This window comes from Nerophis ophidion, linkage group LG08 (genome assembly GCF_033978795.1).
Source record: "Nerophis ophidion isolate RoL-2023_Sa linkage group LG08, RoL_Noph_v1.0, whole genome shotgun sequence".
In the NCBI taxonomy this organism is placed as follows: Eukaryota; Metazoa; Chordata; class Actinopteri; order Syngnathiformes; family Syngnathidae; genus Nerophis; species Nerophis ophidion.
The window spans coordinates 9,294,997-9,438,891 of record NC_084618.1 but is presented as its reverse complement, the minus strand read 5'-3'; the positions used below and the strand labels follow the sequence as shown (position 1 = coordinate 9,438,891).

The window sequence follows — 143,895 nt, the reverse complement described above, 5'->3', positions numbered from 1 at the left end:
TGTGATGCCACACCAAACAAGAATGACAAACACATTTCAAGAGAACATCCTCACAGTAACACAACATAAACGCAACACAAAAAATACCCAGAATCCTTTGCACCCATGACTCTTCCAGACTATATTATACCCCCCCCCCCCCCCCACCTGTGCGTCGGTAAGGTGGGCGGGGTTGGGGGCGCGGGGGTGTAAAATATAGTCAGGAAGTGTCACAGGTACAAAGGATTCTGGGTATTTGTTGTGTTGCGTTTATGTTGGTTTATGATGGTTATATATATCACAACCATCAGTGTACTCTGTGTCACCCCGTATGCCTTGCAGTCGTGTGCGTGTATCTGCGGAAGTCACCTACAACTTGTTGCTGGACTGGGAAGCAGTTTGTATATGTTGTAGAATCCAATCAATACAATCCACTTTATTTATATAGCACATTTAAACAACAATAACGTTTCCAAAGTGCTGCACAGCCATGTTAAAAACAATTGTAAAAAAAATAAAATAAAATAAAATAAAATAGAAAAAAATATGTATATATATATACATATTATGCTCCACCAATGACTGAATAAAAACAAAAAATAAATAAATATAAAACCTATAAAAACAATATAAAAACAAATATGATTAAAAACTATTTTAAAGGGTAAAATCAATTAAAACAGTAAAATAGAAATCAAAGTGTATAAAAAACACAGAGGACAACAGAGAACAGAGGACCACACAGCTCACGTAGTGTTAAAAGCCAAGGAATAAAAGTGGGTCTTAAGACGAGACTTAAAACACTCCACTGTGGCGAAGGCGTCAAAGACAATGGCTTCATTGCAAGCCCTTATTCTTGTTATCTGGATGAGCACCGGCAAATATTTGCGAGAATGTTTGCGGCTTCCATTTACTTTACTCTGTGACACGGGTCAAAATAGCTCTTTGAGTGCTAAAGGACTCCCGTTATATAACAACGGGCGGGTGGCGGGCGGTTGCGCTTTTGATAAAATGTTGGTTCGGGTGGATGGCCGGTGGATGATGACTTTAATGATGCGGTTCATCATCACCATCCGCCGTTGTCAGTCCACTGCTGGACGAAAGCCTCAGCATGTTTCTGCCATTTGGCGTACTTTTCATGCTGCTTATTAGCCTACACCTTCCACGCTGGCTTGGTGCGGGTTAGAAGGGGTATTTTAAATCAGAGATCCTTCTCCTAGACTAATTGCCTTACTGGACTGTTGAACTTAGTCTGTCCTGTTGGTTGTCCGCGCCCGATTTACCCAGGGACCCGCTCAGCTTTATGGCGCTGACCGCCCGCCAGTCACAAGAGAAGGTGCAAACGGTTCTTTGTGTGCATTTTATAGACGTTAGTTGGGACTCACTAACCCCACACACAACCTCCCATCTCATGCCTGGATGTAGTTTGACGTCATACCCAGGATGCGGTTGCGGATGATGTAATTGCCTATCCGCGCATCTCTAATATATATATATATATACATATATATATATATATATACATATATATATATATATATATATATATATATATATACATACAGATATATAAAATATGTTTTTAAAAATGTGTTTTTAGACCATCTCCCATGTGGTGACATTCCTTGTTGAGGAGTAGATAAAAAGTCACAGACGTATAATCAGAAGTACACGTACACACTAGTGACATGACCCGAGCAACACACACACTTGTGATATTTTACATAACCGTTCCATCCCTAAAAGGTATGAGACATAACTCTTTTTTCATTTGAGCTGACATTTATATTATATGTGGCTTCTTCCTTCTAAATAGAGGATTACGGAGACCTGTCATTACTGAGATCAGTAATGACAGGTCTCCGTAATCCAGGTGTGCAAAAGGTCTGCTGATTAAACTACAGAGGCTTTATGTTCTGTTTTTTGTTGTTGTTTGTTTGTGTCCAGTGCAATCGTATGTGCGCAATATGTAATCTTTATTGATTTTTGTGGTTTATTTTTGTAGCTGTATGTAGATATGGCCCCACTGAAGTGGCAGCCGGTTGCATCAACTCTGTCTCTTTTCATGTGTTTGATGTGTTTTGTGTTCTTTAACGCGGCCCTCATGTTTTAATTAGTTTTTTTTTATCCTGTTTGTGCACAACAACAAGATAGTTTCCACATTGCAGGATAAATAGTCCATCTTATCCTACCTTATCCTAACCACAGCTATGACAAATGCTGAAAACTAAACAGACTAAAAATGCCGCAAGTGTATGCCAGGCATTATGCATTAAAATGTGCATAAAACATCAGACATTATGTACAAATAACTCCCGGATACCAAACAGCTGCGCCCTCCGGTGGCTGCCAAGAATACTGGCATGTCATCACCAGTATCTACATGGAAGTGCTATGATCTTCCTAATCTATGACATTTAATAATTTCATTGTGTTTTGTTGTTGTGTAACCAAGATAATCCACTTTTTTTTGTTTCCTGTTCAATTGAAACAGGAAATATAATTTAAGGTTAGTGGTTATATGTGTAGCTGCATGTGTAATATGATTAATACAACACATATCAAAATACTTGAGAATTGTGTCCAGATTAATTAGTTATGTTTTTTTTCATCATTTATTGACTAAAGACAGTTTTTACCCAAGCGCCATACTAGCATTAAACAGGCCCTGAGTGAGCACAATGTGTCTGTAATGTCCTCATGTGTCATGTCTTTATTTTTATGACTATAATGTGCAATGATGTATATGTATATATATGCATATGTATGGATATATGCATGTGTGTGTATTTATATATATATATATATATATATATATATATATACATATATTTATTATCTTTTTTAAGATTTACATTACTAAATTATTGTGTATGCACCTTAAGGGATTTGCCCAAATGTTGTTGTTCTTTGAACCTGTTCACTGTAATAATGACAATAAAACTCAATTATATTTTAATCTATTATTGCGTCTGTCGAAAGTGCTGCTGAGGGTCACAGTGACCATTCCTGAACTATTATGATGATTGCTGTACGTGTAATATTATTAATATTACACCAACAAAAAGGACTAAGGTAAAAAAAAAATTTCAAATGTTACTATTTTGTCCAGATTAAAGTTATAATGTTGATTTCATTTTAAAAAAAGCTATTTTTGTGATAAATAGTTGCGTCTGTCGAAAGTGCTGCTGAGCATCATATTGAGTTTATGTGAACTCGTGCGTACGCTTCTATTGTTGTTATTACACAAATCAAAAAGACCAAGGGAATAAATTAATCCAAGCTAAGAAGTTTGTCCAGGTAAAATAAATACTTATGTTGATTTCCTTCGCAAAATTGCATTTGTGGCAATTAATTGCGTGTGTCGAAAGTGCCGCTGAGAGTCCCAGTTTGACAGTTACATGCCAACCGCTACTAACTTACCAAACAGTCTTTTATCCTTGAACACTCCGCAACATGTCGACAAACTGTTGAGGTTGTCTTTGTTTCTCTCGTTGAGGTTCGTAAGAAAGTCGGTCAACACCTCAAAGGAAGCGTGGCCGAACTTAAAATGAATATCGCCCGGCTCGCTTTGACAACTAAACGTGACTTTCTCCGCCATGTGGGTGCTTCAAAATAACAACAACTGCTCGTTTTTACAACAGTGAGTAAATTGTTGTCACTCAGTAATATTCACCATTCGTGTGTTTAGTTTGAATTCCATTTAAACGTGACTTTAACGTGTGTTTGCGGAAGATGGCGCTGTTTCCATTGGTGTCGTTTTACAGGAACAAAACACTGGTGACAGGTTGCACTTAGGGACACATTTGTAGCTGCACACATTTCCGCTTCCGGTGGTTGCTTTGTGCAGGAACACAGCTTCTCCCTACAAAAACCTTCCCCCCCATTTACTTCCGGGGTCATGATTAATACAGACGTTTTTTTAACACTATATTATAAAAATATAACGCTATATTATAAAAATACAGACGTTTTGTTAACGCTATATTATTAAAAATATTAAAAAACAATTTACAAACATAAGCTAGGGGATGACGCATTTACTTCCGGGGTCACGTTTCCTCTTACGTCATCCCATAGCTTGTGTTTCTAAATTGTTTTTTACATATATTTTTTTTTAATATAGCGTTAACAAAACGTCAGTATTTTTATAATATGGCGTTATATTTTTATAATATAGCGTTAATAAAACGTCTGTATTAATCATGACCCTGCTGACAACAAGCTATCCATACACTTAGGTAAAACAGAATCCATCCTATTTGGGTCCCATATCAAACTTAAGAAGGTCAGTGACTTGACTATAAAAGTGGGTGACATTGTTATCACCAGGAAGGATGAGATCACCTACCTAGGTTCCATTCTAGAGGCTAATCTTTCCTGTGATAAAATGGCAACCAAGGTGATCAAAAAGGTCAACCAAAGAACGAGATTCCTCTACAGAATCTCCTCTCTGGTCAACAAAAGCACCTTGAGGATTCTAGCGGGAACTCTCATTCAACCCTTCTTCGATTACGCTTGCACCTCCTGGTACCCCAGCACCTCCAAAACCCTCAAATCTAGACTCCAAACATCCCAGAATGAGCTAGTCCGGTTACTTTTAGACCTCCACCCCAGATCACACCTCAATCCAACCCACTTCTCCAAAGTGGGCTGGCTCAGGGTGGAGGACAGAGTCAAACAACTTGCACTGAGCCTGGTCTATAAAATCTGCTACACCTCCTTGATACCGAAGTACATGTCAAACTACTTCCTTAATGACCGCCATAACCACAACACCAGGGGGAGCTCCACAAACCACGTTAAACCCAGATTCCCATCTAACAAAGGTCTTAACTCATTCTCTTTCTATGCCACATCAATGTAGAATGCACTCCCAACAGGTGTAAAAGTAAGTGCATCTCGAACCTTCAAAAGCGTCTAAAACAACACCTCCAGGCAACTTCAACACTTTACTAATACCCTCCTCCATTCACATCCCATCTCCCCGGATTATAAACAACTCAAATGTACTTCTAATGTATATACTTGTTCTTATGCTATGTGAACTGACTATGTTCTCTGCTGGCTGTACATATCCTACTAAATAAGACCTACACTGTTTCAATGTCCACATTTCTCTGTGGATGCAATTGTTGATGACTGAAGTTCTGATATCAACCAAAGCTCCTCATTGTAAATAATGTAAATAATTCAATGTACATACTATGATGATTAACTTGTGTGATGACTGTATTATGTTGATAGTATATATTTGTACCATGAATTGATTAACGTGGACCCCGACTTAAACAAGTTGAAAAACTTATTGGGGTGTTACCATTTAGTGGTCAATTGTACGGAATATGTACTGAACTGTGCAATCTACTAATAAAAGTATCAATCAATCAATCAATCAATCAATCAAAGTAAATGGAGCTGACACTTCTTAACACGATAAGTAATGACTAATTCCACTTGTAATCAAAATGTTAAAAATAACGTAAAAAATATTAAACATGCTCATGCATTTGAATCCATCCATCCTTTTTTCTACCGCACTTGTTCAAGAAATTGCATGATTTATTTATCATTGGTTTTTTTAGGGCTTGCCCTCCTGGGGGTTCTTAGACCACCAAGCACCGACATGAAAGCCTTTTTCAGGGTTACGATATTTTTTTATTTTTCAATAAGTCTCTCAGTTGCTTTCCAGCAATTGTCTTTTTCTCTTTTGTTCTCGGTCGCGCTCTGGCTCCAGCTCCAGCTCCAACCCTGTCTCTCCTCCTGCTTATAACAGAGCGACAGGGGATTAGATAACAAGGCCCAAGTGGGCCATGTACACACCTGTCGCTGATTTTGAGACCGGTCCTGGCACACCCCGCTTTGCTGCAGGCCCGCAGGCCACGCCCCTCCACAGTTAGCTTCGGAATATCAACGTTATTACAAAGAATATGAGACCTATTATACTCTAGTAATGTTGGTCTTACTTAAAAATGCACGCGTTTAGTTGTGTTCAGTGTTGAAAAAAAAATGATATGGCTCTTACGGAAATACATTTTAAAATATTTGGATTCTTGGCTCTCTCAGCCAAAAAGGTTCCCGACCCCTGTTGTAGAGGGAAGAAATTTGGCGTGACACGGCCATCAGTGGAAAAAGTTTTTTTTTTTTTTTTAAAAGGTTTATTTATAAATTTCAACAATTACAAACAGTAAGTCAAACAATATAAAACATTATAAAACATTATGAAAACAGTACAAAACAGCGCCAGGGGGTTGTAAGTTCAAAATAATAAAAATAGAATACAAATATATATATATATATATATATAATAAACAAAATGCAAAGCCGTAGGCTTATTAAGATTCATCAAACAACTTAAATTTGGAACACAGCATCATCGTTTTCACAGCTTTTTTGTTGTTAGAGGTAGAGAGCGTTTTAATTTAAAGTTCCAGATCTTTATTAAAGGCACAAAAGATAGGACGGGTATTAAGAAACTTACATTTATGAATATAAAACTTAGCCAATAAAATAATGAGGTTGCAAAGGTAGAATTCCTTTTCAAATTTTTGTTCATACAGTGTAAAACCAAAAATCACATCTTTAAAGTAAAGCACAAATTTGTCATAAATATTGTCCAGGATGAATCAGTGGAAAAAGTTTGGACACCCCTGCCTTACAACATGAGTGAACAGATCTGACAACACCCTGGATGTGCCCCGCCCACCTTGTCGCCGTGACGTCACTCCCCGGCCCGATGCTTTGGAAGTCTGCGAAACAGCCCGCTTAGGCAACGCAAACATGGCGGAGAAGACGCCGAAGGAGCCCGACGCTGCCTACGCGGAGAGGATAGTCCCCGACAAGGCCAACCTGACCAACGAGCAGATGCACTTCATCAGGCGGGTGGAGCTCGAACAGTGGAAGAAGAAGAGCCATAAGATGAAGGCGCGGAACGTGCTGACGGCGGTCGCCATCGGAGCCCTGGTGGCGGGCATATGTATCCTTCATGCGGGCAAGGTTACTCCTGCAACTTTAGCATGATGACTTCCTGCAACTTTAGCATGCTGACCTTAGACTTAGCATCATGTTTGTGTGTATCCTGCTAACATGCCTCCACTCTGACAGCACAATACACTGTCATTCATCTAGCATGCTCATGTTAGCATGGGCTTACCAGGAAGCAACGCGTGAGTGAACTTCATGAACTCTTAAATAACTTAAAGACCTACTGAAAGCCACTACTAGCGACCACGCAGTCTGATAGTTTATATATCAATGATGAAATATTAACATTGCAACACATGCCGATACGGCCGCTTTAGTTTACTAAATTGCAATGTTAAATTTCCCGCAAAGTGTCATGTTGAAAACGTCGCGTATGCGTGACGTCACGGGTTGTAGCCGACATATTAGCCCAGCACCACTTACGGCTAAAAGTTGTCTCTTTTCATCGCATAATTACACAGTAATTTGGACATCTGTGTTGCTGAATCTTTTGCAATTTGTTCAATTAATAATGGAGACGTCAAAGAAGAATGCTGTTGGTGGTTTAGCACCGAAACGCAGCCGGTGTTTCTTTGTTGTGAAGCTTTAACACAGAGCGGTCAAGCGAACATGTTTCTCTACGTCAACCAGCAAGTTTTTGGATGGGAAAATTGTGATATTAAGTCGGCCCTTACCGGAGACTTCAGTGGATTATGCGACCTCATCCTGCAGCTCAAAAAGGCAGCGGTGAATTTGGCTCCTCGGCTTCTCTCAGAGACACTGGCGTTCACCGCAGCCATCTGACTTTCAGGTATGACTTTACAATCTGAAGTGAAGTGAATTATATTTATATAGCGCTTTTCTCTAGTGACTCAAAGCACTTTACATAGTGAAACCCAATATCGAAGTTACATTTAAAGCAGTGTGGGTGGCACTGGGAGCAGGTGGGTAAAGTGCCTTGCCCAAGGACACAATGGCAGTGACTAGGATGGCGGAAGCGGGAATCGAACCTGCAACCCTCAAGTTGCTGGCACGGCCACTCTACCAACTGAGCTATGCCGCCCCTAAAACACTATTAAAACATTAAGCAGATAAGGGATCTTCCAGAATTATCCTAGTAAATGTGTCTAATTACAACTGAATCGCTTCCACTGGAGCCGTCGCCTTTTTTTTTTTTTTGTGCCTCACTCTTAACTTTCCTCATCCACGAATCTTTCATCCTCGGTCAAATTAATGGGGAAATTGCCGCTTTCTCAGTCCGAATCGCTCTAGCTGCTGGTGGCCATGATTGTAAACAATGTACAGATGTGAGGAGCTCCACAACCCGTGACGTCACGCGCACATCGTCTGCTACTTCCGGTACAGGCAAAGCTTTTTTATTAGCGACCAAAAGTTGCCAACTTTATCGTGGATGTTCTCTACTAAATCCTTTCAGCAAAAATATGGCGAAATGATGAAGTATGACACATAGAATGGACCTGCTGTCCCCGTTTAGATAAAAACATCTCATTTCAGTCACAAAAAAAATCGATTTCCATCCGTAACGCAATTCTTATTAAACACGGTCCTAAATCAGTTCATGGATTTTTTTTAAAAACAAACATTTTATCACCTGTCTCTACTTCCTCCTTGCACATGTGCGTCAGCAGCCAAGGTTAGCGTGTGTAAAAGTGTTTTATTATGATTTATACACCAAATCATCTGTTTGAGTCAAGAATCAAGTCTTAAATGAATTTGTCACCCCAGAAATAGGATTCAAATGGGTTATGGGTTATACTTTTTTATTAATATCTGGATATTTTAGGCCATCAATCAATCAATCAATGTTTACTTTTATAGCCCTAAATCACTAGTGTCTCAAAGGGCTGCACAAACCACAACAACATCCTCCTCAGTAGGCCCACATAAGGGCAAGGAAAACTCACACCCAGTAGGACGTCGGTGACAATGCTGACTATGAGAAACCTTGGAGAGGACCGCATATGTGGATAGTTTGCCTTAGCCTTGAATGAACACGTGATGCATATAATGACAGCAGTATGATGATTCTGTGTCTACATTCAAACATTCTTCTTCACGCTGCATTAAAGGCCTCCTGAAATGAGATGTTCTTATTTAAACGGGGATAGCAGGTCCATTCTATGTGTCATACTTCATCATTTAAATGATAAATGGGTTGTACTTGTATAGCGCTTTTCTACCTTCAAGGTACTCAAAGCGCTTTGACACTACTTCCACATTTACCCATTCACACACACATTCACACACTGATGGAGGGAGCTGCCATGCAAGGCGCCAACCAGCACCCATCAGGAGCAAGGGTGAAGTGTCTTGCTCAGGACACAACGGACGTGACGAGGTTGGTTCTAGGTGGGATTTGAACCAGGGACCCTCGGGTTGCGCACGGCCACTCTCCCACTGCGCCACGCCATTATGTGGCGATATTATTTGGCGATATTGCCATATTTTTTGCTGAAAGGATTTAGTAGAGAACATCGACGATAAAGTTTGCAACTTTTGGTCGCTAATAAAAAAGCCTTGCCTGTACCGGAAGTAGCAGACGATGTGCGCGTGACATCACGGGTTGTGGAGCTCCTCACATCTGAACATTGTTTACAATCATGGCCACCAGCAGCTAGAGCTATTCGGACAGAGAAAGCAACAATTCCCCCATTAATTTGAGCGAAGATGAAAGATTTGTGGATGAGGAAATTTAGAGTGAAGGACTAGGGAAAAAAAAGGCGATTGCATCGAGAGCAATTCAGATGTTATTAGACACATTTCCTGGGATAATTCTGGATAATCCCTTATCTGCCTATTGTTTTAGTGAGATTATACAGTACCTAAAGTCGGAGGGGTGTGGCCACGGGTGTATTGACGCCAGAGTCTCTCAGGGAAGTCACGCGCTGCAGCAGGACGAAGCTCCGCTGTTGTCTCCGGTAAGACCACAATTATCTCAGCGAAAACTGCCGGTTGTTTGACCGCTCTGATCCATAGTAAAGCTTCATCTTTGGGAATTTTAAACAAGGAATCACCGTGTGTTTGTGTGGATAAAGGCTAAAAGCTTCCCACCTCCATCTTTCTACTTTGACTTCTCCATTATTAATTGAACCAATTGCAAAAGATTCAGCAACAATACACCGCTTCCCACCTACATCTTTCTTCTTTGACGTCTCCATTATTAATTGAACAAATTGCAAAAGATTCAGCAACAATACACAGCTTCCCACCTACATCTTTCTTCTTTGACGTCTCCATTATTAATTGAACAAATTGCAAAAGATTCAGCAACAATACACCGTTTCCCACCTACATCTTTCTTCTTTGACGTCTCCATTATTAATTGAACAAATTGCAAAAGATTTAGCAACAATACACCGCTTCCCACCTACATCTTTCTTCTTTGACGTCTCCATTATTAATTGAACTAACTGCAAAAGATTCAGCAACAATACACCGCTTCCCACCTACATCTTTCTTCTTTGACGTCTCCATTATTAATTGAACAAATTGCAAAAGATTCAGCAACAATACACCGCTTCCCACCTACATATTTCTTCTTCTTTGACGTCTCCATTATTAATTGAACAAATTGCAAAAGATTCAGCAACAATACACCGCTTCCCACCTACATCTTTCTTCTTTGACGTCTCCATTATTAATTTAACAAATTGCAAAAGATTCAGCAACAATACACCGCTTCCCACCTACATCTTTCTTCTTTGACGTCTCCATTATTAATTGAACAAATTGCAAAAGATTCAGCAACAATACACCGCTTCCCACCTACATCTTTCTTCTTTGACGTCTCCATTATTAATTTAACAAATTGCAAAAGATTCAGCAACAATACACCGCTTCCCACCTACATCTTTCTTCTTTGACGTCTCCATTATTAATTGAACTAACTGCAAAAGATTCAGCAACAATACACCGCTTCCCACCTACATCTTTCTTCTTTGACGTCTCCATTATTAATTGAACAAATTGCAAAAGATTCAGCAACAATACACTGCTTCCCACCTACATCTTTCTTCTTTGACGTCTCCATTATTAATTGAACAAATTGCAAAAGATTCAGCAACAATACACTGCTTCCCACCTACATCTTTCTTCTTTGACGTCTCCATTATTAATTGAACAAATTGCAAAAGATTCAGCAACAATACACCGCTTCCCACCTACATCTTTCTTCTTTGACGTCTCCATTATTAATTGAACAAATTGCAAAAGATTCAGCAACAATACACCGCTTCCCACCGACATCTTTCTTCTTTGACGTCTCCATTATTAATTGAACAAATTGCAAAAGATTCAGCAACAATACACCGCTTCCCACCTACATCTTTCTTCTTTGACGTTTCCATTATTAATTGAACAAATTGCAAAAGATTCAGCAACAATACACAGCTTCCCACCTACATCTTTCTTCTTTGACGTCTCCATTATTAATTGAACAAATTGCAAAAGATTCAGCAACAATACACCGCTTCCCACCTACATCTTTCTTCTTTGACGTCTCCATTATTAATTGAACAAATTGCAAAAGATTCAGCAACAATACACCGCTTCCCACCTCCATCTTTCTTCTTTGACGTCTCCATTATTAATTGAACTAACTGCAAAAGATTCAGCAACAATACACCGCTTCCCACCTACATCTTTCTTCTTTGACGTCTCCATTATTAATTGAACAAATTGCAAAAGATTCAGCAACAATACACTGCTTCCCACCTACATCTTTTTTCTTTGACGTCTCCATTATTAATTGAACAAATTGCAAAAGATTCAGCAACAATACACAGCTTCCCACCTACATCTTTCTTCTTCTTTGACGTCTCCATTATTAATTGAACAAATTGCAAAAGATTCAGCAACAATACACCGCTTCCCACCTACATCTTTCTTCTTCTTTGACGTCTCCATTATTAATTGAACAAATTGCAAAAGATTCAGCAACACAGATGTCCAAAATACTGTGGAATTATGCCATTAAAGCAGACTACTTATAGCTGGGATCGGGCTACAACCCCGACGTTTTCAACACGACACTTAGCGGGAAATTAAAAATTGTAATTTAGTAAACTAAAGCGGCCGTATTGGCATGTGTTGCAATGTTAATATTTCATCGTTGGTATATAAACTATCGCTAGTAGTGGCTTTCAGTCGGCCTTTAAAGAGGGATCATATTTTAGGGCACCAAGACAAGTTAGAGGAGCACCAAGACAAATATTATTGTCCACACCGGTCTCCATCTAAACACAGCAGTGTGCTATTGAACACATGGCGGGAGGCGAGGGAAAAGACTGTAGTGTACCGGAAGAGTTGGTGCTGCAAGGAATTCTGGGAATGTGTTGTGTTTATGTTGTGTTACGGTGCAAATATTCTCCCGAAATGTGTTTGTTATTGTTGTTGAGTGTGGTCTCACTATATGGCACAGGTTTATGACAGTGTTGGTGTTGTTTATACGCCCACTCTGTATGGCTGTTGATTAAGTTTACTCCGAGGGGACACGCAGGAGTGAGATTAAGGTTAGAACTCCATGATTTATAAGCCAAACGAGGACAGCGTAAAGGAGAGGGTGTTACTAACCGTCTGTAATGTAACCGCTAATTATCATATAGCTGTTGATTAATATATGCATTGTCCATTAACAAGTTCAAAGTCAAGGTGTTGCCGCTAATGTTGGTCAATTTTTAGGGCATTACGGCAGCAAATGAGAGGGCGGTCGTGGATGTTGCTGTGGTTCAATTCCAGCCCAGCAGTTTTAACACTATGGGCTATTAGCTAGTGATTAATAACACTGGCTATTAGCTAGCAATCAACAACACTGGCTATTAGCTAGCTATTAACGGCACTGGCTATTACTTAGGGATTCGGGACACTGGCTATTAGCTTGCAATTAACAGCACTGGTTGCTAGGTAGCAATTAACAGCATTGGCTATTACCTGGCGATTAACGGCACTAGTAATTAGCAGCACTTACAATTAACGCCGCTGGCTATTAGCTAGAAAGTAACGGTGTTGGATATCAACAAGCGATTAGCAACGCTGGCGAGTTGCGACACTGGCTATTAATTAGCAATTATCAACTCGCTACTAGCTAGCAATTAACAACGCTGGCTATTAGCTAACGACACTGGCTATTACCTAGTGATTAGTGACACTGGCTACAAGCTTATAATTAACAACACTGGTTGCTAACTCGCGATTAACAGCATTGGCTATTAGCTGGCGATTAACGGCACCAGCTATTGGCTAGCAATTAGCAGCACTTGCAATTAACGCTGCTGGCTATTAGCTAGCAAATAACGGTGTTGGATACTAACAAGCGATTAGCATCACTGGCGAGTTGCAACACTGGCTATTAACTAGCTATTATCAGCTCTGGCTATTAGATAGCAATTAACAACGCTGGTTATTAGCTAGCTATTAATGGCACTTGCTATTAGTTTACAATTAACAACAGTGATTGCTAGCTAGCGATTAACAGCATTGGCTATTAGCCCGTGATTAACGGCACAAGCTATTGGCTAGCAATTAGCAGCACTTGCAATTATCGCCGCTGGCTATTAACTGTCAAATAACGGTGTTGGATATCAACAAGCGATTAGCAATGCTGGCCAGTTGCGACACTGGCTATTAATTTGCGATTATCAGCTCTGGCTATTGGCTAGCGATTAATAGAACTGGCTATTGGCTAGCAATAACAGCGCTAATGATGCTATGACCTAGTGCTTAACTGCGCTAGCGCTTAAGGGTGCTGTCTATTATCTGGCGATTAACGGCACTAGCTATTGGCTAGCAATTAGCAGCACTTGCAATTAACGCCGCTGGCTATTAGCTAGCAAATAACGGTGTTTGATACTAATTAGCGATTAGCATCACTGGTGAGTTGCAACACTGGCTATTAACTAGCTATTATCAGCTCTGGCTATTGGCTAGCAATTAACAACGCTGGTTATTAGCTAGCTATTAATGGCACTGGCTATTGGTTTACAATTAGCAACAGTGGTTGCTAGCTAACGATTAACAGCATTGGCTATTGGCTAGCAATTGGCAGCACTTGCAATTATCGCCGCTGGCTATTAGCTAGCAAATAACGGTGTTGGATATCAACAAGCGATTAGCATTGCTGGCCAGTTGCGACACTGGCTATTAATTTGCGATTATCAGCTCTGGCTATTGGCTAGCGATTAATAGAACTGGCTATTGGCTAGCAATAACAGCGCTAATGATGCTATGACCTAGTGCTTAACTGCGCTAGCGCTTAAGGGTGCTGTCTATTATCTGGCGATTAACGGCACTAGCTATTGGCTAGCAATTAGCAGCACTTGCAATTAACGCCGCTGGCTATTAGCTAGCAAATAACGGTGTTTGATACTAATTAGCGATTAGCATCACTGGTGAGTTGCAACACTGGCTATTAACTAGCTATTATCAGCTCTGGCTATTGGCTAGCAATTAACAACGCTGGTTATTAGCTAGCTATTAATGGCACTGGCTATTGGTTTACAATTAGCAACAGTGGTTGCTAGCTAACGATTAACAGCATTGGCTATTGGCTAGCAATTGGCAGCACTTGCAATTATCGCCGCTGGCTATTAGCTAGCAAATAACGGTGTTGGATATCAACAAGCGATTAGCAATGCTGGCCAGTTGCGACACTGGCTATTAATTTGCGATTATCAGCTCTGGCTATTGGCTAGCGATTAATAGAACTGGCTATTGGCTAGCAATAACAGCGCTAATGATGCTATGACCTAGTGCTTAACTGCGCTAGCGCTTAAGGGTGCTGTCTATTATCTGGCGATTAACGGCACTAGCTATTGGCTAGCAATTAGCAGCACTTGCAATTAACGCCGCTGGCTATTAGCTAGCAAATAACGGTGTTTGATACTAATTAGCGATTAGCATCACTGGTGAGTTGCAACACTGGCTATTAACTAGCTATTATCAGCTCTGGCTATTGGCTAGCAATTAACAACGCTGGTTATTAGCTAGCTATTAATGGCACTGGCTATTGGTTTACAATTAGCAACAGTGGTTGCTAGCTAACGATTAACAGCATTGGCTATTGGCTAGCAATTGGCAGCACTTGCAATTATCGCCGCTGGCTATTAGCTAGCAAATAACGGTGTTGGATATCAACAAGCGATTAGCAATGCTGGCCAGTTGTGACACTGGCTATTAATTTGTGTTTATCAGCTCTGGCTATTGGCTAGCGATTAACAGAACTGGCTATTAGCTAGCAATAACAGCGCTAGTGATGCTATGATGTAGTGCTTAACTGCGCTAGCGCTTAAGGGTTCTGTCTATTATCTGGCGATTAACGGCACTAGCTATTAGCTAGCTATTAACGGGACTGGCTATTAACTAGCAATAAACGGAGGCTGCTTTTTAGCTCGCTGCTAGCTAGCCAATTCCGCAGTTTTGAACCACCATGTCTTGCGTCAACAAGTAACAACTCGCAGAAATAGAAAGTGATTGTTTCCTCACCAAATGTTGACTTTTCACTGTCCTTAACCGCCCGCTCCCGCGTCAGACGGCTACACCTTCTACTCCGTCTCCCAGGACCGCGTCATGGAAGAACTGGATGAGGAGGCCAAGCGTGCCAGAGCGCCAAAGACGGGCGCCAACTGAGTCCTCGTGCGGACACACGGCGGCCATGCTGGACTCTTCACTCGGGACGGACTGTTGTCCAACTGGACGTGGACCTGCCGGGAAACACGACCGCAGACCAACACAAATTGAAATCTGAAGTGACCTTTAAGGGCAGCCAACACAAATGACAAAATGTTGCATGTGACTTTATTTATGTTTTTTTTGTTGAATAATAAAACAACACAAGTAGTGGTTTTTACGACCCCAGCAACGCTTTTATTCAACAGTTTTTATCCGAGGCTAGAAGGGACATCAAGTGCAGAAATGTCAAGAAAGAGGAAGAAAGGCACAGATTGAGCACAGCAGCTTCACAAACTCAACATTTACATTCTTTTTATGGGATTATTTTTTTGTTATCAATACCTGTATGCTCGTGGTGCGTTCACTGTCCTGTGTGTGGTGGGATATTTGAGTTCTCAAGGCACATTTACAAGCTTGTTAGAGATGTCTTCAAGAAAATCATTTTATGAATAAACAAGTGAAATGGTACTTCAGGATACTACATTAAACTTCATTTAAATGAATTTAATTGATAAATGTTTTAACAAGCTTTTATGTTACAAAAACAGTAAGAAACAACAAAACCTTTTTTTTTTTTTTTTTAACAACAAAAAGACAATTTGCAAACTAAACATTTGGAGCAAAATTCAAGAAAAATATTTTTAATTAGATCAAAACGATTTTAACCTCCTGACAAGATGTTTGCTGAACAATTTTTGGAACCTCAAACATTTTTTAACAATCATTTTTTGAAAATTAAAATATTAGTAACCTATAAACATTTTTAAACCAAACCCTATAATTTTCAAATATTTCCTACTAAAACAATAGCTGTAAACAAAATAATTATTTTTCATCCCCCCTACAATTTGTGCAACCTCAAAACATTTTTTTGACCCCAAAAGATTTGTAGTTTTTGACAAAAATATTTTTTGTAAACAAAAAATATTAGTAACCAAAAAACAATTTGCAATCCTACCCTATTTTTTCTAATGTGTTTAAAGTACTAATAAATGTTTGTAATTCTTCATTTTTGAGTAACCAAAATAACTATTCATAACCTCCAAATAATTTTGCAACCTCAAAACATTTTTTTTAACAAAAAAAAGAATACCCCAAAAAAGATTTGTAACAAAAATATTTGGAAGAAAAATAATAATAAAATAAAATAAAAAAAATATATATATGTGTGTATATATATATATATGTGTATATATATACAGTATGTATGTGTGTGTGTGTATATATATATATATATATATATATATGTGTGTGTGTGTGTAACAAAAAGGCAATTTGCAACTAAACCCTGTTTTTAATTATTTTTTTAAGACAACTGAAACAAGATTTAAAAAAATATATATTTTTAATCAAAATAAAAACAACTTTAACCTCACCACAAGATGTTTGCTGAACAAGGTTTGTAACCTAAAATATTTTGGTTTTTTTTCCTCAAATATGTATTTTTTAAGATTTACAACTAAAACATAATTTGCAAACTAAAAAATATTTTGAGCAAAATTTTAAAAATGTATTCGATTGTAGCTGAGATAGGCAGCAGCGCCCCCTAAGGGAATAAGTGGTAGAAATGGATGGATATTTTTAATCAAAATATAAACGATTTTAACTTCCCCGCAAGATGTTTGCAATCTAAAACATTTTGTGTCGCCCCCCGAAAAATGTAACAAAAATTATTTATGGAAACAAAAAATATTAATAACCACAAAACAATTTGAAACCAAACCCATTTTTGTATCAGAATCAGAAATAATTTAATAATCCCTAAGGGAAAATTAACATTTTCAGTTTAAAGATTTACTAGTAAAACAATGTAACCAAAATAGTTATTTGTAATCCCGCCTAAAAATTGTGCAACATCAAAACATTTTTTTTTACCCCAAAATGCCCCAAAAAGATTTGCAATTTTTGTACACAAAAAATATTAGTAACCAAAAAACAATTTGCAATCAAACCCTATTTTTTCAGTATGTTTAAATATTTACTACTAAATGTTTGTAATTCTTCATTTTTGAGTAACCAAAATAATTATTCATAACCTGCCAAATAATTTTTCAACCTCAAAACATTTTTTTTACCAGCAAAATCCCCCCAGAAGATTTTTATTTTTTAACAAAAATTCTTTTTGTAAACAAAAAATATTAGTAACCAAAAAACAATTTGCAATCAAACCCTATTTTTTTCAGTATGTTTAAATATTTACTACTAAATGTTTGTAATTCTTCATTTTTGAGTAACCAAAACAATTATTCATAACCCCTAAATAATTTCGCAACCTCAAAACATAAAACAAATACCCCAAAAAAGATTTGAAACCAAAATATAATTTGAAAAATAATAACAAAAAGCCAATTTGCAACTAAACCCTTTTTTTTTTCAAATATGTATTTTTTAAGATTTACAACTTAAACTAAAATTTTGCTCCAAATATTTTTTTAGTTTGCAAATTGAAATATATATTTTTAATCACAAAAAAAAAGATTTTTAACCTCCCCACATTTTGTGTCACCCGCCTACCCCTCCAAAAAATTAACAAAAATAATTTCTGTGTGTGTCTATTTCAAGATTGAGTACTAAAACATTGACTGTAACCAAAATAATTATTTGTAATCCGGCCCTAAAAATTATGCAACCGCAAAACATTTTTCTAACCTCAAAAATCCCCTAAAAGATTTTTGTGTGTTTCAAGATTTACTACTAAAACAATGTCTGTGACAAAATAATCATTTACAATCCCCCCTAAAAATTGTGCAACCTCAAAACATTTTTTCACCAAAAAAGTCCCAAAAAACATTTGTGTTTTTTAACAAACATAATTTTAAAAAACAGAAAATATTAGGAACCAAAAAAAAATTGCAATCATACCCTATTTTTTCAATATGTTTACATCTATTATTTAAATAAATGATAGGAGTGATCTTTGTAATTCTTCATTTTTAAATAACTATTCATAACCTCCCAAATAATTTTGCAACCTCAAAACATTTAAAAAATACCCGAAAAAAGATTTGAAACAAAAATATTATTTTGAAAAAACAAATAAATAAATATAAAAAAGCCAATTTGCAAGTAAACCCTTTTTTCAAATATGTCTTTTTAAAATATTTACAACTAAAACAGGATTTGGTAAAAACAATTCTAAATATTTGGCACAAAATAAAAATAAGATTTTTATATTTTTTTAAAATTACAGTAGTGTATTTTTATGAAATATACAGCATTTACCTTTGAGCAGCTTGTCCATATATTTCATGGATAAAGGTTCGCTGTTGACTCATTCTGCTTCAGTATGGCGCTGACCCGCAATACTACACTCAAACTGCTTCACCACGTTAGCTAGCTACACACTCCGTCGTGTTTCTGATGACTTATCTTCTTAGTTCAATGAATATCAAACACTTTGTGTTGTCTACATTTCTACCATCCCGTGCTTGGAAAAAACAAGTTACGGCCGTTTCTAGCTATAAGCTAATGCTAGCGAGTGAGACCGGATGTAATGGTGGGAGCTGGCAGCTTCACTGCGCCACTTAGCGGCGGGGAGGCTTATAACACCAACGTTTGCTCCAATCCCATAAACGGAGAGATATATATGAAACTAAAATGGCGTTTCAAATGAAAAATGTATGTTCTCCGAGGAAAAAGTTTCGTTTCCAAATATTTTTGGGGTTAAAAACTGTTTTTATTTTGTTGTTGTGCCTCGACCTGAAAAACGTTAGATCCCTTTTTATTGGTCAGTATTCATCGCGCCCATTGTCCAAGACTGTCCAATAAGAAGGCTTGTAACATATTGTCCGGAAAAGGCCCCGCCCACATGGTCACAGTTGAGTTGAAACCGGAAAAAATAGATTTTTTTTTAACCAAAATAATATGTAGAAAAAAACGTATAGCTAAAGAAAATTGTGTGATCAAAAAAAAAAATTAAAATATTCCAACATTAATAAAAACTATTTTGACTCACCCAAATGTATTTAAAACCAAAACAAATATTTGTAACCCCCCCCCCCCCCAAAAAAATACATATGTGCAACAACAAAATAATTTTGTCACTGCCCCCAAAAATATTTTTTAACAAAAAAACATAAAATAAAAAAATAATTAAAAAAGAACAATTTTAACCTCTCACACAAATGTTGTATGCCAGACAATGTTTGTAACCTAAAACATTTTGTGCAACCCCAAAAAAACTTTTACAAAAATCATTTTTGGAAACATTACAAATATTAAGAACCGCATTTAACTGAAAACAACAACAAAAAAAACAACAAAACAAAATTATATATATATATATATATATATATATATATATATATATATATATATATATATATATATATATATATATATATATATATATATACCTAACATTTTTTGTAACCAAAATAATTATTTGTAACCCTACCCACAAAAAATATGTGCAACCTCAAAACAATTTTTTCCCCCCAAATTATATTTTTCTCCTTAAAAAAACAAAAATGTTAGCCCAAAAAAGATTTTTAACAAAAATATATCTGAAAAAAAAAAATGTATTCAGAAGAGCCAATTTAAAAAAATAAAAAATTTAAAAAAATGTATTTTGTTATTAAAATGTTCAACTAAAACATATATTCAGCCTAAAATATATTTTAACCAAATCAAAAATATTTAGATTTTTTTTTTTTTTTTTTTTAATATTCAACAACAAAAAAATATTTATTTGGATTTTTTTGGGGTAAGACAAAAAAAAATTATGTTTTAGGTACAAATTTGTTTTAGGGTTAAATGTTTTTCTATATATTTTATATAAATCCTACTGTATATCAACTCTATAATATATATTTGTAACAAAAAGAAAATGTTTAACCTTAAAATATATTTGTAACCAATACAAAAATATTTGAATTTATTTTTGGTATGAAAATATAATGTTTTTGGATACAATATTATTTTAGGGTTAAAATAATTTCCTATATATTTTATATAAACCCTACTATTTATTAACTCTAAAATATACATTTGTAACAAAAACTCAAATTTTAACCTTAAAATATATTTGTAACCAAAACAAAAATATTTGGAATGTTTTTTATTTATTATTTGACAAAAAAAGAAAAAAAAAAAAGATTTGCTACAAATATATTTGGAATTTTTTTTGGGTATGGAAAAATAATGTTTTGGGTACAAATTTATTATAGGATTAAAATGTTTTTCTATATATTTTATACAAACCCTACTATATATTAACTCTAAAATATATATTTGTAACAAAAACAATAGTTTCAACCTAAAATATATTTGTAACCCAAACAAAAATATTTGGAATTTTTTTTATTAGTTGACCAAAAAAAAAAGAAAAAGATTTGCACCAAATTTGTTCAGATTTTTTTTTTTTTTTTTTGGATATTAAAAAAAAATGGGGTACACATTATTTTTAGTGTTAAAATTATTTTCTATATATTTTAAATAAACCCTACAACATATTAACTCTAAAATATATATTTGTAACAAAAACAGAATTTTTATCCTTAAAATATATTTGTAACCAAAACAAAAATATTTGGAATGTTTTTTATTTATTATTTGACAAAAAAAGAAAAAAAAAAGATTTGCAACAAATATATTTGGAATTTTTCGGGGATATGAAAAAAAATGTTTTGGGTACAATTTAATTTTAGGGTTCAAATGTTTTTCTATATATTTTATACAAACCCTACTATATATTAACTCAAAAATGTATATTCGTAACAAAAATAAAAATTTTAACCCTAAAATATATTTGTAACCAAAACAAATATATTTGGAATGTTTTTAATTTAAGATTTGACAAAAAAAAAAAAAAAAAGAGTTGCAACAATTATATTTACAATTTTTTTTTTGCTGTAAAAAAAATTGGGGTACAGATTAATTTCAGGGTTAAAATGATTGTCAATATATTTTATATAAACCCTACTATATTTTAATTCTAAAATATATATTTGTAACAAAAACAAAATGTTTAACCTTAAAATACATTTGTAACCAAAACAAAAATATTTGGATTTTTTAAATGTATTTATTATTTGACAAAAAAAAATTAAAATATTTGCAACAAATATATTTGGAATTTTTTTGAAATACTTTTAAGTAAAAATTTATTTTAGGATTAAAATGTTTTTCTATATATTTTATGTAAACCCTACTATATATTAACTCTAAAATATATATTTGTAACAAAAACAAAATTTTTAACCTTAAAATATATTTGTAACCAAAACAAAAAATATTTGGAATTTCTCTTTTATATTTGAACAAAAAAAAAGAATATATATATATATATATATATATATATATATATATATATATATATATATATATATATATATATATATAGTATATATATGCAACAAATATATTTTGAATTTTTTGTTGCTATAAAAAAAATGGGGGGGGGGGTACAAATTTATTTTAGGGTTAAAATGTTTTTCTATTAATTTTGTATGAACCCTACTATATATTAACTCAAAAAAAAAAAAAGAAAAAAAAATATATATATATGTAACAAAACAACATTTTTAACCATAAAACATGTTTGCAACAAAAACAACTTTTTTTTGTAAAAAAAAAGATTTGTCACAAAAATATATAGATTTTTTTTTACCCCCCCCCCCAAAAAAAATATTTATAAAATAAAAACATTTTGTTGTTGTTATTGTCTGTAAAAGTGTGTTGAGTGTTAAGTTGCATAAAGAGTGTTATCCGACAGAATGTATCCTGAAGTACCAAAAGAGATGAAGGAGGAGACGCTGAGCTGCTGTAAACGATCCAAAAAAGCCGGCGACTACTTTATAAACAAGAACAAAAAATAACTCCACTACTTTATAAACATGAATAATGATTATTATCCGACTCATTATTGCTCTTCAGTTATCATTTTTCTCACATTTCCCTTCATTTCTAGGAGAATATTGCACAAACTGTCGTCTTTTATACAAGCCAGCAGCCTTTTTGTGGCTGGAAGAACCATGTGACCACTTCCAGCCAATCAGAGAGCACACAGTCATTATCATCCTTAATATCAGCATAATTCAAACACAGCCAAAGGGAATAAAAGTTCTTCTGTGGATTGCCAACTTTTAAAGAATTGTTCTTCTTCAGCCGCGAAATAAAGGCAGAGGACGGCTGATATCAGCAAATATCAACAATCGTCGTATCGACGCGGCGTGACGTCGTCTCACCGATTGGGAGGAAAAGGAATTGAACCTCGTTAGAAAGTTTTTCTCTTCTGGATTCTGCCTCAAATATTTGAATTTATTTTTTTGTAGTCCTCCTCCAGCCTTGCGGCGAAGGATTGAAGTTAGCTTGGCTTCAGGTGAGGTAGTCCAGGTGTGCCGAGGCGGTCTTACTGAGGACGGGAGAAGACGGGTCAGCCGGGAGACAAAAAGCAGGAGCGGACGAGCCGACGCTCACCAGTCAATTCTTGTCCGGGGCGAACGTCACGCCTTTGATGGCTTTTTCCTGCGAGCCGCTGCTGCTTTCGCCAAGAGAGTTTCTTCTGATGATTCCTGGAGGAAACACCTCTCATGTTAGCATGCTAGCAGTCCTCCAGTTCCAAAACACATCAATCTCTGGTCTATCCCTGCAAAATTAGCTACATAAGCTAGCATACGTACATGCTAACGCTAGCAGTACGTACCAAAATATACGGATTTGATATGTAAACCTGTAAAGATAGCTTTAAAAAAGCTAGTGTGCTAACTGTAGCATGCTATTAGCATTGGTCAAGTACCAAAATATACTGATTTGAGGTGTGAATCTGTAAAAATAGCTTAAAAAAGCTAGTGTGCTAACTTTAGCATGCTATTAGCATTAGCCAAGTACCAAAATTATATGGCTTTGAGTTGTATATTTGTAAACAATAGCTTTAAAAAAGCTGGTGTGCTAACTTTAGCGTGCTGTTAGCATTGATCAAGTACCAAAATATATGTATTTGAGGTGTAAATCTGTAAAAATAGCTTAAAAAAGCTAGTGTGCTAACGTTAGCATGCTATTAGCATTGGCCAAGTACCAAAATTATATGGCTTTGAGTTGTATATTTGTAAACAATAGCTTTAAAAAAGCGGGTGTGCTAACTTTAGCGTGCTGTTAGCATTGATCAAGTACCAAAATATACTGATTTGAGGTGTAAACCTGTAAAAAAAATAGCTTAAAAAAACAGTTGTGCTAACTTTAGCATGCTACTAGCATTGGTCAAGTACCAAAATATATGTATTTGAGGTGTAAATCTGTAAAAATAGCTTAAAAAAGCTAGTGTGCTAACGTTAGCATGCTATTAGCATTGGCCAAGTACCAAAATTATATGGCTTTGAGTTGTATATTTGTAAACAATAGCTTTAAAAAAGCTGGTGTGCTAACTTTAGCGTGCTGTTAGCATTGATCAAGTACCAAAATATACTGATTTGAGGTGTAAACCTGTTAAAAAAATAGCTTAAAAAAGCTGTTGTGCTAACTTTAGCATGCTACTAGCATTGGTCAAGTACCAAAATATATGTATTTGAGGTGTAAATCTGTAAAAATAGCTTAAAAAAGCTAGTGTGCTAACGTTAGCATGCTATTAGCATTGGCCAAGTACCAAAATTATATGGCTTTGAGTTGTATATTTGTAAACAATAGCTTTAAAAAAGCTGGTGTGCTAACTTTAGCGTGCTGTTAGCATTGATCAAGTACCAAAATATACTGATTTGAGGTGTAAACCTGTAAAAAAAATTGCTTAAAAAAGCTGTTGTGCTAACTTTAGCATGCTACTAACATTGGTCAAGTACCAAAATATATGTATTTGAGGTGTAAATCTGTAAAAATAGCTTAAAAAAATCTATTGTGCTAACTTGAGCATGCTATTAGCATTGGTCAAATACCAGTGTCCTCCTCAGTGGCCCCACCCCCCCAGTGTGGCCCCTCTCAGTGGTGCACCCCCAGTAAAGTCCCTCCCAGCGGCTCCTCCCAGGGGCTTTCACCCCAGTGGTGCCCCATCCCAGTGGCACCACCCACCCAGTTAGCGCACCCAGGGGTCCCCCCAGTGTTCACCCCAAGTGGCTTTCCCCCAGCGGTCCCCCTTTCAAGTATATTCCCCCAGTGCCTCCCCCCAACGGTTCACCCCTATTGGCTTCACCCCAGTGGCCCCCTTCCCAGATAAATACCCCACCGCCCACTCCCAGTGGCTTCACCCCAGTGGCCCCACTTCCAAAACCCCAGCGCCTCCCCCCAGTGGTACCCCCCAGTGGTTTCCCCCCCAGTGGTCCCCCTTCCCAGTATTTTCCACCAGTGCCTCCACCCAACGGTTTACCCCTATTGGCTTCACTCCATTGGCTTCACCCCAGTGGTCCCCCTTCCCAGATAAATACCCCACCGCCCACTCCCAGTGGCTTCACCGCAGTGGCCCCACCTCCAAAACCCCAGCGCCTCCCCCCAGTGGTCTCCCCCAGGGGTTCCCCCCCAGTGGTCCCCCTTCCCAGTATTTTCCACCAGTGCCTCCACCCAACGGTTCACCCCTATTGGCTTCACTCCAGTGGCTTCACCCCAGTGGCCCCCCTTCCCAGATAAATACCCCACCGCCCACTCCCAGTGGCTTCACCCCAGTGGCCCCACTTCCAAAACCCCAGCGCCTCCCCCCAGTGGTCCCCCCAGTGGTTTCCCCCCAGTGGTCCCCCTTCCCAGTGGTTTCCACCAGTGCCTCCACCCAATGGTTTACCCCTATTGGCTTCACTCCAGTGGCTTCACCCCAGTGGTCCCCCTTCCCAGATAATTACCCCAGTGGCTTCACCCCAGTGGTACCCCCTTCCCAGAATAATCCCCCGGTGCCCCCCGCCCCCAGTGGCTTCACCCCAATGGCCCCACTTCCCAGATTATACCCCCAGCGCCTCCCCCCAGTGGCTTTCCCCCAGTGGTCCCCCTTCCCAGAATATCCCCCCAGTGGCCCCTCCCAGTCACCCCCCCCCATCCCCCAGTGGCACCTCCCAGTCACCCCCCCACCCCTCAGTGGCCCCTCCCAGTGTCGGCGGTGGCCCCCACCTTGCAGCGGCGTGAGGTCAGAGCGCTGCAGGCTGTTCCTGCGTGACGGGGGGGCGGGGCCCACGCCGCCCCCCTTGGACAGACGGCGCTGGCGGCTGGACAAGATGGCGGCGGGGGAGACGATGCCCGGCGGGGGCACCTTGCCCATCTTCTGATACAGGTCCTCCATCTCCCGCTTCTGGCACGCCTGCAGGGCCTGGACCTCCGATTGGTGCCTGCGGGGACCACAGGACACCCCGGGTGAGGGAGGGGCTTCACCACGCGTCTTAAAGTAAAGCTCCGCCCACTCAGCGTCAGTCGTTTGCTTTCTCGTTAGCAAGCGAGCTAACCTAGCGTGAGGCTGCTGTTGTATTGTAACGTAGAGTTAGCATGTGGCTAAGCTAATGTTGCTAACTGTCCCACTCATTCATGTGACTGAGTTGTGTGCGATACATGGCATCTACTGTCCTGATCCCACTCCCATACTGGATAGCGGTAAAAAAAAACAACATTGGATGATATCAGCTTGCATGTAAAATTTCCGATACAAGCAGTTGTATTTATTAGTGGGGTCCCGATACGTTATTGATATCAGTAAAAGAGCAAGTATCAGATGATATCAGCTTGCATGGAAAATGTCCGATACAAGCAGTCATATTTAGTATTGGTGTCTCGACACATTATTGATATCAGAGATATCAGCAAAAGATTAAGTATCAGATGATATCAGCTTCATGTAAAATGTCCGATACAAGCGGTTGTATTTATTAGTGGTGTGCTGACAAATTATTGATATCAGAGATATCAGCAAAGAATCAAAAATCAAAAAGCATGTACAAAGTCTGATACAAGCTCCTCCGATACAAGCAGTCGTATTTATTAGCGGTCTCCCGATACATTATTGATATCAGCAAAAGATGATATATTAGATGAAATCAGTTTGCATGTAAAATGTCCGATACAACCAGTCATATTTATTAATGGGGTCCCAATACATTATTGATATCAGCAAAATATTAAGTATCGGATGATATCAGCTAGCATGTAAAATGTCCGATTCAAGCATTCATATTTATTAGTGTGGTCCCGATACATTATTGATATTGGAAATCAGTCTGATATCAGCAAAGAATCACAAACCGGATGATATCAGCTTGCATGTAAAATGTCAGATACAATCAGTCATATTTATTAGTGATGTCCTGATACATTATTGATATCAGCAATTAGTCTGATATCAACAAAACATAAAATATTGGATGATATCAGCTTGCAAGTAAAATGTCCGATACAAGCAGTCATATTTATTAGTGTGGTCCCAATACATTATTGATATTGGAAATCAGTCTGATATCAGCAAAGAATCACAAACCGGATGATATCAGCTTCTATGTAAAATGTCAGATACAATCAGTCATATTTATTAGTGATGTCCTGATACATTATTGATATCAGCAATTAGTCTGATATCAACAAAACATCAAATATTGGATGATATCAGCTTGCATGTGAAATGTCCGATACAAACAGTTGTATTTATTAGTGTGGTCCCGATATATTATTGATATCAGTAAAAGAGCAAGTATCAGATGATATCAGCTTGCATGTAAAATGTCCGATACAAGCAGTCGTATTCAGTAGTGGTGTCTCGATACATTATTGATATCATTAAAAGAGCAAATATCAGATGATATTAGCTTGCATGTAAAATGTCCGATACAATCAGTCACATTTATCAGTGGTGTCCTGATACATTATTGATATCAGCAATTAGTCTGCTATCAACAAAATACCAAATATTGGATGATATCAGCTTGCATGTGAAATGTCCGATACAAACAGTTGTATTTAATAGTGGGGTCTCGATACATTATTGATATCAGTAAAAGAGCAAATATCAGATGATATCAGCTTGCATGTAAAATGGCCGATACAATCAGTCATATTTATTAGTGGTGTCCTGATACATTATTGATATCAGCAATTAGTCTGATATCAACAACATATCAAATATTGGATGGTATCAGCTTGCATGTGAAATGTCCGATACAAGCAGTTGTATTTATTAGTGGGGTCCCGATACATTATTGATAACAGCAACTAGTCTGATAACAGCAAAATATCAAATATTGGATGATATCAGCTCGCATGTGAAATGTCCGATACAAACAGCTGTATTTAATAGTGGGGTCCCGATACATTATTGATATCAGTAAAAGAGCACGTATCAGATGATATCAGCTTGCATGTGAAATGTCCGATACAAGCAGTCGTATTCAGTAGTGGTGTCTCGACACGTTGTTGATATGGGAGATCAGTCCAAATTGATATCAGCGATCGGTCTGACATCACCAAAAGTGTAGCTGGCAGCTACACAACAGCTAAGCACACACACACACACACACACACACACACACACACACACACACACACACACACACACACACACACACACACACACACACACACACATTAGTCTCCAGTAAGAAGCGTGTCCGCATCAAAGGACTCACTTGTCTCGGAGCTCCTGCAGCTCCTCCATCATGTGGTGGTCGTCCTCGCTGTCGGTGTCCTCGCTGCTCAGGTAGGTGGCGCTGCAGCTCATCATCCACAGGTGGTGCAGGGTGTGGTTGGGCTGAGGACTGCCGGCCGCTCCGTCCCACAGCCCGCCGTCCGCCGTCAGACTGAGGCTGTGCGCTCGCCTCCTTTGGCCACGCCTCCTGGCTCTCGGACGCTCCTCCACCGCCTTCTCGTCCTCGTCCTCGTCCTCGTCCTCGTCCTCGCCTTCGTCCTTGTCCAGGTCCTGCAGCAGGTCTCTGCGGGGGTGCGGCTGAGGACGGATCTCGCTGACGGCGTTTCCGTGTGAGTCCGGCGAGGCCGAGGCCAGGAAGTCGGTGCTTGGCGTGACCTGGAAGCGTCCGACTGTCACCGTGGCGACCGGCCGTCCTGGGGAGGACAGCATCAAAATATTATCCCAAAGGCTAGCATGCTAATGTTAGCATTGGTCACAGTGAGTGGGGGTCCTCCCACAGGGGTCACAGTGAGTGGGGTCCTCCCACAGTGGTCACAGTGAGCGGGGCCCACAGTGGTCACAGTGAGTGGGGGTCCTCCTAAAGTGGTCACAGTGAGTGGGGTCCTCCCACAGGGGCCACAGTGAGTGGGGTCCTCTAAAAAGGATCACAGTGAGTGGGGGTCCTCTAACAAGGGTCACAGTGAGTGGGGGTACTCCCACAGGGGCCACAGTGAGTGGGGGTCCTCTAACAAGGGTCACAGTGAGTGGTGGTCCTCTAACAAGGGTCACAGTGAGTGGGGGTCCTCCCACAGTGGTCACAGTGAGTGGGGGTCCTCTAACAAGGGTCACAGTGAGTGGGGTCCTCCCACAGGGGCCACAGTGAGTGGGGGTCATCTAACAAGGGTCACAGTGAATGGGGGTCCTCCCACAGTGGTCACAGTGAGTGGGGGTCCTCTAACAAGGGTCACAGTGAGTGGGGGTCCTCTAACAAGGGTCACAGTGAGTGGGGGTCCTCTAACAAGGGTCACAGTGAGCGGGGCTCACAGTGGTCACAGTGAGTGGGGGTCCTCTAAAAAGGATCACAGTGAGTGGGGGTCCTCCCACAGGGGCCACAGTGAGGGGGGGTCCTCTAAAAAGGATCACAGTGAGTGGGGGTCCTCCCACAGGGGCCACAGTGAGTGGGGGTCCTCTAACAAGGGTCACAGTGAGCGGGGCCCACAGTGGTCACAGTGAGTGGGGTTCCTCCTACAGTGGTCACAGTGAGTGGGGTCCTCTAAAAAGGATCACAGTGAGTGGGGGTCCTCCCACAGGGGCCACAGTGAGGGGGGGTCCTCTAAAAAGGATCACAGTGAGTGGGGGTCCTCCCACAGGGGCCACAGTGAGTGGGGGTCCTCTAAAAAGGATCACAGTGAGTGGGGGTCCTCCCACAGGGGCCACAGTGAGTGGGGGTCCTCTAAAAAGGATCACAGTGAGTGGGGGTCCTCCCACAGGGGTCACAGTGAGTGGGGGTCCTCTAACAAGGGTCACAGTGAGCGGGGCCCACAGTGGTCACAGTGAGTGGGGGTCCTCTAAAAAGGATCACAGTGAGTGGGGGTCCTCCCACAGGGGCCACAGTGAGTGGGGGTCCTCTAAAAAGGATCCACAGGAGTCACAGTGAGTGGGAGTCCTCTAATAAGGGTCACAGTGAGCGGGGCCCACAGTGGTCACAGTGAGCGGGGGTCCTCCCACAGTGGTCACAGTGAGCGGGGGTCCTCTAACAAGGGTCACAGTGAGTGGGGGTCCTCTAAAAAGGATCACAGTGAGTGGGGGTCCTCCCACAGGGGTCACAGTGAGTGGGGTGCTCCCACAGGAGTCACAGCGAGTGGGGGTCCTCCTACAGTGGTCACAGTAAGTGGGGGTCCTCCCACAGGGGCCACAGTGAGTGGTCCTCTAAAAAGGGTCACAGTGAGTGGGGTGCTCCCACAGGAGTCACAGCAAGTGGGGGTCCTCCTACAGTGGTCACAGTGAGTGGGGGTCCTCCCACAGGGGCCACAGTGAGTGGGGGTACTCTAAAAAGGGTCACAGTGAATGGGGTCCTCCCACAGGAGTCACAGTGAGTGGGAGTCCTCTAATAAGAGTGAGTGGGGGTCCTCTAACAAGGGTCACAGTGAGTGGGGTCATCCCACAGTGGTCACAGTGAGTGGGGTCCTCCCACAGGGGTCACAGTGAGTGGGGGTCCTCTAACAAGGGTCACAGTGAGTGGGGGTCCTCTAAAAAGGGTCACAGTGAGTGGGGTCCTCCCACAGGGGTCACAGTGAGTGGGTGTCCTCCCACAGGGGTCACAGTGAGTGGGGGTCCTTTAACAAGGGTCACAGTGAGTGGGGGTCCTCTAACAAGGGTCACAGTGAGTGGTGGTCCTCTAAAAAGGGTCACAGTGAGTGGGGGTCCTCCCACAGGGGCCACAGTGAGTGGGGGTCCTCTAACAAAAGGCTCTCTGTTCCCAGTCTGTAAACACACACACAGGTGTGGGAGGGGCGGCCAATTACGAGCCTCCCCGCACGCCCATTGGCCGCCGCCGCTCCGATGACGTGGACGCCACTTTGGCACGGAACATTAGCGCCGCAGCGCAGGTTATGCAATGTCCCCCGGGGGCGGAGCTAAACATGTGTAAACAAATGCAGTTTCTTACCAGCAGGCCGCGACTCTTGTGGCGATCTCGCTTCTGCCAGAGCGCCATGCTTGGGACTGCTGATGGGCGACAGCTGCGCACAAACAACAGGAAGTCAGAGCAAGTATTTCAAAGTAAAAGCTGGAGGACATGTGGGGAACATGTGGTCTGCCTGGCCTGGGCGGGGGTTTGCAGGGCAGATGCTAACTTTACTCTTACGTCCCCCTCCAAAGCCCGGTTTCCTGACTTCTTGCTCCAATTCCAGATTTTTTTCCTTAATCAGTTCCAGCTGCAACAACACTCCCGACCTCTATAAGTAGCGTTGTTCACTCGCAGGCTAGGAAGCTAACAAGTTAATAAACACTGCAAATAACTTACAAAATGTCACTGATTTGAGTACAAAAACACATGTTTAGCACAGATTCATTCTTTCATTGTTTGAAAACATTAGACCCAGCTGCAATAAGACTCCATGTCTCTTTGATATTTACCCAATATTGTTCATTCGCGCCGAATGATTGAAAAGGACTTCAAACATGTCACTGCATTAAATACAAAAACATTTGTAGTCTTAGCCTCGGATTATAGATCAATATTTGCAATAAATGTGACTGTTTTGATGCATCAATTAGTCCCAGCTGCAACAACACTCCCGACCTCTATAAGTAGCGTTATTTACTCGCAGGCTGGGAAGCTGACAAGTTAATAAACACTGCAAATTACTTACAAAATGTCACTGATTTGAGTACAAAAACACATATTTAGCACAGAGTCATTATTTCATTATTTAAACACATGAGATCCAGCTGCAACAACACTCCCGACCTCTATAAGTAGCGTTATTTACTCGCAGTCTGAGAAGCTGACAAGTTAATAAACACTGCAAATTACTTACAAAATGTCACTGGTTTGAGTACAAAAACACAAGTTTAGCACAGAGTCATTATTTCATTGTTTAAACACATGAGATCCAGCTGCAATGACACTTTTTGATATTTACCCAATATTGTTCATTCGCGCCGAATGACTGAAAAGGACTTCAAACGTGTCACTGCATTAAATACTAAAACATTTGTAGTCTTAGCCTCTGGTTGTAGATCAACATTTGCAATAAATGTGACTGTTTTAATGCATCAATTAGTCCCAGCTGCAACAACACTCCCATGCTCTTTAATGAGCGTTGTTCACTCACAACCAAGGAAGCAAACAAATTAATAAACACTGCATATTACTTAAAAAAAAAACAACTACTGGTTTGAGTACAAAAACACATGTTTAGCACAGAGTCATTATTTCATTGTTTAAACACATTAGATCCAGCTGCAATAAGACTCCATGTCTATTTGATATTCACCCAATATTTGTAATTCACGCCGAATGACTGAAAAGGACTTCAAATGTGTGACTGCATTAAATACAAAAACATTTGTAGTCTTAGCCTCTGGTTGTAGATCAACATTTGCAATAAATGTGACTGTTTTAATGCATCAATTAGTCCCAGCTGCAACAACACTCCCACGCTCTTTAATGAGCGTTGTTCACTCGCTGCCAAGGAAGCTAACACGTTAATAAACACTGCAAATTACTTATAAAATGTCACTGGTTTGAGTACAAAAACACATGTTTAGCACAAAGTCATTATTTCATTGTTTAAACACATGAGATCCAGCTGCAATAACACTTTTTGATATTTACCCAATATTGTTCATTTGCGCCGAATGACGGAAAAGGACTTCAAACATGTCACTGCATTAAATACAAAAACAGTTGTAGTCTTAGCCTCTAATTGAAGATCAACATTTGCAATAAATGTGACTGTTTTAATGCATCAATTACTTCCAGCTGCAATAACACCATCCGTCTCCATTTATTTAGAATTGGTCGCTGCCGACAAAGTAAGCTAACGAGCTAATAAGCACTGAAAATTACTTAAAACATGTCAAAGCTTTAAATATAAAAACAACACATGCAATAAACGTGACTGTTTTAATTCCTCAATCAGTTCCAGCTGCAATAACACCATCTGTCTCCCTTTAGTTAGAATTGGTTGCTAGCGACAAAGTATGCTAAAGAGCTAATGTACACTGAAACGTACACAAAAATGTCAAAGCGTTAAATATAAAAACAACACTAGCAATAAAAGGGACCGTTTTGATTACTCAATTAGTTCCATCTGCAATAACACTACCCGTCTCCCTTTAATTCTAATTGGTTGCTAGCAACAAAGTAAGCTAAAGAGCTAATAAACACTGAAAATTACTTAAAAATGTCACTACTTTGAATATAAAAACAACATATGCAATAAAAGGGACTGTTTTAGTTCCACAATCTGTTCCAGCTGCAACAACACTCCCTGTTAGAAAAATATATTAATTTAATGTTGGAGCCAAAGCTGTGATTGGTCCGCTTCTACGTCTTTACTTCCTGTGTGGGTGTGACTCTTTCAGAGGGTTTAAAGACCACTTTGGCAAACGCCTTCTACTCTGATTCCAGATCACTATTAGCAACGCAAGTGACCCTTTCAACGCATTGATTAGTTCCAGCCGCAACATCACTCCACTTTTTTCTTCCCCCCGCCCCCTATAAGCATTGTTCACTCGCATGCTAACAAATAGTCGACTAGTGTCGCAGTTTTTAAAAAGTTACAATTAGCATTAGCATTAGCATGGTCGCGGAAGACTCACCGTACTTTCCGGGCTGTCGGTGGGCGAGGGCGAAAGATCCGACGAGGACGTTAAACTGGACACCCGGGATGGGACCAGGACCTGGTCTGGGAAAGGTCCGAGGCGATCCTGAAGCAGTTTGGAGGGGGTGGAGGTCTGCAGAGGCGTGGAGGTCCAGCCCGGCGAGAGTCCGTCCATCGGGGGCGTGTTCTCCACGTTCTGGGCCGCGGGGTAAGGCACTTCCTGCGGGGGGGTCTGGTAGTACGGGTAGTATTCCGTTTGGAAGCCCGCGTAGGAGGGCACCCCCTGGGCGGGCACGCCGGAGGGCGGGATGAAAGAGTGCGCCATGCTCATCGCCATGGAGATGACGTTGGCCAGGGAAAAGAGGGGTTGGCTGGCCGGGGGCCACATGCCGGGGGGCCCGGGCACAGGTGGGCTCTCGCTGCCGCCGCGGGGGTCAGCGAGGAGCTTGGGTGAGCCCTGGGCCAGCTCGGGAGCCGACGGTATGGCGGGGCTGCTGGCCACTCGGGTCAGGGGGGCGTGGAGGCCCGCTAGTCTCGGGGAACCCGGGTACTGGAAGGGGAAGTGGGTGTTGGCGATGAAGGGTAGGTGGTAGTGCGGGTGGTGCGGCAGGAGGGGTGCAGGGTGCTGGTACACCAGAGGAGACCCTGGAAGAGACACAGTCCATGAGGACAAGATGGACTAAAAAGGAGTGAAGAACCTGACAAGGATTTAGGAGAAGCTTCCCTGAAGACACGCAGTCTTCCTTCCGACATCACATTCATCTCCCCTGCAGGATTAATGGCTCTCCTCGCCAAACACAGACATTTTGTTCCCGGCTGTACTTCTGTACTTGGACTTGAGGAAGCCCAGACGGGACCTGGCCGCGCTTCTGGGACTGATTTAGAGATGACGGTGGGGGGCTGGGGGGGCTGGGGGGATGGGGGGGGGGGGGGGGGGGGCTGGGGGGGATCTTGAAAATCAAGAATGGCTCCAAAGTTGTGAGCGGTGAGGCAAGAAGACCTCTACTCAACAATGAGACCACATATCAACAATGAGACCACATATCAACAATGAGACCACATATCAACAATGAGACCACATATCAACAATGAGACCACATGTCAACAATGAGACCACATATCAACAATGAGACCACATATCAACAATGAGACCACATGTCAACAATGGGAACACATGTCAACAATGAGACCACATATCAACAATGAGACCACATGTCAACAATGAGACCACATGTCAACAATGAGACCACATGTCAACAATGAGACCACATGTCAACAATGAGACCACATATCAACAATGAGACCACATGTCACCAATGAGACCACATATCAACAATGAGACCACATGTCATCAATGAGACCACATGTCAACAATGAGACCACATATCAACAATGAGACCACATGTCAACAATGAGACCACATGTCAACAATGAGACCACATATCAACAATGAGACCACATGTCAATAATGAGACCACATGTCAACAATGAGACCACATGTCAACAATGAGACCACATATCAACAATGAGACCACATGTCAACAATGAGACCACATGTCAACAATGAGACCACATGTCAACAATGAGACCACATATCAACAATGAGACCACATGTCAACAATGAGACCACATGTCAACAATGAGACCACATGTCAACAATGAGACCACATATCAACAATGAGACCACATGTCAACAATGAGACCACATATCAACAATGAGACCACATATCAACAATGAGACCACATGTCAACAATGAGACCACATGTCAACAATGAGACCACATGTCAACAATGAGACCACATATCAACAATGAGACCACATGTCAACAATGAGACCACATGTCAACAATGAGACCACATGTCAACAATGAGACCACATATCAACAATGAGACCACATGTCAACAATGAGACCACATATCAACAATGAGACCACATATCAACAATGAGACCACATATCAACAATGAGACCACATGTCAACAATGAGACCACATATCAACAATGAGACCACATGTCAACAATGAGACCACATGTCAACAATGAGACCACATGTCAACAATGAGACCACATATCAACAATGAGACCACATGTCAACAATGAGACCACATGTCAACAATGAGACCACATGTCAACAATGAGACCACATGTCAACAATGAGACCACATATCAACAATGAGACCACATGTGTACAATGAGACCACATGTCAACAATGAGACCACATGTCAACAATGAGACCACATGTCAACAATGAGACCACATATCAACAATGAGACCACATGTCAACAATGGGACCACATGTCAACAATGAGACCACATGTCAACAATGAGACCACATATCAACAATGAGACCACATGTCAACAATGAGACCACACCTCAACAATGAGACCACATGTCAACAATGAGACCACATGTCAACAATGAGACCACATATCAACAATGAGACCACATATCAACAATGAGACCACATGTCAACAATGAGACCACATATCAACAATGAGACCACATATCAACAATGAGACCACATATCAACAATGAGACCACATATCAACAATGAGACCACATGTCAACAATGAGACCACATATCAACAATGAGACCACATATCAACAATGAGACCACATGTCAACAATGAGACCACATATCAACAATGAGACCACATATCAACAATGAGACCATATATAAACAATGAGACCACATGTCAACAATGAGACCACATATCAACAATGAGACCACATGTCAACAATGAGACCACATGTCAACAATGAGACCACATGTCAACAATGAGACCACATGTCAACAATGAGACCACATGTCAACAATGAGACCACATGTCAACAATGAGACCACATGTCAACAATGAGACCACATGTCAACAATGAGACCACATATCAACAATGAGACCACATGTCAACAATGAGACCACATATCAACAATGAGACCACATGTCAACAATGAGACCACATGTCAACAATGAGACCACATGTCAACAATGAGACCACATATCAACAATGAGACCACATGTCAACAATGAGACCACATGTCAACAATGAGACCACATATCAACAATGAGACCACATGTCAACAATGAGACCACATATCAACAATGAGACCACATGTCAACAATGAGACCTTGCCTGACTGACTGAGTCTTCCTCTGCCAAATAAGACTGAAGCAACACAGAAGAGGCGGGGCCTGGACGGAGGTAGAGGAGGCGGGGCTAAGTACCTGGAGCACTGTGGAAAGACTGCGAGCGTACGAGAGGTCGCCCGACTGAAGTCACGTCTGCGGTGAAGGCAGGAGAGTCGTGTGCCGCCGCCGCCACACTGGGGTTGTCTGACACATGATATCATCATCTTCATGTCACACAGGAAGTACTTTCACACTCCAGCTGAGGAGATGCAACTCACCTGGCAGCGAGGAGGACGAGTTGGTTCTTGGCAGGATGTGACTGTAAATGTTAGGCTGAAAGACACAAGGAAGGACCATGAGACATTAGAAGACACTAAAGAAGGACCATGAGACATTAGAAGACACTAAAGAAGGACCATGAGACATTAGAAGACACTAAAAGGACCATGAGACATTAGAAGACACTAAAGAAGGACAATGAGACTTTAGAAGACACTAAAAAAGGACCATGAGACATTAGAAGACACTAAAGAAGGACCATGAGACATTAGAAGACACTAAAGAAGGACCATGAGACATTAGAAGACACTAAAGAAGGACAATGACACATTAGAAGACACTAAAGAAGGACCATGAGACATTAGAAGACACTAAAGAAGGACCATGAGACATTAGAAGACACTAAAGAAGGACCATGAGACATTAGAAGACACTAAAGAAGGACCATGAGACATTAGAAGACACTAAAGAAGGACAATGACACATTAGAAGACACTAAAGAAGGACCATGAGACATTAGAAGACACTAAAGAAGGACCATGAGACATTAAAAGACACTAAAGAAGGACCATGAGACATTAGAAGACACTAAAGAAGGACCGTGAGACATTAGAAAACACTAAAGAAGGACCATGAGACATTAGAAGACACTAAAGAAGACCATGAGACATTAGAAGACACTAAAGAAGGACAATGAGACTTTAGAAGACACTAAAGAAGGACCGTGAGACATTAGAAGACACTAAAGAGGGACCATGAGACATTAGAAGACACTAAAGAAGGACCATGAGACATTAGAAGACACTAAAGAAGGACCATGAGACATTAGAAGACACTAAAGAAGGACCATGAGACATTAGAAGACACTAAAGAAGGACCGTGAGACATTAGAAGACACTAAAGAAGGACCGTGAGACATTAGAAAACACTAAAGAAGGACCGTGAGACATTAGAAGACACTAAAGAAGACCATGAGACATTAGAAGACACTAAAGAAGGACCATGAGACATTAGGAGAGACTAAAGAAGACCAGGATACATTAGAAGACACTAAAGGAGGCCCATGAGACATTAGAAGACACTAAAGAAGACCATGAGACATTAGAAGACACTAAAGAAGGACCATGAGACATTAGAAGACACTAAAGAAGGACCATGAGACATTAGAAGACACTAAAGAAGACCATGAGACATTAGAAAACACTAAAGAAGGACCATGAGACATTAGAAGACACTAAAAGGACCATGAGACATTAGAAGACACTAAAGAAGGACCATGAGACATTAGAAGACACTAAAGAAGGACCATGAGACATTAGAAGACACTAAAGGAGGACCATGAGACATTAGAAGACACAAAGAAGGACCATGAGACATTAGAAGACACTAAAAAAGGACCATGAGACATTAGCAGACACAAAGAAGGACCATGAGACATTAGAAGACACTAAAGAAGGACCATGAGACATTAGAAGATACTAAAGAAGGACCATGAGACATTAGAAGACACTAAAGGAGGACCATGAGACATTAGAAGACACAAAGAAGGACCATGAGACATTAGAAGACACTAAAAAAGGACCATGAGACATTAGCAGACACAAAGAAGGACCATGAGACATTAGAAGACACTAAAGAAGGACCATGAGACATTAGAAGACACTAAAGGAGGACCATGAGACATTAGCAGACACTAAAGAAGGACCATGAGACATTAGAAGACACTAAAGAAGACTATGAGACATTAGAAGACACTAAAAAAGGACCATGAGACATTAGCAGACACAAAGAAGGACCATGAGACATTAGAAGACACTAAAGAAGGACCATGAGACATTAGAAGACACTAAAGAAGGACCATGAGACATTAGAAGACACTAAAGGAGGACCATGAGACATAAGAAGACACTAAAGGAGGACCATGAGACATTAGAAGACACTAAAGAAGGACAATGAGACATTAGAAGACACTAAAGAAGGACAATGAGACATTAGAAGACACTAAAGAAGGACCATGAGACATTAGAAGACACTAAAGAAGGACCATGAGACATTAGAAGACACTAAAGAAGGACCATGAGACATTAGAAGACACTAAAGAAGGACCATGAGACATTAGAAGACACTAAAGAAGGACCATGAGACATTAGAAGACACTAAAGAAGGACCATGTGAGACATTAGAAGACACTAAAGAAGGACCATGAGACATTAGAAGACACTAAAGAAGGACCATGAGACATTAGAAGACACTAAAAGGACCATGAGACATTAGAAGACACTAAAGAAGGACCATGAGACATTAGAAGACACTAAAGAAGGACCATGAGACATTAGAAGACACTAAAGAAGGACCATGAGACATTAGAAGACACTAAAGAAGGACCATGAGACATTAGAAGACACTAAAGAAGGACCATGAGACATTAGAAGACACTAAAGAAGGACCGTGAGACATTAGAAGACATTAATTAAGGACCATGAGACATTAGAAGACACTAAAGAAGGACCATGAGACATTAGAAGACACTAAAGGAGGACCATGAGACATTAGAAGACACTAAAGAAGGACCATGAGACATTAGAAGACACTAAAGGAGGACCATGAGACATTAGAAGACACTAAAGAAGGACCATGAGACATTAGAAGACACTAAAGAAGGACCATGAGACACTAGAAGACACTAAAAGGACCATGAGACATTAGAAGACACTAAAGAAGGACCATGTGAGACATTAGAAGACACTAAAGAAGGACCATGAGACATTAGAAGACACTAAAGAAGGACCATGAGACATTAGAAGACACTAAAAGGACCATGAGACATTAGAAGACACTAAAGAAGGACCATGAGACATTAGAAGACACTAAAGAAGGACCATGAGACATTAGAAGACACTAAAGAAGGACCATGAGACATTAGAAGACACTAAAGAAGGACCATGAGACATTAGAAGACACTAAAGAAGGACCATGAGACATTAGAAGACACTAAAGAAGGACCGTGAGACATTAGAAGACATTAATTAAGGACCGTGAGACATTAGAAGACACTAAAGAAGGACCATGAGACATTAGAAGACACTAAAGAAGGACCATGAGACATTAGAAGACACTAAAGAAGGACCGTGAGACATTAGAAGACATTAATTAAGGACCATGAGACATTAGAAGACACTAAAGAAGGACCATGAGACATTAGAAGACACTAAAGGAGGACCATGAGACATTAGAAGACACTAAAGAAGGACCATGAGACATTAGAAGACACTAAAGGAGGACCATGAGACATTAGAAGACACTAAAGAAGGACCATGAGACATTAGAAGACACTAAAGAAGGACCATGAGACATTAGAAGACACTAAAAGGACCATGAGACATTAGAAGACACTAAAGAAGGACCATGTGAGACATTAGAAGACACTAAAGAAGGACCATGAGACATTAGAAGACACTAAAGAAGGACCATGAGACATTAGAAGACACTAAAAGGACCATGAGACATTAGAAGACACTAAAGAAGGACCATGAGACATTAGAAGACACTAAAGAAGACTATGAGACATTAGAAGACACTAAAAAAGGACCATGAGACATTAGAAGACACTAAAGAAGGACCGTGAGACATTAGAAGACATTAATTAAGGACCGTGAGACATTAGAAGACACTAAAGAAGGACCATGAGACATTAGAAGACACTAAAGAAGGACCATGAGACATTAGAAGACACTAAAGAAGGACCGTGAGACATTAGAAGACATTAATTAAGGACCGTGAGACATTAGAAGACACTAAAGAAGGACCATGAGACATTAGAAGACACTAAAGGAGGACCATGAGACATTAGAAGACACTAAAGAAGGACCATGAGACATTAGAAGACACTAAAGGAGGACCATGAGACATTAGAAGACACTAAAGAAGGACCATGAGACATTAGAAGACACTAAAGAAGGACCATGAGACATTAGAAGACACTAAAAGGACCATGAGACATTAGAAGACACTAAAGAAGGACCATGTGAGACATTAGAAGACACTAAAGAAGGACCATGAGACATTAGAAGACACTAAAGAAGGACCATGAGACATTAGAAGACACTAAAAGGACCATGAGACATTAGAAGACAATAAAGAAGGACCATGAGACATTAGAAGACACTAAAGAAGGACCATGAGACATTAGAAGACACTAAAGAAGGACCATGAGACATTAGAAGACACTAAAGAAGGACCATGAGACATTAGAAGACACTAAAGAAGGACCATGAGACATTAGAAGACACTAAAGAAGGACCATGAGACATTAGAAGACACTAAAGAAGGACCATGAGACATTAGAAGACACTAAAGAAGGACCATGTGAGACATTAGAAGACACTAAAGAAGGACCATGAGACATTAGAAGACACTAAAGAAGGACCATGAGACATTAGAAGACACTAAAAGGACCATGAGACATTAGAAGACACTAAAGAAGGACCATGAGACATTAGAAGACACTAAAGGAGGACCATGAGACATTAGCAGACACTAAAGAAGGACCATGAGACATTAGAAGACACTAAAGAAGACTATGAGACATTAGAAGACACTAAAAAAGGACCATGAGACATTAGCAGACACAAAGAAGGACCATGAGACATTAGAAGACACTAAAGAAGGACCATGAGACATTAGAAGACACTAAAGAAGGACCATGAGACATTAGAAGACACTAAAGGAGGACCATGAGACATAAGAAGACACTAAAGGAGGACCATGAGACATTAGAAGACACTAAAGAAGGACAATGAGACATTAGAAGACACTAAAGAAGGACAATGAGACATTAGAAGACACTAAAGAAGGACCATGAGACATTAGAAGACACTAAAGAAGGACCATGAGACATTAGAAGACACTAAAAGGACCGTGAGACATTAGAAGACACAAAGAAGGACCGCGAGACATTAGAAGACACTAAAGAAGAAACATGAGACATTAGAAGACACTAAAGAAGGACCATGAGACATTAGAAGACACTAAAAGGACCATGAGACATTAGAAGACACTAAAAGGACCATGAGACATTAGAAGACACTAGAGAAGGACCATGAGACATTAGAAGACACTAAAGAAGGACCATGAGACATTAGAAGACACTAAAGAAGGACCATGAGACATTAGAAGACACTAAAGAAGGACCATGAGACATTAGAAGACACTAAAGAAGGACCATGAGACATTAGAAGACACTAAAGAAGGACCATGAGACATTAGAAGACACTAAAGGAGGACCATGAGACATTAGAAGACACTAAAGAAGGACCATGAGACATTAGAAGACACTAAAGAAGGACCATGAGACATTAGAAGACACTAAAAGGACCATGAGACATTAGAAGACACTAAAGAAGGACCATGAGACATTAGAAGACACTAAAGAAGGACCATGAGACATTAGAAGACACTAAAAGGACCATGAGACATTAGAAGACACTAAAAGGACCATGAGACATTAGAAGACACTAGAGAAGGACCATGAGACATTAGAAGACACTAAAAAAGGACCATGAGACATTAGAAGACACTAAAGAAGGACCATGAGACATTAGAAGACACTAAAAGGACCATGAGACATTAGAAGACACTAAAGAAGGACCATGAGACATTAGAAGACACTAAAGAAGGACCATGAGACATTAGAAGACACTAAAAGGACCATGAGACATTAGAAGACACTAAAGAAGGACCGTGAGACATTAGAAGACACTAAAAGGACCATGAGACATTAGAAGACACTAAAGAAGGACCATGAGACATTAGAAGACACTAAAGAAGGACCATGAGACATTAGAAGACACTAAAAGGACCGTGAGACATTAGAAGACACAAAGAAGGACCGCGAGACATTAGAAGACACTAAAGAAGAAACATGAGGCATTAGAAGACACAAAGAAGGACCATGAGACATTAGAAGACACTAAAGAAGGACCATGAGACATTAGAAGACACTAAAGAAGTACCATGAGACATTAGAAGACACTAAAGAAGGACCATGAGACATTAGAAGACACTAAAGAAGGACCATGAGACATTAGAAGACACAAAGAAGGGCCGTGAGACATTAGAAGACATTAATTAAGGACCATGAGACATTAGAAGACACTAAAGAAGGACCATGAGACATTAGAAGACACTAAAGAAGGACCATGAGACATTAGAAGACACTAAAGAAGGACCATGAGACATTAGAAGACACTAAAGAAGGACCATGAGACATTAGAATACACTAAAGAAGGACCATGAGACATTAGAAGACACTAAAGAAGGACAGAGACACATTAGAAGACACTAAAGAAGGACCATGAGACATTAGAAGACACTAAAGAAGGACCATGAGACATTAGAAGACACTAAAGAAGGACCATGAGACATTAGAAGACACTAAAGAAGGACCGTGAGACATTAGAAGACACAAAGAAGGACCGTGAGACTTTAGAAGACACAAAGAAGGACCATGAGACATTAGAAGACACTAAAGAAGGACCATGAGACATTAGAAGACACTAAAGAAGGACCATGAGACAATAGAAGACACAAAGAAGGACCGTGAGACATTAGAAGACACAAAGAAGGACTGCGAGACATTAGAAGACACTAAAGAAAAACATGAGACATTAGAAGACACAAAGAAGGACCGTGAGACATTAGAAGACACAAAGAAGGACCGTGAGACATTAGAAGACACTAAAGAAGGACCATGAGACATTAGAAGACACAAAGGAGGACCGTGAGACATTAGAAGACACTAAAGAAGGACCATGAGACATTAGAAGACACTAAAGAAGGACCATGAGACATTAGAAGACACTAAAGAAGGACCATGAGACATTAGAAGACACAAAGAAGGACCATGAGACATTAGAAGACACAAAGAAGGACCATGAGACATTAGAAGACACAAAGAAGGACCATGAGACATTAGAAGACACTAAAGAAGGACCATGAGACATTAGAAGACACTAAAGAAGGACCATGAGACATTAGAAGACACTAAAAGGACCATGAGACATTAGAAGACACTAAAGAAGGACAATGACACATTAGAAGACACTAAAGAAGGACCATGAGACATTAGAAGACACTAAAGAAGGACCATGAGACATTAGAAGACACTAAAGAAGGACCATGAGACATTAGAAGACACTAAAGAAGTACCATGAGACATTAGAAGACACTAAAGAAGGACAATGACACATTAGAAGACACTAAAGAAGGACCATGAGACATTAGAAGACACTAAAGAAGGACCATGAGACATTAGAAGACACTAAAGAAGGACCATGAGACATTAGAAGACACTAAAGAAGGAACATGAGACATTAGAAGACACTAAAGAAGTACCATGAGATATTAGAAGACACTAAAGAAGGACCATGAGACATTAGAAGACACTAAAGAAGGACCATGAGACATTAGAAGACACAAAGAAGGACCGTGAGACATTAGAAGACATTAATTAAGGACCATGAGACATTATAAGACACTAAATAAGGACCATGAGACATTAGAAGACACTAAAGAAGGACCATGAGACATTAGAAGACACTAAAAGGACCATGAGACATTAGAAGACACTAAAGAAGGACCATGAGACATTAGAAGACACTAAAGAAGGACCATGAGACATTAGAAGACACTAAAAGGACCATGAGACATTAGAAGACACTAAAAGGACCATGAGACATTAGAAGACACTAGAGAAGGACCATGAGACATTAGAAGACACTAAAGAAGGACCATGAGACATTAGAAGACACTAAAGAAGGACCATGAGACATTAGAAGACACTAAAAGGACCATGAGACATTAGAAGACACTAAAGAAGGACCATGAGACATTAGAAGACACTAAAGAAGGACCATGAGACATTAGAAGACACTAAAAGGACCATGAGACATTAGAAGACACTAAAGAAGGACCATGAGACATTAGAAGACACTAAAGAAGGACCATGAGACATTAGAAGACACTAAAAGGACCATGAGACATTAGAAGACACTAAAGAAGGACCATGAGACATTAGAAGACACTAAAGAAGGACCATGAGACATTAGAAGACACTAAAAGGACCGTGAGACATTAGAAGACACAAAGAAGGACCGCGAGACATTAGAAGACACTAAAGAAGAAACATGAGACATTAGAAGACACAAAGAAGGACCGTGAGACATTAGAAGACACAAAGAAGGACCGTGAGACATTAGAAGACACTAAAGAAGGACCATGAGACATTAGAAGACACAAAGAAGGACCGTGAGACATTAGAAGACACTAAAGAAGGACCATGAGGCATTAGAAGACACTAAAAGGACCATGAGACATTAGAAGACACTAAAAGGACCATGAGACATTAGAAGACACTAAAGAAGGACCATGAGACATTAGAAGACACTAAAGAAGGACCATGAGACATTAGAAGACACTAAAAGGACCGTGAGACATTAGAAGACACAAAGAAGGACCGCGAGACATTAGAAGACACTAAAGAAGAAACATGAGACATTAGAAGACACAAAGAAGGACCGTGAGACATTAGAAGACACAAAGAAGGACCGTGAGACATTAGAAGACACTAAAGAATGACCATGAGACATTAGAAGACACAAAGAAGGACCGTGAGACATTAGAAGACACTAAAGAAGGACCATGAGACATTAGAAGACACAAAGAAGGACCGTGAGACATTAGAAGACACTAAAGAAGGACCATGAGACATTAGAAGACACTAAAAGGACCATGAGACATTAGAAGACACTAAAGAAGGACCATGAGACATTAGAAGACACTAAAGAAGGACCATGAGACATTAGAAGACACTAAAGAAGGACCATGAGACATTAGAAGACACTAAAGAAGGACCATGAGACATTAGAAGACACTAAAGAAGGACCATGAGACATTAGAAGACACTAAAGAAGGACCATGTGAGACATTAGAAGACACTAAAGAAGGACCATGAGACATTAGAAGACACTAAAGAAGGACCATGAGACATTAGAAGACACTAAAAGGACCATGAGACATTAGAAGACACTAAAGAAGGACCATGAGACATTAGAAGACACTAAAGAAGGACCATGAGACATTAGAAGACACTAAAGAAGGACCATGAGACATTAGAAGACACTAAAGAAGGACCATGAGACATTAGAAGACACTAAAGAAGGACCATGAGACATTAGAAGACACTAAAGAAGGACCGTGAGACATTAGAAGACATTAATTAAGGACCATGAGACATTAGAAGACACTAAAGAAGGACCATGAGACATTAGAAGACACTAAAGGAGGACCATGAGACATTAGAAGACACTAAAGAAGGACCATGAGACATTAGAAGACACTAAAGGAGGACCATGAGACATTAGAAGACACTAAAGAAGGACCATGAGACATTAGAAGACACTAAAGAAGGACCATGAGACACTAGAAGACACTAAAAGGACCATGAGACATTAGAAGACACTAAAGAAGGACCATGTGAGACATTAGAAGACACTAAAGAAGGACCATGAGACATTAGAAGACACTAAAGAAGGACCATGAGACATTAGAAGACACTAAAAGGACCATGAGACATTAGAAGACACTAAAGAAGGACCATGAGACATTAGAAGACACTAAAGAAGGACCATGAGACATTAGAAGACACTAAAGAAGGACCATGAGACATTAGAAGACACTAAAGAAGGACCATGAGACATTAGAAGACACTAAAGAAGGACCATGAGACATTAGAAGACACTAAAGAAGGACCATGAGACATTAGAAGACACTAAAGAAGGACCATGAGACATTAGAAGACACTAAAAGGACCATGAGACATTAGAAGACACTAAAAGGACCATGAGACATTAGAAGACACTAGAGAAGGACCATGAGACATTAGAAGACACTAAAGAAGGACCATGAGACATTAGAAGACACTAAAGAAGGACCATGAGACATTAGAAGACACTAAAAGGACCATGAGACATTAGAAGACACTAAAGAAGGACCATGAGACATTAGAAGACACTAAAGAAGGACCATGAGACATTAGAAGACACTAAAAGGACCATGAGACATTAGAAGACACTAAAGAAGGACCATGAGACATTAGAAGACACTAAAGAAGGACCATGAGACATTAGAAGACACTAAAAGGACCATGAGACATTAGAAGACACTAAAGAAGGACCATGAGACATTAGAAGACACTAAAGAAGGACCATGAGACATTAGAAGACACTAAAAGGACCGTGAGACATTAGAAGACACAAAGAAGGACCGCGAGACATTAGAAGACACTAAAGAAGAAACATGAGACATTAGAAGACACAAAGAAGGACCGTGAGACATTAGAAGACACAAAGAAGGACCGTGAGACATTAGAAGACACTAAAGAAGGACCATGAGACATTAGAAGACACAAAGAAGGACCGTGAGACATTAGAAGACACTAAAGAAGGACCATGAGGCATTAGAAGACACTAAAAGGACCATGAGACATTAGAAGACACTAAAAGGACCATGAGACATTAGAAGACACTAAAGAAGGACCATGAGACATTAGAAGACACTAAAGAAGGACCATGAGACATTAGAAGACACTAAAAGGACCGTGAGACATTAGAAGACACAAAGAAGGACCGCGAGACATTAGAAGACACTAAAGAAGAAACATGAGACATTAGAAGACACAAAGAAGGACCGTGAGACATTAGAAGACACAAAGAAGGACCGTGAGACATTAGAAGACACTAAAGAATGACCATGAGACATTAGAAGACACAAAGAAGGACCGTGAGACATTAGAAGACACTAAAGAAGGACCATGAGACATTAGAAGACACAAAGAAGGACCGTGAGACATTAGAAGACACTAAAGAAGGACCATGAGACATTAGAAGACACTAAAAGGACCATGAGACATTAGAAGACACTAAAGAAGGACCATGAGACATTAGAAGACACTAAAGAAGGACCATGAGACATTAGAAGACACTAAAGAAGGACCATGAGACATTAGAAGACACTAAAGAAGGACCATGAGACATTAGAAGACACTAAAGAAGGACCATGAGACATTAGAAGACACTAAAGAAGGACCATGTGAGACATTAGAAGACACTAAAGAAGGACCATGAGACATTAGAAGACACTAAAGAAGGACCATGAGACATTAGAAGACACTAAAAGGACCATGAGACATTAGAAGACACTAAAGAAGGACCATGAGACATTAGAAGACACTAAAGAAGGACCATGAGACATTAGAAGACACTAAAGAAGGACCATGAGACATTAGAAGACACTAAAGAAGGACCATGAGACATTAGAAGACACTAAAGAAGGACCATGAGACATTAGAAGACACTAAAGAAGGACCGTGAGACATTAGAAGACATTAATTAAGGACCATGAGACATTAGAAGACACTAAAGAAGGACCATGAGACATTAGAAGACACTAAAGGAGGACCATGAGACATTAGAAGACACTAAAGAAGGACCATGAGACATTAGAAGACACTAAAGGAGGACCATGAGACATTAGAAGACACTAAAGAAGGACCATGAGACATTAGAAGACACTAAAGAAGGACCATGAGACACTAGAAGACACTAAAAGGACCATGAGACATTAGAAGACACTAAAGAAGGACCATGTGAGACATTAGAAGACACTAAAGAAGGACCATGAGACATTAGAAGACACTAAAGAAGGACCATGAGACATTAGAAGACACTAAAAGGACCATGAGACATTAGAAGACACTAAAGAAGGACCATGAGACATTAGAAGACACTAAAGAAGGACCATGAGACATTAGAAGACACTAAAGAAGGACCATGAGACATTAGAAGACACTAAAGAAGGACCATGAGACATTAGAAGACACTAAAGAAGGACCATGAGACATTAGAAGACACTAAAGAAGGACCGTGAGACATTAGAAGACATTAATTAAGGACCGTGAGACATTAGAAGACACTAAAGAAGGACCATGAGACATTAGAAGACACTAAAGAAGGACCATGAGACATTAGAAGACACTAAAGAAGGACCGTGAGACATTAGAAGACATTAATTAAGGACCGTGAGACATTAGAAGACACTAAAGAAGGACCATGAGACATTAGAAGACACTAAAGGAGGACCATGAGACATTAGAAGACACTAAAGAAGGACCATGAGACATTAGAAGACACTAAAGGAGGACCATGAGACATTAGAAGACACTAAAGAAGGACCATGAGACATTAGAAGACACTAAAGAAGGACCATGAGACATTAGAAGACACTAAAAGGACCATGAGACATTAGAAGACACTAAAGAAGGACCATGTGAGACATTAGAAGACACTAAAGAAGGACCATGAGACATTAGAAGACACTAAAGAAGGACCATGAGACATTAGAAGACACTAAAAGGACCATGAGACATTAGAAGACACTAAAGAAGGACCATGAGACATTAGAAGACACTAAAGAAGGACCATGAGACATTAGAAGACACTAAAGAAGGACCATGAGACATTAGAAGACACTAAAGAAGGACCATGAGACATTAGAAGACACTAAAGAAGGACCATGAGACATTAGAAGACACTAAAGAAGGACCATGAGACATTAGAAGACACTAAAGAAGGACCATGAGACATTAGAAGACACTAAAGAAGGACCATGAGACATTAGAAGACACTAAAGAAGGACCATGAGACATTAGAAGACACTAAAGAAGGACCATGAGACATTAGCAGATTTATGAGGTGGAGACAAAGAAGTGTGATTTAGGAGCAGAGTGGCTGTAGGACCTGGGAGGAGGACAGCATGTCCCCCCCGCTGTGGAAGACAGGCTGGGGGTCCCGCTGTCCACTGGGGTGCAGCGCCTGCTCCTGCTGGACCATGAGGACCTCCGCCCGCTTGATGATGTCCCCCATGCGGCACACAAAGCCTTCCTTCTCCGAGGGCAGGATGAACTCGTTGTGCACCTGGAGGACAAAAACAAAACCTGCTGGTGATCATTGGCAGCATTTGGGACAATTACGGGAGGACAGTGTCAGGTGGCGACTAAATGTAGTGGAGGAGCTACTTCCTGTCTGCGCGAGGACAAGATGTCCCACTCATGTTTGTCCCCGGGAAGACAAACAACATCAGTCATCCTGCACTGCACTGCGCTGGAGGAGAAGAAAGGAGCTGCCGGCATTCTTTTTGTGTGTCCAGCGCAGCAACACAACAACACAAATACACAACAACACACCTCACGTGGAGTGAGACAACCACAGTTTGTGTCCTCCTCACACCACAAATACACACACTTACACTAAACACAACACAAATACACACACCTACACTAAACACAACACAAATACACACACCTACACCAAACACAACACAAATACACACACCTACACTAAACACAACACAAATACACACACTTACACTAAACACAACACAAATACACACACCTACACTAAACACAACACAAATACACACACCTACACCAAACACAACACAAATACACACACCTACAATAAACACAACACAAATACACACACCTACACCAAACACAACACAAATACACACACCTACACTAAACACAACACAAATACACACACTTACACTAAACACAACACAAATATACACTCTTACACCAAACACAACACAAATACACACACTTACACCAAACACAACACGAATACACACACCTACACCAAACACAACACAAATACACACACCTACACTTAACACAACACAAATACACACACAACAATTACACAACACTAAGGAACTAAAAACAAAACGCTTTTGGAAAACATTGACAAAATGACTTTTATTTATTTGTGTAATTGTTTGTTTTGTTCACTTGGTTTGTGTAATTGTTTATTGTTTTGTTAATTTGTTTGGTGTAATTGTTTGTTGTTTTGTTCATTTGGTTTGTGTAATTGTTTGTTGTTTTGTGTAATTGTTTGTTGTTTTGTTCATTTGATTTGTGTCACTGTTTGTTGTTTTTTTCATTTGGTTTGTGTGATTGTTTGTTGTTTTGTTCATTTGTTTTGTGTAATTGTTTGTTGTTTTATCCTTTTGTTTTGTGTAATCGTTTGTTGTTTTGTTCGTTTGGTTTGTGTAATTGTTCATTGCTACGTCTTTAGTTCATTTGTTTTGTTTAATTGTTTGTTGTTCTGTTCATTTGGTTTGTGTAATTGTGTTGTGTAATTGTTAATTGTTTTGTTTATTTGGTTTGTATAAATGTTTGTTGTTTTGTCCGTTTGGTTTGTGTAATTGTTTGTTGTTTTGTTCATTTGTTTTGTGTAATTGTTTGTTGTTTTGTCCATTTGTATTGTGTAATTGTTTGTTGTTTCTGTTTGTGCAACTGTTCATTGTTTTCTTCGTTTGGTTTGTGTAATTGTTTATTGTTTTGTTCATTTGGTTTGTGTAAATGTTTGTTGTTTTGTTCATTTGTTTTGTGTAATTGTTTGTTGTTTTGTTCTTCATTTTGTGTAATTGTTTGTTGTTTTGTTCATTTGTGTAATTTCTTGTTGTTTTGTTTATTTGTTTTGTGTAATTGTTTGTTGTGTTGTTTATTTGGTTTGTGTAATTGTTTGTTTTTTTGTTTATTTATTTTAAGTAATTGTTTGTTGTTTTGTTCATTTGTTTTGTGTAATTGTTTGTTGTTTTGTCCATTTGGTTTGTGTAATTGTTTGTTGTTTTGTTGATTTGGCTTGTGCAACTGTTTTTTTTTTTCATTTGTTTTGTGTAATTGATTGTTGTTTTGTTCATTTGGTTTGTGTAATTGTTGTTTCATTCCTTCTGTTGTAGTTGTTGTTTTGTTCATTTGGTTTGTGTGATCGTTTGTTGTTTTGTTAATTTGGTTTGTGTAATTGATTGTTCATTGTTTTGTTCATTTGTTTTGTGAATTTTTTGTTTTGTTTATTTGGTTATGTGTAATTGTTTGTTGTTTTGTTCAGGTTTGCCTAATTGTTGTTTTGTTCATTTGGTTTGTATGATTGTTTTTGTTTTGCTCATTGTATTTGTGTAATTGTTGTTGTGTTCATGTGGTTTGTGTAACCACATGAACACTTCATAAAACCACTGTCAGTAACTACAGTTGGTCGCTACATCTGTAAGTGCAAGTTAGAACTCTACTATGCAAAGCCACAGCCATTTATCAACAACACCCAGAAACGCTTTGCTGGGCCCGAGCTCATCTAAGATGGACTGATGCAAAGCGGGAAAGTGTTCTGTGCTCTGACGAGTCCACATTTCAAATTAATGTTGAAAAATGTAAAACCATTACAATGCTAATTTTCATTAGCCTGTCAATGGGATATTCCATTGTATGTTAGCATAAAGCTAACCTTGTTTATTTTGTCCACACCTAAACTCAAGCAGAAGTTGCCTAAAATGCCGCCAGGTGATAAATTGCGGGTTGACGCTTTATGGACTCACCATGACTGCGGCGATGTCCTCCGGGTTGTCTCCGTCCAGGTCGAACTTGAAGGTCACCATCTTGTCGTTGTGCGTCTGCAGCTGACACTCCACCACCCGGTCCACCTTGTCCGACAGCTGCAAGGATTGAGGTTGTTAGCGGTAGCCGCTAACGCGTTTAAGCGCGCCTCGAGCCCTCGTCGTACCCCGGTGATGCGCAGCCGGGAGCGCACGCGTCGCCGGAAGAGTTTGGCGGAGCTTCGCTTGGCGGCCGGCCTCTCGCTTTTCTCCGACACGCCCTCATAGCCGTCACTCAGGCCCGAAGTCACGTCGGAGGCGTAGCTGCGATGGGAAAACAACGGTTAGCGCCCCCTGGCTGCCCCTCCATTTTGGATTAAGCCTCATGAAGTCTGCCTGGCAACAGCGGGCCAATCAAATGTGCGACGTATCGTCTTGTCGTTGACAATCAACTGATGCCAGGGAGAAGTCACATGCTAACAGCTAGCACGCTAGCCGGCCGGATAGCATAAAATAACGACATACGCGACTCTCCGCTAGCATGTTGACATGCCCGTGTTAGCATGCTAAAAGCTAGCATCCGTTAAGAAAATTGTTCGACTGTAAAATCTGCTAAAAAAAAAAAAAAAAAGCTAGCATGCTAACGTTACACAGTCAGGTGAGACACTTAGACATTTTTCAGACATGACAAAATGTACAGAAAAATGGGAATGTTGAAATGGTGGAATGACTTGGATTGGTTGAAAAGTTATTTACAGATCAACAGCGGCATTTATTATTGATATATTATTATTTACACAAACACTGACATTTATTTTTTATATTATTTACATATAAACACTGACATTTATTATTTAAATCAAAAACCTGACATCAGTGTGTAAAGGATATCACCACATGGGCTTAGGAACACTTCACCATTGTCAGTAACTAGAGTCGGCCGCTACATCTGAAAAAATGCAAGTTAAAATTCTACTATGCAAAGCCAAAGCCATTTATCAACAACACCCAGGGCCCGAGCTCATCTAAGATGGACTGATACAAAGTGGAAAAGTGTTCTGTGGTCTGACGAGTCCACATTTCAAAATATAGTTGGAAACTGTGGACATGTTTAATAAATACAGTTTTGGTCAATTGACTTAAAAATGTGAATGTTGAAATGGTGGAATGACTTGGATTGGTTGAAGAATGTGGGAGATCTAGTCCAAAAGAAAACAGTGGTGTTGAAAAGTTATTTACAGATCAACAGTGGCATTTATTATTGATATATTATTATTTACACAAACACTGACATTTATTTGTTATATTATTTACAAATAAACACTGACATTTACTATTTAAATAAAAAAACTGACATCAGTGTGTAAAGGATATCACCACGTGGGCTCGGGAACACTTCAGAAAACTATTGTCAGTAACGAGAGTCGGTCGCTACATCTGTAAATGCAAGTTGAAACTCTACTATGCAAAGCCAAAGCCATTTATCAACAACACCCAGGAACACCGCCGGCTTGGCTGGGTCCGAGTTTACCTAAGATGGACTGATGCAAAGTGGAAAAGTGTTCTGTGGTCTGACGAGTCCACATTTTAAATTATATTTGGAAACTGTGGACGTGGTGTCCTCAGAACAGAGAGGAAAATAACCATCTGGATTGTTCTAGGCGCAAAGTGTAAAAGCCAGCATGTGTGATGGTATGGGGGTGTATTAGTGGCCAAGGCATGGGTAACTTACACATCTGTGAAGGCACCATTAATGCTGAAAGGTACATGCAGGTTTTGGATCAACATATGTTGTTATCATGGACGCCCCTGCTTATTTCAGCAAGACGAGTGTTACAACAGCGTGGCTTGGTAAAAAAAAGAGTGTGGGTACTTTCCTGGCCCGCCTGCAGTCCAGACCTGTCTCCCATGGGAAAGAATTCCACTTTCAAAGCTTCAACAATTAGTTTCCTCAGTTCCCAAACGTTTATTGAGTGTTGTTCAAAGAAAAGGTGATGTAACACAGTGGTGAACATGCCCTTTCCCATCTACTTTGCCATGAAAATCTAAGTTAATGATTATTTGCAAAAAAATAATCAAGTTTATGAGTTTGAACATGAAATATGTTGTCTTTGTAGCATATTCAACTGAATATGGCTTGAAAAGGATTTGTTATTCTGTTTATATTTACATCAAACACCATTTCCCAACTCATATGGAAACAGGGTTTGTACATTCTTCACATGTTTGACTCTTGTTTTGTTTTCCGTGCCGAAAGGTGTGAATGTGGTGTGTACATAAACGTGTGAATGTGGTGTGCACATAAAAGTGTGAATGTGGTGTGTACATAAACATCATGTCCTGCTGTTATTGACACAATCAACACGGTGGAACTTCCACAGAACATTTGCCACTAAAAAAAGCCTCGCCTGGGCTATTTACGTCTCTAAGGGAGGAAGGGGGGTGGCTCAAACATTGACATCTCAGGCAGCGGCCTCCAGGCCTCCATGTATCGTTTATTTAAAGCAACGCTCCGTTTCCTCTTCGAACATCAACACATCAACGCCATGTTTGACTGTTAGCATTCTCATGATAACGTGCTAGATTTTTTGGCTAATTTTGCGTCACATATTTGGTGAGTTGATGAAAGATACCTGATAGCATGCTAACATTATTATGCTAGATGTTTTTTTTAGCTAATTTTGTCGGTATACACCTCAGCCATATGTTGATACTTGACGCACGCTAATGTTATTAGTATGTTAGCATTTTGAACTCCAGGTGCACACAATAGTTATATATTTTGGAGCTTGACGCATGTTACAGTTACCGTTTTAGCATGCTAACGTTATTATGCTAGATGTTTTTTTAGCTAATTTTGTGGGTATATACTTCAGACGTATATTGATACTTGACGCACGCTAATGTTAGCATGCTAGCATTTTGAACTCGAGGTACACACTATAGTAATATATTTTGGAGCTTGACGCATGTTACAGTTAGTGTTTTAGCATGCTAACGTTATTATGCTAGATGGTTTTTTTTAGCTAATTTTGTGGGTAAACACCTCAGCCATATATTGATAATTGACACACGCTAATGTTAGCATGCTAGCATTTTGAACTTCAGGTACACACAATAGTAATATATTTTGGAGCTAGACGCATGTTACAGTTAGTGTTTTAGCATGCTAACGTTATTATGCTACATGCTTTTTTTTAGCTAATTTTATGGGTATACACCTCAGCCATATGTTGATACTTGACACACGCTAATGTTAGCATGCTAGCATTTTGAACGCCAGGTATACACAATAGTTATATATTTTGGAGCTTGACGCATGTTACAGTTAGCATTTTAGCATGCTAACATTATTATGAAAGATGTTTTTTAGCTACATTTGTGGGTATACACTTCAGCCATGAATTGATACTTGAAGCACGCTAAAGTTAGTATGTTAGCATTTAAACAAACAATTCCAGGTACACACAATAGTTATATATTTTTGAGCTTGACACATGTTCCAGTTAGCATTTTAGCATGCTAACAGTATTATGCTAGATGTTTTTTAAGCTACATTTGTGGGTATACACCTCAGCCATATATTGATACTAGACGCACGCTAATGTTAGCATGCTAGCATTTAAAAAACATTTCCAGAGGCTTGATGCATGTTACAGTTAGCGCTTTAGCATGCAAACATTAATGTGCTAGATTTCTTTTCTCTAATTTTGAGGTACACACCTCAGTGTCAAACACTTTGGTATTTCACCAATGCTAATTGTTAGCATGCTAGCATTTAAAAAACATTTCCAGAGGCTTGATTCATGTTACAGTTAGCGCTTTAGCATGCTAACATTAATGTGCTAAATTGTTTTCGCTAATTTTGAGGTACACACCTCGGTGTCAAACACTTTGGTATTTCACCAATGCTAATTGTTAGCAAGCTAGCTTTTTTTTAGCTAATTTTGCTCATATGTTTGGTTCCTTGATGCTATCTGGCCAGTGTGCCAACTGTTAGCATTTCAGTAAGACTTTCGTTGCATTTTCTATTTCTTTGAAGAAAAAGAACAATAATATTTGTCCTCCGAAATGGACGAGGAGGGGGCGGAGCCTGTGAGGCTCAAACTGACTTCCCCCACATAATCCACAGTTTGGGCCTCAGTCCATGCTCAAAGACCAGATAGGACCGCCTCAGCCTGAGAGGACAGTGCAGGACCCAAACTATTCATCCGTAACGGCGACGGTCGTGGTCTTGTGTCGATGTGTTGAGGCGTGATGATGAAAGAGCGAGCAGCGTACCTGTCCACGGGAGAGCTGAAGCCACTTGGAGAGCCCGGGTTGATGTGTTCCGTGTTGTTGGACACGGCAATACTCTGTCAAGAGACACGGACAAAGCCTTCAGCTGCAATAACGTGAGACCTGAGAAGGCGGGCTTCACCACACGTCTTAAAAACCAAGCGCAACAATCCTTTCACTGTATGTTGCATGTAGTATGTTGGCCAAGTGCTCAGCAGCTCATTAGCTGGGGACCTTTTTAAGACGGAGGGGGACTCACCGAAGGAAAGCAGAGGGCCGGGATGGGGAGGCCGTTGGCGGTGGGCGAGCGGGCGTAGGAGGCGGGGGGCGTGGCCTCCAGGGTGTCCTGAAGGCCGGAGGAGCTCAGATCGCCGTCCGTCTCGCAGTCAGCTGTCTCAACACGGGGACAAACGCTGTTAGCATGTGACCAAACACACTTGATGACCCCACCCCCCCCCCCCACCCCCGAGATGACACAGACACACACACACACACACACACACAAAGAGTGTATCAATGCGTTATCTCCGTCACTGCCATGCGGCGTCATGTGTCCATCACAAGGTGAAGATGGTCACATGACGGCGGCGAGAGAGAGAGAGAGAGAGAGAGAGAGATGTTCATCACAGTGAGAGAGAGAGAGAGAGAGGGATATGTCCATCACAGCGAGAGAGAGAGAGAGAGAGATGCCCATCACAAGGTGAAGATGGTCACATGACGGCGGCGAGAGAGAGAGCGAGAGAGAGAGCGAGAGAGAGAGAGAGATGTCCATCACAGCAAGAGAGAGAGAGAGATGTCCATCACAGCGAGAGAGAGAGAGAGAGATGTCCATCACAAGGTGAAGATGGTCACATGACGGCGGCGAGAGAGAGGGCGAGAGAGAGAGAGAGAGAGATATGTCCATCACAGCAAGAGAGAGAGAGAGAGAGAGAGAGAGACGTCCATCACAGCGAGAGAGAGATATGTCCATCACAGCGAGAGAGAGAGAGAGCGAGAGAGAGATGTCCATCACAGCGAGAGAGAGAGAGATGTCCATCACAGCAAGAGAGAGAGAGAGAGAGACAGAGAGAGATGTCCATCACAGCAAGAGAGAGAGAGAGAGAGAGAGATGTCCATCACAGCAAGAGAGAGAGAGAGAGAGAGAGAGAGATGTCCATCACAGCGAGAGAGAGAGAGAGAGAGAGAGAGAGATGTCTATCACAGCAAGAGAGAGAGAGAGAGAGAGAGAGAGATGTCCATCACAGCGAGAGAGAGAGAGAGAGAGAGAGAGAGAGAGATGTCCATCACAGCAAGAGAGAGAGAGAGATGTCCATCACAGCGACGAGAGAGAGAGAGAGAGAGAGAGAGAGAGAGAGAGAGAGAGAGAGAGAGATGTCCATCACAGCGAGAGAGAGAGAGAGAGATGTCCATCACAAGGTGAAGATGGTCACATGACGGCGGTGAGAGAGAGAGCGAGAGAGAGAGAGAGAGAGAGAGAGAGAGAGATGTCCATCACAGCGAGAGAGAGAGAGAGAGATGTCCATCACAAGGTGAAGATGGTCACATGACGGCGGTGAGAGAGAGAGAGAGAGAGAGTGAGAGAGAGAGAGAGAGAGAGAGAGAGATGTCAATCACAGCAAGAGAGAGAGAGAGAGAGAGAGAGAGAGATGTCCATCACAGCGAGAGAGAGAGAGAGAGATGTCCATCACAAGGTGAAGATGGTCACATGACGGCGGTGAGAGAGAGAGAGAGAGAGTGAGGAGAGAGAGGAGAGAGAGAGAGAGAGATGTCCATCACAGCGAGAGAGAGAGAGAGAGATGTCCATCACAAGGTGAAGATGGTCCACATGACGGCGGTGAGAGAGAGAGCGAGAGAGAGAGAGAAAGAGAGAGAGAGAGAGAGAGATGTCCATCACAAGGGGGAAGATTGGTCACATGACGGCGGTGAGAGAGAGAGGAGAGAGAGAGAGAGAGTGAGAGAGAGAGAGAGAGAGAGAGATGTCCATCACAGCAAGAGAGAGAGAGAGAGAGAGAGAGAGAGATGTCCATCACAGCAAGAGAGAGAGAGAGAGCAAGAGAGAGAGAGAGAGAGCAAGAGAGAGAGATATGTCCATCACAGCGAGAGAGAGAGAGAGCGAGAGAGAGAGAGAGAGAGAGATGTCCATCACAGCGAGAGAGAGAGAGAGATGTCCATCACAGCGAGAGAGAGAGAGAGAGATGTCCATCACAGCGACGAGAGAGAGAGAGAGATGTCCATCACAGTGAGAGAGAGAGAGATGTCCATCACAGCAAGAGAGAGAGAGAGGAGAGAGAGAGAGAGAGATGTCCATCACAGCGAGAGAGAGAGAGAGAGAGAGAGAGAGAGAGATGCCATCACAGCAAGAGAAAGAGAGAGAGAGAGAGAGAGATGTCCATCACAGCAAGAGAGAGAGAGAGAGAGAGAGAGAGAGAGAGTTTAAAGCAGGGGTCAGCAACCTTTTTGAAAGCAAGAACTACTTCTTGGGTACTGATTAATGCCAAGGGCTACCAGTTTGATACACACTTCAATAAAGTGCCAGAAATAGACAATTTGCTCAATTTACCTTTAATAAATAATTATATATATATGTATTAAAAAATGGGTGTTTCTGTCGTCATTCCGTCGTACATTTTTTTCCCTTTTTACGGAAGTTTTTTTGTAGAGAATAAATGATGAAAAAAACACTTAATTGAACTGTTTAAAAGAGGAGAAAACATGAAAAAAAATGAAAATTTAATTTTGAAACATAGTTTATCTTCAATTTCGACTCTTTAAAATTCAAATTCAACCGAAAAAAAAGAAGAGAAAAACTAGCTAATTCGAAATCTTTTTGAAAAAAAATAAAAAAAAGAATTTATGGAACATCATTAGTAATTTTTCCCGATTAAGATACATTTTAGAATTTTGATGACATGTTTTAAATAGGTAAAATCCAATCTGCACTTTGTTAGAATATATAACAAATTGGACCAAGCTATATTTCTAACAATAGGACAAATCATTATTTCTTCTAGATTTTCCAGAACAAAAATTTTAAAAGAAATTCAAAGACTTTGAAATAAGATTCAAATTTCATTCTACAGATTTTCTAGATTTGCCAGAATCATTTTTTGGAATTTTATCAAGTTTGAAGAAATATTTCACAAATATTCTTTATTGAAAAAACAGAAGCTAAAATGAAGAATTAAATTAAAATGTATTTATTATTCTTTACAATAAAAACAATAAATTTACTTGAACATTGATTTAAATTGTCAGGAAAGAAGAGGAAGGAATTTAAAAAGGTAAAAAGGTATATGTGTTTAAAATCCTAAAATCATTTTTAAGGTTGGATTTTTTTCGCTAAAATGTATTTAAACAAGTGAAGACCAAGTCTTTCAAATATTTTTCCTGGATTTTCAAATTCTATTTGAGTTTTGTCTCTCTTAGAATTAAAAATGCTGACCAGCTTGCTAGTAAATAAATACAATTTTAAAAATAGAGGCAGCTCACTGGTAAGTGCTGCTATTTGAGCTATTTTTAGAACAGGCCAGCGGGCGACTCATCTGGTCCTTACGGGCGACCTGGTGCCCCGCGGATAAAACGCGTTAGTGGACCCCTGTGTCAGAGCTATCCAAGTGAAGTGAATTATATTTATATAGCGCTTTTCTCTACTGACTCAAAGCCCTTTACATAGTGACACCCAATATCTAAGTTACATTCAAACCAGTGTGGGTGGCACTGGGAGCAGGTGGGTAAAGTGTCTTGCCAAGGACACAATGGCAGTGACTAGGATGACGGAAGCGGGGAATCGAACTTGCAACCCTCAAGTTGCTGGCACGGCCACTCTACCAACCGAGCTATACCGCCCCTATTACTGCATATATAGAGTTTTGTCTCTCTTAGAATTACAAATGTTGACCAGCTTGCTTGTAAATAAATACAATTTAAAAATAGAGGCAGCTCACTGGTAAGTGCTGCTATTTGAGCTATTTTTAGAACAGGCCAGCGGGCGACTCATCTGGTCCTTACGGGGCGACCTGGTGGCCCGCGGATAAAACGCGTTAGTGACCCCTGTTTCAGAGTTATCCAAGTGAATGTGAATTATATTTATATAGCGCTTTTCTCTACTGACTCAAAGCCCTTTACATAGTGACACCCAATATCTAAGTTACATTCAAACCAGTGTGGGTGGCACTGGGAGCAGGTGGGTAAGTGTCTTGCCCAAGGACACAATGGCAGTGACTAGGATGACGGAAGCGGGGAATCGAACTTGCAACCCTCAAGTTGCTGGCACGGCCACTCTACAACCGAGCTATACCGCCCCTATACTGCATATATAGAGTTTTGTCTCTCTTAGAATTAAAAATGTTGACCAGCTTGCTAGTAAATAAATACAATTTAAAAAATAGAGGCAGCTCACTGGTAAGTGCTGCTATTTGAGCTATTTTTAGAACAGGCCAGCGGGCGACTCATCTGGTCCTTACGGGGCGACCTGGTGCCCGCGGATAAAACGCGTTAGTGACCCCTGTGTCAGAGCTATCCAAGTGAAGTGAATTATATTTATATAGCGCTTTTCTCTACTGACTCAAAGCCCTTTAAATAGTGACACCCAATATCTAAGTTACATTCAAACCAGTGTGGGTGGCACTGGGAGCAGGTGGGTAACAGTGTCTTGCCCAAGGACACAATGGCAGTGACTAGGATGGACGGAAGCGGGGAATCGAACTTGCAACCCTCAAGTTGCTGGCACGGCCACTCTACAACCGAGCTATACCGCCCCTATACTGCATATATAGAGGTTTTGTCTCTCTTAGAATTAAAAATGTTGACCAGCTGCTAGTAAATAAATACAATTTAAAAAATAGAGGCAGCTCACTGGTAAGTGCTGCTATTTGAGCTATTTTTAGAACAGGCCAGCGGGCGACTCATCTGGTCCTTACGGGCGACCTGGTGCCCGCGGATAAAACGCGTTAGTGACCCCTGTGTCAGAGTTATCCAAGTGAAGTGAATTATATTTATATAGCGCTTTTCTCTACTGACTCAAAGCCCTTTACATAGTGACACCCAATATCTAAGTTTACAATTAAACCAGTGTGGGTGGCACTGGGAGCAGGTGGGTAAAGTGTCTTGCCCAAGGACACAATGGCAGTGACTAGGATGGCGGAAGCGTGGGAATCGAACTTGCAACCCTCAAGTTGCTGGCACGGCCACTCTACCAACCGAGCTATACCGCCCCTATACTGCATATATAGAGTTTGTCTCTCTTAGAATTAAAAATGTCGACCAGCTTGCTAGTAAATAATACAATTTAAAAAATAGAGGCAGCTCACTGGTAAGTGCTGCTATTTGAGCTATTTTTAGAACAGGCCAGCGGGCGACTCATCTGGTCCTTACGGGCGACCTGGTGCCCGCGGATAAAACGCGTTAGTGACCCCTGTGTCAGAGTTATCCAAGTGAAGTGAATTATATTTATATAGCGCTTTTCTCTACTGACTCAAAGCCCTTTACATAGTGACACCCAATATCTAAGTTACATTTAAACCAGTGTGGGTGGCACTGGGAGCAGGTGGGTAAAGTGTCTTGCCCAAGGACACAATGGCAGTGACTAGGATGGCGGAAGCGGGGAATCGAACTTGCAACCCCCAAGTTGCTGACAACGGCCACTCTACCAACCGAGCTATACCGCCCCTATTCTGCATATATAGAGTTTTGTCTCTCTTAGAATTAAAAATGTCGACCAGTATCATGGTAGGACCTGCTCGACATCCATTGCTTTCCGTCCCCTAGAGGGGGGGGGGTTGCCCACATCTGAGGTCCTCTCCAAGGTTTCTCATAGTCAGCATTGTCACTGGCGTCCCACTGGATGTGAATTCTCCCTGCCCACTGGGTTGTGAGTTTTCCTTGCCCTTTTGTGGGTTCTTCCGAGGATGTTGTAGTCGTAATGTTTTGTGCAGTCCTTTGAGACATTTGTGATTTGGGGCTATATAAATAAACATTGATTGGATTGATTGATTGACCAGCTTGCTAGTAAATAAATACAATTTAAAAATTAGAGGCGGCTCACTGGTAAGTGCTGCTATTTGAGCTATTTTTAGAACAGGCCAGCAGGCGACTCATCTGGTCCTTATGGGCGACCTGGTGTTGGTGACCCCTGCTTGAAGGTGAGACTGGCGAGCGAGGGCGAGAGACAGAGAGAGAGAGAGAGAGACTTGCACGCACAGTTGGCGGAGGACAGGCTGTGGTGGCGGACGTGGAAGTGCTGGTCCGCCTCGGGCTCTTCGGGCTCGGACGGGCAGCTGGAGCCCACGCCCGAGTCGGCCGAGCTGGTGACGGGCGACGCCATGCGGCCCGCCGGCGGGGGCGGGGTGGCAGGCGGGGCTCAGGCTCCTCCTCCTCGATGGCCTCCCGCTTCCTCCTCTGCTCCTCCGCCTGAGGACGCAACTTGTCTCGCCGCCGCTTGATGGCCGACACACGCTCGCGGATGGACTTGGCCACCAGCTTGAAGTCCGCCTCGCACACGAAGCCCAGCACCACCTGCATCAAACACACACACACACACACACACACACACACACACACACACACACACACACACACGGTCAGGGTACAACATGCAGTGTGTCCACAACACACACTCACTTAGTCCGACTCCAACAAACATGATGCAACAAACATTAAAAGTTTTGAGTTTAAGCCTTGAGTATTGGCCGATAACCGACAATGATCTGATATCTGCAGGTATCGTATATACCTGTATCATTTTGTGGCGTGGACTGTTAGAAAAGGTGTGATTTCAAGTGGATCAGAGTTGATATCCAACGTTTGACATGCGAGCTGATATCATCCGATACTGGTTTCTGCTGATATCAGATCAATTGTCGATATCAGTATTGAATCAGAAACCCCCAGACGTCACCTTTTATGATGCAACGAACCCGTTTGGAAAATTAAAGTTTTGAGTTTAAGCCTTGAGTTTTGGTCGATACCGACAATGATCTGATATCAGTGGGTATCGTACATACCTGTATCATTTTGTTGCGTGGAATGTAGCCTAGCATGTTTAGCTTTCGTAAATGACTTGACTGGAACAGAAGAAAAAAACCAACCTTGTGTGCTTGTATCAGAGTTGATATCCAACGTCTTGAATGCGAGCTGATATCATCCGATATCATCGGATCAATAGCAGATATCAGTATTGAATCAGAAAGCCCCTGACGTCACCCTTTATGATGCAACGAACCCGTTTGGAACATTAAAAGTTTTGAGTTTAAGCCTTGAGTATTGGCCGATACCGACAATGATATGATATCGGTGGGTATCGTACATACCTGTATCATTTTGTAGCGTGGAATGTAGCCTAGCATGTTTAGCTTTCGTAAATGACTTGACTGGAACAGAAGAAAAAAAACAACCTTGTGTGCTTGTATCAGAGTTGATATCCAACGTCTTAAATGCGAGCTGATATCATCCGATATAATCGGATCAATAGCAGATATCAGTATTGAATCAGAAATCCCCAGACGTCACCTTTTATGATGCAACGAACCCGTTTGGAACATTAAAAGTTTTGAGTTTAAGCCTTGAGTATTGGCCGATACCGACAATGATATGATATCGGTGGGTATCGTACATACTTGTATCATTTTGTAGCGTGGAATGTAGCCTAGCATGTTTAGCTTTCGTAAATGACTTGACTGGAACAGAAGAAAAGACCAACCTTGTGTGCTTGTATCAGAGTTGATATCCAACGTCTTAAATGCGAGCTGATGTCATCCGATACTGGTTTTCTGCTGATATCAGATCGATAGTCGATATCAGTATTGAATCAGAAAGCCCCTGACGTCACCTTTTATGATGCAACGAACCCGTTTGGAACATTAAAAGTTTTGAGTTTAAGCCTTGAGTATTGGCCGATACCGACAATGATCTGATATCAGTGGGTATCGTACATACCCGTATCATTTTGTAGCGTGGAATGTAGCCTAGCATGTTTAGCTTTCGTAAATGACTTGACTGGAACAGAAGAAAAAAAACAACCTTGTGTGCTTGTATCAGAGTTGATATCCAACGTCTTGAATGCGAGCTGATATCATCCGATATCATCGGATCAATAGCAGATATCAGTATTGAATCAGAAAGCCCCAGACGTCACCTTTTATGATGCAACGAACCCGTTTGGAACATTAAAAGTTTTGAGTTTAAGCCTTGAGTATTGGCCGATACCGACAATGATATGATATCGGTGGGTATCGTACATACTTGTATCATTTTGTAGCGTGGAATGTAGCCTAGCATGTTTAGCTTTCGTAAATGACTTGACTGGAACAGAAGAAAAGACCAACCTTGTGTGCTTGTATCAGAGTTGATATCCAACGTCTTAAATGCGAGCTGATATCATCCGATACTGGTTTTCTGCTGATATCAGATCGATAGTCGATATCAGTATTGAATCAGAAAGCCCCTGACGTCACCTTTTATGATGCAACGAATCCGTTTGGAACATTAAAAGTTTTGAGTTTAAGCCTTGACCATTGGCCAATACTGACAATTATATGATATCAGCAGGTATCGTACATACCTGTATCATTTTGTAGCGTGGAATGTAGCCTAGCATGTTTAGCTTTCGTAAATGACTTGACTGGAACAGAAGAAAAGACCAAACTTGTGTGCTTGTATCAGAGTTGATATCCAACGTTTGACATGCGAGCTGATATCATCCGATACTGGTATTCTGCTGATATCACATCGATAGTCGATATCAGTATTGAATCAGGAAGACCCTGACGTCACCCTTTATGATGCAACGAACCCGTTTCAAACATTAAAAGTTTTGAGTTTAAGCCTTGAGTATTGGCCGATACTGACAATGATATGATATCAGCAGGTATCGTATCATTTTGATAGCCGATATCAGTATTGAATTGGAAAGCCCCGAACGTCACCTTGAATGACGCAAGGGCCCCATTTGGAACATTAAAAGTTTTGAGATTAAGCCTTGAGTATTGGTCGATACTGATAATGATATGATATCAGCAGGTATCGTACATACCTGTATCACTTTGTGGCGTGGAATGTTATAAAAGGTGTGATCAAGTGAAACGGCAGCTATGAAAATCATTAACCTGTTTATTATTTACCATACAAGACCAACCTTGTATCAGAGCTGATATCAAACATGTAAAGTGATACGGTCTGATAAAAAGGTCTGCTGGGATAGGCTCCAACATTCTCTGTTCAGGGGTGTAAAAAAAAATGGAGCGCGCAGGCCACGACCTCCTGCGGAGCGGCGTTTTGGCAGCTGGCGAGCAGAGCGTGGACACACGGGGGTAGGGGGCGGGGCTTCTCAGCGGGCGGAGTCACATGACAGCCGCGCTCGCTCGGCCGCTTTTGCAGATTTGAGGCGGCGGTGAGGGTTGTCATTAAAAGTGAGCACTGTGTTCTTTCCATGGCCCTTAAGTGCACTTACAGCACTTTCATACTTGATATTAGTAGTGGATGATACCACACATTTAGGTATCGATCCGATACCAAGTAGTTACAGAATCATACAATAAAATATAATACCTAATAAACCAATAATAATATGTTCAAGAAATACTGATGTAAAGGGTAGGTGTCATGCTGTTTTCTGTTTTAACATGTTCTATCTACACTTCTGTTCAAATGTAATAATCACTTATTCTTCTCTTCTTTGATACTTGACATTAGTTGTGGATGATACCACACATTTAGGTATCGATCCGATACCAAGTAGTTACAGGATCATACAATAAAATATAATACCTAATAAACCAATAATGATATGGTGAAAAAATACTGATGTAAAGGGTAGGTGTCGTGCTGTTTTCTGTTTTAACATGTTCTATCTACACTTCTGTTCAAATGTAATAATCAATTATTCTTCTCTTCTTTGATACTTGACATTAGTTGTGGATGATACCACACATTTAGGTATGGATCATGTCGATACCAAGTAGTTCCAGGATCATACATTGGTCATATTCAAAGTCCTCATGTGTCCAGCGATGTATTCCTTGAGTTTATAAACATATAAATAAAAAATAAAAAAAGAGAAGATTTTTTGACGTTAGAAAATATTGCTGTAATCATAGTAGTATCGACTAGATACGCTCTTGTACTTGGTATCATGACAGTGGATGTCAGGTGTAGATCCACCCATGTTTACAATGTGACGGCGGTGAGCTATTGTATCCTCCTACGTTATGTAGTGAAGCATGTTTAGCTATTCCTCGTCCTCCAGTGATAATGGTACCTGTAAGAAACGTACTTTGTCGCCATGGATACAAGGATTAGTGATTTAGAAGTAGCTAAAACATTAGCTTCCCACGTCCTAGGGTGTTATAACTTCACCTTTATCTTGACTTTTTTACACCAAAATGCCTCCATTTTCCCTTTTCTGTCTACACTGTGTGTCTGCTTGTAAGTACTCTGTGCGCGCGCGCTGCCGAACTTGCTCCCCTGCCCGTAAAAGCAGCAATGTCACCACGTGACGACGCTTCTTGGTGTGGTTCCCCCTTAGTTCTGTTGTGTGGAGATGACAGGTCACAGGATATTCCTGGTGTGTTTTTAGTTCCTGGAGCCAACACAAGTCTGGGTAAAAAAAAAGATGTGATGCTCCGCGGTGGTGAAAGGAAGTAGAAAAGGATCGGAGGTCACCTGAAGGCATCACTTTGGGGGAATCTCAGCTGTTTTTGTTTGGTAAACTCTACATGTTTTATTTGTTTACCTATTTGTTGTGTTTTCATGTTTGTGTCCTAAGTCATGTGTGCTTTTAACTCCAGTGTGCGACTGCAGCTGTGTATTATTCTTTTGGTTAAATGGGCAGCAAAAAGGCCCGGCAGCAAAGTGAGGAGGGCAACCATTTTAGAGACGACTACGGACTTTAGACAACTTGGCTTCCTCTCTAGCTCCGCCCCTTTTGTATGCAAGGAATAGTACATCTTCAATTCTCTTCATTTAGAACAGGGGTTTAGGGTTAGGGTTACTCTAACCCTAACGTTTGCCAGCCCGCCACACATTCTGCAAATGCTACTGCAAAAATAAAAATAAATACACGTAAAAAAGAAAAATGAGGTGGAATCTAACGAGAAAAAATTGCAATGTTGACACAAAGTTGTCATGCAGGCTGTTTTTTTTTCTTTTGTCTTTTGTCTTTTTTTTTTTTTTGTGCCATTTTTCAAAAAAGACAAAAAAATCTACGTTATAATTAATTATTTTCAAGGCTCCAATGACTTCAAATGAAAAAAGGTGACGGGTTTTTACAAAACTTTTGTGTTGAAGGGGTAATTGCCAACTTCATGTTGATTTTTGCTGAAAGATGTCAATGTATGAAATGTAGGTCTAGGTGAGACCTACATAGAGGTTTTTGTTTCATGTCTCTACAACATTCCTACCGGAAGTTACAAACAGTTTTGTCCGTGTTTTCTTCCCAAGAGAAGTTTTGTCAGTGTTGAATTCCTCTGGGGTGGTAGAGCACAATTTTGAGTTTTTTATTATTTTTTTATTAGATTGCAATTTTAACCAATTCTGATGTGTGTCCAGTGTGGTGAGTTTTGAAGCATGTTAAAGGGGTCAAATTAGAGCTCAAAGAGGCAAAAATTACATTTTTTAAGGAAAATTTTGTTTTGAAGTGGTTTTTGTCAACTTCCTGTTGATTTTTGCTGAATTATGTCAGAGTATGAAATGTAGGTCTAAGTGAGACCTACATAGAGGTTTTTGTTTCATGTCTCTCCAACATTCCTACCAGAAGTTACAGGCAGCTTTGTCTGTGTTTTCTTCCCAAGAGCAGTTTTGTCAGTGTTTTATTCCTCTGGGGTGGTAGAGCACAATTTTTAGTTTTTATTTTATTTTTTTATTAGATCGCAATTTTAACCAGTTCTGATGTGTGGGTCCAGTTTGGTGAGTTTTGAAGCATGTTAAAGGGGTCAAATTACAGCTCAAAGAGGCAAAAATGACATTTTTTTAGGAAACTTTGGTTTTGAAGGTTTTTTTTGCCAACTTCCTGTTGATTTTTGCTGAATGATGTCAATTTATGAAATGTAGGTCTAAGTGAGACCTACATAGAGGTTTTTGTTGCATGTCTCTACGACATTCTTACCGGAAGTTACGAGCAGTTTTGTCCGTGTTTTCTTCCCAAGAGCAGTGTTTTATTCCTCTGGGGTGGTAGAGCACAATTTTGAGTTTTTATTTTATTTTTATTAGATTGCAATTTTAACCAGTTCTGATGTGTGTGTCCAGTTTGGTGAGTTTTGAAGCATGTTAAAGGGGTCAAATTACAGCTCAAAGAGGCAAAAATTACATTTTTTTAGGAAACTTTTGTTTTGAAGGGGTTTTTGCCAACTTCCTGTTGATTTTTGCTGAAATATGTCAATGAATGAAATGTAGGTCTAAGTGAGACCTACATAGAGGTTTTTGTTTCAAGTCTCTACAACATTCCTACCGGAAGTTACAAGTAGTTTTGTCTGTGTTTTCTTCCCAAGAGCAGTTTTGTCAGTGTTTAATTCCTCTGGGGTGGTAGAGCACAATTTTGAGTTTAACATTTTTTTTTATTAGATCACAATTTTAACCAGTCCTGATGTGTGTGTCCAGTTTGGTGAGTTTTGAAGCATGTTAAAGGGGTCAAATTACTGCTCAAAGAGGCAAAAATGAAATTTTTTACAAAACTTTTGTGTTGAAGGGGTAATTACTAACTTCCTGTTGATTTTTGCTGAAATATGTCACTATATGAAATGTAGGTCTAAGTGAGACCTACATAGAGGTTTTTGTTGCAATTCCTACCGGAAGTTACAAGCAGTTTTGTCTGTGTTTTCTTCCCAAGAGCAGTTTTGTCAGTGTTTAATTCCTCTGGGGTGGTAGAGCACAATTTTGAGTTTAAAATTTTTTTTTATTAGATCACAATTTTAACCAGTCCTGATGTGTGTGTCTAGTTTGGTGAGTTTTGAAGCATGTTAAAGGGGTCAAATTACTGCTCAAAGAGGCAAAAATGACATTTTTTACAAAACTTTTGTGTTGAAGGGGTAACTACTAACTTCCTGTTGATTTTTGCTGAAATATGTCACTATATGAAATGTAGGTCTAAGTGAGACCTACATAGAGGTTTTTGTTGCATGTCTCTACAACATTCCTACCGGAAGTTACAAGCAATTTTGCCTGTGTTTTCTTCCCAAGAGCAGTTTTGTCAGTGTTTTATTCCTCTGGGGTGGTAGAGCACAATTTTGAGTTTTTTATTATTTTTTTATTAGATTGCAATTTTAACCAGTCCTGATATGTGTGTCCGGTTTGGTGAGTTTTGAATCATGTTAAAGGGGTCAAATTACAGCTCAAAGAGGCAAAAATTACATTTTTTTTTAGAAAACTTTTGTTTTGAGGGGTTTTTTGCCAACTTCCTGCTAATTTTTGCTGAAGGATGTCAGAGTATGAAATCTAGGTCTAAGTCAGACTTACATAAAGGTTTTTGTTTCATGTCTCTACGACATTCATACCAGAAGTTACAAGCAGTTTTGACAGTGTTTTATGCCTAGGGGGCGCTAGAGCGCAATTTTGAGTTTTGGTTTGTTGATTCGATCACAATTTTGGCCAATCCTGATGTGTGTGTTAAATATGGTGAGTTTTGAAGCATGTTAAGGGGGTCAAATGGTATAATAATACTAAAAGCTTAGAACTACAATAGTGTCCTCAGTCCCAAAGGGACATTCGGTCCCTACAACTAGAAAGTGTCCAGTCAGGTGTGTAAGGGGGCGGGGCCTGCTCACCATTTCCTGCGCCACCTCCTCGGGGACGTCCTTGTAGAGCTCGAAGAGGAACTCGATGGCGTTGTTGTCCTTGTACTTGCCGTGCAGCTTCTTGCTGTGGTCCATGCGCAGCCACAACTTCAGACCCGACTTGGCGCCGTGGTCCTCCTCGGCCAGCTCCACGTGCACGCCCGTGTTCTCCTGGAAGAAAGGGTGCTCCAGCAGGTCCTGGATGGTGTACCTGCAGCGGGGAACATGGCGGCCGGCGCACTCGTCAAGTGAAGTCAATTAAGTTTATATAGCGCTTTTCTCTAGTGACCAAAAAGCACTTTACACTTTTGAAAGCCAGTATGGTTTCCAAGTGGTGGGACCCCAGAGTACAGTGCTGGAAGACCAAGACCAAACTCTACCTTTCTCTTTTGTTCATGCGGATGCAGCCTTCGATGATCTCCTTCAGCTCCGCCACCTTCACCTTGTAGAAGCTGTCGGGTTTCATGCCCTGCACACACACACACACACACACACACACACACACACACACACACACACACACACACACACACGCTCACACACACACACACAGTAAAGAAGACAAGGTCACTTCCTGAGTGTTGTGTTATTTTGTGTTGTCTAACGAGAGCGTCTTTGACTTCTCCTCCAGCCTGCATGACATTCCCCCTCTCCACCGTGTCAACAGCAACGTGAGCGCAGGTTCAAAAGTTGAAATAAAAAAAATAAAAAAATCTCTTCCTCAACGCCCCGAGCATTAGAGAAGAAGGGATGTGTTATTCCCCGCGCTATCACAAGAATGATGCAAACTAAAATGGTAAATGTTTGTTTGTCGCGCTTTACTAAACCTGCACTACACCCCCAGCACAATTAGCATTAAATGCTAACAATAGTGTGCTACAATGGTAACAGTTAGCATGCTTGCACGTCTCAAAATGATTGAGTTCTAAGTTCAAATGATCAAAATTAGCTTAAAAGCCAGCATAAAACATCAGCATGCTAACATTAGCATGAGGACAAAGGACAAGTTAGCATACTTCTAAAAAGGCACCAGGTATCGAAAACAATGATTTGTAGGTTCATACAAAAAACTTTTGCAAAAAATCTAGCATAAAATGTTAGCAGAAAAATCTTAAAATCCTTAAATGCTAGGTTTAAATGAGCAAAATTAGCTTAAAAGCTAGCAGGAAACATCAGCATGCTAACATTAGCATGATGACAAAGGACAAGTTAGCATACTTCTAAAAAGGCACCAGGCATCGAAAATCATGATTTGTAGGTTCACACAAAAAACTTTTGCAAAAAATCTAGCATAAAATGTTAGCAGAATAATCTTAAAATCCTTAAATCCTAGATTTAAATGAGCAAAATTAGCTTAAAAGCTAGCATGAAACATCAGAATGCTAACATTAGCATGAGGACAAAGGAAACGTTAGCATACTTCTAAAAAGAAACCAAAAAAAGTTTTGCAAAAAAAAGCTAGCATGAAATGTTAGCATGATAACATTAGCTTGTTATAATGGGAACAGTTAGCATCCTTGCAAGATGGAGAAAAATCTTAAAATCCTTAAATCCTAGGTTTAAATGATCGAAATTAGCTTAAAAGCTAGCATTCTAACATTAGCATGAGGACAAAGGACAAGTTAGCATACTTCTAAAAAGGCACCAGGTATAGAAAGCCATTATTTCTAGGTTTATACAAAAAAAGTTTTGCAAAAAAAAAGCTAGCATAAAATGTTAGCATGATAACATTAACTTGTTATAATGTGAACAATTAGCATACTTGCGAGATGGAGAAAAATCTTAAAATCCTTAAATCCTCGGTTTAAATGATCGAATCTAACTCAAATGCTAGCATAAAACATCAGCATGCTAATGTTAGCATGATACAATTTGAAAAGCGAGCATACTTCTCAGATGGCGCCGAGTATCAGAAGTCAGGACGATTATGTTTAAATTAATCAAACTAGCTAAAAATTATAGCGTAAACCATCAGTGTGCTAATGTTTACATGATAACATGAAAATAGTTAGCATGCTTCCAAAATAGCGACAAGTGTAATAAGACGTGATTTTTATATATACAAATAAAATTTGCAAAAATGCTAGCACAAAAATTTAGCATGCAAACGGTAGCATGATAATACAAGAAAAGTTAGCACACTTCCAAAATAGCGACAAGTGTAATAAGACATGATTTTTACATATACTAATGAAATTAGCAAAAAATGGTAGCATAAAACATTAGCATTATGAAGTGATTTTTATGTATGTAATGAAATAAGCGAAAAATGCTAGCACAAAAAGTTAGCATTCTAACGGTCGCAAGATATTATAAGAATAAATTGCATCCTTCCACAATAGCGACAAGTATATACAGATTAAATTAGCAAAAAATGCTAGCATAAAAAATTAGCATGCTAACGGTAGCATGACAATATAAGAAAAGTTAGCATACTTCCAAAATAGCGACAAGTATAATAAGACATGATTTTTTCGTATAGAATGAAATTAGCAAAAAATGCTAGCACAAAAAAGTTAGCACGCTAACAGTAGCATGACAATACAAGAAAAGGTAGCATACTTACAAAATAGCGACAAGTGTAATAAGACGTGATTTTTACGCATAGAATGAAATTAGCACAAAAAGTTAGCATTCTAACGGTAGCATGATATTATAAGAATAAATTGCATCCTTCCACAACAGCTAGAAGTATATACGGTTTGAATTAGCAAAAAATGCTAGCACAAAAATTTAGCATGCTAATGGTATTATGACAATATAAGAAAAGTTAGCATACTTCCAAATTAGCGACAAGTATAATAAGACGTGATTTTTACGTACAGAATGAAATTAACAAAAAATGCTAGCACAAAAAAGTTAGCACGCTAACAGTAGCATGACAATACAAGTAAAGGTAACATACTTAAAAAGTAGCGACAAGTGTAATAAGACGTGATTTTTACGTATACAGATGAAATTAGCAAAAAATGCTAGCACAGAAAGTTAGCAAGCCAACAGTAGCATGACAATACAAGAAAAGTTAGCATGCTTCCAAAATAGCGACAAGTGTAATAAGACATGATTTTTATGTATACAAATGAAATTAGCAAAAATGCTAGCACAAAAAGTTAACATGCTAACGATAGCATGATAATACAAGAAAAGTTAGCACACTTTCAAAATAACGACAAGTGTAATAAGACGTGATTTTTACATATACTAATGAAATTAGCAAAAAATGGTAGAATAAAACGTTAGCATTATAAAGTGATTTTTATGTATATGAATGAAATAAGCAAAAAATGCTAGCACAAAAAGTTAGCATTCTAACGGTAGCATGATATCATAAGAATAGTTAGCATCCTTCCACAATAGCGACAAGTATATACGGATTAAATTAGCAAAAAATGCTAGCACAAAAAGTTAGCATGCTAACGGTAGCATGACAATACAAGAAAAAGTAGCATACTTACAAAATAGCGACAAGTGTAATAAGACGTCATTTTTACGTATAGAATTAAATTAGCAAAAAATGCTAGCACAAAAAAGTTAGCATGCTAACAGCAGCATGATAGCATTCTTGTAAGATGTCGCCGACTAATACTTGTTCCGAAATTGTACTCACGCTGGTGACTTTGCGGTAGATCTGCGCGGCGTTCTGGCACTCGGAGTACGGGTACTCGGAGGTAGCCATCTCCAGGATGCACATACCAAAGGCGTAGACGTCCACCGCCTCGTCGTACTTCTCCTCGTACATCTCAGGGGCCATGAACTCCGGGGTCCCTGTCGGGGTCCACACGTCATAGTCACACTCACTTTTCTACTCAAAAAACAAAAAAAAAGCTAGCATGCTAACACTAGCATGCTAAGTGTCATGTATGAAGTTATATGACTGAGCCGTACAGTTCCGAAATTGGCTAGAAAAGGTAGCATGCTATCACTAGCATGCTAAAAGTTAGCTCGTGTCACATACGATACTATAGGATTCTGGGTTGTGAAGCTACGAAATTGGCTATAAAAGCTAGCATGCTAAGAGTTAGGTAGTTTCACGTTCTAATTCATATGATTCTGAGCCGTAGAGCTACAAATTGGCTAAAAAAGCTAGCATGCTAACACTAGCATGCTAATGTTAGCAAGACAATGTTAGCATGCCAACGTTGTTATGCTAACAAATACCACGGGTCAAGTACCAAGATATATGACTGTGCTGTACGGCTGCTAAGTTAGTAAAAAAAAAAAAGTTAGCATGCTAGAAATTTTATGCTAACAGTTAACATGGGTCAAGTACTAAATTACAATACTCTGTGGTGTACGGCTGCTAAGTTGACTAAAAATGTTAGCATGCTAACGTTGTTAAGCTAACAGTGACCACAGGTCAAGTACCAAGATATATGACTCTGTGCTGTATGGCTGCTAAATTAGTTAAAAAAAAAGTTAGCATGCTAAAAATGTTATGCTAACAGTTAACATGGGTCAAGTACTAAATTATAAGACTCTGTGGTGTACGGCTGCTAAGTTGACTAAAAAAAAGTAAGCATGCATGCTAAAATTGTTATGCTAACAGTTTACATGAGTCAAGTACCAAGATATATGTATATATGTGTTGTACGGCTGCTAAGTTGGCTAAAAAAGTTAGCATGCTAACATTGTTATGCTAACAGTTAGCATGGATCAAGTAGCAAGTTATATGACTGTGGTGTACGGCTGTTGAGTTGGCTAAAAAAAGTTTGCATGCTAACATTGTTATGCTAACAGTTGTAAAAATGTACATGACACTGCGTTGTATGGGTGCTAAGTTGGCTAAAAAAGTTAGCATGCTAACATTGTTATGCTAACAGTTTACATGGGTCAAGTAGCAAGTTATATGACTCTGTGGTGTACGGCTGTTAAATTGGCTAAAAAAGTTAGCATGCTAACGTTGTTATCCTAACAATTGTACAAAGTTACATGATTGTGTTGTATGGCTGCTAAGTTGGCTAAAAAGTTAGCATGCTAACACTTTTATGCTAAAAGTTAGCATGGGCCAAGTAGCAAGTTATATGACTTAAGTGTACGGCTGCTAACTTGGCTAAAAAAATGTAGCATGCTAACGTTATTATGCTAACAGTTGTACAAAGTTACATGACTCTGTGGTGTACGGCTGCTAAGTTGGTTAAAAAAGTTAGAATGCTAACGTTGTTATAATAACAGTTGTACCAAGTTACATGACTCCGTGGTGTACGGGTGCTAAGTTGGCTAAAAAAAGTTAGCATGCTAGCGTTGTTATGCTAACAGTTGTACAGAGTTACATGACACTGTGGTGTACGGCTGCTAAGTTGGCTAAAAAAGTTAGAATGCTAATGTTAGCATGCATGCTAATCCAGAATAACACATAGATGTGTCTTTAAAAATACGTGTTAGCCTTTTTATTAGCTTCTTTCATTATAAATGACAGGATGAGGTCACACTAATGCCACACTGAAAGAACATTAAAAACAATACTGTTTGTTTAATATACTTAAAAACTGTTTTAACTGTTTATCGTGTTAGTCTTTCATCCGTCACAATTGTCGGAGAAATGAGCGGGGGTAAGCCCGTGCCTATACAATAGGGCCATGTGTACCTAATCGATTGTCCCGCTGAAGAAGGAGGCGGGACAAAACAACAGGGCCACGTGTACCTAATCGCTTGTCCCGCTGAAGAAGGAGGCGGGACAAAACAACAGGGCCACGTGTACCCAATCGCTTGTCTCGCTGAAGAAGGAGGCGGGACAAAACGATAGGGCCACGTGTACCTAATCACTTGTCCCGCTGAAGAAGGAGGCGGAACAAAACAATAGGGCCACGTGTACCTAATCGCTTGTCCCGCTGAAGAAGGAGGCGGAACAAAACAATAGGGCCACGTGTACCTAATCGCTTGTCCCGCTGAAGAAGGAGGCGGGACAAAACAGTAGGGCCACGTGTACCTAATCGCTTGTCCCGCTGAAGAAGGAGGCGGGACAAAACAGTAGGGCCACGTGTACCTAATCGCTTGTCCCCTTGAAGAAGGAGGCGGGACAAAACAATAGGACCATGTGTACCTAATCGCTTTTCCCGCTGAAGAAGGAGGCGGAACAAAACAATAGGGCCGTGTACCTAATCGCTTGTCCCGCTGAAGAAGGAGGCGAGACAAAATAATAGGGCCACGTGTACCTAATTGCTTGTCCCGCTGAAGAAGGAGGCGGAACAAAATAGGACCATGTGTACCTAATTGCTTGTCCCGCTGAAGAAGGAGGCGGAACAAAACAATAGGGCCATGTGTACCTAATCGCTTGTCCCGCTGAAGAAGGAGGCGGGACAAAACAATGGGGCCACGTGTACCTAATCGCTTGTCCCGCTGAAGGAGGAGGCGGGACAAAACAATGGGGCCACGAGTACCTAATCGCTTGTCCCGCTGAAGAAGAAGGCGGGACAAAACAATGGGGCCACGTGTACCTAATTGCTTGTCCCGCTGAAGAAGGAAGCGGGACAAAACAAGAGCGGCTCTCGAAGAAGGGCGGCAGTGACGACTCACCGATGACACTTTTAGCGAAGGAGGCACTTTTCAGCGTGGCCAGCCCTAGGTCCCCGATCTTGACGGAGCCGGTGGGCCCGGTGATGAAGATGTTGTCGCACTTGAGGTCGCGGTGGATGATGGGCGGCGTGCGCGTGTGCAGGAAGTGGAGCCCCTTGAGGATCTGGCGACTCCATCGCTGCAGCAGCTTCAGTTTCATCTCCTTGAAGCGCTTCAAGTAGCTAGCAAACAACGCCAGATAGCACCCCAAACAATAGAAGAAAAAACAACAACGGCGGTTTTTCTCACGTTTTGAGCGTGCCGGACGTCATGAGCTCCGTCACCAGGAGGATGCACTTCTGGCCTTTCACCGACGACTTCCACGAGTCGTGGAAGCGCACGATGTTGGGATGCTGGAGGCCCTTTAGCATCTCCACCTCCTCGCTGAAACGCTGACGCTCCGCCTTGGTCAGCTTGCGGGTCTGATGACATACGGAGAGTTAGCATACTTCCAAGAGGTCGCCAAGTATACGAAGTCTTGATTTTTAGCTGAATACCAATGAAATTAGCAAAAATGCTAACGTTAGCCTGAAAATATGGAAAAAGTTAGCATACTTCTAAGATGTTGCCAAGTATCAAAAGCCATGATTTTAGGTTAATACCAATGAAATTTGCAAAAATGCTAGCACAAAACATTAGCATGCTAAAATTAGCCTGAACATATGGGAAAAAGTTAGCATACTTCTGAGATGTCGCCAAGTATCAAAAGCCATGGTTTTAGGTTAATACCAAAGAAATTTGCAAAAATGCTAGCATGAAAATGTTAGCATGCTAACATTAGCCTAAAAATATGGAAAAAGTTAGCATACTTCTAAGATGTTGCCAAGTATCAAAAGCCATGATTTTAGGTTAATACCAATGAAATTTGTAAAAATGCTAGCATAAAACATTAGCATGCTAACATTAGCCTGAACATATGGGAAAAAGTTAGCATACTTCTGAAATGTCGCCAAGTATCAAAAGCCATGATTTTAGGTTAATATCAAAGAAATTTGCAAAAATGCTAGCATGAAAATGTTAGCATGCTAACATTAGCCTAAAAATATGGAAAAAGTTAGCATACTTCTAAGATGTCGCCAAGCATCATAAGCCATGATTTTAGGTTAATACCAATGAAATTTGAAAAAATGCTAGGATAAAACCTTAGCATGCTAACATTAGCCTAAAAATATGGAAAAAGTTATCATACTTCTAGATGTCACCAAGCATCATAAGCCATGATTTAGGTTAATACCAATGAAATCTGAAAAAATGCTAGCATAAAACCTTAGCATGCTAACATTAGCCTAAAAATATGGAAAAAGTTAGCATACTTCTAAGATGTCGCCAAGCATCATAAGCCATGATTTTAGGTTAATACCAATGAAATTTGCAAAAATGCTAGCATAAAACATTAGCATGCTAACATTAGCCTGAACATATGGGAAAAAGTTTGCATACTTCTGAAATGTCGCCAAGTATCAAAAGCCATGACTTTAGGTTAATACCAAAGAAATTTGCAAAAATGCTAGCATGAAAAGGTTAGCATGTTAATATTAGCCTAAAAATATGGAAAAAGTTAGCTTACTTCTAAGATGTCGCCAAGCATCATAAGCCATGATTTTAGGTTAATACCAATGAAATTTGAAAAAATAATAGCATAAAACCTTAGCATGCTAACATTAGCCTAAAAATATGGTAAAAGTTAGCATACTTCTAAGATGTCGCCAAATATCAAAATCCATGATTTTTTATTTAATACAAATGAAATTTGAAAAAATGCTAAAGTTAGCCTGAAAATATGGGAACAGGCCTGAAAATATGGGAAATGTTAGCATATTTCTAAGATGTCCCCAAGTATCAAAAGCCATGATTTTAGGGTAATACCAATGAAATTAAAAAAAATGCTAGCATAAAATGTTAGCATGCTAAAGTTAGCCTTAAAATATGGAAAAAGTTAGCATACTTCTAAGATGTCACCAAATATAAAAAGCCATGATTTTTACGTTAATACCAATGAAACTAGGCAAAAAACTAGCATAAAACGTTAGCATGTTCTAGGCAGCATGTGTGATGGTATGGGGGTGTATTAGTGATTGTTGTAGGGTGAAAGTGTTCTAGGCAGCATGTGTGATGGTATGGGGGTGTATTAGTGATTGTTGTAGGGTGAAAGTGTTCTAGGCAGCATGTGTGATGGTATGGGGGTGTATTAGTGATTGTTGTAGGGTGAAAGTGTTCTAGGCAGCATGTGTGATGGTATGGGGGTGTATTAGTGATTGTTGTAGGGTGAAAGTGTTCTAGGCAGCATGTGTGATGGTATGGGGGTGTATTAGTGATTGTTGTAGGGTGAAAGTGTTCTAGGCAGCATGTGTGATGGTATGGGGGTGTATTAGTGATTGTTCTAGGGTGAAAGTGTTGTAGGCAGCATGTGTGATGGTATGGGGGTGTATTAGTGATTGTTGTAGGGTGAAAGTGTTCTAGGCAGCATGTGTGATGGTATGGGGGTGTATTAGTGATTGTTGTAGGGTGAAAGTGTTCTAGGCAGCATGTGTGATGGTATGGGGGTGTATTAGTGGTTGTTCTAGGGTGAAAGTGTTCTAGGCAGCATGTGTGATGGTATGGGGGTGTATTAGTGATTGTTGTAGGGTGAAAGTGTTCTAGGCAGCATGTGTGATGGTATGGGGGTGTATTAGTGATTGTTGTAGGGTGAAAGTGTTCTAGGCAGCATGTGTGATGGTATGGGGGTGTATTAGTGATTGTTGTAGGGTGAAAGTGTTCTAGTCAGCATGTGTGATGGTATGGGGGTGTATTAGTGATTGTTGTAGGGTGAAAGTGTTCTAGGCAGCATGTGTGATGGTATGGGGGTGTATTAGTGATTGTTGTAGGGTGAAAGTGTTCTAGGCAGCATGTGTGATGGTATGGGGGTGTATTAGTGATTGTTGTAGGGTGAAAGTGTACTAGGCAGCATGTGTGAGGGTATGGGGGTGTATTAGTGATTGTTGTAGGGTGAAAGTGTTCTAGGCAGCATGTGTGATGGTATGGGGGTGTATTAGTGATTGTTGTAGGGTGAAAGAGTCCTAGGCAGCATGTGTGATGGTATGGGGGTGTATTAGTGATTGTTGTAGGGTGAAAGTGTTCTAGGCAGCATGTGTGATGGTATGGGGGTGTATTAGTGATTGTTGTAGGGTGAAAGAGTCCTAGGCAGCATGTGTGATGGTATGGGGGTGTATTAGTGATTGTTGTAGGGTGAAAGAGTCCTAGGCAGCATGTGTGATGGTATGGGGGTGTATTAGTGATTGTTGTAGGGTGAAAGTGTTCTAGGCAGCATGTGTGATGGTATGGGGGTGTATTAGTGATTGTTGTAGGGTGAAAGTGTTCTAGGCAGCATGTGTGATGGTATGGGGGTGTATTAGTGATTGTTGTAGGGTGAAAGTGTTCTAGGCAGCATGTGTGATGGTATGGGGGTGTATTAGTGATTGTTGTAGGGTGAAAGTGTTCTAGGCAGCATGTGTGATGGTATGGGGGTGTATTAGTGATTGTTGTAGGGTGAAAGAGTCCTAGGCAGCATGTGTGATGGTATGGGGGTGTATTAGTGATTGTTGTAGGGTGAAAGAGTCCTAGGCAGCATGTGTGATGGTATGGGGGTGTATTAGTGATTGTTGTAGGGTGAAAGTGTTCTAGGCAGCATGTGTGATGGTATGGGGGTGTATTAGTGATTGTTGTAGGGTGAAAGTGTTCTAGGCAGCATGTGTGATGGTATGGGGGTGTATTAGTGATTGTTGTAGGGTGAAAGTGTTCTAGGCAGCATGTGTGATGGTATGGGGGTGTATTAGTGGCCAAGGCATGGGTAACTTACACATCTGTGAAGGCACCATTAATGCTGAAAGGTACATACAGCTTTTGGAGCAACATATGTTATCATGGACGCCCCTGCTTATTTCAGCAAGACGATGCTATCATTCATAGTAGAAGAGTGTGGGTACTAGACTGGCCTGCCTGTAGTCCAGACATTGAAAATGTGTGAAGGCTAAAATATGAGGCAGGAGACTGTTGAACAACTTAAGCGTGTTGCTGCCATTACATTCTAACTTGATGATTACGTGCAAAGTTTGTCAGTGTGAAGATGAAATATCTTGTTCGGTGTTTGGACTATTCAGCATGAAGACAAGGAAACAACTCGAGTGTTTGAGGTTCCAGTGACAGAACAGCATGTAAGCTAGCATGTCACGTGTGGACACAACATGCTGGAATGTTACGCAACTTTCATGGAAGGTTCTTACTTCAACTAATTAGTTCCCCCCGGGTTGCATAATCACATGTTATTTTCCACAAAGTGTGGGGGGGGGACACATTACAGCAGGGGACACACACACACACACACACACACACACACACACACACACACACACACACACACACACACACACACACACACACATTACAGCATTGAGGTTCCAGGTGAAGGCAGCAGCAGAGTGATGACGTGATGAGGACGAGGCGGACAAAGACATCATTTATGCTTCCTGGCCATGAAAGGCAGGATTTAGCGAGAGTGGAAAGTTCTCCAGAGACTTGCTCTGGTCTGGTCTGGTCTGGTCTGGTCTGGACGCCATCAATCCTGCATTCATAACAACTTCTCTGCATGTCTTTGTACTTACACACCCCCAAGACCTGTCTCCTGGACCCCAAGACCTGTTTCCTAAACCTGTCTCCTGGACCCCAAGACCTGTCTCCTGGACTCCGGGACCTGACTTCTGGACCTGTCTACTGGACCCCAGGACTTGTCCCCTGTACCTATCTCCAGGACCTGTCTCATGGACCTGTCTACTGGACCCCAGGACCTGTCTTTAGGACCTGCCTCCTGGACCCCAGGACCTTTCTTCTGGACCCCAGGACCTGTCACCTGGAGCTTTCTCCTGGACCCCAGGACCTGTCTCCTGGACCTGTCTCCTTGAACCCAGGACCTGTCTCCTGGACCCCAGGACTTGTCTCCTGTACCTGTCTTTAGGACCTGCCTCCTGGACCCCACGACCTGTCTCCAGGGTCTGTCTTCTGGACCCCAGGACCTGTCACCTGGATCCGTCTCACGGACCCCAAGACCTGTCTCCTGAAAACCAGGACCTGTATCCTGGACCCCAGGACCTGTCAACTGGATCTGTCTCATGGACCCCAAGACCTGTCTCCTGAAACCCAGGACCTGTCTCCTGGAACCCAGGACCTGTCTTCTGGATCCCAGGACCTGCACCTGGACCTGTCTTCTGGACCCAAGAACCTGTCTCCTGGACCTGTCTCCAGGACCTGTCTTCTGGACCCCAGGACCCAGGAGACAGGGGTCCAGTTACAGTTTGAAAATTGTGGAGCTACACTTGTTTTGCTCCTGCGTCATTCAATTAGGTCCACGTGTTCTGGAAGAGCTTGCATGGAGCGGAACGTCCTCATTAGACACACTGTGCCATGGTCTATGTTCCACATCTCGTGTTCAACATTCCATGTGCCAAATTCCATGTTCCGTGTTCCATATGTCATGTTCCATGTGCCACGTTCTAGATGCCATGTTTCCTAATCCATGTGCCAAATTCCATCACGTTCAACATTCCATTTGCCACGTTCCATTTGCCATGTTCCATGTGCCGTGTTCTACATGCCATGTTCCATATTCCCTGTTCTATGTGCCATGTTCTGTATGCCATATTCTACAGGACATGTTCCATGTGCTATGTTCTGTATGTCATGTTCTACATGCCATGTTCCATGTGCCATGTTCTGTATGTCATGTTCCATGTGCCACATTCTGTATGTCATGTTCCACGTGCCACATTCTGTATGTCATGATCCATGTGCCATATTCTGTATGTCATGTTCCATGTGCCATGTTCCATGTGCTATGTTCTGTATGTCATGTTCTACATGCCATGTTCCATGTGCCATGTTCTGTATGTCATGTTCCATGTGCCACATTCTGTATGTCATGTTCCACGTGCCACATTCTGTATGTCATGATCCACGTGCCACATTCTGTATGTCATGTTCCATGTGCCATGTTCTGTATGTCATGTTCCATGTGCCATGTTCTGTATGTCATGTTACATGTGCCATGTTCTGTATGTCATGTTCCATGTTCTATATGTCATGTTCCATGTGCCATGTTCTGTATGTCATGTTCCATGTGCCATGTTCTATATGTCATGTTCCATGTGCCATGTTCTATATGTCATGTTCCATGTGACATGTTCTGTATGTCATGTTCCATGTGCCATGTTCTGTATGTCATGTTCCATGTGCCACGCTCTGTATGCCATGTTTCATGTTCTGTATGTCATGTTCCATGTGCCATGTTCTGTATGCCATGTTCCATGTGCCATATTCTATATGCCATTTTCCATATTTCGTGTGCCATGCATGTTCCATGTGCCATGTTCTATATGCTATGTTCCCTATTTCATGTGCCAAATTCCCTGTTCCGTTTTCCATGTGCCATGTTCTATGTGCCATTTTCATATTCTATGTGCCAAATTCCATGTTCCATGTCATGTTCCATGTGACATGTTCTGTATGTCATGTTCCATGTGCCATGTTCTGTATGTCATGTTCCATGTGCCACGCTCTGTATGCCATGTTTCATGTTCTGTATGTCATGTTCCATGTGCCATGTTCTGTATGCCATGTTCCATGTGCCATATTCTATATGCCATTTTCCATATTTCGTGTGCCATGCATGTTCCATGTGCCATGTTCTATATGCTATGTTCCCTATTTCATGTGCCAAATTCCCTGTTCCGTTTTCCATGTGCCATGTTCTATGTGCCATTTTCATATTCTATGTGCCAAATTCCATGTTCCATGTCATGTTCCATGTGCCATGTTCTACAGGCCTTGTCCTGTGTGCCATGTTCTATAGGCCATGTTCTGTGTGCCATGTTCTATATGCCATGTTCCATATTCCATGTGCAAAATTCCCTGTTCTGTTTTCCATATGTCATGTTCAACATTCCATGTGCCACGTTCTGTATGCCATGTTCTGTATGTCATGTTCCATGTGCCATGTTCCATATCCATCCATCCATCCATTTTCTACCGCTTATTCCCTTCCGGGGTCGCGGGTGGCGCTTATGTCATGTGCAATATTTAATGTGCTATGTTCAATATGTCATGTTCCATATTCCATATGCCAAACTCCATGTTCTGTGTTCCTTATGTCATGCTAATTCCATGTTCAATGTGCCATGTGCTGTGGCATGTTCTAAGGGTCCTGTTCCATGTGCCATACACCAAGTTCCATGTGCCATGTTCCAAGTTCCATGTTCCATATGTCAACTTCCACATGCCATGTTCCATGTATCTTATGCCATGGTCAGTATTCAACATTCCACGTGTCATGTTCCATGTGCCATATTCCATGTTCCACGTATCATATGCCATGTTCTGTATTCCATGTTCCACGTGTCATGTTCCATGTGCCATATTCCATGTTGCACGTATCATATGCCATGTTCTGTATTCCATGTTCCATGTGCCATATTCCATGTTCCACGTATCATATGCCATGTTCCATATTCCATGTGCTATGTTTCATGTGCCATATTCCATGTTCCACGTATCATATGCCATGTTCTGTATTCCATGTTCCATGTGCCATATTCCATGTTCCACGTATCATATGCCATGTTCTGTATTCCATGTTCCATGTGCTATGTTTCATGTGCCATATTCCATGTTCCATGTGCTATGTCCTATGTGCTATGTTCCATGTACCATGTTCCATATTCCTTGTCCTTTGTGCCATGTGCCATATTCTGTGAACAATGTTTCAGGTGCTATGTGCCACGTGTTATGTTCAATGTGACATATTTCATGTGCTATGTTTCATGTGCTATGTTCCACGTGCCATATTTCATGTGCTGTGTTCCATATGTTATGTTCCATGTGCCATATTTCATGTGCTATGTTTCATGTGCTATGTTCCACGTGCCATATTTCATGTGCTGTGTTCCATATGTTATGTTCCATGTGCCATATTTCATGTGCTATGTTCCATATGCTATATTCCATGTTCTATTTTCCATATCCTATGTTCTATGTTCCATATGCTATGTCCTATGTGCCATATTTCATGTGCTATGTTCCATATGCTATATTCCATGTTCTATGTTCCATATGCTATGTCCTATGTTCCATATGCTATGCCCTATGTGCCATATTTCATGTGGCATATTCAATGTGCCCTATTCCATTGTCAATGTTCCATATGCTATGTTCTATGCGCCATATTTCATGTGCTAGGTTCCATATGCCATGTTCCATGTGCCATATTCCATGTTCTATGTTCCATATGCTATGTCCTATGTTCCATATGCTATGTTCAATGCGCCATATTTCATGTGCTATGTTCCATATGCTATGTTCCATGTGACATTTTCTACCTTCCATGTGCAATATTCCGTATGCATTGTCCTATGAACCATGTTCCATGTGCTATGTCCCATGTGCTATGTTACAAGTACATCAACACGTGTTCACAGCCACTAGAGGGCGTGTCAACATAGGACCATAGTACCTCTATTCTAGGTCGACTTGACATATTACCTTATATCATCCCTACGGTATGTTGACTAGGGGCCACAATTGCAGGATTCCACATGGCCTATGGTCCTATGTTGACCACTGCCACTAAGGGCCACACTTGTAGGATTCTACATGTACTATGGTCCTATGCTGACCACAGCCACTATGGGCCACACTTGTAGGATTCCACATTGTCTATGGTCCTATGCTGACCACAGCCACTAGGGGCCACACTTGCAGGATTCTACATGTTCTATGGTCCTATGTTGACCACAGCCACTAGGGGCCACACTTGTAGGATTCTACATGTACTATGGTCCTATGCTGACCACAGCCACTATGGGCCACACTTGTAGGATTCCACATTGTCTATGGTCCTATGCTGACCACAGCCACTAGGGGCCACACTTGCAGGATTCTACATGTACTTTGGTCCTATGTTGACCACAGCCACTAGGGGCCACACTTGTAGGATTCTACATGTCTATGGTCCTATACTGACCACAGCCACTAGGGGTCACACTTGTAGGATTCTACATGTCTATGGTCCTATGTTGACCACAGCCACTAGGGGCCACACTTGTAGGATTCTACATGTACTATGGTCCTATGTTGACCACAGCCACTAGGGGCCACACTTGTAGGATTCCACATTGTCTATGGTCCTATGCTGACCACAGCCACTAGGGGCCACACTTGCAGGATTCTACATGTTCTATGGTCTATGTTGACCACAGCCACTAGGGGCCACACTTGTAGGAATCTACATGTACTATGGTCTATGTTGACCACAGCCACTAGGGGCCACACTTGCAGGATTCTACATGTTCTTTGGTCCTATGTTGACCACAGCCACTAGGGGCCACACTTGTAGGATTCTACATGTTCTATGGTCCTATGTTGACCACAGCCACTTGGGGCCACACTTGAAGGATTCTACATGTTCTATGGTCTATGATGACCACAGCCACTAGGGGCCACACTTGCAGGATTCTACATGTTCTATGGTCCTATGTTGACCACAACCATTAGGGGCCACACTTGCAGGATAGAACCTAGTTCCCTCATGCTTGGTTAGCTCATGTCAGCTTTAGCATGTGTTGCACAATGTCATCATGACCATGGTGGAATATTTTAGAGTGCTACAGTATGTGGACAACTTCCATCCAGGGGAGTTGGCAAGGGGGGCTCTTGAGGGACTGGGGGCCCCTGTGCCACACGGGTGTTGTTACATAAGTGGTGTTATCCCTGTCAGCATGTCTGTTATGGCAACCAAACACAGTTGTGAAGGGATGAGCAGCACGTGGCCCCAGGGCAGACAAAAGGGAGCTTTTATTTTGACATCATAGGTCAGAGGGCTGGAACCTTTTTGAAAGCAAGAGCTACTTCTTGGGTACTGATTCATGCCAAGGGCTACCAGTTTGATACACACTTAAATACATTGACATAAATAGACAATTTGCTCAATTTACTTTCAATAAATAAATCTATATACTGGTATGTATAAAAAAATGGGTATTTCTGTCGGTCATTCCGTCGTACATTTTTTTTCCTTTTACGGAAGGTTTTTTGTAGAGAATAAATGATGAAAAAAACACTTAATTGAACGGTTTAAAAGAGGAGAAAACACTAAAAAAATGAAAATAAAATTTTGAAACAGTCCATCTTCAATTTCGACTCTTTAAGATTCAAAACTCAACCGTAAAAAATGAAGAGAAAAACTAGCTTATTCGAATCTTTTTGAAAAAATTAAAAAAATATATTTATGGAACATCATTAGTCATTTTACCTGGACCCCGGAGACACTTATTGGGGGTGTTAGCATTTACTGCTCAACTGTAGGGAATATGTACTGTACTGTACTATCTACTCATACAATATGTACTGTACTGTGCTATCTACTAATTACAACTTTCAATCAATCAATCAAACAGAAGCAAGGAAGGCACTACTGTGTAACGATGGCCACGCCCCCATGTAATGTACCCTATATATGTGTTACAACCACTGACACTTCGATTAAATCCCCTGAAGAGCAGGGAAAAATGCAAAACAGGCCTGTAGGGATGATATAGACTCTGTGTTTTTCCCTGACCTAACGTATATATCAATATCTCTCTCTCTCTCTCTCTCTCTCTCTCTCTATATATATATATATATACTGTATGTATATATATATATATATATATATATATATACTGTATATATATATACATGTATATATACACACACACATACATATATACATACACATACAGATATATACACATACACATATATACACACATATATATTTATATATATGTATACATATATACATATATGTGTATATTATACACCCATACACATACATATATATATACATATATACGTATATATATATACACATACATACATACAGACACATACATATATATGTATATTTATATATATACACATGTATATACACATAAACACACGTATATATGTATACATACTGTACTTATATACATGTGTATATATATATATATATATATATGTATATATATATACACACACACACATATATACACACGCACACACACACACACACAGTATATATACATATATAAACATGTACATACACATACATATATATATATATACACATATATGTGTATATATATATCTATATATACATATATGGATATATATACACATATATAGACATATAAACATATATATATACATATATACATGTGTATATATATATATATATATATATATATATATATATATATATATATATATATATATATATATATATATATATAAAAGTGGCGTAGCCTTTGATACAAAGTATTTGATCCAGTTAAGTTGAGAGTCACCTTGAGGAAGTGTGTTGCATCACTGAGTGACAGAAGTGATTGGGATCAGTCGACCCAGATTAACCTATTTGCTGGTGACTGGGTTATTCTGGACATGCCTGCAGTGGACTGATGTTTACTGTCCCTCACACACTGAAGACAACAGCTATAAACGTCTCTTCATCCCCTCTTCTTTTGTCACTCACACACTGAGGACAACGTCTATAAACGTCTCTTCATCCCCTCTTCTTTTGTCCCTCATACACTGAGGACGTCGATAAACATCTCTTCATCCCCTCTTCTTTTGTCACTCACACACTGAGGACAACGTCTATAAACGTCTCTTCATCCCCTCTTCTTTTGTCACTCACACACTGAGGACAACGTCTACAAACGTCTCTTCACCCCCTCTTCTTTTGTCACTCACACACCGAGGACGTCTATAAACGTCTCTTCACCCCCTCTTCTTTTGTCACTCACACACTGAGGACAACGTCTATAAACGTCTCTTCATCCTCTCTTCTTTTGTCACTCACACACTGAGGACAACAGCTATAAACGTCTCTTCATCCCCTCTTCTTTTGTCACTCACACACTGAGGACAACGGCTATAAACGTCTCTTCATCCCCTCTTCTTTTGTCACTCACACACTGGGGACAACGTCTATAAACGTCTCTTCATCCTCTCTTCTTTTGTCACTCACACACTGAGGACAACAGCTATAAACGTCTCTTCATCCCCTCTTCTTTTGTCACTCACACACTGAGGACAACGTCTATAAACGTCTCTTCATCCCCTCTTCTTTTGTCCCTCACACACTGAGGACAACGGCTATAAACGTCTCTTCATCCCCTCTTCTTTTGTCCCTCACACACTGAGGACAATGTCTATAAACGTCTCTTCATCCCCTCTTCTTTTGTCCCTCACACACTGAGGACAACGGCTATAAACGTCTCTTCATCCCCTCTTCTTTTGTCCCTCACACACTGAGGACAACGTCTATAAAAGAGTCTTCATCCCCTCTTCTTTTGTCCCTCACACACTGAGGACAACGTCTATAAACGTCTCTTCATCCTCTCTTCTTTTGTCCCTCACACACTGAGGACAACGGCTATAAACGTCTCTTCATCCCCTCTTCTTTTGTCCCTCACACACTGAGGACAACGTCTATAAACGTCTCTTCATCCCCTCTTCTTTTGTCCCTCACACACTGAGGACAACGTCTATAAACGTCTCTTCATCCCCTCTTCTTTTGTCCCTCACACACTGAGGACAACGTCTATAAACGTCTCTTCATCCCCTCCTCCTTAATGAGCCAAAAGCACGACATTGTCTTATTAGCTCCGCCCCAAAAGACGCACTTGACTGCTTTGGCTTCAAACAGGAAGTGGGTCTCCACATGTCCAGTATGCCTGGGTCCACGGTCCATGTGAGACCTTCTCCCTACTGACCCAGTTCAGTTCTTAACCTTCCTGGGTCCACGGTCCATGTGAGACCTCCTCCCTACAGACCCAGTTCAGGGGAGGCTGAACCTGCCGTGCCAGGGTATCAGGTGGCATTAGTCGGTCCTGCCAGGTACAGTATCGCCACAGTGGACGTGAAAAGTGTGTGCGCTTAAATCAGATTAGACCAGGTGGCCTAGAAGTGTGTGTGTGTGTGTGTGTGTGTGTGTGTGTGTGTGTGTGTGTGTGTGTGTGTGTGTGTGTGTGTTTCATCCTTCTAGCTATAGTGGACTACTGACCAAACGTGGGTTGGTCAAAAAGGACAAGCTGTTGAAAATGGGTGGATGGATAATAATAATAGTAATAATTATAGTAGTAATAATAATAACAAATAATAATAATAATAATGATACCCATAATAATAAAAATAACAATAATAACAATAATATAGTAATAATTATATTAATAAAGATAATTAAATAAAATAAGATAATTACAATAACAATAATAGCAATAGTAATAATGAGGATAATAATAATAATAATAATAATAATAATAGTAATAATAATAATAATAAGCTGAGATAGGGTCCAGCACACCCCGCGACCCCAAAAGGGACAAGCGGTAGGAAATGGATGGATAATAATAGTAATAGTAATAATAATTATAATAATAATGAAAATAATAATAATAATAAAAAACAATAATAATATTAACAATAATAAAATAAAAATATTAAGATTAAAAAATATAATAATAATGAATAATAATTATATTAATAATAATAACAATAATAATAACTTCCAATAAAAAGTTTTAAGCTAACACTGGTGGTGGGCCGGTGTGTACCTGAGGACAACAACAACAACAACAACAGCAGCACTATGTTACCCTGCAGAACAACAACAACAACAGCACTATCTCACCCTGCAGAACAACAACAACAACAACAACACTATGTCACCCTGCAGAACAACAACAACAACAACAGCACTATGTCACCCTGCAGAACAACAACAACAGCACTACTATGTCACCCTGCAGAACAACAACAACAACAGCACTATGTCACCCTGCAGAACAACAACAACAACAACAGCACTACTATGTCACCCTGCAGAACAACAACAACAACAGCACTATGTCACCCTGCAGAACAACAACAACAACAACAACACTACTATGTCACCCTGCAGAACAACAAAAACAACAACAACAGCAGCACTACGTCACCCTGCAGAACAACAACAACAACAGCACTACTATGTCACCCTGCAGAACAACAACAACAACAACAGCAGCACTATGTCACCCTGCAGAACAACAACAACAACATCAGCAGCACTATGTCACCCTGCAGAACAACAACAGCACTATGTCACCCTGCAGAACAACAACAGCACCATGTCACCCTGCAGAACAACAACAACAGCACTACTATGTCACCCTGCAGAACAACAACAACAACAGCACTACAATGTCACCCTGCAGAACAACAACAACAACAGCAGCACTATGTCACCCTGCAGAACAACAACAACAACAGCACTACAATGTCACCCTGCAGAACAACAACAACAACAGCACTACAATGTCACCCTGCAGAACAACAACAACAGCAGCACTATGTCACCCTGCAGAACAACAACAACAACAGCAGCACTATGTCACCCTGCAGAACAACAACAACAACAACAACAGCACTACTATGTCACCCTGCAGAACAACAACAACACTATGTCACCCTGCAGAACATTCTGTGGCTTCCACCTGGAAGATGTTCAGCGCTAGCAAACAGTGTTCATGTTTGGCAAAGGAGGAATTGGAAAAAAAGTCAGCCAGCGTTTTGTTGTGTTTTTCTTGCGTTTTATGAGGTTGGAGCAGAAGAAATGTGGCAATGAGAGGAAGGTGTGAAGTTCCACTAATCACCTGCACTCTGGTCACCTGAAACATTGATGATGTCATGATGGGCGGGGCCAAAGGAGGAGGAAGGTGAGTGACGGGGAGAAAAGAGGAAAAGAGGTGGAGTGACGGCCGACACACTGACGGCCGATTCATGCGATGACCGCAGGTGACCCCCCCCTCCCCCCCCCCCCCACTCCGCCTTTCTGCTCCCTGACTTTCCTTCACCTTGCACAAGTCCGTGCGGGAGGAGGCCAGGGGAGGGAAACAAGGATCACGTTGCCCATTTGAAGATAAACATCCTGCAACGTGACGCCAAACTACGTTAGCAACGCTCGCGTTGCCACGTGCTAACGTTACGCTCGCACTTGAACAGCCAGGCGGGGGCTGTGCGATACGGACGATAGCAATGATATCACTTGGACAACAGCGTTCTATCACCGTATCGTGATGATGCACCTTGATATCAGCATCAGTCAATGCACTGTAGCGTCCTCGCTAGCAAGCTAGCAGCTAACATTAGGGCTGCGAGTCTGTGGGCAGCACACCATTTCAGACTTGGGGGGAACCATTCCATCCCGGATACTTTCTCCATTCTACACGATTCTGGATTCAAAGTGATTCTCGCAATGCATTATTTGTAGGGCTGTGAGTCTGTGGGCACGGCACCATTTGATTCGATTCCTGGGGATAACAATTCGACTTAGAATCAATTCTCGATTCAAACTGATTCTCAATTGAAACCGATTCTCAGATTCAAAGTGATTCTCGATTTACACTGATTCTTTACTCAAACTGATTCTTGATTCAAACTGATTCTCGCAATGGGACGGCGTGGCGCAGTGGAAGAGTGGCCGTGCGCAACCCGAGGGGCCCTGGTTCAAATCCCACCTAGTACCAACCTCGTCACGTCCGTTGTGTCCTTGAGCAAGACACTTCACCCTTGCTCCTGATGGGTGCTGGTTGGCGCCTTGCATGGCAGCTCCCTCCATCAGTGTGTGAATGTGTGTGTGAATGGGTAAATGTGGAAGTAGTGTCAAAGCGCTTTGAGTACCTTGAAGGTAGAAAAGCGCTATACAAGTACAACCCATTTATAATGTATTTTTGGTAGGGCTGTGAGTCTGTGGGCACCGTGCGATTTGATACTTGGGGTTAGCGATGAGATTTGGAATCAATTCTCGATTTTACACAATTCTTGGTTCAAACGGATTCTTGATTCAAAGTGATTCTCACAATGCATTATTTGTAGGGCCGTGAGTCTGCGGGCACGGCACAATTTGATTCGATTCCTGGGGTCAACAATTGAACTTTGAATCAATTCTACACAATTCTCGATTCAAACTGATTCTGTACTCAAACCGATTCTTGATTCCAAGTGATTCTCGCAATGTATTATTTGAGAGGGCTGTGAGTCTGTGGGAACCGCACGATTTGATTCGATTCCTGGGGGTAACGATTTGAATCGAAAATTGGCTGGAAGATGACTAAATTTCAACAGTCAAATCAACGGCAGAACCCAACATTAATTTAACGTTGTAATTGTGTTGTAGAAAAATTGGTTGGGAAATGACCAAAATTCAATGGTCAAAATAAATCGTCAGAAACTGACATTGATTAAACGTTGTCAAACAGCATGATGTTTCAACATTGTATTTATGTTGTAGAACCCAAAGTCAGAACCCAACGTTGTTTTTGTGTTGTAGAATATTGGTTGATAACATGATCAACTTTCAATGGTCAAATCCACATCAGAACCCAACATTGATTAAACGTTGGAAAAAAGCCCGTTGTTTCAACGTTGTATTTGTGTTGTAAAATGTTGGTTGGTAAATGACCAAAATTCAATGGTCAAATGAAGGGTCAGAACTTGACATTTATTAAACGTTGTTTCAATGTTGTATTTGTGTTGTAGAATATTGGTTGATAAAATGACCATATTTCAATGGTCAAATTAACATTAGAATCCAACATTGATTAAACGTCATCAAAAAGCATGTTGTTTCAACGTTGTATTTGTGTTGTAGAATATTGGTTGATAAAATGACCATATTTCAATGGTCAAATTAACATTAGAACCCAACATTGATTAAACGTCATCAAAAAGCATGTTGTTTCAACGTTGTATTTGTTTTGTAGAATACTGGTTGGGAAAATGACCAAAATTCAATGGTCAAAACAAGGTCAGAACCCAACATTGATTAAACGTTGTATTTGTGTTGTAGAATATTGGTTAGTAAATGACCACAATTCAATGGTCAAATGAAGGGTCAGAACTTGACATTGAGTAAACGTTGTTTCAATGTTGTATTTGTGTTGTAGAATATTGGTTGATAACATGACCATATTTCAATGGTCAAATCAACATTAGAACCCAACATTGATTAAACATCATCAAAAAGCATGTTGTTTCAACCTTGTATTTGTGTTGTAGAATACTGGTTGGAAAAATGACCAAAATTCAACGGTCAAATCAAGGTCAGAACCCAACATTGACTAAAAACGTTGTATTGGTTTTGTAGAAATTTGGTTGATAACATGACCATATTTCAATGATTAAAGGTCATCAAAAAGCAGGTTGTTTCAACCTTGTTTGAGTGACTCAACATCAGGACATAATTCAACAAGTTGTCAAAGTCCCTGCCGGGTATGTTGATACCAAATAGCAACAATTATCGATGAGGACATAAATGCGATACAGTTCTCAGCGTGTGGCCCGGGGTCTTTAAAGGGGTCTAAAGGAAATGTCCAGGAAATGGAGGGGTGGGTGTGGTGTGTTTACAAGGCAGGCAGTGTAGTGAGGGTGGGACCACGCGGACTTTAACAGGCTGGGAAATGGTTGATCATGCGTTACGAAGACATGATGTACCAGACCTCAGACCTCAGACCTTGGCAACGCTCCACGCCGTCCTGAGGAAGACCCTCTTCCTGTTCACTGCCCTTAACATAGCATGTTTGGTGTCAACTTGTTTACTCTTATTTACTCCATATGATGATGTACTGTATATAATGAGTATAAGTGTATATTGAGAGTATGTGAAGGTTTGACTCCCACATTGTTTACTTCCATGATTGTCAGCAATCAAAGACATTAAGCAACTGAAGTGTGGAGAGAGTCCTTTAAATGTTTCCCATCATGCTTTGTAATGGATTTAAATGTGTTACTGTATGTGTGCTGACTTTGATGCTAGCTAGTTGCATGGTTTTATTTTTGCACCATGACTAGGGAAGGTTGTTTGTAGATAGATAGTTAGTACTTTATTCCTTCAGGAGAGTTCCCTCAGGAAGATTGTATTGGGTCATATAAGTCAATGCTGCACTTTCTACTCACTATGTCCACAAGATGGCAGCAAATGTGAATTTGAATTGTGAATTATATTTATGTAGCGCTTTTCTCTAGTGACTCAAAGCGCTTTACATAGTGAAACCCAATATCTAAGTTACATTTAAACCAGTGTGGGTGGCACTGGGAGCAGGTGGGTAAAGTGTCTTGCCCAAGGACACAACGGCAGTGACTAGGATGGCGGAAGCGGGAATCGAACCTGCAACCCTCAAGTTGCTGGCACGGCCACTCTACCAACCGAGCTATGGGTTGTATTTAGGAGCCGATCGGTATTTAAGGTGAATTTAAAAGCGATGCTTTGTTGAACTCATGACGGCTCTTTTTGTGATTGTCCCCGCGAGGGATGGATCACATTTGAACCGATACGGTACCAATTTCCAGTATCTTGAAATTGATTATTTTTGTCACTTTTGTGTGTGTTGATAAAAATGTATTGTTTTGACGGATAAAATGTCATTGTTTTCAGAATGGAGCTGATTATATTACCTGCTGTCTTGTTTTATTATCACCTTTTTGGGTCTCATTTCGAAGCAAGACATCAGAAGTCCAAGATGCCAGATAGCAGTAGTGTATAGTAGGGTGTTCGGGTTTAAGTTGCGCCCTAGAAAGTGTTGACACTGTAAGTATTGTGCTTATTAAACACCAGATGTTTGGTTGCAATGTGCATCTTAGCTTTGGTTTTCAGGAACGCATCTGGTGGTGTTAAAATCGCCATGTAAACTCGCTAATGCTAATCATTAGCACCAAAGCTAGCGCATTATCGGACGAGCGGAGCCTTTTTTTGCTTAAAATGGAGCGCTTTTTTGTTGTTGTTTTTTTAAGTCAATTGTTTTGACAATTGCAACGTTACCCAGAGGTTGTTTGGCCGAGTCTGCTCTCAGTGCCGCTGGAGTGACAAAGAGTCAACTGGGACTCCATTGGTGCCAAAAAAAAAAAAAAAAAGATGAAATAACTAAAATGTCCGAATAGGTGGCAGCTTTTTCAAAAGAGTGCAGGAAACGGCGCAAGGTTTTTAAAATTGTTTTTAACTTTTTTAACTGGTGATTTGTTATAAGATCAACATCAAAAAGCACATGATTAAAAAAAATGGCAAAACAAATAATGTATTAATGTTTTACTCTTTTTTTTTTTAGCACACAGACTTAAAAGTGGACACTAGATGGCAGCAAAAGCACTAAGAGCTTGTTGTCCCATTACTGGACTCTTTTAATTCATCATAATAGTCATCATTAATTATAATTACAGTAGGGTTGTACGGTATAAGACTACCGGTATAGTATATGACTTAAAAACGGTACTATACCCTGTTTGAAAAGCACCAGTTCTCGGGCATGACGGTGTGTTGTCACATTATGACATTGCTGGTTTTACTAGCAAAGTAGCATGTTCGGCAGTACGCACACACTGAGTACTTACAAGCAGACGGAAAATTTTGGTGTAAAAAGTCAAGATAAAAGTGAAGTAATAACACAGAGACACCCTCAGGAAGAGCTGCTTTAAGACATGGCTAGCTAGCAAGCGGTGTTTTTGCTACTTCTGAATCACTAATCCTGGTCTCCATGGCGACAAATAAAGTAAGTTTCTTACATGTATTATTATCACTGGAGGACGAGGAATAGCTAAACATGCTTCACTACACACTGTAGCCGTCACAATGCCAACTATCTACACCTGACATCCACTGTAATGATACCAAGTACAAGAGCATATCTAGTCGATACTACTATGATTACATCAATATTTTTTTTGCATCACAAAATATTTTTCCTTTCCTTTTTAAAATTCATATTATGTTTATAAAGTCAGTAATTAAGTCCCTGGACACATGAGGACTCTGAATATGACCAATGTGTGATTCGGTTACTACTTGGTATCGGATCCGTACCCAAATGAGTGGTATCATCCAAAAATAATGTAAAGTGTCAACGACGAGATGAATTAGTGATTACTACATTTGAACAGAAGTGTAGATAGAACATGTTAAAACAGAAAACAGCGCGACACCTACCCTTTATATCAGCATTTCTTCACTATATTATTATTGCTTTATTAGGTATTATAATCACACTTCAACATCTCTAACATGTAGTCTATCATCACACCTCAACATCTCTAACATGTAGTCTATCATCACACCTCAACATCTCTAACATGTAGTCTATCATCACACCTCAACATCTCTAACATGTAGTCTATCATCACATCTCTAACATGTAGTCTATCATCACACCTCAACATCTCTAACATGTAGTCTATCATCACATCTCTAACATGTAGTCTATCATCACACCTCAACATCTCTAACATGTAGTCTATCATCACACCTCAACATCTCTAACATGTAGTCTATCATCACACCTCAACATCTCTAACATGAAGTCTATCATCACACCTCTAACATGTAGTCTATCATCACACCTCAACATCTCTAACATGTAGTCTATCATCACATCTCTAACATGTAGTCTATCATCACACCTCAACATCTCTAACATGTAGTCTATCATCACACCTCAACATCTCTAACATGTAGTCTATCATCACATCCCTAACATGTAGTCTATCATCACACCTCAACATCTCTAACATGTAGTCTATCATCACATCTCTAACATGTAGTCTATCATCACACCTCAACATCTCTAACATGTAGTCTATCATCACACCTCAACATCTCTAACATGTAGTCTATCATCACATCCCTAACATGTAGTCTATCATCACACCTCAACATCTCTAACATGTAGTCTATCATCACACCTCAACATCTCTAACATGTAGTCTATCATCACACCTCAACATCTCTAACATGTAGTCTATCATCACATCTCTAACATGTAGTCTATCATCACACCTCAACATCTCTAACATGTAGTCTATCATCACACTTCAACATCTCTAACATGTAGTCTATCATCACATCTCTAACATGTAGTCCATCATCACACCTCAACATCTCTAACATGTAGTCTATCATCACATCTCTAACATGTAGTCTATCATCACACTTCAACATCTCTAACATGTAGTCTATCATCACACCTCAACATCTCTAACATGTAGTCTATCATCACATCTCTAACATGTAGTCTATCATCACACCTCAACATCTCTAACATGTAGTCTATCATCACACCTCAACATCTCTAACATGTAGTCTATCATCACACCTCAACATCTCTAACATGTAGTCTATCATCACACCTCAACATCTCTAACATGTAGTCTATCATCACATCTCTAACATGTAGTCTATCATCACACCTCAACATCTCTAACATGTAGTCTATCATCACATCTCTAACATGTAGTCTATCATCACACCTCAACATCTCTAACATGTAGTCTATCATCACACCTCAACATCTCTAACATGTAGTCTATCATCACATCCCTAACATGTAGTCTATCATCACACCTCAACATCTCTAACATGTAGTCTATCATCACACCTCAACATCTCTAACATGTAGTCTATCATCACACCTCAACATCTCTAACATGTAGTCTATCATCACATCTCTAACATGTAGTCTATCATCACACCTCAACATCTCTAACATGTAGTCTATCATCACACTTCAACATCTCTAACATGTAGTCTATCATCACATCTCTAACATGTAGTCCATCATCACACCTCAACATCTCTAACATGTAGTCTATCATCACATCTCTAACATGTAGTCTATCATCACACTTCAACATCTCTAACATGTAGTCTATCATCACACCTCAACATCTCTAACATGTAGTCTATCATCACATCTCTAACATGTAGTCTATCATCACACCTCAACATCTCTAACATGTAGTCTATCATCACACCTCAACATCTCTAACATGTAGTCTATCATCACACCTCAACATCTCTAACATGTAGTCTATCATCACACCTCAACATCTCTAACATGTAGTCTATCATCACATCTCTAACATGTAGTCTATCATCACACCTCAACATCTCTAACATGTAGTCTATCATCACACTTCAAAATCTCTAACATGTAGTCTATCATCACACCTCAACATCTCTAACATGTAGTCTATCATCACACCTCAACATCTCTAACATGTAGTCTATCATCACACCTCAACATCTCTAACATGTAGTCTATCATCACACCTCAACATCTCTAACATGTAGTCTATCATCACATCTCTAACATGTAGTCTATCATCACACCTCAACATCTCTAACATGTAGTCTATCATCACATCTCTAACATGTAGTCTATCATCACACTTCAACATCTCTAACATGTAGTCTATCATCACACCTCAACATCTCTAACATGTAGTCTATCATCACACCTCAACATCTCTAACATGTAGTTTATCATCACACCTCAACATCTCTAACATGTAGTCTATCATCACACCTCAACATCTCTAACATGTAGTCTATCATCACACCTCAACATCTCTAACATGTAGTCTATCATCACATCTCTAACATGTAGTCTATCATCACACCTCAACATCTCTAATATGTAGTCTATCATCACATCTCTAACATGTAGTCCATCATCACACCTCAACATCTCTAACATGTAGTCTATCATCACACCTCAACATCTCTAACATGTAGTCTATCATCACATCTCTAACATGTAGTCTATCATCACACCTCAACATCTCTAATATGTAGTCTATCATCACATCTCTAACATGTAGTCCATCATCACACCTCAACATCTCTAACATGTAGTCTATCATCACACCTCAACATCTCTAACATGTAGTCTATCATCACATCTCTAACATGTAGTCCATCATCACACCTCAACATCTCTAACATGTAGTCTATCATCACACCTCAACATCTCTAACATGTAAACATCTTCCTGTGTGCCAAGTAATGATGTCACCAAACTACGTGCGTCAGACAGTCAATGTCGGGCTGTGCGTCACGCCTAAATGCTTCCCCTTTTGGCCGGTCCTCCTCCAGACTCTCCCTCACTTGCAAACACATAAATCTTCTTTTAGCAGCTTTTTTTATTGTGCCTTCAGTCCACACCTGGCCCAGGTGCGCCTCACCAAGACTGCAGAAGTAAGTAACAGACAAAAGGTTGGTTTTGTCCAAAAGCCCAAAAAGTGTTTTTGTGCTGACTCTGTCCTCCAACTGCATGATTTCAAACACATGAACACTTTATAACGGGACTGAACAACTCCACAACGAGACTCTTGCCAGCTGCTCCGCCAGAGAATAAGAAGACGCAGCAGGAGTTGGAAAAGGAGTCGTCGCTTTAGTTAGTATCCAAACCCCTTTTGGATTGTCTTTTTTTTTTTTTTTGTCTTAGATGGTTTAACCCCCAAATTCCCTACACCAAATTTGTGCGATACAGATGATGTAAATGATATCAATTTGGCCGTGTCCTGAAAATATGACCTCACTGGCGAGCTGGCGGCTAAAGGTCGGTCCACAGTGCAGCTCACAAATCCCTAATACTCGCTTCCAGGGTGGCCAAGTACCATTAACACTGGAGGAGTATTGCATCTGTTCATTGTTGAATTCAAATTAAATTATATAAATGACATTATTATGAATTATTTGAGACACTGGCGATTTAGGGCTATAAAAGTAAACTTTGATTGATTGATATTAAATTATATAAAGTCCATCCTTCCACTTTCTTCCACTTATCCAAGGTCGGGTCGCGGGGGCAGCAGCCTAAGCAGAGAAGCCCATTATGTAATAGACTATATATTCATCCATCCATTTTCTACCGCTTATTCCCTTTTGGGGTCGCGGGGGGGCGCTGGTGCCTATTTCAGCTACAGTCAGGCGGAAGGCGGGGTACACCCTGGACAAGTCGCCACCTCATCGCAGGGCCAACACAGATTCAACTGAAATATATTATTATAATATTAAATTCCATCCATCCATCCATTTCTACCGCTTATTCCCTTTTGGGGTAGCAGGCGCCTATCTCAGCTACAATCGGGCGGAAGGCGGAGTACACCCTGGACAAGTCGCCACCTCATCGCAGGGCCAACACAGACTCAACTGAAATATATTATTATAATATTAAATTCCATCCATCCATCCATTTCTACCGCTTATTCCCTTTTGGGGTCGCGGGTGGCGCTGGCGCCTATCTCAGCTACAATCGGGCGGAAGGCGGGGTACACCCTGGACAAGTCGCCACCTCATCGCAGGGCCAACACAGATTCAACTGAAATATATTATTATAATATTAAATTCCATCCATCCATCCATTTTCTACCGCTTATTCCCTTTTGGGATCGCGGGGGGCGCTGGCGCCTATCTCAGCTACAGTCGGGCGGAAGGCGGGGTACACCCTGGACAAGTCGCCATCTCATCGCAGGGCCAACACAGATTCAACTGAAATATATTATTATAATATTAAATTCCATCCATCCATCCATTTCTACCGCTTATTCCCTCTTGGGGTCGCAGGCGCCTATCTCAGCTACAGTCGGGCGGAAGGCGGGGTACACCCTGGACAAGTCACCACCTCATCACAGGGCCAACACAGATAGACGGACAACATTCACACTCACATTCACACACCACAGTGATAAGATCGATCTTTTTTACGATCACAATTTCATGTATTTTTGTCGATTTTGGTATTGTTTTCAAACTGAGGAAATAAAAGCTAATAGTAATTTTTGTTGACCTTTTTTTTTTTTTTTTGCACTGTTGATTTGATTAATTATGTTTTGTTTGAAATAAAAGTGAATCATTACATTTTTGGAGTTGACACCATTTCATTTCCAAAGAGTCGGTATCAGTCAGTATCAGCGTGGCTGTGACGATACGGCCCCGTGCTGACCAAGTAGAAGTGAGGTGTCGGCCATGTTTGATCTGATGTGAGCCCGTTTAAGCTCTTTAATGGCTGCTAATGAGCTTACAGTCCTTGGTACACTGACCCCCCCACCCCCCCTACATGGAAATGTCCACACAGGGATGTGGGCGGTGTAAACACCACCTCATGTTGTGTTGCTGTAAACACCACCGCTTGTTGATGCAGCAGCAGGCCTCACCCTCAGCTTGTGTCACACCACCACATGTGGCCCGGCACCTTTTTGGAAATATTCCACATGGTGTCATGCGGACCAAAGGGGAAGTGAACCATCCAGACTGTTATCGACGCAAAGTGTAAAAGCCAGCATGTGTGATGGTATGGGGGTGCATTAGTGCCCAAGGCATGGGTAACTTACACATCTGTGAAGGCACCATTAATGCTGAAAGGTACATACAGCTTTTGGAACAACATATACTGCCATCTTTTTCATGGACGCCCCTGCTTATTTCAGCAAGACAATGCCAAGCTACAATCAGCACGAGTTACAACAGCGTGGCTTTGTAAAAAAAGAGTGCGGGTACTTTCCTGGCCCGCCTGCAGTCCAGACCTGTCTCCCATGGAAAATGTGTGGTGCATTATGAAGCTTAAAATACGACAGTGGAGACCCCGGACTGTTGAAGGACTGAAGGTCTACATAAAACAAGAATGGGAAAGAATTCCACTTTCAAAGCTTCAACAATTAGTTTCCTCAGTTCCCAAACGTTTATTGAGTGTTGTTAAAAGAAAAGGTGATGTAACACAGTGGTGAACATGCCCTTTCCCAACTACTTTGGCACGTGTTGCAGCCATGAAATTCTAAGTTAATTATTATTTGCAATAAAAAATAAAGTTTATGAGTTTGAACATCAAATATGTTGTCTTTGTAGCATATTCAACTGAATATGGCTTGAAAAGGATTTGCAAATCATTGTATTCTGTTTATATTTACATCAAACACCATTTCCCAACTCATATGGAAACGGGAGTTGTAAAACTATAATAGTTAATAACATAAAACTATAAAAGCTAATAACACTAAACTATAATAGTTAAAAACATAAAACTATAATAGTTAACATAAAACTATAAAAGCTAATAACACTAAACTATAATAGTTAATAACATAAAACTATAATAGTTAATAACACAAAACTATAATAGTTAACATAAAACTATAAAAGTTAACATACAAACTATAGTTGTAAAAAGCTATAGTAGTTGATAACATGAAACTATAATAGTTATTAACATAAAACTATAGTAGTTAATAACGAAAAACTATAATACTTAATAACACAAAACTATATTAGTTAACATAAACCTATAATCGTTAATAATATAAAACTATTTGTTAATAACATACACATTATAATAGTTATTCACATAAAACTATAATAGTTATTAACATAAAACTATAATAGTTTAAAAAACTACAATAGTTAGTAACAAAAAAGTTTATCAGTTGATAACATAAACCTATATTCGTTAATAATATAAAACTATTAGTTAATAACATACAAACTATAGTAGTTATTAACATAAAACTATAAAAGTTACCATATAAAATATAGTTGTAAAAAACTAATAGTTAATAACATGAAACTAAAATAGTTAATAACATGAACTATAGTAGTTAATAACAAAAAACTATAACACTTAATAACACAAAACTATATTAGTTAACACAAACCTATAATCGTTAATAATATAAAACTATTAGTTAATAACATCCATTCCATCCATTTTCTACCGCTTATTCCCTTTTTGGGGTTGCGGGGGGCGCTGGCGCCTATCTCAGCTACAATCGTGCGGAAGGCGGTGTACACCCTGGACAAGTCGCCACCTCAACATACAAATTATTATTGTTATTCACTTAAAACTATAATAGTTAATAACCTGCAAAATATAATAGTTAATAACGTAAAACTATAATAGTTTAAAAAACTACAATAGTTAGTAACAAAAAAGTTTATCAGTTGATAACATAAACCTATAATCGTTAATAATATAAAACTATTAGTTAATAACATACAAACTATAGTAGTTATTAACATAAAACTATAAAAGTTACCATATAAAATAGTTGTAAAAAACTGTAATAGTTAATAACATGAAACTAAAATAGTTAATAACATAAACTATAGTAGTTAATAACAAAAAACTATAACACTTGATAACACAAAACTATATTAGTTAACATAAACCTATAATCGTTAATAATATAAAACTATTAGTTAATAACATCCATCCATCCATTTTCTACCGCTTATTCCCTTTTTGGGGTTGGGGGGGGCGCTGGCGCCTATCTCAGCTACAATCGGGCGGAAGGCGGTGTACACCCTGGACAAGTCGCCACCTCAACATACAAATTATTATTGTTATTCACTTAAAACTATAATAGTTAATAACCTGCAAAATATAATAGTTAATGACGTAAAACTATAATAGTTTAAAAAACTACAATAGTTAGTAACAAAAAAGTGTATCAGTTGATAACATAAACCTATAATTGTTAATAATATAAAACTATTAGTTAATAACATACAAACTATAGTAGTTATTAACATAAAACTATAAAAGTTAACATATAAACTATAGTTGTGAAAAACTACAATAGTTAATAACATGAAACTAAAATAGTTAATAACATAAAACTATAGTAGTTGATAACAAAAAACTATAACACTTAATAACACAAAACTATATTAGTTAACATAAACCTATAATCATTAATAATATAAAACTATTAGTTAATAATATACAAACTATAATAGTTATTATATAAAACTATAGTAGTTAATAACCTGCAAAATATAATAGTTAACATTAAACTATGACAGTTAATAACATCATTAATAAGACAATAATAGTTCAAAGGAATGAGAGCGGATGACGTCACAAGTGAGCGCGTCCATCCCCAATCAGCAGACAGGTGTTGTCAAGAAGAAGAAGAAGAGTCACGTGTTCCTACCTGCAGCTCACACCAGGCCACCTCCACGGTGGTCTCGGTGTCCAGACCCTTGTAGACGTTCTTGAAGGACCCCCTCCCGATCTCGATGTCGAACTTGAGGTACCTCCCGTCGGGCGACGTGGCCACGGCCTTGGTCTCCGCGTCCTCCTTCTCCTCCTCCCAGCGGGGGTCCGGGGCCGGCGCGGGAGAGGACCCTCCTTTCCCGCGCAGCACCTCGGTGTCAGAGTCCGAGCTGGACCTCGGTGGGGGGTCCCACTTCCCGGGGGTCGTCTCCCCCTCCTCCTCCTCCTCGGCCCGGGACTCCTGCAGACCGAGGATGTTCTCCGCGGACCAGGACAAATCCTTGGACAGGACGCCCACGTCCATGCTGATCTTCTGCAGGCCGTAGGAGTTCCTGCGTGCGCCCTGCAGGCCCCGCGGGAAGCCGCGTCCAGGGCTCTCCACCTGTGCGTGGGACATGTCGCTCCTGCTCTACACGCGCACGCGCACCATCGTCCAAAACTACAGAAAAGTGGACTCGCGCCTACTTGGGCTGCGCGTCAGAAGTTAACGCATCGTGGCGCAGGAAATGGTCGCGAGTTTGGTTCCCCCCAGCATGTGCGTGGGAGGGAGACGCGCAGGAGATGTGGACGAGTGGGCGGAGTCACGGCCATGTCAGGCGCTGGCTCCGCCCACTCGCCACGCCCCCTGTTCATAGCGGGGATCAGAAGGTGGAGGCGTCACCTTCAGGCAAGACGCTCGCTTTTTATCTTCTTGGGACAAGCGGTAAAAAATGGATGGATTGAAGAACATTCAACAAGAGTGAAGGAGCAACACTTTCATAAACATTGACCCCATTACAAACACCTTGATGGTAAGTCCGATTTTCAGATAAAAAGTCATAATTACGAGTTGAAAAAAAGGAAATTATCAATCAATCAATCAATCAATGTTTATTTATATAGCCCTAAATCACTAGTGTCTCAAAGGGCTGCACAAACCTCGGTAGGGCCCACATAAAGGCGAAGAAAAACTCACCCTAGTGGGACGTCGACCATGATGACTATGAGAAACCTTGGAGAGGACCGCAAGCAATGGATGTCGAGGGGATCTAACATCCCATCCATCCATTTCCTACCGCTTATTCCCTTTTTTGGGGTTGCGGGGGGCACTGGCGCCTATCTCAGCTACAACCGGGCGGAAGGCGGGGTACACCCTGGACAAGTCGCCACCTCATCGCAGGGCCAACACAGATAGACATGATATTGTGAAAGTCCAATCCATAGTGGATCTAACGGAACCCTGAGAATCAAGTCCAAAGTGGATATAGTAGCGAGAGTCCCGTCCAAAGTGGAGCCATATAACATTAAAAGACACAATTATACAGACAAAAAAAAATCTAAATTATGCGATAAAAAAGTCATAATTATGAGATAAATCCAAGTTGTGAGGTAAGAAAGTCCATCCATCCATTTTTCTACCGCTTATTCCCTTTGAGGTCACAGGGTGTGCCGGAGCCTATCTCAGCTGCATTCGGGCGGGAGGCATTTTACACCCTGGACAAGTCACCACCTCATCACAGATAGACAACATTCACACATGAGGGACCATTTAGGGTTGCCGATCAACTTATCCCCAGGTGCATGTCTTTGGAGGTGGGAGGGGCCTATCCCCAGGTGCATGTCTTTGGAGGTGGGAGGGGCCTATCCCCAGGTGCATGTCTTTGGAGGTGGGAGGGGCCTATCCCCGGGTGCATGTCTTTGGAGGTGGGAGGGGCCTATCCCCAGGTGCATGTCTTTGGAGGTGGGAGGGGCCTATCCCCAGGTGCATGTCTTTGGAGGTGGGAGGGGCCTATCCCCAGGTGCATGTCTTTGGAGGTGGGAGGGGCCTATCCTCAGGTGAATGTCTTTGGAAGTGGGAGGGGCCTATCCCCAGGTGCATGTCTTTGGAGGTGGGAGGGGCCTAGCCCCGGGTGCATGTCTTTGGATGTGGGAGGGGCCTATCCCCGGGTGCAATACTTTGGAGGTGGGAGGGGCCTATCCCCGGGGTGCATGTCTTTGGATGTGGGAGGGGCCTATCCCCAGGTGCATGTCTTTGGAGGTGGGAGGGGCCTATCCCCGGGGTGCATGTCTTTGGAGGTGGGAGGGGCCTATCCCCAGGTGCATGTCTTTGGAGGTGGGAGGGGCCTATCCCCAGGTGCATGTCTTTGGAGGAAGCCGGACTACCCGGAGGGAACCCACGCAGTCATGGGGAGAACATGCAAACTCCACACAGAAAGATCCCAGGATCGAACCCAGGACCTTCGTATTGTGAGGCAGACGCACAAACCACTCTACCACCGTGCTGTCCGGTAAGAAAGTCATAAATATGAAATAAAGTCCTAATTATGAGATAAAAAGTCAAAATCATGGAATAAAGAAGTCGAAAATATAAGATTTAACAATATCGAAATCATGAGATTATAACTTTTCATCTCAATATTTTTTGCTCATAACTTTAGTTCTGAGATATAGTATATAACAGTGTTTTTCAACCACTGTGCCGTGGGAGATGATCAAATTTCACCTTAAAAATATTTTTTGCAAAGCAGTAATAATAGTCTGCAAATGATGTGTTGTTGTTGAGTGTCAGTGCCGTCTAGAGCTGGGCAGAGTAACCCTGTAATACTCTTCCATATCAGCAGGTAAAAGCAGGTAGCTAATTGCTTTGTAGATGTGGGAAACAGCGGGAGGCAGCGTGCAGGTAAAAAAAAGGTGTCAAATGCTTAAACCAAAAATAAACAAAAGGTGAGTGCCCCAAAGAAAAGGCATTGAAGCTTAGGGAAGGCTATGCAGAACCAAACTAAAACTGAACTGGCTACAAAGGAAACAAAAACAGAATGCTGGACGACAGCAAATACTTACTGTGGAGCAAAGACGGCGTCCACAAAGTACATCCAAACATGACATGACAATCAACAATGTCCCCACAAAGAAGGATAAAAACAACTGAAATATTCCTCATTGCTAAAATAAAGTAGATGTGGGAAATATCGCTCAAAGGAAGACATGAGAGTGCTAAGGGAAAATACGAAAAAAAAGAGAAAAAGCCACCAAAATAGGAGCGCAAGACCAGTACTAAAACACGACACACAGGAAAACAGCAAAAAGTGAACATAAGTCAGGGTGTGATGTGACAGGTGGTGACAGTACACCTACTTTGAGACAAGAGCTATAGTCATGCATGCTTGTTATGCTTTAAAGTCATGTCCGACCACTTTTTACTGTCAACTGAGTTTGGTTTTTTAATGATGTCTGCTGGTGGTGTGCCGCCGCATTTTTTCAACGCAAAAATTGTGGCGTGGCTGAAAATTTTTTGAAAAATACTGATTTATAGCATACAGTTAATACCATGAATTGATGAAGGTGGACCCCAACTTAAACAAGTTGAAAAACTTATTGGGGTGTTACCATTTAGTGGTCAATTGTACAGAATATGTACTGTACTGTGCTATCTACTAATACAATATGTACTGTACTGTGCACATCTACTAATAAAATATGTACTGTACTGTGCAATCTAATAATACAATATGTACTGTACTGTGCAATCTACTCATAAAACTATCAATCAATGAATCAATCAATTTACAATTTCAATGTTATAATTGTGACTTTTTTAAAAACAGGATTTCGTCATTTTATATCCATCCATTTCCTACAGCTCGACCCTGATCCGGCCGGAAGGCGGTATACACCCTGGACATGTCGCCACCTCATGGCAGGGCCAATTATGAATGTTTATTTGGACATATTTGGACTTTTTTAATCCCATTTATTGACTTATTAATCTCATGATTTCGATGTTGTATCCCATACATATAACTTTTTATCTAGTAATTTCAATTATAGCTATATCTCATAATTTTGACTTTCCCTTTTTATAAATTAAACTCTTTTTTAATCTCATAATTATGCCTTACCATTGAGTAATTTGTTTTCCTATTTTGTGGCGGAAACGCAAAGCCTGAGAGAGAGAGAGAAAAAAAAAGTCTAAATTCTGAGATAAAAAGTCAGCATAAACAGACAACCTAATTCTTTTTTTAAATATTCCAACATCCAAAGTTTCTATTTAAAGATGAGACTGCGGGTACTTTCCAGTAGGTTAAAAAAAAAGGTATGTTTCCTGCTTTTAAAAAAATAGATGATAATGATCAATATTTTATAAACGCAAAATAAATCAACACGTTTTTACTACTTGCCAATCCGCGGTTTGGTCTCTTAATAACAACTTCCGGTTCCGGAATGCGAACAAACATCATTTTTGGTCACTTTCCGCTGAATTTTCTTTTAAAGTTTGTTATATATAAAACAAATACTAAGCCTTTTTTTCGGGGGGGGGGGGGGGGGGGGGGGGATAGTCATTGATCCTGAAAAATAACACTTGTTTTCCCTAAATAGCAACTTCCGGTTCACGAACGTGAACACACATCGTTTTTGGTCACTTTCCGCTGATAATTCTTTTAAAGTTTGTTATATATAAAATAAATACTAGGCATTTTTTGGGGGGGTGTAGTCATTGATGCTAAAAAATTAACACTTGTTTTCCCTAAATAGCAATTTCCGGTTCACGAATGTAAACAAACATCGTTTTTGGTCACTTTCCGCTGATAATTATTTTAAAGTTTGTTATATATAAAATAAATATTAAGCCTTTTTGAACAGGTGTGGTCATTGTTCCTGAAAAATAACACTTGCTTTCCCTAAATAGCAACTTCCGGTTCAGGAATGTGAATAAACATCGTTTTTAGCCAAGTTTTTTTGTTTTATTAATGCGGACTTCATTTAAAATATATATATATATATAATTGTTGCTGTTCCACACTGTAAAAGAAGATTGCTTCATTTTTCGACGTTATTTTCTGTATTTCCAAATAAAATTTGAATAAGCCAAACGTTTTTTTTTTCTATTGTCATTCCGGAAACGAACATTCAGTGACCAAAACGTACACTTAGCCACTTCTATTTCCTACATTTGGAGGCTCGCTCACTTTCTACCACAGAAACAAGATGAAGGTGGACCCCGACTTAAACAAGTTGAAAAACTTATTGGGGTGTTACCATTTAGTGGTTAATTGTATGGAATATGTACTGTACTGTGCAATCTAATAATACAAGTCTCAATCAATCAAAAAATACCAAAAACCTTTATCAGAAGCCCACACACCTTATCAGCGTCAGACAGACGCCGCCTCTCCCAGAGACCATCTTCCACTGTGACGTCATCACAACGGCCACGAGCCACATCATTAGGTACACCTGTAATACAATCGACGTTAACTATGACCACTAATACACCAGATATGTTTATCTTAATACTATGAAGTCCCAGATAACAGGAAGAGCTTCAAAGTGTACTCCACATATGTTCTAGTTTGCATCACATACCTCATGTTTGGGCCCTAAGAGTGCAGGAAACATTCTCATGTTTGGGCCCTAAAAGTGCAGGAAACATCCTCATGTTTGGGCCCTAAGAGTGCAGGAAACATCCTCATGTTTGGGCCCTAAGACTGCAGGAAACATCCTCATGTTTGAGCCTCCTGAGAGTGCAGGAAACATTCTCATGTTTGGGGCCTAAGAGTGCAGGAAACATTCTCATGTTTGGGCCCTAAAAGTGCAGGAAACATCCTCATGTTTGGGCCCTAAGAGTGCAGGAAACATTCTCATGTTTGGGCCCTAAGAGTGCAGGAAACATTCTCATGTTTGGGCCCTAAAAGTGCAGGAAACATTCTCATGTTTGGGCCCAAGAGTTTAGGAAACATCCTCATGTTTGGGCCCTAAGAGTGCAGGAAACATTCTCATGTTTGGGCCCTAAAAGTGCAGGAAACATTCTCATGTTTGGGCCCAAGAGTGCAGGAAACATTCTCATGTTTGGGCCCTAAGAGTGCAGGAAACATTCTCATGTTTGGGCCCTAAAAGTGCAGGAAACATCCTCATGTTTGGGCCCTAAGAGTGCAGGAAACATCCTCATGTTTGGGCCCTAAGACTGCAGGAAACATCCTCATGTTTGAGCCTCCTGAGAGTGCAGGAAACATTCTCATGTTTGGGGCCTAAGAGTGCAGGAAACATTCTCATGTTTGGGCCCTAAAAGTGCAGGAAACATCCTCATGTTTGGGCCCTAAGAGTGCAGGAAACATTCTCATGTTTGGGCCCTAAAAGTGCAGGAAACATTCTCATGTTTGGGCCCTAAGAGTGCAGGAAACATTCTCATGTTTGGGCCCTAAGAGTGCAGGAAACATTCTCATGTTTGGGCCCTAAAAGTGCAGGAAACATCCTCATGTTTGGGCCCTAAGAGTGCAGGAAACATCCTCATGTTTGGGCCCTAAGACTGCAGGAAACATCCTCATGTTTGAGCCTCCTGAGAGTGCAGGAAACATTCTCATGTTTGGGGCCTAAGAGTGCAGGAAACATTCTCATGTTTGGGCCCTAAAAGTGCAGGAAACATCCTCATGTTTGGGCCCTAAGAGTGCAGGAAACATTCTCATGTTTGGGCCCTAAGAGTGCAGGAAACATTCTCATGTTTGGGCCCAAGAGTGCAGGAAACATTCTCATGTTTGGGCCCAAGAGTTTAGGAAACATCCTCATGTTTGGGCCCTAAGAGTGCAGGAAACATTCTCATGTTTGGGCCCTAAAAGTGCAGGAAACATTCTCATGTTTGGGCCCAAGAGTGCAGGAAACATTCTCATGTTTGGGCCCTAAGAGTGCAGGAAACATCCTCATGTTTGGGCCCAAAGAGTGCAGGAAACATCCTCATGTTTGGGCCCTAAGACTGCAGGAAACATCCTCATGTTTGAGCCTCCTGAGAGTGCAGGAAACATTCTCATGTTTGGGCCCTAAGAGCGCAGGAAACATTCTCATGTTTGGGCCCTAAAAGTGCAGGAAACATTCCCATGTTTGGGCCCAAGAGTGCAGGAAACATTCTCATGTTTGGGCCCTAAGAGTGCAGGAAACATTCTCATGTTTGGGCCCTAAAAGTGCAGGAAACATTCTCATGTTTGGGCCCAAGAGTGCAGGAAACATTCTCATGTTTGGGCCCTAAGAGTGCAGGAAACATCCTCATGTTTGGGCCCAAGAGTGCAGGAAACATTCTCATGTTTGGGCCCTAAGAGTGCAGGAAACATCCTCATGTTTGGGCCCTAAGAGTGCAGGAAACATTCTCATGTTTGGGCCCTAAGAGTGCAGGAAACATTCTCATGTTTGGGCCCTAAGAGTGCAGGAAACATTCTCATGTTTGGGCCCTAAGAGTGCAGGAAACATCCTCATGTTTGGGCCCTAAGAGTGCAGGAAACATCATCATGTTTGGGCCCTAAGAGTGCAGGAAACATTCTCATGTTTGGGCCCTTAGAGTGCAGGAAACATTCTCATGTTTGGGCCCTAAGAGTGCAGGAAACATTCTCATGTTTGGGCCCTAAGAGTGCAGGAAACATCCTCATGTTTGAGCCTCCTGAGAGTGCAGGAAACATCCTCATGTTTGGGCCCTAAGAGTGCAGGAAACATCATCATGTTTGGGCCCTAAGAGTGCAGGAAACATTGTCATGTTTGGGCCCTTATGCAGGAAACATCCTCATGTTTGGCCCCTAAGAGTGCAGGAAACATCCTCATGTTTGAGCCTCCTGAGAGTGCAGGAAACATTCTCATGTTTGGGCCTCCTGAGAGTGCAGGAAACATCCTCATGTTTGGGCCCTAAGAGTGCAGGAAACATCCTCATGTTTGGGCCCTAAGAGTGCAGGAAACATCCTCATGTTTGGGCCCTAAGAGTGCAGGAAACATTCTCATGTTTGGGCCCTAAGAGTGCAGGAAACATTCTCATGTTTGGGCCCTAAGAGTGCAGGAAACATCCTCATGTTTGGGCCCTAAGAGTGCAGGAAACATCCTCATGTTTGGGCCCTAAGAGTGCAGGAAACATCATCATGTTTGGGCCCTAAGAGTGCAGGAAACATTCTCATGTTTGGGCCCTTAGAGTGCAGGAAACATTCTCATGTTTGGGCCCTAAGAGTGCAGGAAACATTCTCATGTTTGGGCCCTAAGAGTGCAGGAAACATCCTCATGTTTGAGCCTCCTGAGAGTGCAGGAAACATCCTCATGTTTGGGCCCTAAGAGTGCAGGAAACATCCTCATGTTTAAGCCTCCTGAGAGTGCAGGAAACATCCTCATGTTTGGGCCCTAAGAGTGCAGGAAACATTCTCATGTTTGGGCCCTAAGAGTGCAGGAAACATTCTCATGTTTGGGCCCTAAGAGTGCAGGAAACATCCTCATGTTTGGGCCCTAAGAGTGCAGGAAACATCATCATGTTTGGGCCCTAAGAGTGCAGGAAACATCATCATGTTTGGGCCCTAAGAGTGCAGGAAACATTCTCATGTTTGGGCCCTTAGAGTGCAGGAAACATTCTCATGTTTGGGCCCTAAGAGTGCAGGAAACATTCTCATGTTTGGGCCCTAAGAGTGCAGGAAACATCCTCATGTTTGAGCCTCCTGAGAGTGCAGGAAACATCCTCATGTTTGGGCCCTAAGAGTGCAGGAAACATCATCATGTTTGGGCCCTAAGAGTGCAGGAAACATTCTCATGTTTGGGCCCTTAGAGTGCAGGAAACATCCTCATGTTTGGCCCCTAAGAGTGCAGGAAACATCCTCATGTTTGAGCCTCCTGAGAGTGCAGGAAACATCCTCATGTTTGAGCCTCCTGAGAGTGCAGGAAACATCCTCATGTTTGAGCCTCCTGAGAGTGCAGGAAACATCCTCATGTTTGAGCCTCCTGAGAGTGCAGGAAACATCCTCATGTTTGAGCCTCCTGAGAGTGCAGGAAACATTCTCCACACATGCAGCGTGACAAAGTCCAATTTATCAAAGTTGTTTTTTTTATTTCCATACATGATATGAGGGCTGGGGAAAGTCACCTGTGGACAAAAGTGTCACAGTAGTGATTGCACAATAAAAGCTCCACTATTATTTGTATAATTATTAACGATAATAATAAACTTGGGACGCAGTTCAAGCCTCAGTGTGTTTCTGCCCCCTGGTGGCCAGCGCTGGGACTTCTCTGCCCTGCTGGACACAATCGTGAAAAAGAATAGTTACAGCTGACATGATACTAAAATATGGCTCCTTTCTTTAAAAAAAAAAGGCTTGGACCCAGCAGCAGGCGACGACCACAACAGCGGCGTGACAACTTTTCCATCTCTCCTTTCGAGGTTCAGAAGAATTTCACCCCTTTTCCGTCGTCCATGCTGATGATCTCGGCTTTGCCGTCCGTCTGCAGGGCCTGCAGCGAGCGCAGCAGCATCCACTCCTCCAGGCCGTGGAACTCTGCAACGAGGACGCCAGCGTGAAAACAAACCGCCGGGAGGGCGGGGCGGGCGGGAATGGACGCACCTTCGCCCTCGGTGTCCTCGCCGTTGGCCAGCTCGTAAAGTGTGAACACGGAGTTGATCATCCCGTTTTTGGACACCTGTGATGACACAACAGTGGAGTTTTATGTGTTCTCATCTTCAATAGTAATTATAATAAGTGGGATTGAATGGATTACTACGGAGTGCCCAAACTTTTCCCACTGAGGGCCACAAACTGACACATCCATTTCGGTAGTTTTCCCCTTCAAAAACCAGCACAATATACAGTACAGATCTTTTTAGAAAGAACCAGAAAATGCAGTATTATGTGGATGTTGAAGAGTCAAAGCAGAACTGTCATGCTAAGTGAAGTGAAGTGAATTATATTTATATAGCGCTTTTCTCTAGTGACTCAAAGCGCTTTACATAGTGAAACCCAATATCTAAGTTACATTTAAACCAGTGTGGGTGGCACTGGGAGCATGTGGGTAAAGTGTCTTGCCCAAGGACACAACGGCAGTGACTAGAATGGCGGAAGCGGGAATCGAACCTGCAACCCTCAAGTTGCTGGCACGGCCACCCTACCAACCGAGCTATGCCGCCCCATGCTAACAGTTAGCATTTTCTTGTATACATTTAGATTTAACTGTCGTTTATGTACATCCTTTTAACATGCCTTACTTTTTTATTTTTTTTATTTTTTATTTTATTGTTCTTCGGTCAATGGTCAACAAAGCAAACAAACAGTTGTACATTCATTAATTGAAAATAAAAAGTTGTACATTCATAGATTGAAAATAAAAAGTTGTACATTCATAGATTGAAAATAAAAAAATGTTACAGACCGAAAGGGTTTAGGCTGAAGTTAAACACTTATTGCGCCTAACTCTATAAACAATTTCAAGTACAAAATAAACTTCCGAAAATTATAAAATGTCCTTTGCACATCTTATTATAAATACACATTATAAACAACATTGTAAACAACATGAACGTAGTTCAATTTTATACACAGGCATGTGAAATATCCCTGTGTACATATAGACCTTTGCACTAATTATATATACAATATATACAAACAATTGTACTTCTATTATTATTTATATCTCATGTTTAATTTTTAATTAACATTAATCATAGTATTAACTACAATGTTAATTCAAGAGTGATATATTTTTTCAAGACATTGTTCTTAAAGTGTTTTATAAAAATGTGTGAATGGAACTGGAACATTTGAAGGAATCATCCAAGCTGTTCCACAGTTGAACTCCTCTAACAGAAACACATCTACTTTTTAAGCTTGTTCTTATTTTTGCTTTCTGAAAGAAAGCTGAACCTCTGAGGTCATAGGGATTCTCTCTGCGTTTAAATCTCACTTGTAAACACCCAGGCAGCATGTGGTTATGAGCTTTGAAAGCCACAATAGTAGTATTGAGGTCAACAAAATCGTGCAGTTTTAATGTTTTTAATTGAATGAACAGAGCATTGGTATGGTCATGATGATTCGCATAAGTTACAATTCTAATCGCTTTCTTTTGAAGTAAAAATATAGAGTTGATGTTTGATTTGTAATTGTTTCCCCAGATTTCAACACAATAATTAAGATATGGGAGTATGAAAGAATTATATAACATGATAAGAGCCTTTTGATTCACAGAGTTTTTAATTTTATGTAACATAGCAATATTTTTTTCCATCTTTGTCTTAAGTATATTTATGTACAGTTTCCAATGTAATTTATCATCTATATCGATTCCCCAAAATTTTATTGAATACACCCTTTCTATCTCCATAGAGATACTTAAAATAATTAAAAAAGTTAAAAGAAAAAAGTGGTTAAAAAAAATAAACTATGGATAATTTTTCTTAACTGAAATGAGATGTTCTTATTTAAACGGGGATAGCAGGTCCATTCTATGTGTCATACTTCACCATTTCGTGATATTGCCATATTTTTGCTGAAAGGATTTAGTAGAGAACATCCACGATAAAGTTAGCAACTTTTACGCACGCACACACGCACGCACACACACACACACACACACACACACACACACACACACACACACACACACACACACACACACACACACACACACACACACACACACGCGCACACACGCACGCACACGCACACGCACACACACGCACACACACACGGGCCCAAACACTCCCCGACCATACACCTCTCTCCCATCACTCTCTTTCCTCCTTGTACTTCTTCAGTACTTCTTTTTTAAACAGTGTTTTAAATTGAATCATGCTAGAACACGTTTTTAACTCGTCCCCTAAGTTGTTCCACAGACTGACTCCACGCACTGAAATGCACATTGATTTTAAAGTGGTTCTAAATTGAGGCAAATATAATTTGTTGTTTCCTCTTAAACTGTAACTATGGTGATCATCTCTGTCATGGAATAGGTTCTGTATATTGGATGGTAGAGAGTTTTGGGATGCCCTAAACATCATTTGAGCAGTTTTAAAATTGATCACATGGTTCAGTTTAAGTTGCTTTGAGTTCATAAATAGTGGATTTGAATGATGTCTGTAGTGAACATTGGACACAATCCTGATGGCCTTTTTCTGCAGAGTGACTAAAGGTTGTAGATGTGATTTATAACAATTTCCCCAGACTTCAACACAATAGTTTAAATATGACATGATAAATGGATGATGTAATAACAGCAGAGCATTGGTGTTCAATAAATGACATGATCTCCTCATCATTCCAACACATTTAGCAACTTTTGCCCTCAGATAACTTATATGAGGTTTCCATGAAATATTTTCATCTATTACTACTCCTAAGAAATCATTTTGATGAACATATTCTATTGGTGTATCATCAATAACAATCCTGATCGGTATATTTCTTTTGCGATTGCTGAAGAGCATTATTTTGGTCTTCTTTAAATTCAGAGACAATTTGTTCGTATTAAACCAAGATTTTAACTTTATCATCTCCTCAGTTACAGAAGTCGGAAGTTGCTTCACGTGGTCACCTGCACATGTATCATCAGCAAAGAGGATGAATTTCAGCAGTGTTGATACTTGACATATTTCATTAATATATATTATAAATAGTGTGGGTCCCAGTATGGAGCCCTGAGGAACTTCACAGGTTAAGTTCATGAGTGTAGATTGATGTTGGTCCATCTGAACAATCTGCTGTCGCTCATTTAAGTAGCTCTCCAGCCATTTCCCTGCCAATCCCCTTATGCCATAGTTTTCCAGTTTATTTACCAAAATCTGGTGGTCAATGGTATCAAAAGCCTTTTGCAGGTCAATAAAAATTCAAATAACAAATGTATTCTTCTCGATACCATTAGTAATGTTGTCTAATAAATTAATTAAAGCTAATGAAGTTGACCTATTTTGTTGGAACCCATATTGACAATCAGATAATAATTTGTGCTTGTCAATGAAGCCACAAAGTCTATTATCGAATAATTTTTCCAATATTTTTGATAACTGTGGCAGAAGGGAGATGGGCCGGTAATTAGTGAAGTGATGTTTGTCTCCAGATTTGAAGACGGGGATGAATTTTGAGAGTTTCATTTGTGAAGGAAACTGTCCAAGTCGAAAAGATAAATTGCAGATATGTGTGAATGGTTTGATGATTTCTTCCGCTATGTTCCGGACCGTCCTCATGTCCAGGTCATAGATGTCACGTGATGTTTTGGTCTTGCTTTTCTGAATGACCTCCAAGACTTCCTTTTTGACAGTCAGAGTAAGAAACACCAAATAAGGATTCTTTCAATAAATTCCATGGGCTGTTCATCATCAATTGGTATTTTTTTTGCCAGCTTGGGCCCAATATTAACAAAAAACATATTGAAGCCGTCAGCAATCATTTTCTTGTCAGTTATGATTAGGTCGTTCTCAACAAAAAACTCCGGATAACAAGGACTATTTGAACCATGCACCAATAATTGTATTTAATACCCTCCAAATGCCCTTTATATCATTTTTCTTTTGGATTAATAGTTTGGTGGTGTATTCTTTCCTGCTTACTCTTAATATGCTGGTTAATTTATTTTTATATTTATATGTTTTGTACTTTTGTTCTGTTTCTATGGTTTGTTGCGTTCATGGTGAGTAAAGTAAGAACTTTACACTACTTTATATTAGAAATGGCAACAGTGAAGGATGAATGTCACATGACAAGAAGATAGAGAAATAGAAGAAGATTATCAACTACGGCGTTACCACAGACTACAAAGGCGGACACCCACAATTTTTCAGGATTTATGCAGATCCCAAATACAGATCAATAGGTACCAGAAGGTAATAAAAGTTGCTTTTGCATAATATTGTGAAACAAAACGCCAGATAATGTCTTACCTTATACACACAGCATAATAATACTCCTATGTTGAATGACAGTACAATCCATCAAGCGGTGTGGCTTCATAGCTTACCAAAGTCCTACTAAAACAGTTTGATATATTTCTAAGCGCCGTGTATAATGTTCTATATTTTCAATGGAACATATAAAATGTTGGTGTTGTTTACTTGAGTCATATTGCAGTCTACACATATATGTTATGTTTGACTGCCATCTACTGGTCACACTTATTACACCACGTACCAAATAAAATTACTTTAAGGTCGGTAAATAAAACCAGAATTATTCTGTACATTAGGCACCGGCTTATAAGGCGCACTGTCGAGTTTTGAGGGAAAGAAAATTATTTTAGGTGCGCCTTATAGTCTGAAAAATATGCTACCTGTTTTTAAAAATAGAATACATTCACTCTAATGTTTGTCTACTTCTTTAAAAAAGGACAATATTAAAGAACAAGATATTGTATGATGCAACTTATTTTGTTGTTGCAGCAAACAACCATTTGTAACAGGAAGGTCTTTTTAAACGGTGTCATATTTGACCATTTGTATAAATATACTTTGATCCACACGACTGGACTATTGTGTGTGTGTGTGTGTGTGTGATGACTCACCCACTGATACATGATCTTGCCCCACTCCTCGGGTCGCCTCCACATCACCAAGCACCTGGACTTGTTCTTGTCCAGCCACTCCAGGTTCCCTGACACACACCAAAGGCAGCGTTTGCTTAAAGTACACACACACACACACACACACACACTTTCTCATGCGCACACACGCACGCACGCACGCACTCACACACTTTTAACACTTTCTCACATTCGCACACACACACAAACAAACACACTCACACGCGCACACACACTCTCACTCACTCACTCACGCGTACTTGCGCTCACACACACACTTTCACACTTGCGCTCACACACTCACATTTTCACTCACACACAAATACACGCACTCACACACACTCACACTTTCACTCACACACAAATACACGCACTCACAAGCGCTCACACACACACTTTCACACTCACAAATTCACACTTTCACTCACACACACATACACGCTAACTCACACACACACCCTCGTGCTCACACACACACAAACACACTCACACACACTTTCTCATGCGCATACACGCACGCACGCACTCACACACTTTCTCACATTCGCAAACACACACGCACGCGCGCACGCACACACACACACACAAACACACTCACACACACACACGCACGGACACACACACACTTTCTCATGCACACACACACACTTTCTCATGCGCACACACGCACGCACGCACTCACACACTTTCTCACATTCGCAAACACACACGCACGCGCGCACGCACACACACACAAAAACAAACACACTCACACGCGCACACACACTCTCACTCACTCACACGCACTTGCGCTCACACTCACACTTTCACACTTGCGCTCACACACTCACACTTTCACTCACACACAAATACACGCACTCACAAGCGCTCACACATACACTTTCCCACTCGCGCTCACACACTCACACTTTCACTCACACACCCTCGCGCTCACACACACACACACAAACACACTCACACGCACGCTCACTCTCACACAAACACAAGCACTGACACGCTCTCTCACACACACACACACTCACGCACGCTCACACACACGCACGCTCACACACACGCACGCTCACACACACGCACGCTCACACACACGCACGCTCACACTCACTCTCACACAAACACAAGCACTGACAGGCTCTCTCACACACACACAAACAAACTCACATGCGCACACTCTCACACTCCAACTCACTCCCTCTCACACACACACACGCGCACGCTCACACACATACACGCACTCACAAGCGCTCCCACACTCACACTAACTCACTCACACACCCTCGCGCTCACACACACAAAAACGCACTCACACGCGAGCACACACACACTCACTCACGCACACACACACACACACGCACGCACGCACGCACGCACGCACGCACGCACGCACGCACGCACGCACGCACGCACGCACAGGCAGTGTTACCTTTCTTCCTCAGCTCCTCAAACACCACCTGGATGGCTTCCGTGGAGAGTTTCCCTGGCATGCAGTCAAGGTGACAAGTTGACAAGTACATGGTGATTATTAGGGTGAGGGGGTGTGTCCCAGGATACGTTCTATCTTGCGGTTGTGGAAGACGGGGCTCTCCTGTGCCTCCATCACATCCAGCGTGTACAGCTTGTGATGGCGGCAGTAGGACAGTGCCAGGGAGCACCAGGCCGCCAGCTGCTTCTGTCTGGTGTCCACATTGGGTTGAAGCCTGGCAGGGAAAATAAAGACACAACAAGGAGTTACATGGGTCAAGTAGAAGCACTTTTATGTTCACCAGGATTTTAACACTGTGTCATCATGTTACACTTGTGCAGATATTTAGTATTTTGACATATATCTTTTATTTTTACAACAGAACTACATTAGCATATAATAATATATAGTAATACCGTAATAATGTTCATCTGACCACATAACTTTCCTCCAGAAGGTCTTATCTTTGACCATGTGATGTCAGATGAAATAAAAATGGAGCTGTTTGGCCACAATACCCAGCAATATGTTTGGAGGAGAAAAGGTGAGGCCTTTAATCCCAGGAACACCATTCCTACCGTCAAGCATGTACAGTTAGTTATGATGCATACATATTTAGAATGCTTACCTGTTAAAGTACAGTTTGTTATAATATATACATATTTAGAATGCTTACCTATTAGTGTACAGTTAGTTATGATGCATCCATATTAAGAAGAATGCTTATCTACCGTATTTTTCAGACTATAAATCGCAGTTTTTTTCATAATTTGGCCGGGGGTGTGACATATACTCAGGAGCAATTTGTGTGTGAAATTATTAACACATTACTGTAAAATATCAAATAATAGTATTTATCTCATTCGCGAAAGAGATGAAGAAAATGTCAGCACTCGTCACACATGTCAACCAATAAGAAGGTCATGGCAGAAGTGCATTGTGGGTCTAACTGTGCTAACTGCTATATGCTACTGCTGTAAATATTAAAATGGATCATTTCATCGTTGGCGGTAACTTATAAAAAGTGAGAAAGGCTGAACAAAAATGGCGTAGAAAAAGAAATCATGTACTTGAGATTACAAGCTACTCAGTGGCCTAGTGGTTAGAGTGTCCGCCCTGAGATGGGTAGGTTGTGAGTTCAAACCCCGGCCGAGTCATACCAAAGACTATAAAAATGGGAGCCATTACCTCCCTGCTTGGCACTCAGCATCAAGGCTTGGAATTGGGGGTTACATCATCATAAATGATTCCCGGGCGCGGCACCGTTGCTGCTCACTGCTCCCCTCACTTCCCAGGGGGTGACCAAGGGGATGGGTCAAATGCAGAGGACACATTTCACCACACCTAGTGTGTGTGTGACGATCATTGCTACTTTAATTTTAACGTAGTGAACTATGCAGCAAAAAAGGACAAGAGGAAGCGGTGCATACCTTTGGAGTTGGCAAAGTTGTTTAGAAGTGACATCGAGGAAGAAGATTTGATGGGATTTATGGATTAGAAGTGAGAGATAGTTTGGTAAAAGTGTAGCATGTTCTATTTGAATGACTCTTACCATAATATGTTAGGTTAACATAGCAGTTGGTTATTTATGCCTCATATAACCTACACTTATTCAGCCTGTTGTTCACTATTCTTTATTTATTTTAAATTGCCTTTCAAATATCTATTTTTGCTGTTGGATTTTTTCAAATAAATTGCCCCCCAAAATGCGATTTATACTCCAGTGTGACGTATATATGTTTTTTTCCTTTATTATGCATTTTCTGCCGGTGCGATTTATAATCCGAAAAATACGGTATTCAAGTACAGCTAGTTATGATGGATACATATTTATAAGAATGCTTACCTATTAATGTACAGTTAGTTATGATGCATACATATTTAGAAGGCTTACCTATTAAAGTACAGTTAGTTATGATGCTTAACTAATAAAGTTCAGTTAGTTATGATGCATACATATTTAGAAGAATGTTTACCTATTTAAGTACAGTTAGTTATGATGATTACATAATAAAGTACAGTTAGTTATGATGTATGCATATTTGGAATATTTACCTATTAAAGTACAGTTAGTAATGATGCATACACATTTAGAAAAATGCTTACCAAATAAAGTACAGTTAGTTATCATGCATACATATTTAGAATAAAATGTACCTATTAAAGTACAGTTAGTTATGATGCATACATATTTAGAATGCTTACCTATCAAAGTACAGTTAGTTATGATGCATACATATTTAGAAGAATGTTTACCTATTTAAGTACAGTTAGTTATGATGCATACATAATAAAGTACAGTTAGTTATGATGCGTGCATATTTAGAATATTTACCTATTAAAGTACAGTTAGTTATGATGAATACATATTTTGAAAAATGCTTACCTAATAAAGTACAGTTAGATATCATGCATACGTATTTAGAATAAAATGTACCCATTAAAGTACAGTTAGTTATGATGCATACATATTTAGAATAATCCTTACCTATTTAAGTACAGTTAGTTATGATGCATACATAATAAAGTACAGTTAGTTATGATGCGTGCATATTTAGAATATTTACCTATTAAAGTACAGTTAGTTATGATGCATACATAATAAAGTACACTTAGTTATCATGCATATATATTTAGAATATTTACCTATCAAAGTACAGTTAGTTATCATGCATACATTTTTAGACTATTTACCTATTAAAGTACAGTTCGTTATTATGCATACATTTTTGCAATAATATTTACCTATTAAAGTACAGTTAGTTATGATGCATAAATATTTAGAATATTTACATATTAAAGTACAGTTAGTTATGATGCATACATATTTAGAATAATATTTACCTATTAAAGTACAGTTAGTTATGATGCATACATATTTAGAATACTATTTACCTATTAAAGTACAGTTAGTTATGATGCATATATATTTAGAATACTATTTACCTATTAAAGTACAGTTAGTTATGATGCATATATATTTAGAATACTATTTACCTATTAAAGTACAGTTAGTTATGATGCATATATATTTAGAATACTATTTACCTATTAAAGTACTGTTAGTTATGATGCATACATATTTAGAATATTTACATATTAAAGTACAGTTAGTTATGATGCATACCTATTAAAGTAAAGTTAGGTATTATGCATACATATTTAGAATAATATTTACCTATTAAAGTACAGCTAGTTATGATGCATACATATTTAGAATGCTTACCTGTCAAAGTAGTTTGTTATGATGCATACATATTTAGATTGATTACCTATTAAAGTACAGTTAGTTATGATGAATACATATTAAGAATATTTACCTATTAAAGTACAGTTAGTTATGATGCATACATATTTAGATTGATTACCTATTAAAGTACAGTTAGTTATGATGCATACATATTTAGATTGATTACCTATTAAAGTACAGTTAGTTATGATGCATACATATTTAGATTGATTACCTATTAAAGTACAGTTAGGTATTATGCGTACATATTTAGAATAATATTTACCTATTAAAGTACAGTTAGGTATTATGCGTACATATTTAGAATAATATTTACCTATTAAAGTACAGTTAGTTATGATGTATACATACTTAGAATAATATTTACCTATTAAAGTACAGTTAGGTATTATGCATACATATTTAGAATAATATTTACCTATTAAAGTACAGTTAGTTATGATGCATATATATTTAGAATAATATTTACCTATTAAAGTACAGTTAGTTATGATGTATACCTATTAAAGTACAGTTAGTTATGATGCATACATATTTACAAGAATGCTTACCTTTTACCTGGTCAAAAAGTGAATCGGATGATATCAGCTTGCGAAAAAAATGTCCGATACAAGCAGTTGTATTTATTAGTGGTGTCCGATACATTATTGATATCAGCAAAATATCAAGTATCGGATGATATCAGCTAGCATGTAAAATGTCCGATACAAGCAGTCGTATTTAATAGTAGTGTAAAGTACAGTTACTTGTGATTGATACATGTTTATAATAGTATTTACATATTGAAAAGTGGACAAAAAGCCCAAGTTGTCCGCACAGGGCTGGCTAGCTAAACAGCTAGCTGACAAACAGCTAGCTCTAGCTTCTCTAGCAGACACATTCAGGACTTAATAAGTCATTAAATAGTAGTTAGTTGAAAATAAAGGTAATATAAACCAGGAAGGAACTTAACGAGCAATGAAGTAAAACTAATTTTGGAGCGCAGAAGAGTGGGAAAAATCCACTTCCGTAGCGGTTAGCATTAGCATGGTTTGCCCGCTAGCAGTCAAGCTCGGAGTTGCCAGCATATTAAAGATCGGCGGCCGCTTCTTTTTGTGCGAGTTTGCCTCTCATGTTGTAAAAGCGCACTTACGTGAAAAAAGGTGGGAAGTTGTACTGCCACGGCCACTCGAAAGTCATCGCAGGTGACGTCGTGATGCCGCTGGACAACTCCCGGAAGTGCGTCACACCAACTTCCGGCCCCCCGCGTCCGACCAGAAAATGGTTCCGCGGTACAAAACAATGGCCCTTGTTAGTTTTTTTGATCGATTATAGTCACATGTCAACTATATTTTAACTATATCTTCATTTAGTCTTTATTTAAAGGGACTGTTTGAGCCAAATTTGCTTATTTGTTTGTATTGTTTATTTTATTTTCTTTAATCGATTGCTGGCCTCAGCCCAGAGGGAATTTCCTTTTTTGGTGAATTGCTCCACCCACTTCCTGTTGATACGGGGTGGTTACCATGGTAACCTCTTTAAATTGGGTCCAGGTGTGAGCAAGGGCGGGGAAATTGGAACTTGGAAGACAAACACTTTTCCAACGTGTCATCGATCGTGACTGAGGTGAGTTTTGTGACAATGCAGCATCAAAATGCCAGCCAAGGTCAGCATACTTTTGTTATATAGCATACATTTGATTTAATTTGTCAGCTTAAAAATAAACGGATTGTCAAATCTCATCACAGTTCTACAGTTCTGGAAATTATCATTTAAACGTAAAACTGATCAACACAGTATCGGCCCAGAGGTAATTAAGGGCTATAGAGGGACAATGCACAGAAACATTAAGTTCGAAGAAAGTGATGTTTTGTACCAGCTAATTTCCATCTGTAGTCCCTAGCTACTTAAATTAAAGGGATACAAAAATCATGCAATAAAATCATTACAATAAAATCATACCATATCACATCATCACATTTTTTAAAAAGGTCATAAAATGTCCTTTCTTGCACACATACTTAAAAGGGAACATTATCACCATTTCAGAGGGGTTGAAACCAATAAAAATCAGTTCGCAGTGGCTTATTTTATTTTTCAAAGTTTTTTTCAAAATTTTACCCATCATGGAATATCCTGAAAAATGGCTTTAAAGTGCCTGATTTTCGCTATCTGTAAATCCACCCCATTTACTACCGGGGTCATGATTAATACAGACGTTTTGTTAACGCTATGTTATAAAAATACAGACGTTTTGTTAACGCTATGTTATAAAAATACAGACGTTTTGTTAACGCTATATTATAAAAATACAGACGTTTTGTTAACGCTATATTATAAAAATACAGACGTTTTGTTAAGGCTATATTATAAAAATACAGACGTTTTGTTAACGCTATATTATAAAAAAATGTAAATAAACAATTTACAAACACAAGCTATGGGATGACATCAGAGGAAACGTGACCCCGGAAGTAAATGCGTCATCCCGTAGCTTGAGTTAGTAAATTGTCTTTTAAATTTTTTTTATAATATAGCGTTACCAAAACGTCTGTATTTTTATAATATAGCGTTATATTTTTATAAGATAGCGTTAACAAAACGTCTGTATTAATCATGATCCCGGAAGTAAATGGGGGGGGGGGGGAATGTTTTTGTAGGGGGGAAGAAATTTGGTGTGACAACGCCAATACAAACAAACATGGCGGATAGCACAGCAAGATATAGCGACATTAGCTCGGATTCAGACTCGGATTTCAGCGGCTTAAGCGATTCAACAGATTACGCATGTATTGAAACGGATGGTCGGAGTTAGGAGGCAGATAGCGAAAACGAAATTGATGAAGAAACTGAAGCTAATGAAGCTATTCGGCGATCGCCTTCTAACCAACGATTGCATCTTTTGACCACTGGAGCAACTTAAATCCGTCGATTGGTATGTGTTTGTTTGGCATTAAATGTGAATAGCTATTGAAGCTATTCGGCGATCGCCTTCTAACCAACGATTGCATCTTTTGACCACTGGAGCAACTTAAATCTGTCGATTGGTATGTGTTTGTTTGGCATTAAATCTGGGTGGAGGGAAAGGCTGGATGCAAATATAGCTACAAATGTACATAAAGCTAGCCTAAATAGCATGTTAGCATCGATTAGCTGGCAGTCAGGCCGTGAGCAAATATGTCTGATTGGCACATAAGTCAAAAACATCAACAAAACTCACCTTTGTGATTTCGTTGACTTTATTGTTGGAAATGCGTCTGCTTTGAGTGTCGCAGGATGTCCACACATCCTGGTACCTTTGCGATACCTTTGTTGCATGTGACGTCATGTCCGGTTTCAGACTGGTCGTGTCTGCTTTCAGACTAAACATGGGCTCACGTAAACAATCACTCAGGCCGGACTCAGCCAAACTCCATTTTAGTTACCTTGCCATTTTCAACACCAACAAAGTCTGCTTCATAAAAAAAAAAACGCTCACACGTAAAGTAATGCGACACTCTTTCAAAATGCGCTAAGTTCATGCTATTTTACATAGGATTTGCCATAGACAGGCTACTATTGGCATGAGCGATTTGACATGGCGATTTCAACACCTTTGAATTTGGTAAAGGAAACGACAACTAAAATTATAGTTGGAATTTTACAGTTTTGTGTAATGAGGACATTACTTACAGTATTGACACTATGTAGGGCGCAACCTAAGAAATGTGTTTTCCTGAAACAAAGCTACTTTGTAGTTTGACAACATACCATAAATAGTTATACAGTGCTGCCATCTAATGGTCTTGGAAGTGCAACTGCATTGTAAATGAGTGTCATCAGAAAACAAGACATAACACCTGCGTAACTCCCTCCACATAGCACTGACACAATGGCTTCCTTTCCCTTCAATTCACCGTGAAAACTTTTAATGAAATAAAGCACGTTACAAACGTAAAAATAACATGCACAGCATGTGGCTCAAACATTTTACCAAAGTAAAATACAAACAGAAATGACAAATACCTCGTTGGCCTGCATGCTTCTTTTAGGAGGAAATTGTGATCTTCTGGCTCTTATAGCCCAAACGCTGAAAGTCATTGTGACACTTTTTAGTCCTTCTTACCATCAGTCGCTCTCTTTATCCCTTCTCATTGCATCAAACAGATGTTCACTCATACCCGGAAGTAGCTTCCTTATATCCGTTCACAGACCAATCGAGACACTTCAAAAAAAAAACGCATGCCCACAAACCCAACAAAAAGGCATGAAATTACATTAACCATAGTAACTTAAATAAAACCTTCTTATGAACTTTTATACGTTTTGATTTAAATTCCCTTTTACGAACTGAACTTATTCTGTTTTTAGAGAAATAAAACAAATTATAATAATTACTACCGTATTTTCCGCGCTATAAGCCGCCCTGTGTTATAAGCCGCACCTTCAATGAATGGCATATTTAAAAACTTTGTTCACCTATAAGCCGCGTCGGGTCATAAGCCGCGCCCAAGCTGCGCTAAAGGGAATGTCAATAAAACAGTCAGATAGGTCAGTCAAACTTTAATAATACAAACCAGTGTGCAAATGTGCAATCACAACAATAGTAACACTCAAAAGCAGCGTTGGTCGGGTCCGCCTTTGGCTGCTGCCCCCGAGACCCACGGCCGGATAAGCGTTAGAAGACGCCTTGGAGCCACTATTTTGAGAATCTAATGCATTGTGAAAGTAATGCAGTTGTTGTATTGAAGTGAAAATATCCAACTTCCTGTTGATTTTTGCTAAAGTATGTTAATTATTAAAATGTAGGTCTAAGTGAGACCTACATAGTGTTTTTTGTTTCATGTCGCTATGACATTCCTAACGGAAGTTACATGCAGTTTTGTCTGTAATTTTTTCCTAGGGGGGCGCTAGAGCGCAATTTTCATTTTGGGGGATTGGTTGCTTAATATGTTGGGAAGGTTTGCTATACCGACGTGTGTGTCAAACTTGGTGAGTTTTGAAGCATGTTAAGGGGGTCAAATTACAGCGCGTAGGTCCGGAATCATAATAAAACACAGCAGTTTCAATAGGGTCCTTGGCCCATGGCAAAGGACTCCACAGGAGTCCTTTGCCATGGGCCAAGGACCCTAATTATAATAATTACTAGTAGCAACAGTTACAAACTGGACAGTAGTTCTCATAATCATCATTCTTAAATGTTAGATAAAAAACATTTAACATTAACATAGAACAGTACTTCAAAATGGTACTATAGTTCCAAAATATTTGTAAAAATAATGAGATGTGACACAAGGTGATATTCTCTGACGAGCAGCTGTCTATTGGTTTGAAAAGGAAAGAAGAAATCCTCGTCAACGTGATGACAGACGAGCCCCAAATGATGACATCACAACTAGAGCGACACAAAGATCAACATCAACATGATTCGCTGGCAAAATATTGTAGGAAAAATGCAGATTGAAGGATTTTGCGCCGCCATAAACACAACAAAGAAGACATCATGTGAGACGAGGAGCAATTTGTGCAGATGTCAAAGAAATGTCCAAGTGTGATGACGTCCTTCAGCCATGGAGACATCTCTCTGGGTTCCAGTGCACAAAACATCAGTGTGTCACTCAGACTTCAGCCTTCATGTCTCTCTGAGAACTCCTTACCACCGTCACCAGCAGCTGGATCGTTTTGGGCTTGTCTGCTTCGGCGACGCTTGATGATTGAGATGATGATGATGCCGCCAGCGTGGCTTACGTTGCTCAGGATGCTTCTTCTCTCCAGCTTGGTGACCAGGTCCTCCTTGACGCCAGACAGCTGGAACAAACATTCGTCCTTGCCCTCCACGTCAGCTTTTAGCTCCACCGACATCTGGAAGGTTCCGTCTTGGTTGGGGAGCAGCTGTCCGTGCTCCACGTCCTCGAAGATCTGCTCGCCGTCTTTCCTCCAAAACAAGTCGGCTCGGTCGGGGGTAGAAACCTGTCGCCATGCAGCTGACCGGAGAGGATGGCGTCTTCACCCCGCTGAAGAACTATTGATGCCATTACAGGTACCATGTAGTGCTTTTTCAAGCGACACATTCTCTGAAAGAAATCTGGCAAATGACATCAATAGTTCTTCATTCACTGAGCTAACTCCTTTACAACAGGCAAGAACAAAGGCTGATTGGTAGGATTTTGTGGTCAACCACACTCTTTCAAGAGCCTGCCATTTCTTCTCAGAATAGTCTGGTCGTAGCCTGGGTACTCGTTCATCTTCCCCCTCACACTGTTCCAAGAAGTGGTCCCAGAATGCGGAGTACGCCTCTCTTGACAAACCATCACTGGCCATGGCTTTCTCATTTGTAAACTCCATTCTTAGACTAGCATTCAGTACTTTTGGATCCATGAAGACATGAAGGACATCATCGATCATGTTTACTCGTCAAGCAAGTTGTCGTCGCCTTGCTTTTTCAAGCGACACACGCCCATTCTCTGAAAGAAATCTGGCAAATGACATCAATAGTTCGTCATCCACTGAGCTAACTCATTTACAACAGACAAGAACAAAGGCTGGTGACAGTCTGATTGGTAGGATTTTGTGGTCAACCACATTCTTTCGATAGCTTGCCATTTCTTCTCAGAATAGTATGGTCGTAGCCTGGGTACTCGTTCATCTTCCCCCTCACACTGTTCCAAGAAGTGGTCCCAGAGTACGATACGCCTCTCTTGACAAACCATCACTGTCCATGGCTTTCTCATTTGTAAACTCCATTCTTAGACTAGCATTCAGAACTTTTGGATCCATGAAGACATGAAGGACATCATCGATCATGTTTACTCGTCAAGCAAGTTGTCGTCGCCTTGCTTTTTCAAGCGACACACGCCCATTCCCTGAAAGAAATCTGGCAAATGACATCGATAGTTCGTCATCCACTGAGCTAACTCCTTTACAACAGACAAGAACAAAGGCTGGTGACAGTCTGATTGGTAGGATTTTGTGGTCAACCACATTCTTTCGATAGCTTGCCATTTCTTCTCAGAATAGTCTGGTCGTAGCCTGGGTACTCGTTCATCTTCCCCCTCACACTGTTCCAAGAAGTGGTCCCAGAGTACGGTACGCCTCTCTTGACAAACCATCACTGTCCATGGCTTTCTCATTTGTAAACTCCATTCTTAGACTAGCATTCAGTACTTTTGGATCCATGAAGACATGAAGGACATCATCGATCATGTTTACTCGTCAAGCAAGTTGTCGTCGCCTTGCTTTTTCAAGTGACACACGCCCATTCTCTGAAAGAAATCTGGCAAATGACATCGATAGTTCGTCATCCACTGAGCTAACTCCTTTACAACAGGCAAGAACAAAGGCTGGTGACAGTCTGATTGGTAGGATTTTGTGGTCAACCACAATCTTTCAAGATCTTGCCATTTCTTCTCAGAATAGTCTGGTTGTAGCCTGGGTACTCGCTCATCTTCCCCCTCACACTGTTCCAAGAAGTGGTCCCAGAGTACGGTACGCCTCTCTTGACAAACCATCACTGGCCATGGCTTTCTCATTTGTAAACTCCATTTTTAGACTAACATTCAGTACTTTTGGATCCATGAAGACATGAAGGACATCATCGATCATGTTTACTCGTCAAGCAAGTTGTCGTCGCCTTGCTTTTTCAAGCGACACACGCCCATTCTCTGAAAGAAATCTGGCAAATGACATCAATAGTTCGTCATCCACTGAGCTAACTCATTTACAACAGACAAGAACAAAGGCTGGTGACAGTCTGATTGGTAGGATTTTGTGGTCAACCACATTCTTTCAAGAGCTTGCCATTTCTTCTCAGAATAGTCTGGTTGTAGCCTGGGTACTCGCTCATCTTCCCCCTCACACTGTTCCAAGAAGTGGTCCCAGAATGCGGAGTACGCCTCTCTTGACAAACCATCACTGGCCATGGCTTTCTCATTTGTAAACTCCATTCTTAGACTAGCATTCAGAACTTTTGGATCCATGAAGACATTAAGGACATCATCAATCATGTTTACTCGTCAAGCAAGTTGTCGTCGCCTTGCTTTTTCAAGCGACACACGCCCATTCTCTGAAAGAAATCTGGCAAATGACATCGATATTTCGTCATCCACTGAGCTAACTCCTTTACAACAGGCAAGAACAAAGGCTGGTGACAGTCTGATTGGTAGGATTTTGTGGTCAACCACACTCTTTCAAGAGCTTGCCATTTCTTCTCAGAATAGTCTGGTCGTAGCCTGGGTACTCGTTCATCTTCCCCCTCACACTGTTCCAAGAAGTGGTCCCAGAGTACGGTACACCTCTCTTGACAAACCATCACTGTCCATGGCTTTCTCATTTGTAAACTCCATTCTTAGACTAGCATTCAGTACTTTTGGATCCATGAAGACATGAAGGACATCATCGATCATGTTTACTTGTCAAGCAAGTTGTCGTCGCCTTGCTTTTTCAAGCGACACACGCCCATTCTCTGAAAGAAATCTGGCAAATGACATCGATAGTTCGTCATCCACTGAGCTAACTCCTTTACAACAGGCAAGAACAAAGGCTGGTGACAGTCTGATTGGTAGGATTTTGTGGTCAACCACACTCTTTCAAGAGCTTGCCATTTCTTCTCAGAATAGTCTGGTTGTAGCCTGGGTACTCGCTCATCTTCCCCCTCACACTGTTCCAAGAAGTGGTCCCAGAATGCGGAGTACGCCTCTCTTGACAAACCATCACTGGCCATGGCTTTCTCATTTGTAAACTCCATTCTTAGACTAGCATTCAGTACTTTTGGATCCATGAAGACATGAAGGACATCATCGATCATGTTTACTCGTCAAGCAAGTTGTCGTCGCCTTGCTTTTCTCTGAGGATTAAAACTAGAAGCCTTTGTACTGGCTTCTGCTCTCTTGTGACATTTAATGATGAACTTGCTTTCCTTCTTCCTCCTGCATTATTTCACCGCTGCATCCTCTCAAGTTCCAAACTTCCCAGAGTTTTTGAGTGTTGGTTATGTTGATGAAGTTGAGACGAGTTACTATGACAGCAACGTCAGGAAAGCAGAATCCCAACAGGACTGGATGAACAAAATCACAGCAGAGGATCCAAACTACTGGCAGAGACAAACAGAGATCTATGTTGTTAATGAACATGTCTACAAAGACGACATTGAAATAGCCAGGAAGTGTTTCAACCAAACTGGAGGTGTTCATACTTACCAGAGGATGTCAGGATGTGAATGGAATGATGAGACTGATGAGGTTAAAGGTTGGTTCCAGTTCAGTTATGATGGAGAAGATTTCATATCGTTGGACATGAAGACATGGACATGGACCGCAGCAAAACAACAGGCTTTCCCTCCAAACTCAAGTAGGACCAGAACACACTTAGACTAGACTACGATAAGTATTATTACACTGAGGAATGTCCTTCTTACTTGAAGAAGTATGGGAAGAAGGTCCTAATGAAAACTGCTCAAGTAAGAACGGTGCTCTTTGAGTGAAAAGGACAACACAAAAGGACATCAAAAAGCCGCAAGAGGACCAATTCTGCCTTGGCCACGCCGCCGCTCATCAGCCAGGGTGATTGGAAACACCTGCCAGCTCTTTAGGGGGAGTTGTGTGGCGCTGAAAGCTGCACAAGAGAGAGACTTGGTCAATTATGTCTGGTGGCAAAGATGATGTACAACCACAAGGTGGCCAAAATGTGGATCCTGAAAGGGAAAATGTACAATATTCTGAAAAGAAAAAAGAGCCATAAAGTATACTGCCAAAGGCTTTCAAATGAAAGTTGATCATTATCGTAAAGCAATAGGAGCATGTGTTAAAAAAGCTGCTAAAATAAGGGAGACAATGAAACAAGTCATGCATTCAAATGAAAATGATGAAAATGCTGTAAGAGGTCACTTGGATGAATTGATTCATTTGTGTGGAGAAGAAAGGGAGAATCACTCATTGATTGCTTAACATTGCCTGGAGAGGAACTTGGTAGAAAAAATGACTGGTTTCAAGATGAAGATACTAGGTTTCATAAAAGTTGTGCATGAATGGTTATCAGAAGTGAAAAAGCTAACCACACATGACACTGAACCTGTGGGAGAGGAGTCACAATTACTTCCTTCTCAAACACATGGCTCAGTTGAAACACAATTCCAAGATGAAATGCATGTCCCACTTGCCCATGATGAACATTTATGTGTTACACTTTCAATCAATCAATGTTTATTTATATAGCCCCAAATCACAAATGTCTCAAAGGACTGCACAAATCATTACGACTACGACATCCTCGGAAGAACCCACAAAAGGGCAAGGAAAACTCACACCCAGTGGGCAGGGAGAATTCACATCCAGTGGGACGCCAGTGACAATGCTGACTATGAGAAACCTTGGAGAGGACCTCAGATGTGGGCAACCCCCCCCCCCCCCTCTAGGGGACCGAAAGCAATGGATGTGGAGCGGGTCTAACATGATACTGTGAAAGTTCAATCCATAGTGGCTCCAACACAGCCGCGAGAGTTCAGTTCAAAGCGGATCCAAGACAGCAGCGAGGAAACCATCTCAAGCGGAGGCGGATCAGCAGCGTGGAGATGTCCCCAACCGATACACAGGCGAGCGGTCCATCCTGGGTCCCGACTCTGGACAGCCAGTACTTCATCCATGGTCATCAGACCTGACCCCCACCACAAGGGAGGGGGGGGACATAGGAGAAAAAAGAAAAGAAGCGGCAGATCAACTGGTCTAAAAAGGAGGTCTATTTAAAGGCTAGAGTATACAGATGAGTTTTAAGGTGAGACTTAAATGCTTCTACTGAGGTAGTATCTCGAACTGTTACCGGGAGGGCATTCCAGAGTACTGGAGCCCGAACGGAAAACGCTCTATAGCCCGCAGACTTTTTTTTGGGCTCTAGGAATCACTAATAAGCCGGAGTCTTTTGAACGATGACCCCTCCATTGTACCTGTGCAAGTTAAAAGCAAGAAGGGGGACACAGTATTACAAACTTATGCATTTCTGGATCATGGAAGCACCTTCACATTCTGCACAGAAAAACTGATGCAAAGACTGAACATCACAGGACAAAGAAAAAACATATCAAAACCATGAATCAAGCTACCACATCACTGGACTGGAAATAGCCAGGATAAATACGAATGACTTTATTCATTTGCCTGATGTATTTACACAAAAAAACATGCCAGTTTTACCACACAATATTCCAAAACAGCAGGATTTGAAACACCGGCCATATCTCAACCATATCAAATTACTACCATGAATTGATTAACGTGGACCCCGACTTAAACAAGTTGAAAAACTTATTGGGGTGTTACCATTTAGTGGTCAATTGTACGGAATATGTACTGTACTGTGCAATCTACTAATAAAAGTATCAATCAATCAAACCTGAAATGGACTCTGACATCGACCTCCTCATTGGCACGAATGCCTCTAAGGTACTGGAACCCTGGGGGGTGGTCAATAGCCAGCAGGACGGGCCATACGCAGGGAGGACCCTGTTGGGACTGGTCATTTATGGTCCTTTAAAAGCCCTGTTGCTGATGTCAATAGAATATCTATTCTAAACTTGGAGGAGTTATTAATCAAACAGTTCAACCAAGATTTCAGTGAACGATCCAGTGAGGAAACAGAGGACATGTCAAGAGAAGAGGAAAAGTTTCTTGGTATTGTGAGCCACTCTGCAAAGATTAAAGATGAACATTACAGTTTAAACTTACCTTTTAAAGATGAAGATCCCATCATGCCGAACAAACAACTGTTGTATTGCAGAGCAACGCATCCAGAGCCTGAAACGCAAGTTCAACAAAAATGAAAAGTTCCATAAAGAATATACATCTTTCCTCACAGATATGATTGACAGTGGCTATGCTGGATTGGTACCAGCAGACAAGCTGAGTAGAAAAGATGGAAGACTCCGGTATATTCCACATCATGGTGTGCACCACTCCAAAAAAAGGAACATTAAGAGTTGTTTTTGACTGTGGTGAAGTCTTTAAAGGAACATCACTGAACTGTGAACGGCAGGCAACAACGGCAGACAACAATAGACAACAACGGCAGACAATAGACAACAACGGCAGACAATAGACAACAACGGCAGACAATAGAAAACAACGGCAGACAATAGACAACAGCAGACAACAATAGACAACAGCAGACAACAACGGCAGACAACAATAGACAACAACGGCAGACAACAATAGACAACAACGGCAGACAACAATAGACAACAGCAGACAATAGACAACAACAGCAGACAACAATAGACAACAGCAGACAATAGACAACAACGGCAGACAATAGACAACAGCATACAACAATAGACAACAATAGACAACGGCAGACAACAATAGACAACAACGGTAGACAATAGACAACAACGGCAGACAACAATAGACAACAGCAGACAACAATAGACAACGGCAGACAACAATAGACAACAACGGTAGACAATAGACAACAACGGTAGACAATAGACAACAACGGCAGACAACCATAGACAACAGCAGACAGCAATAGACAACAGCAGACAACAATAGACAACGGCAGACAACAATAAACAACGGCAGACAACAACAAACAGCAGACAACAATAGACAACAACAGCAGACAACGGCAGACAACAGACAACAAAAGCAGACAACAATAGACAACAACGGCAGACAACAGCAGACAACGGCAGACAACAACGGCAGACAACAACAGACAACGGCAGACAACAACAGCAGACAATAGACAACAGCAGACAACAGACAACAACAAAAGCAGACAACAACGGCAGACAACGGCAGACAACGGCAGACAACGGCAGACAACAACGGCAGACAAAAACAAAAGCAGACAACAATAGACAACGGCAGACAACAACAAAAGCAGACAACAATAGACAACAATGGCAGACAACAGCAGACAACAATAGACAACAACAGCAGACAACAACAACAAAAGCAGACAACAATAGACAACGGCAGACAACAACGGCAGACAACAACGGCAGACAACAACAGCAGACAACAACGGCAGACAACAACGGCAGACAACAACGGCAGACAACAACGGCAGACAACAACGGCAGACAACAACGGCAGACAACAATAGACAACAACAGCAGACTACGGCAGACAACGGCAGACAACAACGGCAGACAACAACAGAAGACAACAACAGACAACAACAACGGCAGACAACAACAGACAACAACAACGGCAGACAACAACAGCAGACAACAACAGCAGACAACAACGGCAGACAACAACAGACAACAACAACGGCAGACAACAACAGAAGACAATAGACAACAGCAGACAACAACAGCAGCAGACAACAATAGACAACAACAACAGACAACAACAGAAGACAATAGACAACAGCAGACAACAACAGCAGCAGACAACAATAGACAACAGCACACAGCAACAGGCAGGAAAGACAGGAGAACATATGGAGCAATGTCACTACAATAATCCTTGGTATGTTTCATTTACCCTGAAAGTTGGTTAATAAATATACATAAACTGGATTTCCGCCTGGACTTCACTTCATATGCAATGTTTGCTGCTGCCTAGGATCACTCCCTCAAACCTGTTGAGTAATGATAATAAATTACAACATTTGAAGCTGAAGATTGCCACTACAGTCGGTAAAATGTGCAGAACAAAACGAGGGACGTTCGCATCTTTTGACCACTGGTGTACTTGAATCAGTCGATTAGTATGCGTTTGTTTGGCATTAAATGTGGGTGGAGGGAAAGGTTGGATGCAAATATAGCTACAAATGATACAATATGTACATACAACTAGCCTAAATAACATGAACAAAAACATATTCAAGTTGACTTAGGTGGAGTGTTCATCGATTAGCACGGCATGCTAATCGATGAACACTCCACCTAAGTCAGCTTGAATCCGTCCCTGTTGGTGTTGTTACACCTCCGACAACACACCCACCAGGCATGACGTCTCCAAGGTACGGAAAACAGTTGAAAAAACGGAAAATAACAGAGCGGATTTGACTTGGTGTGTGTAATATGTTTGAGAAAATGGCCGATTGTTTCCCGTTGTGACGTCACAGGTGAAAGGTCATCGCTCTGACAGTGAACAATTGAAAAGCGTTTAAATCGGCAAATTCACCCTTTTAGAGTTCGAAAATCGGTTAAAAAAAACATATGGTCTTTTTGACGCTTACATAGGTCTGCTGAGAATGTTCCCCTTTAATATACAATACAAGCACATCTCATTGACATCATCACACTAAGACAATACATGCTCTTCTGCACATCTGTCATCATTTGTAAAACAACAACAACCATGATTTGAACACACACACCTCACAACTTACAACAAAAATGCCGTCATGGATAAATATAAGACATTCATTTAAACTGTCAAACATAGTGGCCACCTTATTGACCGTGTGAGCAGCTTTGATTGCTCCAAAGCCACCTTTTAACCCATCCATCCATCCATCCATCCATCTTCTTCCGCTTATCCGAGGTCGGGTCACGGGGGCAACAGCCTAAGCAGGGAAGCCCAGACTTCCTTCTCCCCAGCCACTTCGTCTAGCTCTTCCCGGGGGATCCCGAGGTGTTCCCAGGCCAGCCGGGAGACATAGTCTTCCCAACCTGTCCTGGGTCTTCCCCGTGGCCTCATACTGGTCGGACGTGCCCTAAACACCTCCCTAGGGAGGCGTTCGGGTGGCATCCTGACCAGATGCCCGAACCACATCATCTGGCTCCTCTCCATGTGGAGGAACAGCGGCTTTACTTTGAGCTCCTCCCGGATGGCAGAGCTTCTCACCCTATCTCTAAAGGAGAGACCCAAACTCATTTCGGCCGCTTGTACCCGTGATCTTGTCCTTTCGGTCATGACCCAAAGCTCATGACCATAGGTGAGGATGGGAATGTAGATCGACCAGTAAATTGAGAGCTTTGCCTTCCGGCTCAGCTCCTTCTTCACCACAACGGATCGGTACAACGTCCACATTACTGAAGACGCCGCACCGATCCGCCTGTCGATCTCACCATCCACTCTTCCCTCACTCGTGAACAAGACTCCTAGGTACTTGAACTCCTCCACTTGGGGCAGGGTCTCCTCCCCAACCCGGAGATGGCATTCCACCCTTTTCCGGACGAGAACCATGGACTCGGACTTGGAGGTGCTGATTCTCATTCCGGTCGCTTCACACTCTGCTGCGAAACGATCCAGCGAGAGCTGAAGATCCCGGTCAGATGAAGCCATCAGGACCACATCATCTGCAAAAAGCAGAGACCCAATCCTGCGGTCACCAAACCGGAACCCCTCAACGCCTTGACTGCGCCTAGAAATTCTGTCCATAAAAGTTATGAACAGAATGGGTGACAAAGTACAGCCTTGGCGGAGTCCAACCCTCACTGGAAACGTGTCTGACTTACTGCCAGCAATGTGGACCAAGCTCCACTTTTTAACTTCAATTGTAAATGTAGACTAATCTGGTAAACTTTTCAAGTTTGTTGTGAGGTGGTTCCATTCCTTTATGGCTTTATATGAAAAGGCTGATTGTGCAAAATATGTTTTACATCTGGTTACACTACACTGCCCCCTGGTGGAGGCTCGTGTGTTTCTGGTTGACGCAGCAGACGTAAACTGGACAAAGTGCATAAGTGGCGCCGGTGCGGTGTTATTTAGGATTTGATGGGCCATTAGTATTGATGCTAATCTTTGAATATTAGCTAAGTTTAACAATCTATATTTTTGGAGAACTAAACAGTGATGGTGGTGTTGTGGTTTTCAGTCAAGAATTTTGAGCGGTTGTTTGTGCAAAGTTTCCAATGGCCACAGAGTCATTTTGCTTGCCTGCGACCAACATGTTGTAGAATAATAAAAACGAGACATAATCGTTGCGCTTCTTTTCTTTTCTTTCTCCTATGTCCCCCCCTCTTTTGTGGAGGGGGTCCGGTCCGATGACCATGGATGAAGTACTGGCTGTCCAGAGTCGAGACCCAGGATGGACCGCTCGCCGGTATCGGTTGGGGACATCTCTACGCTGCTGATCCGCCTCCGCTTGGGATGGTTTCCTGTGGACGGGACTCTCGCTGCTATTCAGTGTTTTATCCTTCATAGTTAATATTGTAAATCCCACTTTCTTTATGTCTCATTCACTAAAAAAATATTAGCATAGCTCGGTTGGTAGAGTGGCCGTGCCAGCAACTTAAGAGTTGCAGGTTCGATTCCCGCTTGTGCCATCCTAGTTACTGCCGTTGTGTCCTTGGGCAAGACACTTTACCCACCTGCTCCCAGTGCCACCCACACTGGTTTAAATGTAACTTAGATATTGGGTTTCACTATGTAAAGCGCTTTGAGTCACTTGAGAAAAGCGCTATATAAAAATATAATTCACATTCACATATAAATAATTGTATTCAGTTTTTTAAGGCGGTCTGTCATAACTGTTTTAGCATTCAATCAAATATTATTGTGAAGTTTTGTATTAGTATTCCTAAAAATAGATATAGACACATTTTTTTTCTCTACATTTACCCCCCCCCCCCCGAGACAAAATAATTGCCCAGGTCTGTCCTAGATACTCCGTTAAGACGTAGGAAGGCAAGGGATTCAGTCTGTAATTTTAGTCAAATATATCCTCGTTGTTAAAAAAACAACTTACGTGCAATAATTACATTTTTATGCCATAGAAAATTAGCTGTGGCAATTTGCTCTTATTTTACCGACTTCCTTTTCTCTCCTGTGATGTGTGTGTAAATGGGGCACTTTTTGTCTGTATCGCATATTTGTGGCGGTTAAAGAACTTTTAATATATTTACCGATTATTTGTTTTATTTGTTGTTTTAATCAAAGGCGATGGCTGTTTACGACCCCCGCCCCTTAGAAACAGCTGTTGACGTGTAATCAGGGAAAGTCCAAATAAAAGAGGCGTACAATTTTCGCAAGAGTGTGGTGAGACAGTGTCCAGTCGTCTCTCCTCAAAATGACGCAGCATGCAGGATAATTTATTATTGTCCATTCTTTAACATGTACAAGACATATAAAAACTGAATTTATATTTTGGGCAGACATACGTTACCCACGTTTCCCACCTTTTTTAAGGTGGGAAAAAAGACAATATTGGGAAAGGGGGGAAGAGTGAAAAATATCAGTCAAAGGCTGGAACCGCGGGAGGGGGTCCAGGCTGAGTCTAAGTGAAAAAATACTAATTTGCCATAGCACACATAGACATGTTACTTTTAATCACAACACACAACAGAGGGGGGTGTATATTCCCATTGTTTTGGGCGTATTGATGAAGTGTCCATAGGCCTGGGGGCGTTCTGCATGCAAGAAAAAGTTTGACTCCAAGTGTCATTGAGGAGGGAGGTCCAAAGCGTCCATCTTTGAGGAGTCCTCAAGGGATGTTTTCAGAACAGCCTGCTCCTGTTGTTGCATCAAATCCATCAATCAATCAATCAATCAATCAATGTTTATTTATATAGCCCCAAATCACAAATGTCTCAAAGGACTGCACAAACCATTACGACTACAACATCCTCGGAAGAACCCACAAAAGGGCAAGGAAAACTCACACCCAGCGGGCAGGGAGAATTCACATCCACTTGGACGCCAGTGACAATGCTGACTATGAAAAACCTTGGAGAGGACCTCAGATGTGGGCAACCCCCCCCCCTCTAGGGGACTGAAAGCAATGGATGTGGAGCGGGTCTAACATGATACTGTGAAAGTTCAATCCATAGTGGCTCCAACACAGCCGCGAGAGTTCAGTTCAAAGCGGATCCAAGACAGCAGCGAGAGTCCCGTCCACAGGAAACCATCTCAAGTGGAGGCGGATCAGCGTCAAAGCCATTCGAGGGAATCAAATCGTAGAATAAGTTTTATGTTTTTCCGTGAGCAGACACTAGAACGGCTTGTCTGTTCTATTCGTCCAAGCTTGTCCTCAGATCCAATTTGTCCCTTTCGGCAACTTTCTCCATGATGTGACCTGTTTTGTGGTTCAGTTCAGAAATGGCCAGAGACTGTGATCCCAAGGCTTCGGTTGCGACAAATGTCTTCCATGTCCTCGTTGGAAAGGACTGAGAGGCACATGATTCTCCATTTATCCCAGGAATCTCTCACATACCACGCAGCAAAGGTTCTGTCAGGGCATCCAGGCTCCCTAGAACCTCTTTTCCTCCCCGAAAAACGTGCTGTGTGTGTATGTGCTTACCTGTGTAGTAGTCCACAGGTGCGTTGGTCCAAAAGGTCAAATATCCCAGGCGTCTTTGAAGAAGGGGGACAGGCTTTTCAGAGCGTCTGTCACTGCAACAATTTCTGTTAGAATAATTGTATCCAAGTTATCACAAAACTTTGTGTTTCAATGAGTTCCCGGTGAGAAGACACAAGCTGTCTTTGAACCTACCAAGAAGAAGGCTTGCAAAAACTCCACTCTGTAGGATGGGAAGCAACATGAAGGTGATGTTTCTTTCATGTATTGTCAACAGAAAGATATCGTCTTGACCCAAGAACTACAAAAGCGGACCAGGCTCGCCTCCGGGCGACCTTTTCTGTGAAATATTTTACGACTTTTCCTTTGAACTGTTTTAATCAAAGGCGATGGCTGTTTACGACCTCCGCGCCTTAGAAATAGCTGCCACGTAGTCAAGGAAATTCCAAATAAAAGGTGTACAATTTTTCGCCAGTGTGGTGAGTGTCCAGTCGTCTCTCCTCAATTGAGTCAAATTTAATTCTCTCTCTGTTTAATTCTGTTTCTTTCATGTATTGTAATCAACAGAAATAAATCGCCTTGACCCAAGAACCACAAAAACGCAGAGGAAGCAGGACCAGGCTCCCCTCCAGGAGACCTTTTCTGGGAACTGTTTTACGACCTTTTCTTTGAACTGCTTCAATTAAAGCAGATAGCTGTTTATGACCCCCGACCCTTAGAAACACTTGTTGCCATGTAATCAAGGAAAGTCCAAATAAAAGAGGCGTACAATTTTTCGTCAGAGTGTGGTGACACACCATACAAGGGTAGTGTTCAGGCGTCTCTCCTCAATTGAGCCAAATTTAATTATTTCTGTTTAATTCTTTGCTTCTTGTCTTGTTTAATAGATGTTATCAGTTTTGCTTGGGTGTAAACAGCGTGGTCCTGACAAAGCCATTGCAGGTAAGGATGGTTTAGGTTAGGGCGGGCAGACTTTGTTAAATGTTGTCTGTCCTGGCCCTTAAAATGATCGTTTCGCCCTGCAGCGCAGAGAGCTTCTCCATGATGTTGTCCATTTTGCGATTAAATTCACAAACCGACAACAATTGAAAGTGTCCTCAGCTTTGCTCAACAAATCCATCAGCAGGGGCAACCTTTAGGCTCCTTGAGCGGCTGACGTCTTCCAAATTTGTCGATAAAACCGGATCAGCAGGTTGTCAAGACTCCAAACTGACAACTTCAAATGTCTCGGACAGAAAGACAACCCTCCACTTTTCGCGGGAGACCGTCAGGTTTCCCAAGGACCTGAGCTTCTTGTCCAGACCACCTAGTCAGGTCCGTAAGGGAAGAGTCTCGAGATAATAGACTTTTTTACAAAGTTATTTTTATTATGGAATACCTTTTTTTGGACATATTTCTATTTACAGGACTTTTCCTCTATTAGTATCTGTTGGTAAGGCTAATTGCTTTTATTCTTTATTTAAATACACCTTATAAATCTTTATTTAAATATTCTATATTAGCTGTACTTCACAGCAGGGTGCTGTTCATAGCTCTATACAGTTCTATAGTACAATAAGATCAGTAGCTACAAAGAAGTCAACATTAAAATGTTATTCCTTGGAAAGACACAAAGATAAACGCTATATAAAACCTTGTAAAATAAAGGCGGTTTTAAAGAGAAGGCTGATGGAGGGGGGGGGGGGGGGGGGGTCCATACGTGGAACAGTGGAAGCTTCCTGGGATGAAAAATGACAAACTCCATGATCGTTCTCAATCAAGAACACTGTAGATCATTATTAAACGTTCTGGGAAACAAAACAAAACAAAAAATTAAAGCTGCAAGCAGCGTTGGTCGGGTCCGCCTTTGGCTGCTGCCCCCGAGACGCCTTGGAGCCACTATTTAATGCATTGTGAAAGTAATGCAGTTGTTGTATTGAAGTGAAAATATCAGATTTC

At 40.7% G+C, this 143,895-nt stretch overlaps 5 protein-coding genes and 1 pseudogene across 6 annotated transcripts in view; 2 read left to right on the top strand and 4 right to left on the bottom strand.

The window, feature by feature from the left end:
• Nucleotides 1-3,796, bottom strand: part of cntd1 (cyclin N-terminal domain containing 1) — a 15,853-nt gene extending 12,057 nt beyond the window's left edge. Inside the window, exon 1 of the mRNA XM_061907303.1 lies at nt 3,403-3,796. Coding sequence (XP_061763287.1) covers nt 3,403-3,580 — 178 coding nt within the window. The 5' untranslated portion in view covers nt 3,581-3,796. The remainder of the gene's footprint in view (nt 1-3,402) is intronic.
• Nucleotides 3,797-6,698: 2,902 nt separating this feature from the next.
• LOC133557286 (cytochrome c oxidase assembly factor 3 homolog, mitochondrial) lies at nt 6,699-15,813 on the top strand. Its single transcript, XM_061907640.1, has 2 exons — nt 6,699-6,955; nt 15,488-15,813. The coding sequence occupies exons 1-2, from the start codon at nt 6,760-6,762 to the stop codon at nt 15,583-15,585; spliced, it is 294 nt and encodes a 97-aa protein (XP_061763624.1). The 5' UTR covers nt 6,699-6,759; the 3' UTR covers nt 15,586-15,813.
• Nucleotides 15,814-22,239: 6,426 nt separating this feature from the next.
• wnk4a (WNK lysine deficient protein kinase 4a) lies at nt 22,240-109,143 on the bottom strand. The gene is given in 21 exon segments (XM_061907639.1): nt 22,240-22,981; nt 23,047-23,141; nt 25,645-25,859; nt 28,137-28,569; nt 30,804-30,876; nt 33,467-34,113; nt 36,694-36,801; nt 36,876-36,930; nt 49,728-49,904; nt 52,363-52,479; nt 52,548-52,683; nt 56,641-56,714; nt 56,897-57,027; nt 62,836-62,973; nt 62,976-63,150; nt 70,389-70,608; nt 70,778-70,866; nt 74,005-74,162; nt 76,911-77,131; nt 77,199-77,371; nt 104,787-109,143. Coding segments are annotated over 20 exon segments (3,891 nt in total). The 5' UTR covers nt 105,246-109,143; the 3' UTR covers nt 22,240-22,981; nt 23,047-23,049.
• Nucleotides 109,144-113,639: 4,496 nt separating this feature from the next.
• On the bottom strand, nt 113,640-125,107 carry vps25 (vacuolar protein sorting 25 homolog). Of its 2 annotated transcripts, XR_009807740.1 has the most exons (7): nt 124,949-125,107; nt 120,656-120,801; nt 120,528-120,581; nt 119,090-119,178; nt 114,172-114,247; nt 113,932-114,105; nt 113,640-113,844 (listed from the first exon to the last, which is right to left on the bottom strand). XR_009807740.1 is itself a non-coding variant. In XM_061907637.1 (6 exons), the coding sequence occupies exons 1-6, from the start codon at nt 124,993-124,995 to the stop codon at nt 113,993-113,995; spliced, it is 525 nt and encodes a 174-aa protein (XP_061763621.1). In that variant the 5' UTR covers nt 124,996-125,107; the 3' UTR covers nt 113,640-113,992. The 2 variants fall into 2 exon arrangements, 1 of the variants encoding a protein (XP_061763621.1); XM_061907637.1 differs by having other exon boundaries at nt 113,640-114,105.
• A 7,552-nt stretch (nt 125,108-132,659) lies between these two features.
• Nucleotides 132,660-133,375, top strand: LOC133557283 (major histocompatibility complex class I-related gene protein-like; annotated as a pseudogene).
• Nucleotides 133,376-143,300: 9,925 nt separating this feature from the next.
• Nucleotides 143,301-143,895, bottom strand: part of arhgap27 (Rho GTPase activating protein 27) — an 88,049-nt gene continuing 87,454 nt past the window's right edge. Inside the window, exon 18 of the mRNA XM_061907636.1 lies at nt 143,301-143,895. This exon is cut by the window's right edge and continues 1,419 nt beyond it. The gene's annotated coding sequence lies outside the window, so the exon portion shown is untranslated.

Coding starts and splice junctions, on each gene's coding strand:
- LOC133557286 (XM_061907640.1), top strand. CDS start 6,760: ATGGCGGAGAAGACGCCGAAGGAGCCCGACGCTGCCTACGCGGAGAGG. Junction 6,956..15,487: donor AGCCCTGGTGGCGGGCATAT/GTATCCTTCATG, acceptor CTCCCGCGTCAG/ACGGCTACACCTTCTACTCC.
- vps25 (XM_061907637.1), bottom strand. CDS start 124,995: ATGACTTTCGAGTGGCCGTGGCAGTACAACTTCCCACCTTTTTTCAC. Junction 120,802..124,948: donor AACTTCCCACCTTTTTTCAC/GTAAGTGCGCTT, acceptor TTTCCCTGCCAG/GCTTCAACCCAATGTGGACA. Junction 119,179..120,527: donor TGAGGAGCTGAGGAAGAAAG/GTAACACTGCCT, acceptor GGTGTGTGTCAG/GGAACCTGGAGTGGCTGGAC.